Source organism: Rousettus aegyptiacus, unplaced genomic scaffold (assembly GCF_014176215.1).
Source record: "Rousettus aegyptiacus isolate mRouAeg1 unplaced genomic scaffold, mRouAeg1.p scaffold_m13_p_13, whole genome shotgun sequence".
Lineage (NCBI taxonomy): Eukaryota > Metazoa > Chordata > Mammalia > Chiroptera > Pteropodidae > Rousettus > Rousettus aegyptiacus.
Genome location: NW_023416288.1, coordinates 20,313,385 through 20,457,563, shown reverse-complemented (window position 1 = coordinate 20,457,563; position 144,179 = coordinate 20,313,385). Strand labels below are relative to the sequence as shown.

Below are 144,179 nucleotides of genomic sequence, written 5' to 3'. Positions count from 1 at the left end.
AGCCTGGAGAGATGAATAAGCCTGTCTTAAACATGGTAACTGCTTGCAGTCCCCCAAACAACACATGGATGAGCTGTCATTTTCCACCTTACTTGGAGTTCCAAATAGGAACATCACTACGTGGAAGAGAAACTGTAAGGAAGAAGGTCTTTAAACATTTTTACTTCTCATCTGAATAGTTTTCATTGTCGAAATGCAATGGTAAGAAAGCAGATAGTCTTGAAAGCCAAAATTTCAAGCTAAACATAACAGTTCCAGGGATGAGAGAAGTAAACAAATTCATGGAAACTCTATTCTTTGAAAGTCGGTTTGGAAAACATACTACTCTTTATTTAGCATATTTCTGAATTTTTGAAGCATGTTACATAAGAAATATCAAAGAGGAACTAAATGTGTTTATACCTGGAGAGAAAGACCCAACTATAAGGGATGTTTTAAAGTTTACAATTGTTTATTTTTTTTACTTGGCTTAATTTTTTAAATTTACTTTTCAATTACAGCTGGCATATAATATATAAGTTTCAAGTGTACAACATGGTAATTAGACATTTAGATAACTTACGAAGTGATCATCCCAATAAATCTAGTACCCATCTGACACCATACATAGTTATAACAATATTATTCACAACATACCCTATGCTATATTTTACATCCCCATGACTATTTTGTAATGACCAATTTTCACATCTTAATCCCCTCCCCTTTTTAACCTATCCTCCCAAACCTCTCCCATCTGGCAACCATCAAAATGTTCTCTGTATCTGAGTTTACTTGTTTTGTTTATTTGTGTTTTAGATTCCACATATAAGTGAAATCATATGGTACTTGTCCTTCTCTGACTTATTTCACTCAGTGTTATACCATCCAGATACATCCATATTGTCGTAGATGGCAGGTTTTATTCTTTTTTTATGACTGAGTAATATTCCATTGTATACATGTACCACCACTTCTTTATTCATTCATCAATTAATGGACACTTAGGTTGCTTCTATATCTTGGTTATTGTAAATAATGCTGCAGTGAACATATGAGTACATGTGTCTTTTAGAATTAGTGTTTGGGTTTCTTTAGATAAATACCCAGAAGTGGAATTACTGGGTTCTTCATTGTTTCTTATTTCATCCTTTCTTTTCAAAGTCTATTTTGTCTGGTATGAATATTGCTACCCTAGCTTTGTTGAGTAGGGGAGGGCTCAACAAGGCAACAATGGCTTCTCTCAGCACTTCTACCTCAGAGAAAGCTGCCTCGCCAGCCCACACCTTGAAGCCAGACTATTCAGTTCCTCCCCGTATACTCCTCACATCTTTTGAGCTGCTGCCCCAGCATTGGAGCTCAGAGCAAGTCTGTCATTGAGTAAATCCATACACAGGCTCTCTAAGAGAAATGCCTGGAACTCCAGAAGGCCACTGGCTCACTTAGCCACAATCTCTGCTGTCTTTCACAATCAGAAATTATAGGGACTTCTCTTCCCAGCACTAGAATACTGAGATGAGGAACCTGGTGTGGGGTTAGGACCCCTCACATCTCAGGGGGCACCTCTGCAGCCAAGATATCCCTCCCAGCTTTAAACCACCACACATGGATATAGGATAAGGTTGTTCTGCCTCTCTACTACTCCTACCAGTCTTGACATAGCTTCTTCTGATATAAGACTTCTGTTCATCTAGTCTTCAGGCAATTCTCAATGATAGTCGTTCTATAGTTTAGTTAGAATTTGGAATATTTCATTCCTTTCATGTCCATCTCTTGTTTAAATTCAAGTCCAGGCTTTTTGTAAGATGAATTCATTCATTTTTTGTGTGTTTTCTTAAACATATCATTATAAAGGTATTCATAATTACTCTTTAGGCCTCTACTCACAAACCTTCGTTTGGATCTGACTTTGGCTGGGATTTAATCAACACTCACATGATTTGGGAGAAAGAGCAAGTCTGAACAGAAATTAGAGGTCTTCTCCTTGGATAAGGATTATAATCCCAAAGAGGCCACAGAAAGGCAATTGTGGTGCTCAGAGCAAAGTGTTCTGTGCATGTTTAAACTGGCAGGAATCTGGGTACATCTTAGTGAAAGTAAAAAGCACTGGAAGCAATGAAAACACAATCAGAAATAGCCAGCCTGGCTTCAGGTTTTAAACATGCACTAATTCTGCCTCTGGATTATATTATGAAGCTTTTATGTGAAACATGTTTTTTGTAATGAAAACCACATTGAAGATGTCTAATAATCATCATATTCTATTACTGGTATCGGGACTACTAGTAAGAAGTCTTGTGCTTTAGAGGAGTACTCTTGGTATTTTATTACATAGAGAAACCATGAGATGCAGCACCTCTTCTGGATGTGCTGACTTTGGATAACTGCACGTACGATACACCTGTGCTGATTACTGCCTATTTCAATAAACGCTGTAGGAAAATGCATGCCCCCTGTTCCTGGCACCTGCCCTAATTCCCTCCTGATCCCCCTGCAGTCGGCACCCATTTGCTCTCAAAATCCACTTTATCTTGAATTATGTAAGACAAATATATTCTAATGTAAGCTTTTATTTAATTTATGGTGCCCTGAGTAATGGTCAGAGGGTTTGCGTGTTTGCAAAGGAAGAAATAAACTATTTTTAAAGCTAAAAAAAAGAAAAAGAATTTGGACATGGTCCTGGGAGGAGTCAAGCACAGCATTTACCTACTCTGCCATCTTGACCAGAAGCCCCTGTTTATAATTGCTGATAAACAAAGATAAAAAATCAAAGTCCAGAAAAATTGTCCTGTTTAATAATTTAAAGTTCTAATGATATTAATTTTTAAAAGAAAAAACTGACTACTGCCACAGAAGCTGAAAAACATTTCACAAATTCAACACCCATTTTTTTCTTGATTTGAAAATAATAATAATGAAATGAAAATCAATGGATTCCTTAACACAAAAGCCAGCATCTTGGTAAATGGAAAAGATCTGATAAAATAGGCAAGCTTTGTGTAAAAAGAGAATGGAAAAAGAATATTTAATATTTCCTTTGTTGTGCAAAAAAAATAAACCAAAAATTGATTTAAAAAGCAAAAGTTACCTATAGGGGTAAGTGAGGATGGGAGGCAAGGCAGGAATGATAGAAATAGAAGTGAGATGTTTCTGAGTTTACATTTTTACATAGTTTCACTTTTCGAATACTGAGATGTCTTACATAGGAAAAAATTAAATTTTAAAAAAGGCTAACTCTAAAAGAGGAAATAAACCTTAAAACTATTTCTGAATACTGCATTAGCCATATGCTGTAAGTTTTGTACTAAACAGTTTATCACTTACATTTATTTCCTGTTTTTCAAGTTATTTAGTTGACATAAAAATAGGTTTTTCACTCTCCTTTATAACTGCTGTCTAATTTTATTGCATTATAATCCATAAGTCATAATTTATCAACTTTTAGGAGAAGGGGAATTTCTTCAAATTTCTTTTGAGGCCGTCTACACCATATTTTTGAGGTTCTAAGTATGCTTAAAAGCCGATGTTTCTATTTTGTATGTACAAAAAATATATATGAAATATGTTAGGATCAAGCTTATATTATTCAAATTTTCTCTTTTTTTTATTTTTTATTTTGACTACTTGATTCTTCAGTATCAGAAAGTAGAGCATTGGAATTGCCCATTATGATCGTGGGTTTGTTAGTTTCTCTATTTGGCTGTATCTGTTTTTGCTCTGTGTATTTTGAAAGTTGTGTTTTGTTAGACATAAAAGTTAGTTTGAAAGTTATATTATACATATTGAGATTTATGATCATTAAATCTTCTTGTACCTTTTAGCAACATGAACTAGCTCTTCTAGTCCCTTTCAATATTTTTGTCTTAAAGTCTGTTTTGTTCGATATTAACATAGTTACAATTGCTTTTCTTTTGTTAGCCTTGTCTTCAGGTGCCTTTTTAAACCATAACATGTAAACCATAACATGTCATTTTAAACCATAACATTGTAAACCATAACATGTCATTTTGTTTTGTTTCTTCTTTATCATCTAAAGCTGGATTTTACTTTTTTATCCAGTCTCTTGATAGATGAGTTTAGTTCATTCATACTGTGTTTAATAGTCTATTTGGACTAATCCCTGCTTTCACATTTTGTTTTCTATTTACCACAATTTCCAGATTTTTTTTTCTACTGTAGTGCCTTTTATTAAACTACTAATTGGAAAGTTTACATTCTATTTCTGTTCTTTTCATTATAACCCCTGCATTTTTAACATGTATCCATGTTGCATTGTTCAAACAACATTTAAAGTTAATCAGTACCTATGTCATCTTCCAGATAAGACAAGAACATTGGCATGATTCTTCTTCCCTCTCTGCCTATCCTCTACAAGCCCCATGTTGATGCCACTTGGAATTTTGGAATTGTAGGTCCAGATTATTGCTTAAAAGTATTTTCTTAATAATCAATACATATTTAAATATAACATTAATTTTTACTAATTTCTTGCCTCACAGCTATTTTTTTTATCCCATTTCTTCCTCCTCAGTTCATTTTAGAATCTGGGAACAGGCTTTTGGTGGTTAGGGTTTATTTAGTTTGGTTTGGTTCTGATCCATTTCAAACTGAGGACACATGACTTTTTTCAGGTCTGTGATATTCTACTGTATCATTTCTCTAAAATGTGCCTTCCCTTTCTTATCTCCACTGTCACCTTCTAGAATTTATATTGGGCGAATATTGAAACTTTAGATCAGTCACTAATGTCTCTACTTTCCATATTTGTATTGTTTCGTACTCTGTTCCAGAAGAATTCTTTGAGTTTACAGATGTGTCCATATGGCCATTCAAGCCCTTGTTAAGTTTTCCTTTCAGTAACTATTCTCAAGTTAGTGATGCACTCTCCTTTTTTTTCTTTTGGATATCCTTATGCAAAAGTCCTTGCCTATTTATTCTAAAGTCCTATTCTGCTTGTCTGTTAACTGTTTTCTGGGCCATGCATCCTTCAATCTGTTGAGTTCATTATTCTTCCTAGTATTTGTTCTCCTCAAATGTAAATGATCCTGACTGGGTACTTACTTTTGAATTAAATGCCATGTTAGTATGTCTACCCTACCTATTCTGCCTTATTCAAGGGAAAGGTAAGACATGTTACTAAGGATTGTATGCCCATTTATTTTTAATAAGAGTAGGGGAGCAGAGAGGATAGCCACTAGGTTATGATGCCAGTTGGGTATTTTAGTGGGTAGTCTCCCACAAAGATACTTGTGGAAATTCCTTTCCCCTCGGGCCCTTGTCGACCACCTAAGGACACCCCCCTCTCTCTCTAATCCTTGCTCCCATACTCACTGCCCTCACCTGCAAGCAGAGACCTGTCTCCTCCTGCTGTAGCTCTATAACTAATCACTCCATTAGCTGCTGGGACCAGTTTTGTTCCCAGTATTTATCTTTTCCAGGTGTGGTCTGTTCTTAGAACCACTCTCATCTGTTACTAGTAGTGCTCTTCTACTCACCTTCTGGGCTGAATTTTCCTTTTTCAAGGAGATCGATCTACTCTCCCTTTCTAGTGAGTCCTCACAGTTTCTGGACCAAATGTATTACCCCCATTTTACCAATCCAGTTACAGCTTTTTAAAGTATATCTTTTATCACATTTCTAAGGATTGGAAGATGAGTGTATTTTTAGTCTGTTAACATTTGAAGTACAAAGTATTACTTGTTAATAACAGACTCAAATCTCAAAGTTCCTTATAAAAAACAGAATCAAATTTAAATGTTCAACATGAGGGAACTGATTAAGTAAATTATGACATATTCATACAATGTAACATTTAACATGTTTCTAAAAATGATGTCATTGATATATCTAATGTGAGAAAGAACAAAAAGCAGGATACAGGTAAATAGATAGGTTTAGTAATTTTTTTAAAAGTAGAAGAAAACCTGGAAACAAATACATGAAAATTGAACAGTGTTCTTGTTTCTGATAGGATTAAGGATGTACTTTCCAATTTTGAACAAATTATCTCTTTTATATAAAAAGATACTTCACATTACTGTTTTAAAAGCTATTAAAAACAGAAAATTTATATTGTCAAGTTTCCATAAAGTCTTTACAAAAACTGATCAAAAACTAGATCACATCATATAGAAAAACTTCAATGAATTTTTTAAAAAGCAGGAATTTTACAGACCTTATTCTCTGGCCACCACCACACACAAAACTAGAAAATGACAATAAAAGTTTATATTAGAAAAATACAACAATTTAGAAGTTTTAAAATAGTCTCTTACATGAATATTAGAGCATAGGAAAAGAACATAATAGAGTATTTAGGAAATATTAAAAGGAGATATTAAAGGACTGGGAAGAACATGAAACACTAATCATTTCATTTTAAATTGTGTGATACATGTACTTAGTATAGACATTATAGATGAATGGAATGAGCCTTGGATGATGGAGACAATATGGACAGGTTAAGGAGAAACTGAAGGCTTTTCAAAACAGAAAAACAACATGAGGAACATTAAACTTGTGTCATTAAAACAATAACTAAACCAAGCTCATTAGAATTATGAGTAGTCTAGACAGTAATAAAAAAAGTCTTAAAAATTAAAATTAGCTAAAAAGAAGCATATATATGATTTTACACATGGTGAGATGGTGAAACAGGGACCAGAGAAGTTATTCCCTAAGTTAAATGGGTTTAGAATATTGAGAGACTGAAGAGGCATACGCTATATATAGGGTAAGAAATGAGGAGTTCCTGGAAGTTTTAAGCCAGGAGGATATGGCAAGAGCAGTGCTTTAAAAAGAATAATTTGGAAGCTAGGTGCAAAGTCAACTGGTAAAAGAATAAATGAATGCATACTTTTATTTAAATGAAAGAAGGGCCTTGCATTGAACCCATGACTATAACATGCCATGCACAGAAGAACGTGATTAACTCAACTACCTGCACTTGAGTCAAAAAAGAAAGCAAGAGATTGGAGTTGATGACTTGGAGGTAGGCAGAACTCTGGGAATATTATAGGCACAAGACTCTAACGGATACTCTATCTGAGGACTAACCGGAGAGGGAGAAATGGGGAAAATGCCTGAGTCAAAGAGGTCTCCATGCTTTCCTTTACAGAGGTGCATTTGACAAAGACAAAAAAGTCAGGAGGGAAAATTGCTTTTGGAAATGCATTCTACTTTAGCTATATTGAGTCTGAAGGGACAGCCTAAGCTAAATGTTGCATTAAAAAGTTGCCTAATAGTACCAGTTTAATTTGCTATTGGTCTAAGTCAATGGTTTGCAACTTTATATATTATAATTACCTGGGAAACTGGTAAAACAAAGCAAAGCAAAACAAAACAAAACAAAACAAAACAGACGATAATCAGGTTCCACTCCAAACCGCTTGAATCAGCATCTCTGAGAGTGGGGGAGGCATTGCTATTGCTCCTCCAAGTGATTCTAATGTGCAGCCAAGATTGAGAACAAATGGTCTACATTTTCAGCTTGGAGACACTTGGGTTCTGGGAAAAGTACCCAAGATATTAACACACTGTGTTAAAAACTGGTTCCTAAATAAATATCCACTACCTCAATACTAAAGAGTTTCTGCCACAATGGGGGTAAAGATTTTTTACATATTAAACCATAAAACTAAAAAGTATCTGAGAAAGAAAATATAAGCGTGAAAAGAGAATTAATATATTCTCGATTATAACCACACGTATAAAGCGTGAGGTGATTAATAACGTAAAGGCTGTTTGAAAAGCTCACTCCGGAATCATCCTGCTTCCCACATGCCACATCCACTGTACCACAGTGTTTCTCTGAGGAAATGGTTTAAGCTTCCCAAACAACTAACGAACATTTCGAACACAGCTTACTTATGCGAAGCTGGCATGTTTCACAAGGATCCACAAAATCTCTATTATCTGTATCTTCTTCCTTCCACCTCTCCTCCAAACCAAACCTTCCAGCAGGACTCTTGATTATATTACTGGTCTTCTAAGAGGTGGCTTTATAATTATCCTCTCATTTTTTCTCTCACTGGCACCTTCAATTATTCTCTTCATAAAATTATTCCATTTGGTTCATAAACATTCACAAGGATACTTCACATTGAAGAATAAAATCCCTCATATTTTCTGCCTCCCTGTTGAACTACCATTTTATCACTCTGCTTCCTTCATTGGTGAACTTGAAAAAAATCATACATTTCTTCATCTCTATTCCCATTCTCACATTCAATCTCTTCTAATCTATCATCGACCCAAATATTCCTCTAAAATCATTTTCTTCAGTCACTAGTCACTTGCTTCTCTATTCACATATCCACTCTCTCCTGACCTTCTAGAAATCTTTCCATCTTTAGCTTCCATATATTTGTACTGTTCAGGTGGCCCCACTTCTAGGGTTCCATTATTTGTGTGTGCCTAGCTAGTTTTCATTCTTCCACCCCCAAATGTGAACACACCCAAAGCCTCAGTCCAAACATTAGCTCTCTGCTGATGCTCTGGCCGGGCTCGCTGCCCTCAGCAATCGGTGGTGCTCTGCTGCCCCCACCTGGCCAAGCCCATTCTAACCACTTCAGAGGCTCTTAACCTGGAAAAGTGCCAAGCAAGACATCTTATCAAATCTCACACACACACTCCTGACCTCTCTACAGCTTCAATCTGCCTCTCTACCACTGGATAAGTTCAAATTGTATATTCTGTCATCCCTTCAGATTCCGTGTCCCAAATTAAATTCATCGTTTTTCTCCAAAGCTTTTCTCCCTCCACCATTCTTTAACTTACCTAGACTTATAACTCAGCAGGCATCTGTAACATCTTTCTTTCTCATCATGTATCTTCTTATTGAGGGATCCTTGTTGAGACTTTTGTAAATCAGTCACTTTTTCCTCATGTCATTGACCCACCTGCCTAGACTCAGTATCCCTTGTTTAAGTGATTCCAGTCTTCTCATCGGATTCCCTTTCTTCAAAGCTTTCTCATTGTCTTCAGGGTAAAGGTTGTGCTTCCAGGATATAAAAGTGGATTAAAAATTACATTGCAATCAAAGGCAAGACTTGCAGCTGAGCTAGTAGTAACCTACTTTATTTAGTACATTATATATATATTAAAGTATGTTTTCATTATAATAAACAATCCTATATTATACAACTTTTGAATTGAAGGAAAAATTCTAAATGGTAAATTCAGACAAAGATTTAAACTTCATAATGCCATTATATTTTTAACCCACAGAAAGCAAAAGTAGGTAACTATATAAACAAATGCAAAAAATAATTAACAAGGGAAGTCATTCCTCTTTTTCCGCCTCCAAATAGGAATAAGTTCACAATATGTGTTCTTCATGCTCACTAATTTAAGGTGACTACTTTATATCCATATTCAGCTAGATTCCAGCTCTACTATTTTTAAACTGTATGTTCTTAGACTGGTCATTAGGCTCTCTGGTTTGTTTCCTCCTCTTAAAATGAGAATAATATTATGTACTTCAAAAGCTTCTTGCTCATTTTAATAAATTAATATGTTAAAAGGATTCAGATTAGTCAACAGCACATAGAAAGTGCTGCTTAGCGTTAGCAATCATCATGATGATGATGTAAATCGATAGCCAGTAGAAACTACATTTCTTATTTAACTTTTTCCCACTTTAGAATATGCCATTAATCTTAGATGTATGAAACTTAAATTAACTGCAATGACTAACTGCAATTACACTGTGACTAGGTAAATTTAACCAAAGTTTATACCCGGGCCTCTGCTATACACAAGCACAGCGCTTTCCTTTGAGTAGCCAGGACAGTTGTTCTTGAAGTGATAATCTCTTGTAAATCAGGACTGAGTTTACTGACACAAGATAAATCCTGCAGTATCTGGATAAACTCAAGGCCTCAGTGACAGGGCCAGAACTTTTTAGTCTTGGACTTGTGTTGTGCAATCACTTGAATTGCTATTTGTCATGCTGGTTGAGAATGACTTTGACAAATTAAGTGAAAATTAGTGTTTAGTCTCTGTCTACTGTTCTATAGCCATGATAATGAGGAGGGAGGATCATTTATCTACAGAATGAAGAGTGAGACCTGAATAATTCTGGAAACTACATTATTCTGAACCTTTTTAAAAATAATTTCAAGGTTAGTTGCCTTAAGGGTGTTTAAAAAGAAGCATCTGTTCTTTCTTCATAAAAGAAAACTTTGGCAATGAATAGTTACAGTATTTCTTTAAAAATATAACAGCAAATATCACAGAGGTCTTAGAATTAGGCTCTAGTTTTAAAACAAATCATAAATTTACTTTAATTACTTTATTTAGTTGAACCCTAAATGGCCTTTTGGATAGTCCGATAATGTTCTTAAGCAGATGAAATTATTTAAAATAGATATATGATAGAATAAGATGGAATTATAGCCTTTCTCAAGAATGTCAGAACATATGCGCCAGTAATGAAATATACATTTCAAAGTTAGGTCAATTAGGATCTATATGAACAAAAATTTTTACAAAGAATATCATAAATCTTATCTTTCTTTATAGATATATGGCGAAATTATAGGCTTTCTCAAGAACCGTGGCAGAATAAACACTCTATAGAGAATCTACTTTGCCAATAAATAGGTGTATGATATTAAAAGAAGTTCTTTGTTCACAACTACATAATTGAAATATGCTATGTAAAATAAATCCATTTTTTAGATATCTAGTTATTATAGTCCAGAATCATTTTAATTAAACTCAGACCAAATTAAAGGAGAGCCTTAAAAATTTAAGCAGTGATTCTTCATTTTAATTCTACTTAGCAGGCCCCTAATGAGTCCATAAAAGCTGCTCAAGATGCCTAAGAAAGAATCTAACCCGAGCACACAGAATGCTTTACTTAGTCCTCCCATTGTAGAACTTACATAATGTCTCAAAATGATGGGCCTCAGGGAAGAATGATTTGTGCAGAAAGCAAATGTATCCTAAATTAGTGCTTCTCAAACTGTAATGTGCTCATCAATCATACAGGTATCTTATTAAAAGCTAATTCAGGTGGTCTTGGGAGGGCCCTGAGATTCTGCGTCTCTAATGAACTCCCAGGTGATGACCACACTACTGGGACACGGAGCACACTTTAAGAAGTGAAATCTTAAAACATAACTGTATCATAAGCCAACGGAGAATGACATTTTGCTTCCCCCAGCTTCATCTTCTTGTTCAGATATATATATAATGTGGATGTATTGGGTGACTTGTAAATGTTTTAAATTTCTCCAGATTGAAGTCCCATTTAAAATATTTTTATTGCTCACAAAACAAGTGTTAAGAAGGTAAAATACAAATAAATAAATGAATAAATAAATAAATAGATAGATAAGAGTAGTAAAATACAATTACTCTTTAAATAAAAATACCATCAGAAAGCATAGCATAAATCACCGAGAGCAGAGAAGAGCAAAAACAAGGCTGGAGTATAATAATCTTTGAGTTTAAGAGCCAAAGCATGAGAGAAAGGACACCATAAAGGTGTGGTGAATCAGTCCATCCAGCAGGGGAAGTGCTGCCTTCAGGTCTGGGGCTTGCCTGGCTTCAGTAGATAGCTGCTGTATGGGGCATGGGGCGAGAGAGTCTGTGGGCAGGGAGGGATTAAGTCTTAAGTACTTAAGGCTAAAAGTATTCGCGAAGGCCTACAGTTGCTTAATCGAATTGCATCTCTGTCTTTGGATCAGTGTTACATTACCGCGCAAGGAATTTAACACAACATAAACATGTATTTAAATGAACTTAGAAGAAAGCTTGTTGTCCCGTCTCCTGTTTTAATTAGATATGTCTTGCATAAGAAACACATAAATGCAGACTCTGCGGTTTCCCTGGCAAGGCTACAGCACTCAATCAATCCACTATCATATTATTTTGTTTGCTTTTTTTCCCTTAATTAAGTTTTTAAAGTTTCCTTAGCTCTCTGTGTGGCTGCTTCAGCTTAGGCAGCCGGGTTTGCGGTGAGGGGTTGGGAGAATGCATACCAGCCCCTTTACCCCTCTTGAGAGCCTAATCGTACCTCCTGAGCAGCTAGACAGAAAAGCCAAAGAAAAGAGAGGGGAAAACATCCCAACTGCACAATAAGTGCCCTTCATAGAAACCCCCTTCTATCATACTTAAGAAAAGCCTATTATTTTCCTAGCATGTTGACAGAGTAGGGGATGCTCGAAACTCTTCAAGTATGTGGAGAGCCTTTCCAGGCTCATGGAAAACGAGGCTAGTGTCCAATTATATGATGCCAAGGTATTAAAATATTTTGCTGTCCCAAGTGCTATCTTCACCATAGGTCTTTGGACTGGAGGCTCCACTAAAAACCAATTTCAGAGGCTGCAGTCATGTCTTAGCAAAATAACCAATATGGAGGCAATCAATACACAGGCCTCTAACTTCCCTCTTCCTTTTGTTAAAGCCTTAATGAAGAAGGCAAGGTTTGACTAATGGGCACATGCTGCTGAATGACCATTTAAATTAGAAGGCTAAATGCCTCAAAACCTTGTTAATTTTTTGTCTGCCCTTTTTGTTTTTTATTCTGTTTTGGTTTAGTTTAATAATAGACCTTAATTGAATGCTGCTAAAAATTGAGAGCAAAAAGGAGCATAAGCGTAAAATGAAGTATGTGTGTGTTGATGCAGCAGCCTCCAAACGTGTAACTAAGCGAATGGTGACTCACATAAGATACAGGTATATATCTGCATATCTTTGCCATGTCTTAAGACTACAACAGAGAAGCAAACTTAATAAGTCCATGAAGTATTCTTAAATTTCTGTTTCTGTTCTCCAGGTTATATACTTGGTTTAAATTAATTAAAATTTACATATGAACAAAGATACTCATAGAAAAAAGACTGGAAGAAATACAATTAAATGTTAAAAGTGATTATTCCTGAAAAGTGAAATTATAGGTGATTTTTAATTTTTTTCATGATGCTTTGTTTCTCCCCTTACCCCGTAATTTCTCAGCCTTGTAAAACAAAATCAAACAAACAAAAAAAAAAAACTACAAACGGAACCATAATTAATAATTTTTCTTGTTGATATTTGTTTTACATATTTTGTATAAATCACTTAATTTAATCATCAATACAATTTATTAAAAATTTCCTATGTACCAGGCACTGGCATTGGGAATGCACTGATATACACATACATTTTTATCAATCAAATATCTAGCCAAATGCCGTTCACTGACCTATGGAAGGGTGCTAGAAATGCAGGCTCCCTGTTACCCCTGCTTTTCTTCTAAATTTCTTCTCATTCTCCATCTTTCCTTAATGTCCTGAGAGTAGCATTATTCTGACTAAGCAAGCTTTTTTTTTTTATCACTTTGTTTTGATCTTTAGTCAAAGTAATGCCACTCGATGTTACAGCCATGAAAACACAAATGTATAGGTCTCATGTCCATCTTTTTATGACTTTGTGCCAAAAACCAGTAATAGCATAGCAGCCCCCACATTCTGAGGGACAGGCCTGAGGAGGTGTCAGTGAACTCCTGCTCCTCTCCCTTTTGAAGACGCTCATATTTAGGAAGCCCCAAAGAAAACTGTGTGAGACCAGGCTCATCAAACAGAATAAACAAAAACTGATCAAACACTCAAAGACCGAAGTCTGTAAAAGATGCTTAGCCAGTTAAATACAGATTTTCAAAATGGAACTTTCGTGTTTACCCCAGGTTCCAGAAGAAACCACTGTAATTAGCAACTTCCAGCTAACATTAAAATTCTAATGTAGCTAAGTGGTGTTCCTTCACTGTCTAGGTGTAGCGTGTTATTTAAAAACATTTGCTGCCAAGCCCACCCTGTTGCTTTCCACAACAGACAACACATTAAAAAGATTTCTTGACTGCACATTCAAGGTCTTTCAGACCCTGATCCCAGGCCTTGTTCTTCCCACTCTGTTTCTGCACAACTTTTCACTCCAGTCGATTGGTATAACTAGCTAGTCCTACTTCTCACTTTCCCATTTTTGTCTCTCTATCCCCAAAGCCCTCCTTTCTTTTCTCCATTTTATCCACTGATAGGTGACACATGCTTCTTTAGGAAACACCCTGACAGGACTTCAACCCCCAGAATGCCCTTCATCCTTGGACTCCATTGTGCTTCTCTCTATAGGACTCATTAGGCCATGAGTAGGTATAAGGGGGTTTAGATGGTTGGATTGGGCGGGGCTGTCAGTCCCTTCCCACACACTTTTAAAGTATCTTGTCTCTCCAGCTTCTTACCATTCAGTACTGTTTTGGCTTTGCTTGTCTTTTGCCTGCAAAAGGAAGCCCATCTAACAGAGAGCTTAGATTCATCAATGAGCCATAGAGTCCCCTTGCGTTATAAAACACTCAATAAGTATATATGAAATGTTAAATCATTATTTTATGATCTCATTTATCTTTAACTTTTCAAGACTGAATCTACTCCAAGTACCTAGGAGGCAAGGATCATCTCATACTCCTTTTATTTCTCAGAGATCCCAAGGCAATGTTCTGCATGTGTTAAGTGCTCAACAGATATGTGTTTCTTGATTTCTAATTCGACGCTCTCAGTGACAAAGTTGCTCCACAGAAAAACCGCAAACTAAAAAATTTGCCTCGTAAATCTGGAGTTGATCGGCTATCTGGTTCCATTCCTTTTGAACCCTCAGCAGGACCCCTTTGGGTGTCTGGGTGTTCTCCAATGATACTCAGGCTACATACAGTTGCAGTGGCTCAGATGAGAAAAGTGGCAGCTTCCTTAAAACTAAGAATAAGAGAGCATAATATTTTCAGCGTAAGCATTCCTTCCACCAGCATTTCTGTGTAGACTACATAACTCCTGACAATTATGTGGCAGAGACTGTTTATTGTCCCCTGATACCATCTGCACTTCTCCCTTTACTAATAGAAATTTCACATTTTACTGAATACATGGCTGCTAAGCTGACACCCTCTTGTCCAGCATTCCTTGTATCTAGACAGAAGCATGTGACAAAATCCCAGTCAGTGGAGTGTGAACAAAAGTAATATGTGCAAGTTCAGAGTCAAATCCTTTAATAAAGAAATTTACTTGAATTCCTTTCTATCTAGTCCATCTCTTTCCCTTACCCAGATTCAAATGCACAGTATAAAGCTGCCAAGCCTATTTTGAAGATGACAACATCCTAAAGGATGGAGTAACAGCAAGATAGAAGGAATCCTGAGTCCCCGAATTGCTTCATGAAGCATAACAGCCTACACACCCTAAATTTCCAATTGATTCTGGACTGGTATATAAAAGAAATATCGAATTCTGTTTCATTTGAATCACTGTATTTTCAAATCTCTTTATGAGAGTAACTTATCCTGTACCCTAATTAATATGGGTATTTTCCAGATAAACAATACTTGAGTAACCTTGTAAATTTTTACTTCTCTTTCTCCTTGATTAAGTCTGGCCTTGGGCTCACTTGCTTCTTTTCTTTCCTCATCCTTCTGCATACTGCACAACCACTCCCTTAATTATTAAGCCCCTAGGTCAGTGTTAAACAGTTTTAGGAGCAAAGCCTCAGGTCTATTGAGTTTCCTTAAAACTAAAAATAACATCTTGCAGCTCCACACCCATGGAAGCTAAAGACCCTATCAGCAACTCCTTGAAACTAGACAGAATGGTGCCATGACTAACATCAGGACCTGATGCAATGATCAACTGCCTCCTATCCTAGTCTCGACCCATCAGTAGAACCCAAGACCCCAACTCCCTTAGCTATTAATGAGTTTTCCCCTATATAACCCATTCCTCAGGAGCCATTGGGGAGCCAGGTCTTTGAGCAATCACCTGTGTCTCCGGGCTTAGCGTCATTTCCTTAAATAAACCTCTACTTTCTTTGCCACAGACTCTGGTCTGGATATCTTTTGGCTATTGACACATGCAGGCAAAATGAACCCCTTGAGTCTGGTACTACTTGTAAAGAGCAACCTCTGTCCCTTGATTATAACACATATTTTACTTTTCAGAAGCCTTTGCATAGGATCCGGCTTTTATCTGGATTTATTTCAATATACGAAGCTGCTTAAGGATATACTAACAGTGTGGATAACAGGTGCATCACGTTGACCAATTGTTGCATTATTTGAGTTACAGTGTCTGGTTTCTCTAAGATAAATAACACCAAGTTTGGGGCCTTTTTCCTTTTATCTTTTTTTTTTTGCCAACACAGACTTAAATGTCACCTTTCAGTACATGAATGCATATATTTGGTATTTTTCACCAATGTTCCAATAGTTCAAGCCACTAATTTTGTATGAGAGGTCTTTCATGTGACATAGTCTCCAGGAACACATTACATCTAAATACTGGAGTCCAAGAAAGAGCTTCCAATCAAAGAAACTAGAAGCTACATATCTCTTAACTCTCAGTCTCAAACACAGTTTCCCCCTGGTTTGCTGCAACACTTGAGCAGTAGCCCTGAGATGTCACGGTAAGAAGTCCTACTCCTGAGGCTGACTTGCTGTGAGGAAGCCCAAACTAAATAAACACTCACAGAGGCTGCTGAGACTTTGTAAAGAGATGACTGGTCAGATATTCTAACCACCTACTTATCTAGCTCCAACCACTGTCTGACTACAATCAGATGAGAAATTCTGAGCCAGAACTACCCAGCCAAGCCATTCTTGAATTGCTAACCTACAAAACCATGAAATATTATACAATATGTTGTTTTTTTGGAGCTGCTAAGTTTTGGAGTAGTTTGTTACATGGCATAAATAACTACAACAGTCACCAAAAGTACAGAGCCCACTACCAGTTTGGCTGGGGCCTTGAGGGAAAAGGGATATTTCTGAGCAGAGGCTTTGCTGTGTGAGAATTTTAGCACACAAACCACAGGGTTTGGAGGCAAGAGTCTTAGTCTTTACCCCTTGCTCTCACTTGCTTATAAAGGATGATGTTAAATAACTCACTTGAGTTTTCCAGATTCTACATCTACCTAGAACCTATGTGGCTCTTAGGAAGGTTGTGAGGGTCAACAAGACATAATATGAACAATTTTCCCAAGGAAAATGTTCAGTGAATGTCACCTGTGGCTTGACTTTCTTGTTCCCACTCATCTTCATGAAAGTTTTTTAAAAAGTCAAAGCTGCTTGAAGTGGATAATAATAGTTGAATGAGCAGTCTTTCCTCTGGTGAAACTCCAACAGACTCAAAAGAGTCAATTGATTCCAATTAAATGTCAGTTACCCTCTGACAGATGAAAGGCACTAGGCCTTCCATGATTTATAGAGGGGACTGCTATTTCCCATCCTAAACCTAGGCCCCACAGCTTGTTGACAGGAGAAACAGTAGAAAAAAGTCTTCTCTCCAAAGGGTCTCTTTTATGAGCTTCGATCTCTGTAAGATCTCAGGGAGCATATGTGGTCAGGATCGTTTCCTCTGACACCACATCTCTTCTCAAAATTCTTCCTTTTTCAGCCAGCAAGTCTCTTATAATCTCTCTGGAAATAGCTTTTCCCTGAGAATGATCGCCTTGGCAACATGGTAGGGAAGAACACATAACTATGTCCCAGGAAAGCCTTGTCTGAGGCCATTATGCCAATCCTAGCAGGGTATGGTGGCTACTGGAGGGAAATATTGCTTTGATGCAGAAATCAGACTCTGCTCAGCATGGGTGGCTGACAACCAGGTGGGAAGGAACGGCAGGACGGTTCTCAACCTAGGTTACTTCTAATGTTCAGTGGTTAAAGAAAAATATTGAAAATTAATTATTTTACTGTATATTCAGATATCTATCCCGTCTTTAACCAGGCAGAAGCAGAACCTGAAATAGCTTCTACCCTAAAAGCTAAAATCGAGGTTACTTTCTGAAAAAAACATATGGCTATACTTTTCCATATATGCAATACGAATTGTTCAATCATTGTGAATTTTGAGTGAAAATCTTGAGCAAGCTATTTATTAACAGTAAGGCCAGCCAAAGTCAATATTTTTGAAAAAGAAAAGATGGGCACAGATCATTGATATTGCACTATTTAGGAGTCTAGAAATGTAATTAAATCAATATGTTGAATTCAGTGAAATTGATTTGATTGCATTAAGATAACTGATAACATCCATTGGAAGTTATAAGTTTGGAAGAAAATAGGTATATTTCATAGGTATGTTTATATTTCGTAGGTATGTTTTGGGTGATTTTTCTCATCTTCCAATCTGTTTCCACAACTCCATTTTCCCCAGAATAGAAACAAAGAAATTTTGTTTCTGGCTTCTAATGTAAAGCAAACTCAATTCTAAAGGCTACCTCGCCTCTTAATTTTAAAAGTATTTAAAACACTAATTGTTGGACATATAAAAAAAAATACATTTTCGAAAAGATGAACAGAGTCAAACTATTACCAATTTTTAAATCAACTTTTTTCCTATTATAATTTTTAAGTATTTCAGGCCTTTTAATGGAAGCTTTCAGAGCTACATCCTAAGTCTTTTCATTTCTGTTAACAGATCTGTCCTGGCTTCTTATTGGCATTTATTCCTGTGCCACCCACATAGAACTCCAAATGCAGATCCAAGGACTGCTGAGCTGTGAACACTGTATGTGTGTAATTCTGCCAGTGACCACCCTTAAACCTCAAAAGAGTCAAAGGAAAGCAAAGATATGCTGAAATGTTAAAAAGGGGGGAAAAAAACCTTGAAGACACTACCAGGATGTGATTTCTTCTACATAGCACCCTGTCAAATCATGTCCCAAGGGTCAGGACCACCAATGTGCAGGTTTTAGCTGTTAGGGCTTCTGGGCATAATCTGTAGCAAACTTGCATATGTATATATACCAGCCTGCCCAATGCTTCACACAGAAATCAAGACTAACCACAGCTGAAAGAGGAAAACCTCGTTTGGTGCAAAGAATAGGTGAATTGTGAGCCCTGGGTTAAAATACCTTCTTTAACCTGCCTCTGTCCTTAAATATAATCTGTGTGTAGGGGTGCGTATGTGTGTGTGTATGTGTGTGCGCGCACATGTGCTGGATACCTTAAATCAGAAGAAAGAGATGAGACCGTAGGGTTTTCTACTTAGCAACTATGAATTAGGCAAAAGCTAAACAAAAAGAATATATAGTAGCCATGTGAACCTTAACTACTGGCTTTCTTGCCAACACGCCAACACTAAAAGCTTTGTTTCATCTTTATTTTGATTTGCAATTTCAATTTTATTCAGTGCTCTGAATTAAAGTGAGGGTAACATCAGTTAATTATAAGTTAATTTTGGCATAATCTGGAATGAATTAGATGATTGCTTAGTTCACATAAATATATTGTAATCATAAATTGGGATTTCGGACTTTGAAGGGAGCTTTGAAATTATTTCCCATCTAACCCTCTCATTTTAGAGATGAAAAAATGAAGATCCAGTGTGATTAAGTGACCTGCCCAAGGTCATACAGCTAATTAAAAGCTGAGTAAGAACTAGATTTTATGTCTCCAGTTCCTCCATCTGGTGTTCGTTTTTCTATTACACTTCAACTTTTGATTAGTCATAATAAGAGGTTGCAATGACCTGGATTAAACAAGAAAGCAAATAAGCCTAATGTCCCCTTTCCTCGTTCCTGGACTCCTTGAAAATTAGGCTTTATTTTGTTTGTTTGTTTCATTATCTTTATATCCTATGCAGTATTTAACACAGATTTTCAGCAAAAAGGCGTTGAATTAAATGCACTGAATAATTGGGGAAAATCGACTGATATATCTTTCAAGGAACAGCAGATTAATGTAAATATTAGCATATGGATGATGAAGAAAGATTACCAGCTAGGTGAAGAATGACAGGGAAAACTGGTCTGGAATTTATATTTTCCATTTCTATAGCACAAAGAATAAACTACATGGAGGCAATGGAGATTTAAAAGGAAAATACGAACAGCAGTATTATGTGAATAAGCCATTTATTTTTCTAATTGTCCTTCTCGAATTGCTAAAGAATCGTATTCTAACATGTATAACTCTCACAATTTGTTCTTATTTCTCAGATATAACTTAAGTTATCTCCCCATTGTATGTAGTACAACTAGCTCTGTGCTTATGAAAATTCAAGATAGGTAGCTAATTAAAACGTTAGCAGTAGGAGGGAGTATCACGTTTTATAAAGAGCATTGATGCTGAGAATTTGGAGACATGGTGTCTAGTCCTGGACCTGCCGGTAATAAGGTAATTTTAGACCAGTAGTACAAACCCACTGGTGATCTCCCATCTTCCCTCCAGCTATAAGTTCATGACTCAATATCCTTTCTTAATGAACTCGCGAATATTTATTGATCAGTACCTAGGCCTCGGCATGTTTATTGTTCTAAAGGTGACTGCCTCATTTGGAAGGAGCAAACTTATACTGCGTTTTCACCATCACAAATAGAAGACTCAAGACTTGTGTTAGGCCATGAGGAGGTAATGATAGGGTGCAAGGGGATTGAAGAAGTACAAAACAGGGTCTCTGTCCTGGAAGGCTTTAACAAACCAGGTGAGGAGAAAAACCCTCATATAAGAAAATAAGTAATGTTAACATTTGATCTTGTCCACTCTAAGAGTCTAACTGGTGTCCAGCTGGTTTTATTTGGGTAATGTTTTTTAATAAATACTAAACTGGGTCTTGTAATCTTAAACGCCACATGCATGCAGAGAGAAAGAAAAGCGACCTAGACTGGAAACACACATCCCTGAAAGTGGAAGACCGCTGTGATTTAACTAGCCCAGGTGCCTCCTTCAGAAAGAGCCCTGAAACCAGTGCAGTCACACAGGGCCAGGGACTCAGAGGGGGCCGCAACTGAAGTTTAAAGCTCTGTAGTTGCTGTCTTGAAATACTCGTTATCTTTGGATATAAAGCTGAGTTAACTTTAACGGAGCAATGGAGCATGCACCAGGATCTTGGAGCCTCTGCTCCCACGTGATCCCACCTCCCTCCATCTCTTTCCATCTCCCCAAGTTGGGTTCTCAGCAGCCTGCTCCTCCACCCACGGGCACCCTACACACCAACCAGTCTCCCTATCTCCTGTCCCATGATGGCTGCCACCCTCCGCTGCTGGCAGGAGCCTGACCACAGCCCGAGGGGGCAGTGTGGAGAGAGATGAATGATGGCCACTGCCCAGCCCTGGGCTGACAGCAGCACCATGCGTGCATCTGGGCGGGGGCGAGCCTCTCCCTTACCTGCATCCAGATCCTGAGCACATTCCGGCCCTGAGGTTTAAAGATCCTTGGGGGTCACCCATCTGCTGCGGATTGGGGCAGTGCCCTCAGCTGAGGCATCTTGTCTGGGTTCGGGGGATGGAATGAGCAGAGGTAGAAACAGCATGCAGGCCGTTGGGCAGCTGGGAGGATCTGCCCTGCGCCTGCCCCTGGCAGGGGGGTGGGGGGGTGGTTGGCGGCAGGGGAGAGGAGTGGTCCTCTCTCCCCCCTTCCACCCTACTTGAGGATGGTATCTTCTGGTTCCCTGGAGGCAGGACATTTACCCTTCATTTTTAAAATGTGATCTGATATTTACACTTAAAATTGGCATAGCACCATGTAAATATAAATGGGAAAATTCATGCAAAGCATTTAATATCTAAATTTTCCGTTACTTAAAATGACATTAAATAGCAAATAAAAAACACCATGACAAGACAGAGAGAAAGACCATGGCAAAAAGGAAAAAGCTTCCTAAGTATCTTTAATGGAACTCTTCCCCCTGCTTTTGAAACATGAGCTTCACGTTTTTATTTTGCACTAGGCCCTACGTGTATTCAGAAAGAGTTGTTTTCCTGCAAACAGAAAGAGGAATTCCATCCTAAAAAAGTTTACCAATTTCCTCTCATGATTACACGCTTTCGAAAGGCAAAGGTTAATGGACTTTCTCCAATCCCTAATCCCCTGTTCCTATTTTATTTTATTTCATTCTTATTATTATTGCCTCTGCCAGTTCTTCGAAGGCTCATCAAACTGCCAGAAAACTTGAGCGTTAATATCCGATGCTTTGAAACAGCCACGCCACCGCTACGCGCACACGTTTGTCAGCCATTTAGAGGCAAAACTACTCGCTAGGTACAAACTAAATGGCAGGAAGAGAGACATTGGAATGATGAGCACCTGCTGCACAACGCGTTCAATGTGGGAGAGCTGAGCCTAGCATCCTCCACCGGGGCTCACTGAGACAGTACAAAAGCCCTTGGAGCATGAGGGGAAAGACATTAAAAGTGCATAATAATCGTTGTTTAATATGTGTATGTTTTAAAAGAAAATATCATAGAGACAAATCATATTATAATAAATCAATTATAAATATATGAATGGCATGAAGGGACTATGAACTGACAATTTCGTATTCTGCTTTCTTCACTTGTCCTTAAAATGTCAAATGTATCTATTATAATTTAATTCATATTTTCTTATATTTGAATATTAGTTGTTTCTGGTTTTGTGCCTGAAATTATTCTGTATTTAGGGTTATTTTTTTAGAAGAGATTTCCAATTATTGGGATAAAAAACAATATTGATAAAGAATATTAATAAGCATTTTCAAACTGCTTTCAAAAAATATTATACTAATTTCTATGCCTATGAACCTGAGCATTTCACACCATTCTTTCAAATATTTAGATTTATCATCTAATTGATCAATTAGTCATTTTCCAATTCAAAAGTGAATCTTACATCAGTGTTGTTTTAATTGGCATTGCTCTAATTACTAATGAGACTAAATATTCATTAGTCATTTTAATACCCCTTTAACAAACTGTCTTTTTATGTCCTTTTACAAGATTGAAAAGACTATGATGGGCAATATTAGCCCCAGGCTTATATCCCACCAGCACAGCAGTGCCAGTCTGACTCTCACTGGCCTGGGTAGAATAACACACACACTCCTGAACCAGTTGCCCCAGGTTAAAGATAGAGTAGTACTTTCATTTGCAGGGTCTGGGTCCTATGCCAGCCATGACACTAGCAGACAGAGTCAGCCCAGTTGAGCTGGGAGCAAGAAACATCAGTGTTCGTTAGGAGTCTGACTGCACCACGGAGAACTACACAGACCCCAACTTTAGACAGAGAGTAAGTGTATTTCCACACCTTATTCAGTGTAAATGCTTCTGGACTTAAGGGGAATTGAGAAACACATAATCACGAAGTGATCATTTGTAAAAAGCGGGATGTGCTCATAAGTGATCAATTATCAGGTACTTAACTTTCCACAGACAAAAACTAATGCTCCCTTTTAGAACTAAGCATCTGCTAAAAGCAAGTACTAGACTAGATCGATTTGTACACAGTATTTTATGTATCCTAAATGCAAGTCCAAACAAGCCTTCCCTTGACATAGCAGTCATTATGATCTTTTCCTCTGAGTGAAATTTGTCTGGAGTGAAACAGAACAATAAAAACCTTTGTAAAAAACAGTAATAATGAAAAGGTATCTTTTTTAAAAGATATACTTTTGGCTTATAGGATTCAGGTAGATATAAACCATGAGAAGCTGATTGAAATGAATTTTGAAATCTTAAAGTTCAACAATGCAGACAAACATACAATAGGAGACTTCTCTGAAAGTGTAAACAAAAGGACCACATTACGTAAGATTACTTCTTAATTATTTGTTTTTCTTAATCACATTCTTTTCCACTTATATTTTGATCACAAAGAGACCAAATATCATGAAGCATCAATTCAGATTTACTTATGTCAGCCCTAAAGAGTATGTTAGTAGTATATTTTTTACTGCTTCCTTTCATTGCTTCAGGGAAAAAGAAAAAAAAAAGAGTGTAAGGGTGGAGGATGCATAAAGAAACTAAGCAAGTTGTCTAAAGTCACACAATTACTAACAGAGCCAGAAACCCAAATCCTGTTTCCTCTAGTTTAATCCACTAAATCCCTCTAAGAAGCATCATAACCTCAGCAATTGAATTTTCTGGGTATGCATTACAATGGCTAGAAATCGGGCAAACTGTAAATGCTACCAGCAAGTGCTAAATATGACTAGTGGGCACCCAGAGCTGAACCCAAATCCCTACTTTGAACACTCTGCAGTGAATCCATTTTTCACATATTTTCCTGAGTTCTCTTGGATATTATTATAGCTCTGGAAAGAGAGTTGGTTGGAAAACTTGGCATCAACTGTGCAAATAAAATGAAATGAATAAGTTTTCTTTTAAGAGAGTTTATTTCTTCAAAACATCGGTTCAGAAGCTGTGGAAGCAGCCGTATTTAATTAAACAACTGCTAAGAAACCTCATGTTTTCAGTGAAGCAGGCATGGTTTTGCCATCTGTCTTTTTGCAATTGCAGTCTTCATATAGTAGATGTGGTTTAAAAAAAAAAAAAAAGAATCATGATTGGTTTCTTCCCTAACAAACATTTTTTTGCGTGTGAAAATTTTCATCTTAATTACTATGAGAATGAACAAAATAGATAAAAAAGAGTAGAATTCCCAAGTAGGTTTTTGAAAGGGTCCTGATTTCTGTGATATGCTGTTTGTTTTCTCATTTAATACACATATACAGTTGTCACCCATCCAAAATGAACAACATAAAAAAATGGGAGCTTTTAGACAGATGGATGAACACATGTCTCTTGATTTCGAAGATAGCATGGGACCTGGAAGTGCCTCGAAAACCTATAGTTAAGAAAAATGCAGAAAAGTGAGATGCCACACGTGCTATAATACAATATGAAACAAGTTGAGATCCAACAGGGTGATAGGATTCGTTTTGTATCAACCAACCCTATATGTAATTTGAATAAAACTGTGCTTCATCTTTTAAAAAGATCTTAGCATATGACTCTGGGAAACTGCTTTATTTGCTGGTCTTCAAGGTAGGAATGTGACTTGCATTTGTATAAGACTATTGCTCAATACAGAAGTGCCTCTGTGTTTGGGCGTCTGTATTCTGGATCCTATTAATTAGAATCTAGAACTACGTTCTGATGGATAAAAAAGCCATGAAGATCAAAGAATCACATTCTTTAATCTTAATCAAAATTTCGAGCTCAAGGATCACTGTGCATAATACAACAGAAATGCTACTTATGTGGTACTTTATATGTTTGCAAGAAAAAAAATGCTTTTGAGAAGAGTACATCAGCTACTTCGGCTTGCTCAGTGTCCACTAACTGTTTTTCTTTGGGGGACCAAGTTAATCAAAGAAATGAGCATGTCGTCCAGGTAAGGCCAATCAGAAGCTTTCTTTCTAGAATTTGAATCTGGAGCAAGTAACAAAACATAAAATAAACTCAAGCTTATTTACCCTGTCCAATGAGTCTCACTACCTATGTTCCTGGGCCTATTCTTTTTTTTTTTTTTTTGCCTCTTTTAGCCATCATTTCCAAAGGGCTACTCTATTTCTGCCCCCTGCCCCAAAGCTGTTCTAATTCCCACCCTGTGGAGGCCAGGCTCTTTGAGTTCTGGCAACAATATATTTCTACCAATTTCCCTTTTTGTTTAAATCAGAAAGAGCTGATTTTTTGTTTGCTTTTTGCAACCAGAGAACTCTACTTAGCATAGTTGTCATACCTTTTTTAGTTTAAATACTAAGCATGCTATCCAGGCGAGGCCAATCAGAACCTCTTCCTGGTATCTGAATTATCTAAACACCCAAATAATAGCAAGTAGTACTGTAACCTTAATTTCACACAAAAAAAGGAAGTTATAAAATAATATTATTAAAAAGGAGAAGATCTGTAACAAGTGTAGTTCTGGTCACTCCTTTCTTTATGTCTCTTTCTATAGATGATAGTGCTAAGAATATTCTACACTTTTTTCAACCATATGCACACACGTGCACACACACGCGCGCACACACACACACACACACATACACACCATTTGAGTAGCCATTGAACTTGCTCTTAGTCCAAAGTGAGCTAACTCAAACACACATTTCTCATTGATGTTAAGAGTAGCTCCGACTGATGATTCATGGCTACTACCCAGGAGTTTCAGTATGCTAAGATTTCTTCTTATAACGCTTCCCTTAACTAAGGGTCTAAATGCCTCCTGCCAGGTCACCATAGGGCCTTCAGATGGAGACGGGGCAGGGAAGACTTGAGGTTAATAAAACAGTGGCCATGTCCAGCTCAGTTGTTACCCAATCAACTCTCCTTTCATGATCCTCTGAGAGGCAAAATTCCTCTAGCTTCACTAAAGACTTTCAAAATATATTTCTTTTTTCTGGAATTTCAAAGTTTAACCATAAAATAGAGAGACTTTTAAAAGTAAGCAATAGTAAATGCATAGATCCAAAAGAATATTATTTAAAGTAGACGTCTTAAGATGGTATACATTTTGTGAATAATGCAAAAAAATATTTTTGTAGAACCTGTGTTAGAATTAGCTAATCTGATTATTTTTTTTTTGATTATCAAAATATCTAGAGCCAAATGACCATTTTTAATGTCTGAAAATCAAGTTTATACCCAGAGAAGAAAAATAAGGTACTTTCCCAAAGAATAGTAAAAAATATCAGAATAATATGTATAACAAGATCTCATTTTGTAGAAACAAATACAAATATGTTCAAGACACATTCCTTTTTTAAAAAACTTTATTTATTTATTTATTTATTTTATTCAAATTTAAGAATTATTTATTTATAATAGGTTCTCAGCCTGTCACATATATTTATGAACAGACATTTTATTTATTTATTTTTTAAAACATTTTTTGATGTTTATTTATTTACTTTTATCACCTATAGCACCTGATCTTCCTAGGTAGTCTCCCATCCAAGTACTAACCAGGCCTGACCCTGCTTAGCTTCAGAGATCAGAAGAGATCGGGCATGTTCAGGGTGGCATGACCATAGACAAGACACATTTCTGTTCCCATTTTAATGTAGAAGTATGTTTTAGTCACCAAAAGCTATTTATAAAATAACAGTTCATCAGACAATTAATGGCATCGGAGAAGTGAAAAATATAGATAATCCAAATGTCCCCAAGTCTTCCATCCTATAATACCCATTGCTATTAATATCCAAATCAAGTGGCTCAAATTTCTATCCAATTTCTGCAGTATCTAGCAGAAATTGGAACTCAATAAATATCTATGGAGCAACTCTTACAAATGGTAGGAGGTTATGCAGAAGCAGTTAGTACCCAAATCCACTTTTTTTTTTTAAAAAAAAAAAGGCCTGTTAAAATAGTTTTATAAAATACATAAATTCATAAACACGACTACTCTCTCCTTCCCGATATTTTGCACATGCTATTCCCTCTACCTAGAATACTTGTCCTATCTCCTTTCCCCCACATTTACCTGCTAACTTTTATTTGTATTTCAGATCTCACTTCCTCAGAAGGCAGATTTTCCTAGACTAATTTAGGTTCTCCTTCTATGTGCTCTCATAGCTCTCCTCCTTCTCAGCACTCACCACACATTATATGTATGCATTTATGTCTAGATTGTGCACTCCACAAGCACAGGGATGAAATATGTCTTGTCCTCAGCTATTGCTAGAGTATTTAGTATAGCGCAAAAGATATGGAAGGCATTCAGTAAATATTTGTTGAATAAACAATGGAGTGAGTGATTGAATGAAACTGGGTGAAAGCACTGTCCTAGTTCTTGATACAATACATATATATTGAGAGAAGGAAGGAATGGAGAAATAGAGATTTAGAATCAGGTTTGTACAGAAAGGGAGTGTATGTAGACGTTAAGTAGAAGAGAATGTATATAAACACTTGAGCTGGAGAACCCATACCTTCTCAGTGAAATAGGAGATTAGGAATACAGTGATTAAATGGAAAAATAAAAACAAATCACATGCAAACAAATTTTGATTATTTGCAGATCTATTATATTTTTGTTCAATCTATTATCATTGCATTCATCCTTGATTTATCTGTACTATCAGTTCTAACATCATGTAATGCGATTATTATATTTAACCCAGGAACAAAGGGCAGTGACAGTATATTATGTTAAGATAAAATCTATTTTTTATGTGTCAATTCTATGACAGAATGAGCCAAGATGGTATAAGGATGGGTAATAGATTGTTTGTCTTCTTTTGCGATTTACGTCTTTGTACATCTTTAGGTGTGTCTATATGTGTTTGAATGACTTTAGGTGAAAATAATTCCCTCATTAGGCTGGTGGGTTGAACATCATGTAAATTTTTTAAATAACATCAAAATTCCTTCCTTTTTTCCCCCCTTAGAAATATTGAGTTCTCAAGTTTTTCTCTGGTTATTTTCTAATAGTTCTCCTACCATTAGAGCAGGACTGATTTCTTTATCCCCAACTCAGAAAAAGCATTAGGCCTAGCCTTGAAATGAAGGTTTTCATAATATTTAATCTTTTTTCTTCCTTTGCTGTAGCTTAAGTCACATTACTCCTGGTCTTGTCCTTGTTGACTAATGAGGATAATTGGTCTCTTTCCTCCTGAAAACATCCTTTTATGTATTTTGGAGAGTTATTATGGCCCTTTTCAGCCCTCTCTTCTGTAGGCAGAATCGGCCTGATTCTCTTAACCTTTCCTCACAGGGCTGATTTTCCAAACCTTTGATCATTTTTGTTCTTCCCCTCTGAACTCTCTCCAATTTGTCTGTCTCTTTCAAAACCTGGTGCCCAGGAGAGAATTCAATCCTTCAGTTGAATCTTAACTAATATCATATTAACCTAGGCAATGCTTAGTGAATGGTAACAGAATCTTAAATATTATTTATCCAAATTCTGGTATGGCAGTTCCCTTCACTTAAAAAAATAATAGAAATTAAGAATTTTAATTTGACACTCAGTGTTCTTTAAATAGTTCACATGATAGTATACCACAGTATTTGAAAAGCCATAAGATGTCAAACAATAGTAAACAGAACTTAAGATGAAGATACAAGATAATATTTTTAGAGTAGATGAGCTTTCTAAAAAAAAAGCAAATAGAGTTTTTCAAATACTGAGAAAGATTTCCACACTATTCTATGTCATTCTGCTCTTTTGTGTAAGATCAAATGTTTGTAAAAAAAATTATTCTATATTTATATTGTCTTTTTAATCTCCTGGGAGAAAACTTTCACGACAACTCAAGTTGATCTAAGGCTTATTTTATTGATTTGCATCACAGCTCAGCATTATTCTAGTAGTTACCAAAAATTGTAATCCATCAGCTGGTTGGACAAAAGGAAATAGAACTTTTCCACTAAAATGTGAGAAAAGATTAAGAAATGGTTTCAAAGAAGATAGGTTTTACATTTTACACCACTAAAAAACTAAGATTGTATCAAAACATCTACTGAAGTCCTTTCATTTGAACAATTCCTTCAAAATAAGTAATTTAGTACCCACCCCAATAATCAAACCTAAGGACAATACCATAAGACATATAAGACAACAACCCCTGCTTTTGCAGGATTTGAATTCTGGCAGATGAGACAAGACAAAGAAACATAGAATACTAGAAAAGTAGTTAATGCTTCACTGTGTGGTACTAAGTATAAATAAAATAGTAATTCAGAGAATGGAGAGATCACTATAGACAAAAAGTAAAGAAGAGATGACTTCATAGAAAGGATGAGCTTACAGCGAACCTTGAAAAATAGGCAGCAGAGAAGAGAGAGAAGAGGAGAAACAAAGGCAGAAAAGATGAAATGAATATGATGGGTCCAGAGGACAGTGAAGAAACTGACTTAACTGGAATAGAGAACTGAGTTGAGGAACTGTGAGACACAAGTGAAATAGACTATTCTTATGGGCAGTTTGACAGCCAGCCAGGCACTATGAATTTGAAGTGGTGGGCAACTGGGGGCGACTGAAGGATTGATGAGAGTTACAATTTGGGAAGATTAGTCTGGTGGCAGCCTTCTGTGTGGATGGGATGAAGGGGGCAGAGGCAGTGCTAAAGCAAAGGGAGCACCTGTGAGCATTCTATCCATCACCAAGCGTTTTGGGCTGTCAAACTTGTCCTTTTAATATTTGAGACCAATTATTCTCCCTTTGCTATACTGCTAGGTGACTTTCATTCAAGTCAAAGAAATAGTCAGAGTTAAACATTTCAGTCTTAGTCCATCAACACATGTATTTGAAGCACCTTAGAGACCCAGAAAGATGATTTAAATGTGGATAGATTTAAATAGAAAGATTCAACGTTAAATGCTTAACTCTGATAACACTCTATCTTCGGAAGGAGAAAGAAAAGGGGCTGGGGTGGGGAAAGAGAAAGAGGAGAGAGAAAATTGAGGAGAGAGGGGAGAGGGAACAAATGGAGAGGAAAGGGAGAGGGAAGAAAGGGAGAGGGAAGGGAAGAGAAGGGGAGGGGAGGGGAAGGGAGGGAAGAGAGGGAAGAGGAGGGAAAGGAAAGAAAAGAGGAATGATGTGACCACTAGATGTCACTGTTGCTAGCCTACCTCCAAGTTAGAAGCACAGTACTCAGTGGACTGTTTTCAATGCAAGAGAAAATTTTAAAATTCATATTACTTACAGAAAATAACCCCCCCCCAATCCCACTCTCCTCCACATCAAACTTCTGCCCAAGAGGAAAATTCGGGCGATCTGAGGATATAGTCTAATTTCTAAAATAAGCTGGCTGCAATCGTGTTTTTATTTTTAAGGTAGCTTCCTTCCTTAGCACTGGGCATTTAGCAGTGCTGTGTGTACAGCTGGTCTGTCATTTCTTAGGCAGTATACTTAGCCATATTGCCTAAATGTGTTAGTTCTTTTTCAGGTGATTTAAAATTTTTAATCATTTAATATCTGATGTGGAGTGTTTGAGTTAGTTGCCTGTGTCACGGGTCTATTGCTACCGCAGAATCAGAGTTCTCTGTGTCACTGTTGCATAATGTAGCTTTTATTTAATACAGTGGCAATTTGGAAGCTCAAACCATACTTTCTTGTGTGTTTACACAGTCCTTATTGGGCTTTCAAAGATATTTTGGATATTGAAATTATTCTAGATGTTTAGACTATAGCTTATGTTCCTAACATATCATTGTGTAACAGTATGTTTTGTATACCTAATAAATGCTCTTAAGTAGCATGTATATACTTTTTGTAAATAGATCCTATATAAAATACCTTATTAAATATTTAATGACCATTCCCTATGGTAACTGAATTGTATTTAACCCAAATTCTTGGGGTCTTTTTCTACTCCTCAAAGATACTATTTAAATTAAGGCGGTAGGAAGCCAGCCACACGCACTAAAGTAGACATCAGGATTTTATAAGCCTGCCATCTTAAAGATGCCTAAAATCATTCTTCATATTTATGAGCGTGGGTATAGATTTTTTTATTAAAAAGTTGTATTTTTTTTATTTATTTTTGATGCTTCCAAAAACAATTATTTTTCAGCAACTTTGTTAGGTATATGCAGCCAGGTCTCCATGCCTTTTAGAAAAAAATTATCTTTTTCTTTCCAAGCATTTGCATTTCTGGAGAACTGTTAGGTACTTCCTCAGCTGAACTATGGGCACAAAATCAGAGATTCATCTCGTACCATGTTCTAATTCATCTCGTACTGTAATTTCAGCACACCGACATTTCAAGTTCAGGGCAATGTAGAAAATTCAGAAGATTCTAAGGGGAAAGACTTTCAAGGTCCCAGACATGATGAGCTGCTGGCCGAGCAGTGTGCAAGCAGCCAGGTTTCTGAGGGCACTGTTTGCGAGATACAAGAGGAAGATGTTCCTTCTCCTTTCCTCATCCCCAACAAAAAAAAAATTTGCTTTTCTTTCCATCTTATATAACTCACCACAAGAAACAGATTCAGGCTGACAAACTCCTTGAGCAGCATCCATGCAACATAGAACCAAATGACCAGAAAAGTTTACCTCTCTATATGTAACAGAAAATGTGAAAAAGTATATCAATCTCTATTTTAAATACCCTACAGAAATTTGCTTCTCTAAAACACTATATGTATACACTGATGAGTTCTTCTGTTGATTTTTATATTTGAATTTTTTTACATTGGTTTAATTTCAAAGAATGAGCACATTTCTTTTTGTAAGTAAAAATAAAGATTTGAAAAGAAAGGAATATTTATATGGCAAAATAAAATAAGGCCTTGAAACACTATGGGTAGCTTCTATTTTTAAAAAAAGAAAACTTTTGATACTGAAAGAAAAATAAGAGTATTTTACTTGTCATGAAGTATACACATATCAAAGATTTATAAATTTCCAATTAAGTTCATAACCATTCAGTTATCTTCATCAATTCTTCTGCAGCAACAAGCCAGAAATCTTGAACAATCTTAAAAAACCGATATCATAGAATCTATTTTTTAAAGTCTATCATTTATAAGGTAAAATGTTTCACCCATAAAGAGAGTTTACATATTTCCATTAGGAATCACATTAGCAACACATGCAGGAGTTTAATCCTATTGTAGGCTATTTCAGAGCAACCAAAAAATCTACTAGTATTCCTCTATTCTATCAGAAGCCATGCACATTTTTCCTAATTTTATATGATGCAATAATATTTGTAATGTAGATGGTTATTTCCATTTGAGGTCAAAATGTAGTAACAATAGAAAATCAGATATTTGGCGGAAATCCCAGGTTTATGCTTAAAAAACCAAAAGAACTTTTTCATCACTGGTAACTCAAAAAAATAAAAAAAACTTTGTGTTTAGTTATAGTAAAATGTCTTTGCAAATTAACAATTTGATATTGGTAATGAAATTGATGGAATGTCTTAATCTAAACTAAAATTTAATAGCTCAGATGGAAAACCCAGATTAAAAGGGAAAAATGCACTTGAAACTCTGGGCAACGCGTCCCAGGAGATATGTGCTCTACATGATGACTTGTCTGAAGATCTCTTTGGAAATGCTCTCTCTCCGGATGCTCCCACACTCCAGTGTGGGACTTGTGCCAGTTGCACACCACATCCGAGTAAAGAGAAGAGGCAAAATCGAGAGCTTGGCTTGGCTTTCCCAAATCCAAACTCTGCACGGTTAATAAAAGGGAAGAAGGAGCTGTGGCTACACAGAGCATGTCCTTTAACTGTTTCACGGCATTTAAAATAGATTAACTTCTACATTTACATCTGTTTATCCTTTTAGATGTTATTGTTTGAGGGTGCACAGGCAGAGCACTGGCCAGGGCTGTGGGACTTGAAGGAAAAGGCTCCTTCCTCTAAGTCAGACAAGGCACTCAGTGTGCTCGCAGCAGCCTTCCATCTGTACACTGTGCCCTTCCTTTCCTTCTAACTCATCCTGTGCATCTTAAGAGGCAACATTGAACATTTCCTTGTGCCAGCTACAACAGTTTATTTCCCCCAAAATCAGACACTTGGCAGAATGAATACATTAATAATGTATTATGATTTAATAAGAACTTTTAAAATAGATGAAAAACTATGAGCTTCAGAGATACCAGCACATTTTAGAGAGGATATTTTCAGGCTCTGTCCCCACCTGTGAATGCAGGAGATTAGCACCAAGGAAATAGTCACAGGCACCAAAAAGAACTGGGCATTTGGGGCTGGAATAGAATGTCTTTTCCATGATGCTGTGCTTTGAGAACCTGAAATGCTTGAATAACCATGCGCACATCCAAGAGGTTAATCTCCTCTTGAACTACGTCGTATGTGGAAGTGATATCGCCCCCAAGCAAGTGAAAATAGGTTTTGGGGGGCAGAAAAAAAATCTTACTCTTTTTTTGTGTATGGATATATAGATATTTCATAAAGGAATATATTGTTTACTATGGTATTAAAATTTCACAGAGAAGAAGATTAGGGAAAGTTGTCTGTAAAGGCTTCTGGGGGAGGAGGGTGAAGTGATGAAAAACTAGTTGAGAAACACTGGATTCAGGCATTTTCCTCAGAAAAGCTCTGTTAAGATTATGTTAGCAGGAACAACACAGAATCAAATGACTGATAGACAATTATTAAGCCACAATATATGTAGCTTCCACATTAGCTATTATTAGAGAACCAAAGAGACATAAAATTTGTTTTGTTTTTTTTTTTTAAGTGTGTACAGATCACTTGGACGGAGAGAATCTAGCACAGGGTAGTTACTGATAAGGATAGTAATATTTGAATATATAACTAACTATTTTTAATATTTTAAATATCGTGAAACAATTTATGAAAAGTGCTAAGTAAATGTACAAGCAATAAGGTCAAGGTAGCTCAAAGTCAAGAAGGATTAGGTGGTGAAAAGGAGGGTTTCTTACATAACGGGATTTGAACTGGACCCTAAAAGATAGGAGGGATTTAACTCAATAGAGAAAAGATGGAAAAATACCCAAACAAGAAAGTGGCTTTGGGACTAAGGACTTGCATCAGAACACAGAGTAAGACGACTTGTAAGAAGGAAAATAAAGACAGTCTCGAGGGATCGAGAAGAGAGTTTAGAGTCTCATGCCAAGTTTTGGCCGGTTTGATAGTTGCACTGGGAACTTCTTTCCCCACCGCCCCCCTTAAAAAAATTGTTATGATAGCAGTCTAAGTGCATGTGAAGTGGTATCTTGTGTTTCTTTAATTTTACATTTTTTATTTAGTCAAATGAACATAACAAAATTTACTGTTTTGACCATTTTTAAGTGTAAAGTTCAGTGGCATCATGTAAATTCACATGTTGTGCAGCCATCACAACCACCCGTCTCCAGAGCTTCTTCATCATTCCATACTGAAATTATCTGCCTGTTAAATAATAACTGCTCCTCCGCCTCTTCACCCAACCCCTGCCAACCACTGTTCCTCATTCCGTCTCTATGTATCTCACTTTTTTAGGCACCTCATATAAGTGGAATCATACAATATTTGTCCTTTTGAGTCTGGCTTATTTCATTTAGCATAATATCCTCACGGTCCATTCATGTTGTAGCATGTGTCGGAATTTTGTTCTTTTTTAAGGCTGAATATTTCATTATATCAATCTTATTCCCTTTCAACTTGTTACCCACTTTCTTGATAATTGAAGCTGAGAGACTAAAAGTGCAGGCATCCTTTCAAAGGCCTTAGAGAACTACAGCCACAGGGAGGCCAGATTACTCTAAATTGAACTGTAGTCACTGAAAAGACCTTCTAACCAAAGGTAGATATAAGGACTGTCTCAGGAAATTCCCCATCCAGAGACAGGATTGGAGGAAAGGGATGCAGAGCAGAGCACACAAAGCATGTCAGACCTGCATCCTGCATCCCTGGCCTCAGTTGGGAAAGTTGCTCCTGGAAGAGCTGCAGGGTGGCAGCTACCAGAGTGACCGAGGAAGGCCAGAAGGACCGAGGGTTGCAGCACAGAAAAGGAACTGCATACCTGGAAGAAAATCAGGCGGTGACTTGGTGTCAAAGAGCACTGTTATTTTGATCCCCAGGGCTTAAGGGGAAAAAATGAAGCACGCAAAAGACTTATCTGGCTTAGACTTACAAGATAAGTTAGTGAGGGAAAGAGCTGAAAGGTAAGAAGATAAGGTGGTCCTTGTGACATGGTGACAGAACGAAAAGAGGCAGAAGGACATGTTATTACTTCTATAGGTATATCAGATAACTGCTCTTGCATAACAAACCACCCCAAAATTTAGCGGTTTAAAATAATAGTATATTATTTCTTGGGAATCTATGAGTTGGATGAAGGATCCTGCTCAGCTGGGCCAGGCTTGGCTGATCTCAGCTTATGAGTCATCTATTAAGTCATCTAAGGTTGGCTGATCTCGGAAGACATCTTCTGAGGTGACTTGAGTGTACATGTCATCTTCCTCTCCAGCATGCTGGTCAGGGTTATTCTCGTGGTGATCACAGATGGGTGCAGTGAGGGAGCAGAAGCAATAACAGGCTACTTAAGGCCGAGGCTTCAAATTGTCACGTCATGACATCTACCAAGTTCTTTTGGACAAAGATAGTCACAAATTCGGCCCTGATTCAAAAAGCAGACTCCACTTCCTAATGGAAGGAGCTGCAGCTTCACAAAGGGAGAGGATACAGAAAAGAATGGAGAATTTAAGACATTTTTGCAAGCTACTTTCCACAGAAGAAGTAATGTAGCAAAACTTCAAATTTGCAAATGATGTGTGCAAGAAAAAAAAATTCTATTTCTTCATCTTTTATAACCATTTCATTTTCTTCATAAGACTCCTGCCCTAAATATAAACCTGGGATCAAGAAAACTTAAACTTTAAGTGTCTTAGTCTTCCTGTTTTAAAGTCACTTTGCAGTAACTCAGACTCTTTTTGAAAACTATTTAATCCTTCAGATTCTTTCTTTCTCCCTGTTGCTCCCCAAGATGGTATCTCATTGTTAGCAAGGCTTATGTGACATCATGGCAATAGAGTAGAAAAAACTTGGAGTCAAGTTGTGGAAGCAACCTAAATGTCCATTGACAGATGAATAAAGAAGATCTGGTATAAATACACAAAGGAATATTATTCAGCCTTTAAAAAGGGCTTTTCTCTTTCTCTAAGTTCTTACTCCACTATATCATATCTCTCTTCCACTCTGGGAAAGAATTTCACAGTGTACCTATCACAGGCAGAAAGTAAATCTTTCTTACACTATGGGAAAAACTATGTATATAAGTTGGTCAAACATGGACGTGAGAGCTGTGAGACAACTAGAAATTAGGGATTGCCAGGGATAAAACACATCAGTTTAAGATCTTCCAGATAGATAGATAGATAGATAGATAGATAGATAGATAGATAATAAAAGAAGGGGCAATCAAGGTTGATTACGAAGTTTCCTACCTTAGCGATTAGGAGAATTTTGGACTCTTTGAAGAAAGAGGAGAATCGGAAACCTGATGATGAAGTCCATCCTGTCCAGGTTGGAGGTCATTATGAAGTCAGCTGAAATGTGTCCATATGATGTATAACTGGAATTCAGAGGAGAAGTTTGAAAGAGAGAAGTAGAATCCTGGCTCATGTGCATTAATAGGCTCCTCTGCCAAAAATCTCAGCACTGAATGAGATATCCCAGGAATAGGATGCTGACAGGCTCCATGTGTGAGGAGGTCAGAGAGATGGATGATTTTTAAAAAGCAGCAACTAGAAGAGTAAAAGAAGAACCACCGGAGAATAACTTGAGGGCAGGGGGCCCTGCCTTCATCATCTTTATATCATCAATACTTACAAAGACTTACCATTGTAGTAGATGTTCGATAGTGTATTTGGAAGAAAGAATTAAAGGAAAGAAGAAAATCAGGTCGGAAATAAAGAGGGAAGACTGGACCGAATGGGGTAATTCCAGGAAAGCCACGTATGGCAGGCAGAATAATGGCCACCCAAAGTTGTCCATGTCTTATTCCTTGGAACCTATAAAAATGTTACCATACATGGCAAAAGGGACTTTGCAGCCATGACTAAGGTCACAATTTGGAGATGGGAAGGTTATCATGGATTATCTGAGTGAGTCAATCCAATCACATGAGCCCTTTCAAGCAGAAGAGTGGGTGAGAAAGATGTGACATGAGAAGGACTTCATTCGCTGCTGCTGGTTTAACAGATGGAGCTAAGGAATAAGCTAAGGAATACAGCGGCCTCTGGAAGCTGGGACCAGCTTTCAGCTGACAACGAGAAGGAAAGCTTGGCCCTCAGGGCCACAACTACAAGGAATTGTTGGTCGGCCAACAACCAACCCCTCAAGCAGGAAATGGATTGTCCCCTAGAGTCTCCAGAAAAGAATGCAGTCTGCAGAGGCCTTAATTTTAGTCTGGTGAAACCCATGCCAGACTTCTGTCCTACAGAACTGTAAGATAAATTGTGCTACTTCAGTTACTAAGCTTATATTTTATATATGATGATTATTAATAATAAAAAGTATAAAAATTCGGAAAAGTGATTCATTTATAATTCCATCTTGAAGTACAATATTTTATCTGATAAACTACATAATTTATCTGTATAATCTTAGAAATTTATGTTATTCCTCTGGGCCTCAGTTTACTCATTTTTAAAACCAGATATAATACCTTTCTTGCTTATAGACAAAGAGCTGTACCAGGTTATTTCTTGAACCCCTCTCAGATCAAAAATCTATGACTCAGGGACTAGTTTCTTTTCCTAATACATCCACACAGATCTTACTGCAGACCATCATACTTTGAGGTTAGGGAACACTCACGTCAGAATTGCAATCCAACGTAATCAAAGGCAGTCCAGATGCCCGCAGCATAGACATCAGAGTTAGCAATCGAGATTCATCTGAGTCATTGTCTATCCGTTGATGGAGGTGACTAGAGTACTGTGGTAAGAAGGATTCAGAGGCCAGTTCGATGCAGAGTAAATCTTATGCTTTAATCTTGCTAATCAAGTAAGATAGCTGTCAAGGGTATAAGGAGGCAGGGTGTGGCTATGAGATCCAAACATTTACCACCTCTGCAATGTGAGGGTAAGGATGATTAGGACGGATAAAGATCTACCTTTGCCATTGCTTGCTCTTTCCTAGTGGAGAAGACACTTAAACTGAGCTTTGAATGGGTAAGTTTTGGAAGAGAAGGAAGAGGGCAGACCCTGATGGTATGCCATATATATTATATATCATATGTATAGGGGAGGTAAACAAGGACTCTTGTAAAAACCATGGACTGGCTCTGTCAACCTCCATTCACCTTCTTTCTAGTTGCCTTCGTGGACACCAAGACTTCTTCACAACTAGGATTTTGGCTACAATGGCTTGCACTGTATTCCATGTAGAATGCATAAGTGAAGGAGAAGCCATTTTTCATATCCCTTTTGATGCTTTACTGCTAGCCACAGGAAACAGAAATGAGTTTGTGGCTTTCCCCCCCTCAATCACATTCTAGCATTTTTTACTCCAGCTTCTTTAGTCGAGAGGCAATTAATTGCACCAGTAGTGATGACAGCAGCTTCTGATCCCTGGTTCGCTGCTATGTGTTTTTGAATTAAATCTATCTGGTAGCAGCCTCCATGGTGCTCCAGAGGTCATCCCCAGGGGCCCAGCCTAGACTCTTTATCCAGCCCTCCTGCTACTTTTGTAAGTACTCTGCATTAAATTGCCTGCATTAAATCTCTTGCTGCCTAAAACATCTAGAATGACTTCTCCATTCTATATCGAACCCCAGTACAGGGGAAGAATTGTCAAAGATACAGAGGTGAGAAAGTGGTATGATCAGGGAACAAAGAGGAATTCAGCTTGACTGAAGAAATGCGATTATTTTGAGAGCTCAAGGAGATGCAAATATACTGTATTAATGGAGTCAGAGCCCGATTCCGAAAACGTTCCATGCTGCAATGTGTGGAGTTCAGACTTAATCTAAACGGCATAGCGATCACTGGTGAGGCGGGATGGGGTGAGGTCGATGGAGTGGAACATGAGGATACTGAAAGCAGGAATGGCGGGCTTGAGATGAGGAAGGCCTAGAATAAGGCAGAGAGGCTGGGAGTGGAAAGGAAAGAGTAAATTCAAAGGTGTAAGAAAAGACTTAAAACTGTGCATAAGATATAAAAGAGGCAATATTTCTGACCTTGAAAGCTCATTTGATGAAAAAAACTAGTTGGTCACTAAATAAGTATGGCTTAAATAGGTCACTATATAGGAACATCTATATAATTCCAAGACTTATGACTTTATTCAATAAAAGTGAAATTTTGTAGTCTTCTCATTTGGTTTCTTCTTTTTACAGGTGGGTGGGGGAAGATTTGGTAAAATAATATTAGTCAAAGTTAGACAAACTGGTTTTGATCCATCTACAGGCTCCATCCGCTGACACTGCTCCCTTTCACCGCTGAATCATTGCTGAGAGTGGCCAAGTAAAATATTAATCCCGGATATTCTGGAAGGTTGCCCTATCCTGGCAGTGTAAACCTAGCAGAAGAAAAGCCCAGAGTGAAGAAATGTCCCCTGAGAAGTCCCGCTCTCAAGCCACCAAAGTTTCTGCCCTAGTTCCCAGGCCAGTCAAAATCTCTTAAGTTATAGTAATTGTTTCTCTCTATTGCTTGTCTCCCAAACACTGAGCCAAGAGATTTACATCTGTCATCTCACTTTACTATCACAATAACCTTAACCTTTACAATAAATATTTTTATAATAAGTACCATCATGATACTCTTTACAATAAATAATTATGCAAATGAGAAAGCTGAGGCTCAGAAAGTTCACAAAAATGTTGACCAATTTATACAACTAATTTATTTCCTACCTTAAAACTGGAAATCAGGGTGAATTATGGGATTTAGGAAAAGACAATCAGCACATCCTCTCCTACCCAGACAACAGAAATTCCCCAAGTGTGGGATGTCATTGACAAGGCATTATCTTTATGGAGAAAGTATTGAGGTTTTTCAATTACCAAGGTTTCTATAGTCCTAAATTTGTTTCTATATTATCCTTTGATCACATGATTTCCTGATTAGTGATTAAAAATTAAGTAATTCCCTCAGACCAAATCAATTCCATTCTTTTAAATGGAGCCTTTAAATAATTCCAGATTATGTATCAATCAATATTCACAAAACCTACAAGAACTGATTTTCATTAATTGCCATGATAATTATATAAATAGAAAATAGGAAAAGTGAAATTTCTAAGTGCAGTGGAATTTTCTTACATGTCTGGCATTTCGAGACAGTGATTAGTTACCATAAATCTTTACATTCAACTTTTTTAGGCTCAAAAAAGTCAAGGAAGTTAAAAAAAGTTCAGTCACTACCTGGTCCTATAATGTTGTCTAAGTCACTCTCTTTCACTATCCTTCTTGGTTAAAAAAGAATAGCAAGTTTCACTGGATCCCAGGAGTATTGGGCAGACTAATTAATAGCTATAAAATGCTTTCAAGTGCAGAATGCTATATCTGTATGTGCTTTCTTCCCCCCCAGTAATCATGTTAATACCCTATTCATTTCACTGGTAATTGTATACCATCATCATTGTAATGTAATGATGTGCACCATGAAAAAGTCAGGTGAGATGATCTAATGATGTCGAGATGAAATGCTGTCAGTGTAAGTCTATAAAGATAGTGTAACACTGTCAAAAATGAAAGGAAATTATGGTATCGTAAGTTCTACTACCATTAAAAGATGTTAGAAGGAAAGAGTTCCACAAACTGGGGCAATGTCTGTTATGACAGATGTGCTCAAGCAACTTAAAAGACAAACTGGCAATTCCTCATCTAATTTTCTTTATCCAAAGAGTTTTTATTAAAATTCTCTGTTAATTTCCTACATAAATTGTCTTCAAGCCCAGAATAGGACTATGATTCTCAAAAGCAATTTGTGTTTGAAATAGTCATTGTTCTTTGGGTCTATGGTCCAACATTAATTGCACCTGATAGTCATTTCTTTTGCAAGGGCAGGTAGTACATTTAAAAAGTTTTGTGAAAGGTAATAGTACTTGAAGTCTCACTCTTTGAAGAAAACTTGGCAGTAAAAGCAATATCTTTGTTATGCATGGCACACTTCACAGAAGAAAAGAAATACAGCCTTTAATGCAGGGTCAGTTTAGGCACAAACATTTATCCTCTCCATACACCAGATTTTGAAAAGCCTTAGGAAGGTCCAAGCTGAAAAGAAAACAAACCTTCAGTATGCTTTTGTGCATTTGGGAGCCTCAGGTTTCAGTCCTCTGAAGTTTTCTATTATGTGGGGGATTCTAATTAAATGATTTAAAAAATACAGAGTCATAGTTTCTGCCAAGACTATTAAAAAGATAATAATCAAAATGAAATAAAGGATATAGAGTCAAAACTTAAGAAAAGTTAGAGTACGCCTTGAACTTTGTTGTACTCAGGGATTGCTCCGGTCCATGTGGTGCCTAGGTGTGAGTTAGAAACCGATGCACCTTTCCAGGGGCCTATACCCGCCTCGTCCGGATGCATGGCTGGGCAAGTATGCTGCAGGCTGGCCTTCAGATCCCATTCTCCCTTCATCATGGCTCCTTTGTGCATTGCACAATCAGTACAACCACAGGGGTGGTCCTGACTATCTCTAACATCCTGGATACTAGCCAAGTAGCTCAACCCCAAGGCATCTACAAAATCTCTGCTCTGCTTACCACACAAATTTTCGTAATGCTAGGCCACTGGAGAGAACTTCCGGTTTGTGGAGTGTTAGTAATATACTATAAAATCGAGGTCTGGCCCAGACATTCCAACTTACTCCTGTTGTCCTAGGGTCATTATTACCATCCTCTTTTCTCTTTCAAAAGTGTCTTGGTTTGAATGATACAATATATGGTCGCCCTAAACATTCTTTTGATAAGGAACTGAAAATTTAGCCAAGGATGTCTAGAGATAGATGTGTCGGATATGTATTTGGATATGAAGAATGGGGAAAAGAAAGGAAAGAATGGAGGCAAATGATGGAATAGGCCCCCTGGTTCAGTTTCATGTGGCTTTGTCATTAGTTCCAGGGACCAATTGCTCACTGACATTTAAGGCCAGTTAAGAAATTAAGCTTTCAAATAGAGCAACTGAATTTTCCTGGCTCCAATGCTAAGGATCTTCCTAAACCCCAGCTATACATCATATGTCATATCTCAATTCAATTTCCTAAGTTGTAGATGCTAATAGCCAGCAATTGAATCCTAAAGAAAAGGGAGATTCATTAAAGGAAAAAGAAATCGTTGATGCAAACAAACCCTTACAACTGAAAGATATATTGCATGTGTCTTTAGGTCTCAGAATACAAAGAAAAGGAGAGGAACAACAATTCTGTGCTTACTTTCCATAGGGTATAGGATTTCCGGTTTTGGAGATTGCCCATGCGATGAACTTACTAGCCACAGGAGCATAATCAAGATTCTTAACCTTTCTGTCTCATATTCCTCAATGTAAATGAGATAATGATGGCACCTCCTTACAAGCCTTTGTAAAGATGAAATGAAATAATATACACAAAGGAATTAGCACATAGTAAATGTCTAATGAATGTCGTTATATTTTATATTGAAAGAGTAGCAGATTTGCTTCAGTCTGACCAAATTTTTGTGCCTATGCCTATAGATAGCATTTTAAACATGGGAATTTTGACTAATCTTAGGTAACAGTACAGTCTTAGGTAGCATATGTCAAATAAGAAGGTAGAAAGTCAGGTTTCTTGTTGCCCTACTTAATCTCTCAAGGATATTGCCAGGGTAAATATTAAATTATGTGAAAATATTTGGAATTTTCTTAAGTTCAAAACTCAAAGCAAATTCAAGGGTATTATTATTATGAAAGTGGACTCTTTGGGCTTCAGTTTATTAATCTATTACATAGGTATTTGAGGAGTACCTTTTATTTAAAATAAATATATTTGAAAGTGGATATTCATTACTAAAAAGCTAAACAAATACAAAATCCCTAACTATGATTCCTACCATTGCTACTTCCCTCTGGCCCTAGGATCCACAGTACAGAAGAGACGGCAGCTTGTCTTCCATGGGCATGGGAGAGCTGAGCCTGGCATCCCCCTTTTGGGCTGCCTACTATCCTACAGGGACTGGAGCCAAAGCTCAGGCAAGCCCAGTGTCTAGCTTCCGATGCCCATGGAGAGAAGGAGGGTTGCAAAGATGACAGCAAGAGGAAAAGAGGAATTTGACCAGCCAGGGAGAGATGGCAGCCCTGCATGAGCCAGCAATTCTATACCTGGATATTCCTAGGCATAGTAAGGGATGAAAGGGACACTCACTTGGCACTGTTCACACCAGCCCTCAAAGGCTAGGTGCTTTACTCCCAACGGTACTGGCTGGCAGGCAGTGCCACCACATCGTGGCTCAAACCCACCAATAAAGGATAGGGTAAGAGTGCCAATATGGAATATGAGCAAGTTCTATATAAATGAAAGGCAAATATATAAAAGTTGAAGACCACCCATAACAACCTGACATAGCTACTTCTCAAGGCTGCTGTGAAAGTAGAAGTGAATTATAAATGAAATCCCTTTGGGAAAAACCATTTAAAGGTCTATAAAATTTGCAAAAGACATGCCAAATGTTCACCATGAGACTATGAAGTGGAATGGAGCCCAATAACATATTAGAAAAACTTAGAGAACATTTTTCCTAAACTGTGATACTTCAGGCCACGTTGGATTTTAATGACCCTAGTAAAAGAAAGTCACAAAGAAAGGAACTGGCATTAGCACTTTCTACGCCATTCATTCCAACCACTCTGGGAAGCGTTCCCCAAAAGACAATCCTTGGATGAACAAGGACTGTTTCCTGAGTGCTTCCCCAGTGATTAGTCTATTCAGAGAGAACAGGGTGGTTATCAATGCCTGTCTGTTTCTATCTTTTTGCTTTCCATTCTTGTATTTTTCTAATCTTTTCCATTGTTCTTATAAGTTAGGGGGAAATTACCAGGTGATTTTAATAACTAACTACTATTTTCCTTAGTTTTATACCTAATTGACTGGCTTCAGGAATAATTCTATTAAAAATATTATCACTGGAGCAAAGATGATCTATTTGGTTCATCTCTTTTTCTGAAAGCTCACTCTCCTTAATCTCTCCAAGTTTACTATGCAGGTTAACTAGCAGGGACTCAGCACGGTCACTCTGTAATGTGACCTTGAAGTGTCTGAAACTCTTAAACGGTAAGTGTGAAAAAGCTGTAAAACAGTACACCCCTGAAGCAGTGAGACTCAAATAACAAAGGAGGCAATGAAGAAGTGTAGGGAAAGAATGGTACATCTATAGTATATTCTGAATTTTTCCATGTATAAAAACAGCTACACTCACCTTCATCTCATATTTGTTTATTTAATTTGTTGATTTCGACCTTCACTTTCCCCCTCCTCCCCCCCCCCCCGGGAGAGCATCTAATGCAATGTCTGTATATATTCTGTGGCCAGCTAAAGTCCAGAGTTTCATAAAAAGAGGTATCTTTTCCCTTTATAGTTCTGAGGATTCCTGAAACTTGTGAGAAAAATTCCAGATATCCCTAAAGCTCATGTTATTTTTTTTCGATTGAGATATAATAGTATATTAGTTTCAGAGATATTAGTTGATATTATATTAGTTTCAGGTACATAATGATTTGATATTCATATGTATTGTGAAATGGACACCATAGATCTAATTAGTATCCGTCACCATACATAGTTACAAAATTCTTTTTCTTGTGATGAAAACTTTTGAAATCTATCTTAACAACTTTCAAATATGCAATATAGTATTATTAACTATAACCGCCATGCTGTACATCCCCATGACTTATTAAATATTTTATAACTGGAAGTTTGTGCCTTTTGATCCCATTCACTCATTTCCCAACTCCCACCCCACCCCAAACTTCATTTTGGATTAACAGTAGGGCGTTAGACACATAGTAAGTTGCCTGAAGAGTGAAGTCAGTTGAAAATTTGCAGCAACAACCAGCATTCCTCAATTTTTTAAGTAATCAAATCAAAATGCATACATCAGTTGGGGGTAAAATCAAAAATACACTTCAACCATTGCGGACATGTAGTCAATACTCCAAATTGTAAACTGAGATGTAGCAATAAATTATATGAATGTATAAGTCATAACACTTTTCTCAATGCGCCATCTAAGAGCCCGCTATATTGAGATCATGAAATAAAACTGAAGACTTCGTGTTGCAAAAGCAATATTTCCAGGTGCAAGTACAGTAATGTATCTTTTCTTCCCACGATTTTAAAAAGTAGCTCCATTGCCGTGTCAGCTACATCACTTCGAAAGCTATTGACTTTTCCTTTCTGTTGCCTTAATTTTCTGCTGCAGCAGCACAGAGGGATGCAAGTCCAGGTGGGCACTGTGCCTTCAACTGATTATGCTGTGTAACACAGCAGGAAAACCTCTTATCTCAGGCTGGGGTTGCCTGTTTAAGATCTTTTTCTTTATAAAAGGTATAAGGTAGTAAACACAGCTGTAGAAAAGGTTTTATGTTTTCTTGCTGTTTGTTTTAATTTTTAAAATGATATAATTAAGGCAGAGTGCAAAAATGTCTATAAAATTATACTAACTGCCCATGTGCATATATGTTGTGGGCCAAGTTTTACCCAGCTCACGGCGTTTGAATAATCTGAATGATTTGACTTTAGAAGTGTTTTTTTCACTTCTCTGCCTAGTGTTGTCAGATCATAAAAATACAGTGGCTTAGGATCAATGAAGTTTAAAATTCTAAATTGATCTTGTAATTAGGACATTATTAAAGATGTCTTAAGCTTCACTCTTGCTATTTCCTTGCCAGAGTTGGATCATTGCTCTGAATTCCTGTCTGCCAATTACTTTTCTTTTAACTCCACAAGGGGTATTTTTTTAATTGGAATATTTATATATCTTTAAGAAGAATAAAGGATTTGTAAATCGCATCACAGCCAACCCTTCCTTTCAAGAAAATAAAATCTGAGTTTAGGATGAAGAACATGCCTCAATTTCAGTTTGCAAAGACATATAATAATATAATCCCATTTACTTCCTACTTAGATGAACTTGAAGTGTTTTCAGCTGTGGTATATTAAATTCATCTCATAGAGAATAGATTTGAGTGGATACTTAAGGCCTTTTCCTAGCCAGTTATGTTTAAGTTAAATGAATAAACACATTTTAATGTCTTAATTATGAAAACAAAATGTGCAGAAGTCTATGATCTGCACTACCATTTAGAAATAAGCTGGAAAATCCTATTAGGTTGGAATTAAGTGGAAAATAGTTTCCCCCTCTGGGGGCTTTTAATTTATTCAGAATATTTATATAATTGCCTGCTAGTGAATCCTCTGAGATTACTTTGTTGGAGACACTCTTTAACTCCAAACACAGTTTTCTTAAGAGCAAGAGGGTTCTGTCATTAATCTGAGCATGAGAGATATCTTTCTTTCTACTTACCCTTTCTCTTACTTCCCTCCCTATGTGAGTTCATTGTCAATTTGCATGGGCTCCAAAGAATTTGGCTTGGGCCTGAGTTAGGTCAGCCTCAAGTGAAGGGAAAGAACTTTAAACTTAGGTGGGGAATTAAACACTTTTGCTAAGTCAGAAAATGAACCACCTCTGAATGTCAATTCCAAACCAGTGCCTCTGGCTTTCCGTTGGAAGGCCATTCAGCTGAAATGCCAAAACCAATGACCAACAATTTGTGTTGTTTTTGAAAGCCTTCACCACTTTTGTAACCATTACTCCTATCTTTTCATCTCATCCCAATTGATGGAAATGTGTCTCTTCTAGACAAACATCAAATTGAATATTTCAGGGCTGTTACCTTAAATTATTAAATGGTCTTAGTGCCCTAGCTCAAAGAAAAATGAAGCTCCATTGTAAGTGAAATGATTACTCAGATCTATCCCCCACAAAAATGTATGATGTAAACAGCTTTGTTTGTGTTTGAGATTTCTGGGATGAAAAGTGCTCTTAGATGGATAGTGATCAATAAGGACATAACAGTGAACTGCTCTGAGAGCATGTTTTCATTGGACAGGTAAAGAACAGAAATGGATAAAGCATTGCAAATAAAAAGTAAAATAAACCCCAGCCCAAGAACAGGACTTTTAAAAGAAAGGTAGTCCACTAATAAAAATTCTAGAGTCAAGTAGCATTATTTGTATCAAATTTGCATATATAATGCTAGTATCATGTTATGGAGTTCTTTAGCTACCTGAATTATGTGTATCTGATTGATGTTTACAATGTTTTAAATAAATGAAACAGTAGTTTCCATATTTAAAAGACCTTAAGTTTATAAATTAAATATTTTCAGGTGCACTGATTTGTCTGAGCTTCAAGCCCAGAGGAAAGGATATTCTTTTGGCACACTTATGAGTAAATAGATTTCCAGATTGGGCCAGTGGGAGAAATCTGAGTTAATTCAGCTGTGAAAATTATCTCCCTCCATCACTTTTTCCTGAGAAGTCATAATAACACTATCTTTCCAGTTTATAGGAGTAGTGACTCACCCAGTTGAGGGCATTGAACAGAGCGAGTTCCTCCCCCAAATCGCCGGATTTTGTGCTGAGACCCAGAAAAAGGCGATCTCGTGAAGAAGGAGAGGAAGAGTATGAATACGTAAGGGCTAAATGAAAGGTAGGAAAGGGCATGGGAGTGGAGATGTTGCCGGACCAGTGACACCGAGCTTGGGAGACATTTGACATTCGCGCGCTCTTCTTCACGGACACTAGGTGGCGCTCGTGGTAAAGACTTGCACTTCTCTTAGGGTCGGTTTCTCCACCACCCGCCACTACCCCACTCCACCCCCGCCCCTTGCAAATTTCGGCTACTAAGAGATGAAATTGCTCACATTCTTCCTACGTGTCACAGTGAGAAGTTTGATGCCATTGGGCCGTTTCTCCACGACTGGGCCCTTCAGTGGATTTTAAAACAAGCAACAGCATCCGGCCCACGGGCCTTAAGAAGTTGTTCCAGGCCTTGGTGTCAGAACCATCCACAGTACCGGTGAAAGTTGCTACCCTGAAAACTGGGACACCCAGCACGTGTGCACCCCGAGCGGCCAGGCTCGGTACGGCCACAGTGGCTATAATATGAAATGAAGTGGGATTGTATTGTGATCAGAGAGACTCCGGCTCCTTTTACCTTAACGCTCTCTCACCCTCCTGCTGCCTTTAAGGAAAGCGTAGGGGGAAGTGGGGTCGACTTAGTATGGAAGCAGAACGTCGAGGTTCTGGACCTTCGGAGACACACCCAGATTTGCAGGTCTGACGGAGCAGCGGCCTTTGCGCAAGTGGCTGGAGTCTGGCGTGAGCGCCAACACTTTAGGAATTGAAGCAATGAAGCTAACTAAATCCTTCCCTGCCACCCCACTCCTTTTTGTCATGTGTAAAATATGGGAAAGAATTTTTTTTGACAGAGGGAAAAGTGAAATCTAGTTAAGTCGAAACTAACTTTACATTGTAATGTGTTGTCCACCGGATCCCAAACTTCTAAATTTCGCCCAAATTCTGCAGCTTCCAATCTCATCCTGGTTGTAATCTGCCTTCTCAGCAGGGTCTGAAGACAATGATAGAAATGCCCTATTTAGCATGATTGTATTGACCTTTCTCTTCACGTAGTAACTTTAAAATCTGTAATAAATAAAGTACCAGGGGTGTGGGGGGATGAGGGGGAGACCAGTGGAAAGTCGCCTGGCTCCATGTTCCACTTTGCCTTTGCCAGGAGGCGCTTTGAACCTTCCCTGGCAATGCTTTGGGGAAGCGATTCGTGTAATTAAATAGCAGGATGTGGGTAAGGTGATTCGATGGGCGCCGAGAACTTCCTTGTAGCAGAGTCCAGGACTGCAACCCCGACCGGGTCAGCAGCGTTTCCCTGACGCTCTGTAGTTCTTCAAGGCCTAAATCCAGGGGTTGAACAGTAGTGCAAAAATCGACAGCTTGGGAGCGAAGATGCGCGGACAGCTGCGCACCCCTCCTCGCCCCGCCCCCCTCCTCTCCCACCTCCGCTGCGGTCGCCGCCGCCAGGTATCTATCTCACAAGTCCAGCGCGGCGCAGGCCGCATGCAGGTGAGGTGACTCGGCTAGGGTGGGGGAGGGGCGCTGCGGGACCCTGTGACACATGCCTCCCTTGTCCTGTGGGCGCCCGCGCTGAAGTTGTCCCCAAAGGGCAGTGTGACAAGAGCTATGGGTTTTCAGCGCTTAGACAGCAGAGTCAGGAAGCTGGTGCACGTGCGGCTGCTCTGCTTGGGAGTTGCGGAGCTGGCTTGAATGCTGCCCCGAGTTTTAGACCCCAGCTCTCCCTGCCGGCCTAGTTTTGGCTGAAGTAGCCCACAGTCAAAGTAAAGCTAAACTAACACTAGACACAACTAATGTAGACGCTTGCTTCTTCGTTGGTGATCGGGAGAGGGATGATGTGGAGCCCCCGGGTTCCTGGTCTCTGACACTCTGGAGGAAATTTCTGGAAGGGCCCAAATCAAGATCCAGCTCTTGAGTTACCGATTTGAGAGGAGTGGATATGAGGAGCAGTACGTTGACTTAGGTTAAATTTCTAAGCCCCCAGCTGGATTACCGCTAGAGTAAGACTGACACTTCAGGAAAGCAAACTCTGGACCAAAAGTACCAACTCTTCGGTTCCTGAGCCTTTTGTCCCTTTGTATTTGAGCTAAGATGTCCTCAAGGCAGAAAGTAAAAAGAACATGAGGTACAGAATCCAGACCTGGGAAATGGAAAAGAGGGCTCTTGGATGCCATGTCCTTAGAGCCCTGAGGTGCAAATACGTGGGCTTTACCCAATTTCCCAAAAGGACTTTTATCCTTGTCTACTTCCCAGTCTTTTGGGAGTCTCTTTTGGTCCATTGGAATGACAGACCATACATGCACCATTTACTTTCGCAGGAATCTTTGACTACTGAACACAGAGTTACAGACCCTCTATTCCAATGGTATCCAAACAGACGATAAAATTGAACAAAATGTGGGGCTGCCCACTCTTCTTGGGGACAGCAATTTGGACATCATTAAGTTATATGTGCTTAAGACAGTAACATTTTATCATTCATTGCAGGGATTTAGGGCTGCAGGAACTCTCTGCCATTAACAGCCGAATGGACAGAGGGCATTCTGAAGCATCTTTATCCAGCCCTTCTCTGAGCAATAGTCATCTAATGCAGAGGAAATACTTGCTGCAAATTTGTCTGTCTTTCCCCAAATTGCAAATTTTCAACACATGTAAATTACAACTTGACTCCCAGCACACCACTGAAAATATTGTTCCCAGTTCCTTCTTGCCGTCATCCCACATCCCTGATTCCCTATCTCAGTATCAATGTTCAATTTCACGCTCCCCCCTTGCGCAGCCCACGGGGCTTCAAGGAAAAACCGTCGCCAACCTCATCCCCAAAGCATGTGCACTTTCCGAGGCTGCTGATTGGAACACATTGTCTCCAGACTTTGTAGAGCTTTGGGGTTGGGGCTTCTGCGATGTCTTTGGTATTCACTGAAAACAGATTGACTGAGACCCCCTCCCCCAACAAGCAACGACACATATACACGCACAGGCGCGCGCGCACTTCCCCCCTCCCTCCATTTTTCTCCGTCCTTTTTTTTTTTTTTTTTTTTTAAGCAATGCTTTGTTGTGTTAAAACTAGTTGGACGAGTTAGGGTGTTGCTGCTGCTCCCGAGGCCCTGGCCAATGGAACCCGATCCACCCCGCTGTGCGTAAGCGCGCAATTAAGGATTTAACCAAGGCTGTGCTGCGCCTCAGCCAGCAGTCAGCCTGCCGGAGACAGAGCCTCCACGACTCCCAGCCTCCACCTCGCCGCCACCGCCTCCTCCTCCTTCTCTCCTCCTCCTCCTCTTCCTCCTCCTCCCTCTCTCTCTCAGCCATGTCTGCTTAGACCAGAGCAGCCCCACAACCAACTCCGGCAGCCGCCGCCGCCGCCACAACAGCAAAGGACAGCCGCCGCCGCCCGGGAGCGATGACAGGAGTGTTTGACAGAAGGGTCCCCAGTATCCGATCCGGCGACTTTCAAGCTCCGTTCCAGACGTCCGCAGCCATGCACCATCCGTCTCAGGAATCGCCAACTTTGCCCGAGTCGTCGGCCACCGATTCCGACTATTACAGCCCCACGGGAGGAGCCCCGCATGGCTACTGCTCTCCTACCTCGGCTTCCTATGGCAAAGCGCTCAATCCCTACCAGTACCAGTACCACGGCGTGAACGGCTCCGCCGGCAGCTACCCCGCCAAAGCTTATGCCGACTACAGCTACGCCAGCCCCTACCACCAGTACGGCGGCGCCTACAATCGCGTCCCGAGCGCCACCAGCCAGCCAGGTACGGGGGCGTGGGGGCAGATGCGGGACTGGGGGCAGGTACCGGAGGAGCCAGAGGTCCGGAGGAGCGAGGTGGGGTGGGTGATTGCGTCCCCGCCATCCACGGCAGTGGGGGCTCACCCGGCAGAAGGAAGTGGGGGCCTGAACTCTGCAACCGGGAGAGGTTCCAGGGCCAGCATTTTAGGGATTCTTAGAAGAAGCTTTCGGGGGTTCAGACCAGCGTCTCTCCCCTCCAGCACCTTGGTGGAAGGGCCCTCAGTCTCTGATTTCCCAACTTGTCTGGTCAGGGAGCCAGCTTGGCTGGAAAGGGGGTAGGGGTGGAGAGAAGAATCAAGCAGCCCTAGCGGTGTTTGCGTAATAAAGAGGAGGTTAGTTGGAATTTTTAGTAAACGTGCTCGGTTGGTGCAAGTGGGAGTGGAAGGCTGCCTCAGAGTCTCTGTCAGGATTAGTCTGAGAGTAGCCAGAAAGCCGGTCCTGACCGTGCCGGGAGCGCGGGGTGCGGCTGGGGGCTGGGGAGCTGCAGCGTGCGGGAGGAGAGCGCACGGAGAGCCTTGCGGTTCATCTAAGGCAAAAACAAAAACAAAAAGCCATTTAAAGGTGTAGGAGGGTTGCTGAGGGGTGGTAACGTTACCGGAGCGATTTTTTTTTTCTTCATAGGTGCCTAAAATTTGTCTTCCTCCTCCCTACCTCCTTTTTCGACGGCCTAGAAACTTACTTAGCTGGAGAGTTTAAGAGTATTAGTGAGCTTGGGCGGTAAGAGAGAGGCATGAGGTCTCCTTGGAGAGGTTTTGCTGGTCAGGTTTGATCTCTTCCCACCAGCACATTAATAATCCTGCTAATATTAGCATCCCCTACTCTGGCAGAATCCAGACCACAGCCCTCATTCTCCACCCTTCCTCTCTCAGGAGCCTCTCACACACATACACACACACACACACACACACACACACACACACACACACACACACCACGGAGAGCTTCTCCGCCCTTTCCAGAGATGAACACTTTTGATAAGGTGGGAAAGGGGACTTGTGGCCTCAGGGCATGTTCGTAAAACACGCGTTCAGAAAGTCTTTCTCTCCCGTCCAAACTCAGGATTTCGAGAAATTCATCCTGACGTGCTGCCCCTTTCCTACGAAAACATCCAGCCACCGATTCCTTTTCAATGTGTGACTTGCTAAATAAACTTTAAAAGAGGGCCGAGTGTGGGATGTCTTCGTTCCCTTCAGTGTTTCTGTATTTTGTGTATAAGTGAAAGATTTTTTTCTTTTGGCCAAGAACTTATTAAGCCTATTTGTAGAAGAAACCAGACACATCTGTGCCTTCACAGATCTGCAGGGAGATTATGGGGGCTGCATAATCGGGCCTCTGTCTGAGACAGCCCTAACCGCTTTCTGCTGAATTGAAGGAACATAGTTTGCTCGTGGGCCTTTGTACTTTGGAGACCTCGGTTAGCGTCTTCCCTCCCCATGGACTGGCCTCTGCAGGCGTCTAAACAGACGCTTCAGATGGGGGTCACGGCCCTTGAAGCCTGGGGAGGGGGTGGCCATGATCACTCCAGAAATGCGGGTGAGCACAGGGCAGGCGTAAAAACAAGTCTGAGTGAAGCAGAAACCGCTACAAGAGCTAAATGCCAGACACCGAGAAGGGAGCTGTGTTGTCCGATGCGCTTTGCACAAGTCCTGGAGAACCTGAATGAACAGAGAAGGGAATTAATCAGACTGACTACCTGGCCTTTCCATGATTTTGGGGAGGGGCTTATGTCTCTGGGTCTCGTGAAGCAAAGGTGGTGACATGGGGAAACAGAGTGAAGCCTGCATGGTAATAAACTCAAGAACTGTATTTGAGGGTTCTGCAAAAGAGCCATTGTCTGCCGACAAGTTCTAACCGGGTCTGTTTTGATTATTTAGAGAAAGAAGTGGCCGAGCCCGAGGTGAGGATGGTGAATGGCAAACCAAAGAAAGTTCGTAAACCCAGGACTATTTATTCCAGCTTTCAGCTGGCCGCGTTACAGAGAAGGTTTCAGAAGACTCAGTACCTCGCCCTGCCCGAACGCGCCGAGCTGGCTGCCTCGCTGGGACTGACGCAAACACAGGTAAATCCGGCCGCGGCCGGGCAGGAGCCCTGCCTCGGCTGCAAGCCTAGCTGAGCCACGCGGTTCGGTTCCTGCGGGCTGGGGCCCATCCGATAACATGCGCGAGAAACTAACTCATAGGCAGACAGACAGAGGCAGACTGACAGATTGAAAGAGACCCACCTTGCGCCCTTCCCTTTATGAGTCAGGGCGGGCGTCGTCGCCAAGCGACGGTAGCGACGGGATGGAAACCTCGCTCATCCCGAGATGTCCCCCGCTCCAGGCCTGCGAGGCCGAGGGGCAAACTTTTAGACTGAAAAGAAAGGTTGGGTTTTTTTTCTAGAACGCTCTCGCAGCCCTAAGAAATTGTCTGGTGCTCTGCACAATGGCAGAGCCTCTCGGAGCGAGCGAGGCCCGGCGGCTTTGCGGTGGTCCCAGGCCGCGCAAAGGCCGAGGACGTTGCCTCGGGCCAGAAAAGCTGAAAGGTCACTCCCTGAAGCTGCGGAGTTTTGGGCCGCAGCAACCTGAGGGGCGCAATGCGGGGGGCGCTGTTGTACGGAGAACTCTTCCCTGGAGGGTCCCATTCCCTTTACTACTCCAATCCCTATAGAAGAATAAAGAATGTTCCAAGTCGCCTCCCAGAGCCTCAGGCGGATTCTGACCTCTCTCGGAGATGAGCGAGTGGAGGGGGTCGGGGTGGGGGGGCTGCTTCACCTCCATGAACTCGCGCGCGTAGCCGGCTCCAGGTCCCTGGCGTTCCGGGCTCCGGCCATTGTTTTGGAGACCTTGGCGGCGCCGCGTTCCATCGCTCTCTGTCGGCCTACAAGTGTGCGCACGTAGCGGAGCACTTGGGGGACTTGTGCTCCTCCCCGCCCCCAGCCTAAAACAGCAGCCTCCGGGTCGTGCCCTAGCTGCGGCCGGAGCGCACGGATTCCGCCTTGGCGCCTTCTGGGGCGGGCGATCCAGGCTTTGCCTCAGGCCCAGCTACTGGACTATAGGCCGAGAGCTGCGGGAAGACGCCAGGCGGAGACGCCTGGGGGTCGAAGATTCCTCCAGTCGCCGCCCTGGGGAAGGCGCGGGCGGCCTCCGAGTGGACTGGTAACATGTGCCTTTGTTCCCTCACCCAGGTGAAAATCTGGTTTCAGAACAAAAGATCCAAGATCAAGAAGATCATGAAAAACGGGGAGATGCCCCCGGAGCACAGCCCCAGCTCCAGCGACCCAATGGCATGTAACTCGCCGCAGTCTCCGGCGGTGTGGGAGCCCCAGGGCTCTTCCCGCTCACTCAGCCACCACCCTCATGCCCACCCTCCGACCTCCAACCAGTCCCCTGCATCCAGCTACCTGGAGAACTCGGCTTCTTGGTACCCGAGCACAGCCAGCTCAATCAATTCCCACCTGCCGCCGCCGGGCTCCTTACAGCACCCGCTGGCGTTGGCCTCCGGGACACTCTATTAGACCGGCCGCTTTCTCTTGCTCTCTTATTTGGGACTACTGTGTTTTGCTGTTTTAGAAAATCATAAAGAAAGGAATTCATATGGGGAAGTTTGGAAAACGGAAATGAAAAAAGATTCATGTGTAAAGCTTTTTTTTTTTTTTGCATGTAAGTTATTGCATTTCAAAGGACCCCCGTCCCCCCTTTTTACAGACGGACTTTTTTGCGCAACTGTGGACACTATCAATGGTGCCTTGAAATCTATGACCTCAACTTTTCAAAAGACTTTTTTCAATGTTGTTTTAACCATGTAAATAAGTGTAGATAGAGGAATTAAACTGTATATTCTGGATAAATAAAATTATTTCGACCATGAAAGCAAAATGTTTCTAAAAAATACTCCTTTGCCCTTGCTCCTTATAATGGGCTAGTAACGTTTTATGCAGGCAATTAAAGGAAGACAGATCTGCAGAGATTCAATAAGGCAAAAAAGGAAAGCAGAAGTTGGGAGCTGCATGGATACAGAACTCTACATGTGTACATGTTGGATGCTGTGCTTTATGTGTCTGTATACACATGAGGCCTGTTTATAGTACTGCCGTGTAATATTTAGGGTTTTTTTTTTTTTTTGCCTAACCACAAAGACATTTAGATAATTTTAAGTTTAACCCCAAATTGTTTCAGGTAGAAAGTGATGCTGGAATCTAAATACAGCCTTCCCACCTTGTGTGTAAGAAAGGAGCAGAAACCCCTTAGTAACCACTATGAATTTTAAGCTCAAAGCAATTATGGTAGAGAACTGCACCCCCCCCCCATCAGCCTCTGTATTTGCCAGAGCAATTAGACAAATTACAGTCCCTTCAAAGAGAGCTTCCAGGGATGAGAAAATGAAAAAAAGAAAAAGAAAAGAAAAGAAACAATTCTCCTATTACATTTTTTAAAAATCTGAAATGTTGGCAGCATGGCAAATAGGAGTGCGTTGGACTCCTTGGTGTATGATAATAAATTTATCTGAGCTCCTTCAAAGAGAGCGAAGGACCACGGGACTCCGGAACAATAATGGGCCTAACTAAATCAGTAGCCTAAACAGTGCATGTGGGGGGCGTTAATTTTTCTGCCCAAGAGAGGGAATTGTGGGGTGGCAGAAAGAAGTGAGAGCATTGTGGTGGCCCTGTGTTGATTTCATTTTGTGTGAGATAATTTCTAAATATAAACCTTTTCTCTCCATCCTCTTTACCACTCTGGTTTTTTTCAGGAAGGAACTCTCTTTGCTTTGCTTTTACATAAAACAGTGGCAGAGCAGGTTCCAAACGATGAGAAATTGAATCTGTTTGTGGGGATTTCTCCTTTGTGAAGCTTTCTTTGAGGCAAAGAGGAAGAAGGGTTTGCAGCAACCTTGGCCTGTGTCCCTTCCTTCTCCCCTATAGCCCTGCATATAGACATCAACAGTGTGACCAGAGCTACAGCCCTGGTCTAAAGCTGTCCTCCCAGGCCTAAACTGAAGGCGTCTTTTTGACTGTCGTTTAGTCCGCCTGCCTCTGTTTCCTTGGAAGGCCAAGGGAAAATGTATGTTGGAAATTACAAGATGCAGAAGATATATTTACAGCTAGGAAGTAGGCAGCAATAAATGTGACAAAAGAGTCTTCTGGTGCGGGGCGGGGGGGGGGTGGCGTTTGGAGATTAGAACATAAAAAATTACATCCTGTCATCTGAGGATTTCTGAGAAGGTTCTTCCAGGGTTGGGAGAATAGACCTGAAAAGGCACGCTGTCTGCCCGGAGGGGAATTTACCTGTGCATTCGCTCTCTCCTTTCCTCTCCTCCCCATCTCCTCAATTCTGTTTTTCTCTTCCTGTTTCCTTTCTAGCCAGGCAATTTGGAACGGCTTGGCCCTTGTAGGGATTAGTGGTTTGATGGGTCTTTAGGCGAACCCTGCCTGGTCCTGGGGCGACGGCCAGGGCTGTGGACCCCTCCTTCCCCACCACTAAAGCCCGAGCGCCCCTTCTCTTCTCGCAGCTTTCTCCCCTCTTCGTTTCACTCCAGCCTTCCTTTCTCGGAAGTTCTGGGTGATGCGCTGGGAGAAAAGCCACTCGAAGCCCAAGCCCGTTTTTCTTCTGCCCTGACAGAGAATAGGAGGATAGTAGGAAGAAGTGGAGGGATCTATTTCCTGCTTTTCTTTTCTTTACTTGTGAGGATTTCGGGAGTTTCCATTACACCGAAAGCCAGCGCTTTCTATCCGGGGCATTCAGCTGGGAAAAACGCTGCGCGTGCAGTGTACAAGCGCCAGCTTTCTCATGCGCGGGCTTCCCTGGGGTGCGTGTTTGGGAAAGTTGGAGAGGGTGCACCCACTGCATCTCTAACTTTTCCCATCCACCGGCTCCCTGAGAGTGGCAAGAATGGGCTTGGAACACACTCTCTCCCTTTCTGCACATAGAGAAAGCAGATATTTTCCCAGACATCCCCGTCATTTCCCCACCTCCATTCCTGGCTTTGAAAGGGGGACCCCTTCACTATCACACTGAATTACCCGGCGCGCTCAAGCTGAGGGAAGGGCGAGCCCGGACTCTTCCTGGGGAAGCAGAGGGAAGCTTTTCTTTAATGACCAGCCTTCCACTCCCGACCTTGACGCTGCTCATCGTTAAGGACACTCATGCTTCGCTGAGACACGGGCAGGCAGAACGCCGCGCACACAGACTTGGTTTCAGGATTCCTTCCCTGGTGCTAACCTCACTTCTTCCACTCGCAATGGCCTCTTCTCTCGCGCGGTTTTTTTTTTTTTCTTTAACTCGGTCTGAGAGCCGTGGACAAAAATATTCTAGCAAACCAGTCTGTAGCGGGTTTTCCCTGGCACCATGGGGATTCTCCCGGGGGAATTTAACTCCCTGCAGTCCTGTGCCCAAGGATGTAAAAATAACAGATCCTCAGCAAAGTCTAAAAATATCTGTGTGATGTTCCTCTCCCTTGCCCTCCCTCTTACCCTCCCTTTTTCTCTCTGTTGTTTATTCCCATATCTAATACAAACACGTACCACTCCCTAGCACACCCTCGGGTTACCGGACCCTTGTCTCCCCGACCTCCTCCTGCCGCTTCCGGTCCCCACTTGCTTAGCTCTTAGTCTAGTGCTCCTAACATGTTAAGCCCACCCCAAGAGTTCATTTCCTTTGCCGTGGGTCTCTCCACATCCCCCCGACCCCATCTTCAGATCTCTTCACAAAGCCCAGGAGGGCCAGGACATGCTGGCAGAGCCACTGCGACTCCTCGGTGCCCCGCCTGCCTCCTGGGCCCTCCTGTAAAAGATCAGATAAATTGGCCTTTGTTTGAGGCTCGTGTTGGGCTAGGCGGATTTCTGCCCTTCCTCCCCCCCCCCTTTTTCCTGGCGGCCACCTCCTTGTGGAACAGGGGGCGGCCTGGGCAGCCGAGAGAAGCCGCATTCCTGTGGGTGCCAGGCGGCTCCAGTGCTGAGCCACAGGGCCTGAGACACACACAGAGGAACCCGCAGACCTCGCTGCCCTTGATCTTGCTCTCTCTCTCTCTTCCTCTCATTGGGGCACCCACCAGGGAGCCCGTCCACCCACACTCAGATCCACCCAGGTCTCGTCCTCGGACAGGAGCGTGCTGACCCGCACACCAACACACGCACACACCCTCTCCTCGTGACACAGGCCAGGCCAGGATCTCCCCGCCCATGCCAATTCTCTCTCTCCCGCCCCTTATCCCACAATCCCAGACGCGCCGGCTGGCCTCCTTTGGCTCCTTTGATCCCACCGGACGCCCCACGACTCGCGGCGTCCTGGCCGCGCCGTCCTGGGAGTCGCCCACAGCGCGCCAAAGGCAGGCGGTGCTCGCCTCCTCCCGGCGCGCCCTATAGCTTACTCCGGCCTTGACATCACTGGACTGTCTCCTGAGCTCCCCGGCTCCAAGCACAAGGGATGCCTGCCGGAACACTACCCCTGGCCCCCCCACCCCGCTTCAGCGCTTCCTTTTATTCGAGGAGAGGGACCTTTAGGGCTACTCAACCACCACCCCCATTCCCGCCCCATCTCCGCAACCCTTGGATCGCGCGCCTCCCACTGGCCACTGGGATCTTGCCAACCCGGAGCTCTCCAGCCCTCCCTGGAGGCACGCCCTGAGGGCAGACGCCCTCCCGCATCTCTGGGAAGCGCGCCATGCCGACGGATACGACTGCGGTCACCCCTCCCCTCCACCCTTAAGCACCCCTCCTGCAGAGTCCGGGTAAAGGAGCCCCCCTTCCGGGAGCTTGGGGAGGGGGCGCTGCGGCTTGCTCACGCCCTCCGCTCGCGTTCCCAGGTTGCCCGCCGTCCTTGCACACTATACTTGTTTTTTACAGAGCCATAGCGAACTCTGGGCCTCGAAAATAGCCCAGATAGCGGTACCACATGTGGGATTGGCTAAATATTTTTCTACGCGGCCCTGTCCCCTACTCCCCCCATTCACGTTTCTTTTGCAACTGACAAGCTTTAAGTTCCCCTGTGGCACAGGGCAGAAAGTATATATCGTATCTAATGCGGAGGGAAGTGACGGGGCGGGGGGGGGGGGTGGCGCGGCAGAGCCTTCCCTTTCAAGCATCCAGGGTTGCCAGCTGTAATGTAATAACTGTTTTATAGTCGAGCTCTAACCGTGAAGATAGGAACCTAGGGAATTTACACGAATCTCTCTTTAAAAGAGATGAGAGTCCTGTTTTGTAGCAATTAAATGTTTCTGCTCTTTTGTTCCCTGGGTCTTCGTATTACTTCTGATTTATGGGGATCCGAAGGAGACTATTTGCCAAAAGCGCGTGTTATTGAGTCTGTTCCACATCCTAAACCAAGATTTTTATAAAACCGTGAAATACCACACATTACGACCTTTCACCACAGGAAGGGGAAAAAATGGCTTCAAAACATCATTCTACACACACACACACACGCACACACGCACGCACGCGAGAGCACACACACACACACACACGCACACCCTCTAAGTTTCAGTAATGATTCTCTTTCAAATCTCCACTATACAATCTAGTGTATTTTTTTTTAAGTGGGTGGGGTGCAGGGTGATAAACAGTTCACAAGCTATGATTTATTTTAAAGGTGTTTTTTTTTTTTTTTTGTTTCTGGCAAAGGCGAGAAGACAGAAATCTGCCACTGGAAGCTTATTGTCATCTAAGGACTATTTCTGCCATTTGCCATTTGCAAGGTGGAAGAATAGTGGTGGGGGAAGAGGCAGGATATGGACTCAACTTTCATCTATAAACAGGGGTCACTAAACAGGGGACATTTCATTATTGCCCTTATATTCACGGGAGCTAGGAAGCCTGCTTGCCACCCTCGCAGGGCAGTTTCCAGGTCTGTGAGATAGTGGGAGGAGGAAGAATCATCATAGACTGTCTTAGAGGCTGGAAAAGATGCTCAGGAAATTCTCTGCGCTCATGGTGGGAAAACTGAGCTCCTGGGGAGAGCAGGAGTTTAAGTATCCCTGACCAGGACATCCTCCCTCCCTCAGGAACCAGCACTAGACCTCAAGAGTCTCAGCCAGGGCAGGGTTCATCCTCCTGGTGCAAAAGCCTGGGGTTCGCTTTCACTCTGGGACACACAGTGCCCCAGCCTCTCTCCAGACTGTCTTCCTCTAACTCTCCAACTCCCTCTCTCTTTGGTCCTTTCATATTGCAAGGAGATTGACCTTGGTCTTTCACAGCCATTTCTGAGGATAGAGACAGTCCTTTACCAAAAATACTAGACTTTGTAGAATTCAGAAAGAAGCACATCAGTGACTTGTAGCAAAAGAAGCAGCTGGACTGGTTTATATGGAGCCATTAATTAATAAAAGTTAATGACAGGATTAAAGCCAATAGCCAGCCAAGCGGAGTGGAGGAGACAGCTTCTCAGCCGTTTTATTTAATTAGCAGTAATTAATATATTTTCTGCTAATATCCTTTAGGACTCTCAATGACTTGTTCCCTGTGAAAGAGAATGGAGATGGAGCTCAGGAACACTTACATGTACCCAGGGCATTTTGAGCTAATGACAAGAGAGATTGCAAATTCATTTAAGAAAATGTTCATAAACAAGTGACTGGCACACTCTGAGGCAGCCTTGGTGGAAACAATGGTGAAACTGACAAGTGTTCTTGGCTTGGGGGAGGCATACTTTTTTTTTTTAAGCAGGAAAATCCTTTGCAGGGGGGGTGGAGAGAGAGAGAGAGAGAGAGAGAGAGAGAGAGAGAGAGATTGAGAGAGAGAGAAAGAGAAAGAGACAGGTTAAAAAAAAGAAGAAGAAAAACATTATTTCAGACTCCAGGCAACAGCAGATGCAGCAGCCCTTGCAAACATACCAGCCCTATACATATTGAAGATTTGGACACGTAAAGCTTCAGACCACTGATTTGCTATTTTCCTAATTCCCGCGCTCTTCTTTTTCTCTATGAATCAAACAGTCTTTTGTCCTTCAGGGTTTGATTTGATCGCTACTGTTCACATTTCACTTTTGTATTTTCCTCTTCCTATACCATTACTCATTGAGTGCCCTGTGAAATTACAATTGTACATTTTCAACTCAGCAAACCATTTGCAGTGCAAAAATAGGGTCTAAATAATGGCTGAATTAGCCCTACTGGACAGTTTCAGATGTAACACTGTAATAATTATATTGCAGGCTGGATTAGGATGCTATTATCATAATCTGGACGTTTACAATTATCTGTAATTTGCAAAGATGCGCCAGGTCTTGATTACAGCAGTTTTTTTTTTTTTTGTATCACGCTAACCATCACTAAACAGTGACAGTAATAACAGCTAATTTTGCTGGCAATATAAGAGGTGCTGGGGTGTGCAAACAATTTCACACCTGGATGTGCTCACTCAACCAAGAATATAGAGAAAGAGCTTCTGCCCTGAGACTCAGAAAAATATTCTCCTCTGCTTCTGTTCAGTATAGATTTCTAGACCCTGATCATTGCTTAAGAGATATTCACTGGGGGTAAGTTTTTATTTCTTGCATACTTCAAGGCACAGTTCATATTTCTCTTCTCCCACTTTCCAAGCTATATGTATTGTTGTTGTAATTCATTATGGACTGCAACTTTGCTTTATAGATTTTTCAATTCTGACCTTTTATCCCCCTCTAACAGTAAAAGCGTTGTTGTCGTTCTGGTGAGTAAAAGGATTCGGGTGAGAACGGGGATCCTTGAACTCTCGGTTTGTCTTTTTGCTTTCTGTGCTGTTGGTACATCTGGTGCAGCTTGTGACTTGAGACTGCGAAAAGGACCAGGTTTCCGTAAGGTTTGGAGGGAGATAGCTGGAGATTTCAAGCTAAAATCTCTTTGAAAAGTGTTATTCAGAGCTCGTCCTAAGCGAATTCATGGGGATCTTTACATGTGGCGATAATTTTAAATTTGGGGGCGTTGAGAGAGCAAACGGAGCTTGAGATAGTGCTCCTTTACTATCACAAATATGCGGACATTTGCAACGGCAGGTGTAGTCTGAATCTCTGGACTGTGCAGCCCTTTCAACATCTTTCTCCACTTGGAAGAAAGTTTCAGGAATAACTAGCCTCTGAGACCCTTCAGGGCTGCTTTGCAGGGCCTTTGCCTCAAGCTGGGATGGGGGGGGAGGGGCGGGATGCTGCTGGTAGAGCTACTGCCGGCGGGGCCCAAATGCTGCGACCTCGGGGTTGGAGGGGCATGATTGGCTGAGAGGCAGAACCGAACTACGGAGCCCAGAAACCAGTCTGATTTAGGAACGCATCGAGGAAGACTCCGGTAGGAAGCGGTGCTATTCTATCTATAGATGACGCTGTTTCCTGACCCTGTAGACGCTGGAAACAGCTAGAGATGTTAAGTGCAGGAGCCTGAGAAATCTTTGGCTCCCTCACCCCAGGGCAGAAAGGCCTTCTCCAGCAGCAGGGACCTTAGGACTAAATTGTGTCAAAAGATAATGGGATGCTTATTGGCGACGAGGAGAAATTTTCTCCTTCACACTCATTACCCGCAGCTATGTTCTTTTTTCCTCTTTTTACATGGGGAATATGGTCAGGACGAGGCTCTAGAACTCGGACTCTAGAGAAGTGCGAACTTAAGGAGGCGTAGTAGGCACCGCAACTGGGCGAGGCCTTTCGCCCACGCCCCTCCTACCAATCCCTCTCTCGGGAATCAGTTTACTATGGGGTCAATACATTCAAAAGAGCGAAAATATTAACCCTTGAAGTTCAGAGAACCCAGAGGTAGCCCAGTTCCAAAGAGAGTTCTGGGGAGGACCCCATGTCAGAATTTCTTGTTTAATTAAACTCATATTAAGAGTTAGAGAGACTTAATACAGGCGCATCCTCGCAACACCAATGTGTTAAAATGCATTTGCTGGGTTTCAGAATTCCATGCACTCACAGTGGTTTGGCATGTGTCTGGTGGATTTTTTTTTTTTTTTTTTAAGAAAAATTAGTGTTGGTTTCGATATAGGGTAGCTTTTTCTCCAACGTAATTTGAATAATTCAGCAAAGCCCCACTACCAGCTGTACTTCTGCAGCCTCTTCCATTCTTTTCAGCATTATAATTTTGGTTAATTTTCAATTTTAGGTCCTACGTCTCTGCAATTTGTGTATGAATAACAGAATAATTTCCCTCTTTTGTTTCGCCTTTCCTGTTCCTGAATCTAAATAAAGATGGCTTTTTAGTATTAAAAGTGGAAGAAAATTACAGGTAATTATCTTTGACGGTAAAAACGCTGTAATCAGCGGGCTACATGAAAAATTACTCTAATTATGGCTGCATTTAAGAGAATGGAAAAAAACCTTCTTGTGGATAAAAACCTTAAATTGTCCCCAATGTCTGCTTCAAATTGGATGGCACTGCAGCTGGAGGCTTTGTTCAGAATTGATCCTGGGGAGCTCCGAACCCAAAGTTTCACAGTAGGAAGGGGGAAAAAAGAAAAGAAAACATTTTTCCTAATGTAACAATGCGAATGCTAGAAAATGACAAGACTGATCGGTTTTAAACCATTCTGAAGACTGACTGAGCGTGGAAGTTGCTCAACAAAAAAAGGAACGGGTATATTGGTAAGTAGTCTTTGCTTTGTGTCTAATTATAGTGACTGTCCTTTTGCACGACTGTATGTCGCTGTCATTATATGGAGCACTCTGAGTATCTCTATTGACTTCTGATAAATGGCTCAGTGGTTTCAAGGTTCATAATTTGAAGGATGCCCAGGTCTGTAGCCATTAATTCTCGCAGTATGGGGCTTCCTGCTTGTATGACGAAAGGACTTTTCATTTCCATTATTTCTATGCTTTCCACAAGATCGGAGGATGTATTTCATCTAGGAGCGTGCATTTTCCTACCTAGCTAGCTTGCAAAGGGTTGCAAACATTAAATAATCATAATTGTGCATTTACTTTGTTTTTTTTCCCTTACTTTCCTCTCTCTCTCTCTCTCTCTCTCTCTTTTGTTAAAAACTGCTTCTAAACAAAGATATCAAATACAGCTGTATTCCTTTGGCTGAGGAAAGGGAAAAGAGAACACTAAATTTTAGCATTGGAACTAATGAATGTCTAGAGGTTATCAGGGGATAGATCAATCTAATTTTTTAAAAAACAAAATAGATAAATATGTAGAAATTACAATAAAATATAATAGATAAAGGAACTTGAGAAAACATCCCTAGTTAATGTTAAAGTACTTAAGACAAAGGCTAGTGCTGCAAACTGACATCTCTGCAGGCACTTGACGTTTATATATAGGGCTTCCCATATTAGGAAATGGGAATTCTTTTAAGAATGATAGAAAATATACTTGGAGGGAGGGAGAGAGGGGTGATGAGGTAGAGACACATAGAAATATACAGGACACTCCTAGCGTTTTGTGGCTTTTACTCCATATATGAAAGAAGACAAAAACATACAAAGTATATGTACAACTAAAATTCAACAATATATACAGAAATGTTTCTTGATATAAACGTCTCTATTAGCTTAGTGAATGCCATCAATTCACCTAGTAAAGGTATCAAAGCAATAGAACCATGATTTTGGTTGTTTCCTCTGTCTTTCCTGATTCCAGTTCAAGGTTTGGGAGTGGGGTGGGGAAAGAGTGGTTTTGTTTTGTTTTGCTTTGAAATCATCATTCTTGCTCATTGCATTTTGATAAAACATGCAGCGTTCCCTTTGTGGCAACGTTCTAATTTTACAGCCAATTTTTTCTTTTTCTTCAGAGAATGGCTGTTCTGTAAGGGTTTTTCTTTTTCTCTTTCTTTTCTCTCCTTCCTTCCTTCCTTCCTTCCTTCCTTCCTTCCTTCCTTCCTTCTTCTTCTTCTTCTTTTTCTTTTTCTTTTTTTAATCAGTCTGGGATTTGTAAATAAAAATGCAGGAGTCTGAAATGCTTCTCTTTCATCATGTAATGTCTTAAGCTCATTAAACAAGTAAAAACGCTGCCATGTTTGCACAGATTCTTCTGGTGGGGGGAAAATGTCTGTGAAAAAAGTTGTTCTGATGGATACTCCCAAAGAGAAGAAGAGGCTCAGAGCCTGGATCCCAAGGGAAAAGGGAAAATATCCTTACAGTGAGGGGTTTCAGGGGCGCTGGCATAGTAACCAGCCTCTCCTCCCTTTTTCTCTCCCCTGCCCCTCCCTAAGATGAAGATCAATTAGGAGGCTGCTCAAGGGAAAAGGCAGATGAGGAAAGAAAGGAAAAAAGAAAAGAAAGAAAAGAAAGGTGGTAAAGAAGGGAGGAGGGGGGGGGGAAAGGGGAGAGACAGAGAAAGAGCCAGAGGGAGAGGGTTAGGGGGAGGGAAAGAGAGTGTCCAGACGGTCTGGCCACACATAAGAGTTCTCCCGAGCCTGCTCCTTGGGCTCGGCTTGGCAGCTGCAAGCAGGTCCCGGATCCTCCTTGCCTTGTTCAGACGTTTCCCTAGGGTATCGATTTCCCTCGGACAACTCACATCATCTGTGGTCTCTGCATCGTGTCCTGATGTGGCGAGGAATACCAATGCGAATAGCCGGGCATGTAGCTGTTGGGGGGCATACTGACGCCCTTAGCGGAGGCAGAAACGTCCCACACTGGAGGCAGCGCCGGCGAGCGCGGCGACAGGGCCGCTGAGCCCGGGAGAGGGTCACTTTCATGCGGGTTACTGCCCTGCTTCAGCAGTTTCTTAAACTTAGAGCGTTTGTTCTGAAACCATATCTTCACCTGGAACAAAACGCAACAGCGATCAGTAGGCCCAAAAACACGTCCATCTGGTACCTTAAGTTTACATTTTGGAAACAGTAATTTAGATGATGATGATGATGATGATGACGACGACGATAATAATAATAATAATAATAATAATAATAATAATAATATCAGCCCCACAAATGGCAAGCCCTCGTCCCCACTTTCCTCCACCTCTTTCTATCCTACTCCTTCTCCCCCGGCACCCCATTTACTAGGTGTCTTGTCTGGATGCCTAAGACATTGTAACTCTTTAGCTGGATGCAAACTTAGATTTGAAACAGCAGCATAAATAAAAATAAGAATAAAGGTGAATGAGATAGTCAGGTTCAAAGTCTAAAGAAGGATTTTTAAACTGAGAACTTTGGATCAAAGTCAACTGCATGTACTTCCTCTGATAGTCTTTTTAAAAAATATTTATTAACCCTGTACAGTGAGCAAATGACTTTGAACAGATTAAAACCTGTTCAATTTATAACCAAATGCCTTGAATATCTCCCTGCAAAAATGCACATGCCATAGACTGTACATGGGGTATCTTTCTTCCTACATAAATATATCCTTATAATCCTGCAGAGATTAGGTATTGTACCCCTCATTCCCTACTTTGTATGTTGCTTAGTCAAATTGTGGTCAACAGTCATCACATGATTGTTAGCATGGTCACTTAAAATCAAAGGACTCCTGAAAATTAAATGGGAATCAAGAATGTGGGATGGGACTAAGTTAACATACCAGCTCTATTATATTTCAAGAAGGAAATTCTATGGTACACTTCCTTTACCTTTAAAATTCCTTAGCCATAGGAATCTGATTTTTCGAGAAGAATACAAGTTACTGAGTAGCAGGAATCCCTTTACATCAAGCCCCAAATATTTCCAGTGGCAATATGGCAAGAGAAAGTAGGCTAAACTGAAAAGAAGAGCTTAGGAGCATCTGTTCTAAGGCATCACACAATCATTCCCCAGTAAGAGTCCCATAAAACCTGAAGTCCCCTTGCTGAAGATCACCCACCTCACATGAGGCCTACCACTCCATGCAGCTAAGTTAATCAAGGAGGACAAAAACCACAGGTGATTGCAGCCTGGCTTTATGACCAGGGTCTTAATATACCTGCCTAAGCCCCTTCCTGTGAAGGCTGAAAGGCCCCATATGTCTTTCAAATTAGTAGGCCAGCAGAACTTCAGCAACTGTACTTAGCTGAGGCTTCACCTGCTGTAATTTGGGGAGCATTTCTCTTTGATCTCCAAGTCTGCCATTGCTCCCAAGTCCTGTGCACCAGGGAGGTACCTCAGCCTGCACCAGCCAGTCACCCAGGATGATTTAACCACTGAGCTTAGGGCAATCTTCAGAAAAACTTACCTCACCTATCCTAGGATGAATAGTTGGCACCTTTGTCCCTTTACTAAAATTTTTTGGGGCTATGCCTATCTGCCCCCACCCCATGTGCTTAATAATTCTTTCAATGTCAATAAGTTGAGACCCTTATTAAAGTCCCAGGCCCCGTAAAATATCCCTTAAAAAATGTGGGTCTTATTCTGCCTCCTGGCCTGAATATCTTTTTCTCTTTCTCTTTCATGTTGTTCTGTTCTGAAATAGGACTTGATTAAATGATGACTTTGGTTACCAAAGGACACTAGCCTGAGATGGGGTCGCCGAGGGTTGGGAGGATGTGCAAATCCAATCCAGTATTCAATACCAGGTCATTTATTCCAAACTGTGTTGTCCTGGGAAAGTGCGTAACTGGTGCAAAGGCATTTGTCATTAATCTCCTTCCATCCTTGGTTGACTAGGCCAAAAATTCCTCCTGATGTGCTCCCTGCCCGATCTGTAATCAGGGTCAGCATTTCAGGGATATTCGGGCTTCTCGGGATTTACCTGTGTTTGTGTCAGTCCTAAGGAAGCTGCCAGTTCAGCTCTCTCAGGAAGAGCCAGGTACTGAGTCTGCTGAAAGCGATGGTTTAAAGCCTGGAGCTGCAGGCTGGAATAAATGGTCCGAGGCTTCCGGATCTTTTTCCCTTTTCCATTGAATCTGATTTCCCCGTTTTCAATCACTGTGGTTTTTTGTTGATCTGCAAGCAAAAGATACAAAGGAGCGGTCACCCGAGGCTACTATGGCAGTCTCCCTGAGCTTGGCCTGGCCTGCGCTGGGTTTCCCCAATGATTAATAAGGTTTTCTTCGAAGCGTCCCCATGCCACCCTGATCTCTCTAGGTTCATGGTGCCCGGGTGCTCCCAGCGGCTGTGAAAGCTTTTCCCAGACCCTGGCTCCGGCGCTAACAATGCCGGGTGGCTGGACCGAGGGAGCGCCCTCAGTACTCAGGCAAACAGCCTCTCTGCCGCGGCGGAGGCGCCGCCGCAGGGAGGCTGAGGCTGCTCTCTCCCTGAGTGCGGCCCCCTGTTCTGGCCTTACAGTGCCTTAAGCTGTGTTTGAGCCACCTTGGTGTTTATGTGGCCCGTTGATTTGATGTCACTGGCTCCAAGCCCGTTGCATCAAGATCCCTTAGCGTGTTCGAAATGATTCTGCCGAAAGGGACCACCCCCCCCCCAAAAAAAAAAAAAAACCACCACCGGCCGCACAGACCAGGTCCGGAGCAGGCTGAGCCACACGCGGCAACTTTGTCCCCCTCGTGTGCTGAGAACCATCAGCCCGAGGCCCTTTGCTTCGCTTCCTCGAACAAAGGAGCAGCCAACATTGTATCGAAAACCCAGAGGGAGGGGACCCGGTCAGGGGTGGGGGGTGGGGGACACCTCAAAGCCTGCGGGAAAGATTCCAACTGTCACTAGCTTAAGCAGAGCCAGAGGCCACGCCACCTTCCCTCCAGGTCACCGAAGCGCACTGGGCGCCCCCATGCAAAGTAGGCCACTGGCTGCCGGGATATGACTGGGGAGCAAAACACTCTCTCCAGTTCCGGCCCAGAAATGTCCCCAGTGCTGCCAAACGCGGGTCACAGCCGGCAGGAGAGGAGGGAGGCAAAGGGCGCACAGACCCAGCGGGCTGGAGAGCGCAGCGCCGGCCAACTCATTGAGCAACGCCTGCGCGGAGCAAGAGGCGCGGCCCGTGCAGCGCGCGGGAGACTGGCGAGCAAGGCGGGCCGCGCCGCGGGGAAGCCGAGGGTCCGCGGCTGCGCGAAGGAGCCCGGCTGGGCGAGGCCGGCAGGCAGGCGCCAGGCGAGCGGGCGCGCAAGAGGCCTGGCCGGGGGCGCGCCGGGCCGCCTGGGGGAGGGGGCCGGCGGAGGCCCGGGCGTTGAGGAAGTGCACAGGGCGGGCGGGGTGGGGGGCGGCCGGGAGGCGGGAGGAGGGAGAAGCGAGCTGCCCCGGCGGCCTCTCACCTGTGTCGTCTCCTCGAGTCTGGGTGGCCGCGCTGCTGTTGTGGTAGGACTGGAGGTAAGGGCTGTGCTGCGAGTGGCTCATGTAGGGGTAGGCGGCGAGCGAGCGGTGGTTGTAGGAGTTGCCGCCGCCCGACGCGTAGGGCGAGCCGTGGTGGTGGTGCTGGTGGTGGTGGTGGTGCGAGCCGGCTGCCGCCGCCGCCGCCGCCGCCGAGTGCAGGCAGTGCAGAGGGTAGTGCGCGCCTGCCATGGCCGGGGAGCTCTGCTGCGAGTGCGGCTGCGGCGGCGGCGGCGGCGGCGGCGGCTGCTGCTGTTGCTGCTGCTGCTGCTGCTGCTGCTGCTGCTGCTGCTGTTGCTGCTGCTGTTGTTGCCCGAACTCCATGAAGGCGGATTTGGACGAGTCCTGGCCTTCCAAGCCGTCAGCCATCGTAGTCATGGTCATCATCAAAACTTTGGGGGCTGGAGAAAGCCTTCTCCTGGGTTTCCTCCACCCTCCCCCCACTTGGCTCGCGCCGCTCTCCCCTCTGCAGCCACCTTAGCTCTTGGGATCCTTGCAAAAATAAAAAATAAAAAATTTAAAAATAAGAGGGGGCGGAGGTGGTTCTCCCTCTCCCTCGCTCTTCTCTAATATATATATTTTTAATATAAAGAGATACAGTGAGCGGGGCCTTGTTAACTCAAAGGGAGGAGGAAGGGGGAGGGATGGGAGAGGAGGGGGGAGGGGGAATCTGCTCTCCCCCCCTTCGTTTCCCCCCTTGGATTTTTTGGGGGCTGGTGCAGTTTAAGGCAGAGATTTTAAGGTGGATTCTGCGAAAGTTGCGCGTCTGCTTTCAGACTTGATGCAGACGCCACGAGTCGAATGGTTTGTCTCCAAAGGGCAGCGCCTCTCCATTGGTCAGTCGCCCCCTGACGTCACAGGCGCACGGCTTCTACTGGTGTGTGCGGCGCTCGCAGAGTTCTTCGCCTACCTCCGGCAACTCCAATCCCAGCTCTGAGCTGCAGCCGGGGGCTGCTCGTCTCCGCGCACAGGGCCTCCGGGGAGGGAGGTGCCTCCGCCCGGCAGGCCGCCGAGGCCTCCCGCCGCAGCTCGCGCCCCCAAACCCGGAGTCTCAGTTCCCAATACCGCAGCCCTGGAACAGCCTGGCCGGGGGCTGCTCTCTCAGTCCCATAGCACCCTAGTAGGCTGCCTGTGCTCAGAAGCAGTGCCCTCTGCATTTAAAGCGAGCCCCCCCTCCTTGACCTCCTCCCCCCGCGCCCAGCCCCACTACAGTCCCACGGGAGTGCCCTGTCACCATGGATTTTTCTAGGCGTACTTTATTGAAACCACAGAGGGAAGAAGAACCCCCACACCTGGGCCCCACCCAGTGGGGTGGTGGTGGTAAAGAAATAAAAATCAAACCCTGTTCTGGCGAGGTTCCTGCCTTTTCGGGCTGTATTTTCTATATATTGAACAAAAAGAGGGAGAAATAAACCCCCCCACACGCAGAACGCAGCAGCCTGTTCTGAAAGTGAATCGTTGGAGGACTGACAGTAATGCATTTTTTCCTACTGAAAACAGAAGCTACTGTAATGCTTTCAAATATATGCAAATGATACATGCGGTTAGTGGTTTGGCAAATCTTGATTACAATATAAACTACCCAAGTAAAAGTGCCTTCGTCCTAAATTTGTCTCTCGATTACAATTCCAATTGATTTTATTTTATTGTCAACATTGTTAATGATAAAAATAGAGTCGTTTTACAGTTATTTTTACTTTCTGGAAGGAGGCAATTAGAGTTCTAATCAGGAATACACAAAAATCTCCCATGATTAACTGCAGTACTTTGTTCAAATTGCTGCTATAAAATTCAGAACAATTTGCCTGTAATGATTATGGACTGGGTTTATTTTGGGAGGTGGAATAAAAGTGGATATAGCATAAATTATCCTCTAATTATACACCAGTGTCGCCTCAATTATCCTCTTATCAAAATGGTTGTCTAACTGCCGCATTTAGTTTCAATTCTCTCCTTTTTTTCTATAAAAAGAACTTCATACCTTGTTATTATTAATCCATTTATTATTTGCAAGGGGATTTATATCCGCACATCCAGGTGGTAGAACCACTTCTCTTTCAAAGATGGACTGGGGAAAGACATTAAGTTCGGAGCAGCCCGGTGCTGCGGAGCTAGGCTTTCTCTCTCTAGTCTCCAGACCTGCTCAGGTCCAGGCAGCCGAACAGAGACAGCGGAGCCCTGGCGCGCAGCTCAGGCTCGGCCACCAGGTAGGACACCCGACTGGGAACCAGGCACCAAGGGCAGGCCGGGCCGCGCCTGCGGCCGGGTCCCGGAACTGCGGGGAGGCGCGGGGAGTCCGCACGGCCAGAGGATCAGGACTGGGTGGGCAAGGCATGCGGACCCCCACGGGCTCGGCGCCAGATTTCCGTCTGCGAGTAGACCCCAAGCTGCGAGCCTCTGGCCACACGCAGAAATGTAGGACCTAACAACTCCGCGTCAACGTGTCTACAGGTTGCGGGTACGAATCTGGGTCTTTCTTTGGGAAAGCTACTGCGGGCTTCTTTGCACCCTGTTTGCGTGGACTCAGTAAGTTATGCCACCCAAGGAACACGAGAAATGGACAATTCAGTGGTGCCCCCGTAACTCCAGAAAAAGTGGCTGCAGACGTAGCTGCTCGGACCCTATTTACCTATTGCTTGTCACTTCGCCAGCAGCAGCTTATGCTAATTGATTTACCCAGCTCGCGGCCCGGGGTCTACCGGCATCGCCAGGCTAGTTTGCCTTTTTCTTTCTTTTTTTGCTTCCTTTCACCATTTTATCAGATGACCTGAAGCTCGCTGTCGGTGGGTTTTCTCCAGGGTTCCCAGGGCAGCAGCGGTCACGCTCCTCTCCCCCTCCCTTTTTCCCAGCCCGCAGCGCTTAACTTCTTGAGCCTCGGGAGCCGGTTCAGTAACTCTGAATTCATTTTTAAGTGGAGTGCCTTGTTCCCCTCCTTTTTACAAGAGGTACGCTTTAACACGCGAACCAGTAACCCGATCCACGCGTTTACAAATCGGCAGTGAATTAAAACAACAACAAAAAAGCTTCAAGGAAAATGAAAGGAGGGCTGGGTAAGGGGGAGATGTGTGCAGTGTGTGTATATGTGTTGGGGGGACAGACCTAAAGGTCAGAGAAAGAGAAGGTCCCCTCTCCTCCGGCGCGCTCTCGGTGCACCCGGGCTGCGTGCCGAGCTTGTTTGTAATGTCCTCAAAGCCAGCAGGTAGACGTGGCAGTTTTATTGCTTTATACCCTGCAGCTCGCTGTTAACACGGTGAAGGCGGTCTCCCCCCCAACCCACCCCCTGTGCATGTCTATGTTTCTGTCTTTATGCTCGCAGGTGCACTGCTTCGCTCGCTGGCCGCACCCCGAGCCGGGCCCGAAGTGGCGCGGGGCCCGGAAAGGTTCCCACATGGAGCACCAGATCCAACACAGCAGCCTTTTTTTGCAAATGGGGTTTTTTATTTTTTTTCCTTGTTGTTTGCTAAATGTCCGAGGAAGCTCCGAGAGCTGGAATTGCCCGCGCTGTGGATGCAGGGCTCTCATTTTCCCCCCTTTAGATAGAGGATAAAAATCCCAGCAGTGTGTTCCAGAGGAGCAATCGAGCAGCTGCACGGAGGTAGTAGTTGTATGTAACGTACGGTTAAGGTCCTGCTGAGACCTGCTGAGCCCTGCTGAGCGATCCAGGTTGGGTTCAGTCAAGCGCTGGGAGTGGAGCGAGCGAGGGGTCCCTCCGGGCTTGGTAGAGGTCTCCGTGAATGCTTACAGAATAGAATCCAAACTGCAGGCTTGAGCGTCCGGCTTTTCCGCAAGTCCTGGAATAGGTAGCCGGAGAGTTAATCTGGCCCTACAGAGGGTGCCAAGGTCCTCAGCGAGTGGCTGCCACTGTGGCCTCTGCCAATGGTCTGGGCGCAAGGAGATCCGCGCACAGTAGCTGTCTGGGGCAGGGACCGCTCCCCGCGGTTATTTCTCTCAAATTGACCTCGGCATCTCTCGGCTTCCCAGTCCTTCGTCCAGTGTCATTGGCGGCGGTAATGAGCCAAGGCAAGGCGGTTGGAATCACCGCTGCTCGTTCGTTCTATTCCAGCTCGCACCTCCAGCCCTTCTGCAAGAGGCAAAAACTCTCGGATTCTTCAGGGCCTCGCAGCGAAGGCGTGCTCCCCGGGTCTCCAGGCCCCTGCGCCCGGCTTGCCGCCACCCGGGGCTTGGCTCCTACCTCTTTGTCTTGCCCTCCGGGGAATTAGGGCCAACCCTGGGGCGGGTGGAGTAGGTGAAGAAAAGGGCAGTGAGGCCTCTAAGTCTTTATCATTTAAAATAGAAGTAAAGCAGGCAATCTGGAGGAGTCAGAGGCCTAAGACTCTTTTAGGGCCTGTAGCATGTGAGGATCCTACTTAGGAAGAAGTTTTAAGAGGCAGAAATTGATGCCTAAAATGTTTTTTTTAAAAACGTTTTTTCCTTTTTAAGGTGTTGAGATGTTGGGGTGCTTATATTCCGTCTGCCAATGTTATTCAGAGATAAATACTCACAGATCGCCAACATAAGATTGCATGGGTCCGTTTGCCCAAGGCCACCGTGAGAGAAATGGCATCTTTGAATGGGAGTATCTCCTGCTATGCTAGCTGTTTGTGCGCACGCCTAGGCTGTGGAATGTGTTGGGTGCCCAGCTGAAGGTTTGCAGCTTCCTCCACCAGTAGAAGTACATTCAAGCCAGGCAGGACCTGGCTGAGTTTGGTTGCTAAGTTGGGCTCAGTTATCACGTTAATTCTAAAGAAATTAGACCTGGATAAATAGCCTTTGAATTCAAAGAAATAACTCGGTATTGATTTACATAGCCATGCTAAGAACCCCCTTCTCAATCGGAGACGTTGGTAGAAAAAAAAAAATCCTGCTAGTCTTTTCTCCATTCAATGTAAAATTCTATTTATGTGCATCTGTAGGAAAAGGGTGCTTGATGTTCTGGAAACCCAGTCCCCCCTCCCCCCCCTCAGCACATGGCACCTGGGAAAACTGGGAAGGTAGAGACAGACAGGAGAGCTGCCTATTCCCCCTTCTTAGCCCAGACAGGTGATGGTATCTTCAGGAGTAGCCAAAAGTATCAGACTATACAAGAAAGCACGGAGGTTATGACATTTCCTATGATAAAACTATAATGCCCATATTAACACACTCCTCTCCCAGGCTTCCCAGAATCCAGCTAAAAAGTGGGTCCTGTTTACTTCACATCCAGACAGAGACTGACTGAAATCTGGGGACAGCATCTCTGGTCCTGAGTCTCAAGAACAGGAAACCCCAATATGGATGGCCTGGCCCACTAGGACCAGTGATACCAACTGGGGGCTTCACAGACTTTTTCTGAGCTGTCCAATTTGGAGAATTTTAGCTAAGTATATCCAGCCTAGAGGCTCTTGCTTCAGGTCTTTTCAAATCTGGAGTCCAGCGGAGCTATGAAAAAGAAGTCCTCAAATTCAACAACTTTTGCTTCTCCCTGACCCTATTCTCATGGCAGTATGAACATCCAAGCCTTTCTTAACAGGGAGCCAATATGCTGGGCTTAGAATGGAATGGGGGGGGGGCGGGAAAGAACATGTTTCTGCTTTCCCCAGTTTGGTGATTATATACAAGAGTCTTTCCTTCTCTCTCTCTCTCTCTCTCTCTCTCTCTCTCTCTCTCTCTCTCTCTCCAAGAAAAAAGAATTTAACAATGTTTATACACTTAGATTAAAACAAGATAAATGGAGGTTTGCCTTTTTAATCTGTTGGATAAACCAAGGCTGAGCCACCTCATATTGTCCTGCTGGGAAATGTAGTAGGACAAAGGAGGAAGGGAAGGAGTGTTAGAAGTCAGCTTTAATCAAGCCAGTCTTTGAAACCAGGACCCCCTGACCACTGCAGGATAAATGCAGCCCCAGAGTGGAAGAGAACAAGCATCAACAGGAAGCAGCAGACTATTTTTAGGCGTAATAAGGAGTTAATATAGCTAGCCAAGCACCTTCCTAAATGCCTCAAAGTATCCTCTGTTTTAATTCTGTCATCCCTTCATCAGCCATAACAATAACAAACTCACAGCAAATGCCTTAACATTAGGAAGAGGGCCAGGCTTGGGACAGCTCTTGAGGAAAACCTGGGATGGAGAACATCTTCTTGCTATCACGTGAGCTCTTAGACGGTTCTCCTGTTACAACAGAAAAAGAAATGAAAACCATTTTGCATTAGAGGGTTCTGTATCTGACTACCTTTGTGCAATAATGCTCTGGTGATTTTTGTATTCAAACAGTTTGCAGGCACTTACTGCCCTCTTTATTTTGAAACACCCCAATGTACTTGAAAAGGTAATTCATTAGGTTTTTAGCAAAACTGTCCTTACAGGGCAACCAATTTGAGAGCCATTAGAAGAAGTGAGGGTTTGTTTGTTTGATTGTTTGTTTGTTTGTTTTTAGAAAGCTTATTCTCCCACTGTGCCCTTTCTCTTTAGCTGAGAAAAAAAATTTTTTTTAATTAAAAAAAAAAAAAAACACAAATCGAGGCAAAGAAAACCCCCTCTCATCCTACCCAGGGGAAGGAAATAGTATTTTTCTGTAGGTTTCACTAATATTGTGCAGAGCAAAAATACTCCCCTTCTCTCTGTCAGGTGAGGCCCCTTCCCCTACAGAGCTCAAAACCTTTGCTGCTTTAAATGCACACTGAGGGGTGTGTTCATTTGGACACATATTTGGGTTCATATTTGGGTTCATAATCTTTCTTGCTACATGCTTTATGGAGAAAGAAGCAGAAGGAGTGAAAAAGCAGGGGACATAGGGAAAAAGGGAGTGAGAGGAATATACTAGAATGAACAAGAAAGAATAAGTGTGAATCTGCTTCATTTTGAGAATACCTCTTTTCAAGTTTTCATCCCCTTCTGGTTTGCTATGGACCACTGCCCCACAGTGTTAGCTGCACAACAAATAAACAAAACTAAGGCTGCTAAAAGGGGCCCTGTTTGCCAGCCAGTCTGTCCCACGTGCGTTTACTCCCGGACCTGGAGGGATAGCTAGAGCCAACTACCAGTGGCTCAACAGCTGGTCTTCTCCCCCCCCTCTCCTCCCCATCCCCTCTTCACCTGCTTTCCCCTTAAACACCTAGGACATCACGTTGCTCACCTCACAGTTATGAAGTTCAACCAGGAGGATCAGTTAAAAAATTACAGAAGTCTCCCTCCCTGGACAATAGAGCCATTTAAAGAACGTAGCACCAGAGGCTCAAAGGTCTTTGGCCCAAGAGTTAAAAAGCAGTACAGCATTTTGGGATTTCAGTGCGGCAGTCCGAAACAGGCCGACGTCCAGGGCGCTCCTGGGGACTGAGGTGAAAGAAAGAAGAGGTATAGGACAGGAGCCAGGAGGGCAGGCAGAAGCAGAAAGCGACAGGAGCGCCCGTGCCCGCAGCTGGCTCCCACGCGCAGCTGTCTGCGGGAACGTGGGGCCGCGTAATGGAATTCAGGAGGCAGAGATCCTCTAAGAGCCAGCCACTGTCTTGTACAGATTTGTAGAGAAACCCTCACTGTAATTAAAACCGTACAGTCAGATTAATTCAATGTGTTGCTCGGCAGCGTTTTTAATAGTAAAAATCCGCTTTAAAATTGAATTAGGGTCGAAGAAAATTTCTGCGAGACTCGCCTGATTTGCCAGTTTTCATTGAAGCCAGCCGGAGCTGGACTTTGGCGGTGACTACACGGTGTCGCCCCCTTCCCCTTCCTTGGCCCTAGCGGGGAAGGGGTAGGTGGAGGTGAGGGGTGGGAGGCTGATTTGGGGTGCAAAATTGGGCGCGATGCCCGGCGGGTGGCCAGAGCAAGGCCCACGTGGAGCTGTTGGGCCCGGGGCTACCCTTCCGATCTTTGGGTTCAAGGCTATGCAGATTTTTGACACCCAGGACTCACTCCCCCTTCCTACCTCTTCGTGAAGTTCAAGGCTCAGGTAGGGTTTGGGGAGAGAAGAGAGCCCTGCTGTATCTTGAAGCAATTTTCCACTGTGTGTTCCAGCGTGTGAAGGAGGTTTGAGCCCTCTGTTTGGACGCTCTAGTGACAGAAAGGAGAAAGTTATGGTTCCCTCCACCCACCCCCACCTCACCCCCCTTCTCTTCTTGAAAGTCTTCCAAAAATTAGAAGTAGTATTTCAAGCACACTGTCAAAATGTCTCCTAAGCTTTGATTTGGCTTGCCGCCCCCTTTTTCCCTCCCTCCCCACCCCTGATCCTTCATGTCTCCCGTGGTTGTGAAGTAAACGCTGGCATTATTGTTTTTCCCCTTTAAAGTTAGACACCTTAGAGCTAAAAACTTGTTCCAAATTTCCTGGAAGAGGTGGCGGCTGAGTGCTAACTAAGAGGCTCTCCCATGAGACTATTTGGGGCAGGGGTGAGGGGAGGGCTGAGGGAGCTGGACCTCCCTCTTTAACAAAGCCAGCCGGGTTTTCAGGGGCTCAGAACTGGTCCCAGGTTCTCCTGTCCCCCAAGGACCGGGTCATTGCAGCGGGCTCCTTGGCTGCTGAATACGCGCGCGCGCGCGCGCACACGCGCACACACACACACACACACACGCACGCACAACGGGACAAAAATTCCCTAACGAGTTAGTCACATCATCAGGCCTGGGAAAACAAAAACCGCCGTGGGTCCCTGCTTCTCCGGCAACAGGCGCAGACGCTTTAATTGCCGCAAATTGTCACTCTGTCCCCTTTTCATTTTCTCGCTCCTTCGTTTATTTTTAGTACACTTCAAATGCCTACACACTTCCTTAGCAAAGAGAGCGCGGAGCAATTATTGCCTTTGCCTTCAGGGCCTGCTTTGCCAATCACTGAATGGGATGGAGTAAACAGGGCGAAAAGCGAGGCGCGTCATTGGTCTTGCTTATTTCAGGTAGAGGGAGGTGAAGAACTCTCGCTGTTGCGCCGCCCCTCCTCGGTTCTTGGGTCCCAGTTATCTGGAAGAAAAGAGATGCGCCCCACGCCACCCCTCCCCATTACACCCCACCTCATCATGTGCGCCAAGTTTTCCTCGAATCTAGCAAATCCCGCCAGATTTGGCGGGCTTCTCAGAGAGTTGTTAGGGAAGAATTCCGCAGGGACTCAGCTCTCAATTCTGCATTGAATAGAAAGACGCGAAGTGCACCTTCCCCGCCCCCAGGCTGGGAAATAAGGTCCGTTTCCTCTGAGGGCTATGGTGTGTGATCGACGTCCCCGAGGCAGGTGATAGAGAGTCCCTCTACCCCCACTCTCCACCCCCAGCGGGCCTCCGCAGAGGAAGCTTTGGGATTGGTTTGGAGAAGTTTGGGACAGTCTGTTAGAACGGCTATCGATCAACAACGATGCTGATGTTTTAAATATTAGCCGGGAATTCTTGAAGGAGAACTTTAAATTTGAAATGAAGTGTCTTGAGTGCTGCTGAGGGCCATTCCTCACTCCTATCATCTCTTCTGTCTTTCCTGGGACAAAAACAGCGGTCGGGGAGGGGAGGGAGGCAGGTGTCTGCAGCAGCAGCCCAATGGGGACTCGGGCGTCCTGCAGATGGATCCCAAACAAATCAGTGCAGGATTAACTTGTCTGCTAAATTGTCTCCAACTGCAAATGCTGCTTGGGCTGCGCCTGCCAGGCGGGTTCATGTTACTCGCACGTCCTGGGCGCGCTGTCTCTTCCCTGCCTGGCCCAGGCTGGAGGGCCGGCCTGGGACCTGCCGGGTGTCAGGGCGGCTGGCAGGGCGTTTTAAAGGAACGCAGCGAGTATGAACTGCTCCATTCTCACACGCACCCCCTTCCTATTTCTTTTTTATGAAAACATTTACAAGGCACCTAATTTCAGATCGTGGAAGTAAATTTCATGCTAGGATGTATTTTACAAAACATGTAATCTTTTGGGGCCGGAAGACGTTTAATTAAAACCATACTTTGACAAGCTGAGTTTCAAAGCGAAGTCACACCAGCGCAGAAGGCTAATTCATATTCAAGATGCAGCCTGTAATCCTTCTTGTTTGAAAACGCCAGACCGGGCACCGGGTGCTTGCTCTGCTTGCCACAAGCCCAGGCGCCTGAGTCTTAAGAGTCCCAGGCACCTGGCCCAGAACCCCTCATGCTCAGCTGCTCTCCCGCAGACTGACTTGGGTTAGCTGCTGCATCTTTAGAAGATAGAGGAAATCTTCCTGGAGAAACTTTAGTGCTCTTGAGTAACTCCGGCAGATGGTCAGGGGGTCCCAGGCACAGGGAGAGCAGGCAGGAGCTGACCGCCAGACAAGATGCATCAAGAAGGCTCAGCGAGACTCAGAGTCCTAAGCCCCCTAGCCTCCTTCTTGCTCCCTGGCTGACCTGAGCTAGAGTAAAGCGAATCTCTTCCCTCACACTTTAACTACCTGCATTCTTGATGACCCAGAACATGAGGAGGGTCATAACTTGAAGGGTCCCAACTTAAATCAGAGGATGGCCCCACATGGGAAGGACATATTTCCCAGCTTAACTGGTTTACCAACAAGCCTTGTCGGCAAGAGGTACTAATGGCCAGCCTGGCCAACTGGTACGGGCAGGAGCTAGTAGGTACCCTAAGGTCTGCACAGATGGGAGACAAAGAGACTGCAGGACAGTCTGGGTTAGAGCTGGCAATTGCTGTAAGCAGCAGTCCCAGAGGCTGAAAGTGACTGAAGCTGGGTTTCAGGTGACTGTCCTGAGTTCACACCTCAGTGTTCCCCTCCTGACTCCCAGCCTGCTAATCTTTTCTCCTCTCAAAGAGGGTAGTGACTTTTCATCAGAGTTAGCCTCATGGATAATCTGAAACCTATCTCAAGAAAGAAGGTGGGACATGAAATTGGCTAATGGACTTTCCCCACACCCAGGTCTATATTTTCTTTCAAAGGTACCATTATTTTTCTTAATGCACAAAGATGAATCAATTCTAAGAAAAAAACCCCTACTATAATCTAGTGTTCAAGAAGTATTTTAAACAACATGCCATCTTATCTTGAAGCCTCATTTGAGTTTATTGGGCTATTTTAGGAGAACGCTTAATTTTTCCAAAGACAATTTCAAAACACAATTGTGGTAATCTCTATACAGAGACTACCACCTGGCATTTCTGTAGGTTCGGTGAATATCTATCTCCTTTACAAATAGACATGGGTGTCGGCAGCTAAATGCTTAACGGTTTGTGAACTTAATATTTATTGGTTAAATAACATTGATCTCAGATTAACAGATAAGACCTTGAAGTCGCTTTTGTGCCTCGCATTTTGAAGGGCTGGGGTGGGACTCTGGTTCACACCCTCAAAAAGAGTTATAGTTGTAGGCCTGGAGGGTGAGAAAGAAAGACCAAAGAGACACACAGAGGCAGTGCTGAGATGGTTGTAAACCTGACAGTGTTTGAGCTGAGCCCTAAAAAGTATGTACCTGACCAAATGCATTTGAAGCCTAATCCTATATTGGAGACTTGTGAATTACACAAAAGGGGAGAGGAACTGCAAATAATAATCCCCACCTGTTTTATTTCAGTGCTGGGAACAAGCATTTTTCCTATCACAGACAGGAGAGCTCTCAGGGGTGTTTGGAGGCCCATTTATGGGTAGTAATTCTGGCAGGGATATATGATGAGAAGAGTACAGGGTAGTTGAGAACTGTCAGGACAGTGGTGCAGCGAGGGCAAGCAACAGGGTTGGTGTGCAGAAGGGCAAGATAGGTAATATTTCCCAGCTGGCCCACCCCTTCTGCAGCCTAAGAGAATCAACCTTGTCATTTCCAGCCTCAGAGCTTGGGTGGTGGTGGGAGAGGCTCAGACAACATGGAGACTCATGCCACTTTTCTACCTTTCTAGTTCCCTCTGCATTTCTATAATTAGCCCCATTTCACAGATGTGGGAGCTAACACATGGACCTCACCACGTAGACCACTGCTTTGGTGTCTGGGAAAGGGAGAGGGGAGTGCAGGTGTGCTAGCTTCCTATCTCTTGGCAACAGTGGGTGCTGGGTATGGTAGAGAAGGAGACCAGTTTGGAGCCTATCTGTACGCCTGTTTCTGCTTCTGAGAGTCATTTGGTCAAGGAGGCAGGCATCATGCAGCAGGTAAGGCTGGAGATGTTCAACATTGGAACAAGTCTCAGGGCTCTGAAGGCTGCAGTCCCAGGATTCCCTGACTTCCTGCCAGTGTTCTCTGAACAGTCTCCTCTCTCATGCCTCCTTTTTCTTAAATTCTGAATACTTTAACCCTTGCTTGTATAAATGTATTTGTAGTTCTAAAATGTGTCTATTTTCCCCAGAAATCTAGCGTGCCAAGGCGAGAATCAATACTAAAACAGTCTTTTTATTTTTAAAGTGGGTTTTAAAGGCCTATTGTGGGGGAACCGAGATGTCAATGTGACCCCGAGGCGCAGTAAAGAGCGGGATTCTATTGGCCGCTACAGCCAGGCCCGGCTCTGCCAGAGTCGGCTCACGTGTGTGCCTTATCATGCAAATCCGACGGCTGGGGCATGCGCACCGCGTACGTGTGGGGGGTATACACCTTCGCTGGTAGTTGGGACCAAGACTCCCAGAAGCGCAATAATTAGGTTTCCTTATTAAACAAAAGGTTTCCCCCTATTCCCCTCCTCGCACTGTTCTCAGCCTGAGAGCCTCACGAACCAACCTGATTACAAGTCTCTCCCTCACCCCCACCCCGCCCCCAATCTCTGCCATCCAGACTTCGGTCTACAGCTCCTACTTTTTAGGGCCTCCGCATTTTAGGGTGCTTTACATACCTCTCTAGTCTTTTCTTTTGACCTGCTTTCAGGAATATTAAGATCTGATTTACTCTCCATTTTAGGTCTCCACTCTCCCCTCTCCCTGTCAACCAGATAAATTCCCTAGCGAGAGATATTAGAGGAAAGAGTGTCAACACCGCTGCGCCCCATTCCGCTCGGCTTTGATTCTCATCCCACCCCTTGGGCCATGTAGGTTTCAGTCCAAAGTGCAGGAGCATGGGTGGCTTAAGAACTCGACGCGCACTAGAGCCAGTCACCAGTCAAGCCCGCCCGCTCACTTCCAGTCATCAGCATCTGCAAGCCCGCCTTGGGGTGTGGGGTGCTGCTCTTCGGCTCTGAGCCCCCACTTCGAGGGAGAAGCACACGACTGACTCAGAGAACGCCTCCAGGGATGTCCTTTAAACTGCTCCAGGACCTCCTATGCAGGCACAGGGACCCCAGGAATCCATCTCCTTGGAGCAGAATGGTATTTTCTGTAAAAGGATCTCAGTGGGCAAGAAATAGCCACCATTACGTTTAAAACCCCCTGTGGGAAAGCTCTCCGTGGCTTTGCTCGAAGCTCGTCTTGATCCGCGTGTAGCGTCGCGGCGAGGACCGCGCCCACACGCGCTCGCGGAACCGAAGTCAGCTCACTCTAGCTGGTAGAAACAGGCATCGCTCCTCCAGCTTTCAATTACTCTCAGCTTACCTTCAGGGCGAATGGATTTATAATTTTCCACCAAAAACCCTCCTGCCCTGGATTTCCCCAAATTCCCCCTTCCCCCTCATCTGACCTTAACCAGAAGGGCGAGTTAGGGGTTTGATGCTCTGATACGACACGAATAATTGTTGCATCATGTAACTTCCTACATCTTGGTTTTAATTTGCAGTGAACCAAACAAAGATATTTGAAATTTTAAAATAAGCACTCGATTTAATAAATGGGAACATTGTGCAGGGAAGACTATGCCCCCCCCCCCAACCCCTTCAGAAGACGTTATTAGCTCTGACAGCATGCCGCTCAGGTTTGCGGAGAGGATTTTGTAAAGGGATGACAGACAGGAAGGCCAGCAATCATGGGCTCCTTGGGCTGAAGCCTTTTTTTCCCTTTCTTTTCCTTTTTTTTTTTTTTTTTTATCAGAATGTTCTGTTCGATGCCATTTATCCTTGATGATAGAAAATTGCGCTGTTGCCAGGACGCTGCCGCCGCCGCTGAAATAGAGGGCAGGAGCCACATTTCCATTTTCCGGCTTGAAAGCTATTCAAATGAATTTGCGGGGGGGGGGGCGGGCGTACGTCTAGTGATAAACAAATGAGAATAAATCGAGTTCCCCTTTTCATTCTTTCCTTTAAATGGGTAGCTCTTCATTTCTGTATAAAGATTTTTGTTCATCAGTGTTTGGGAATACCTGGGAGATAGTGTATGTAAGCCAACGTACGAATTATTTTGATGCTCTTAAAGTGACTACCCACATAAACATTTTAAAAGAATGTATGTCTAAATATATATAAAGTATAAGAATTATATATACATAGATTCCATATATACATACCTTCACACAGTTCTAAACTACAATGGAGGATAAACTCTTTCAACAGAGTTTCGACTGAATACAATTTGCAAGCAAGGATGGCTGTTGGTGGTTATAGACTTCTTACTAGTTGTTTATATGTATTATTAGATGAGATCATTTAAAAAGCCCTTCCTTCATGATATATATTTCAGGACGCTATATAATTTAATTATCCTGTAGGTTTTAACTGATTTAAACATCCTCCTCTCAAAAAAAAAAAAAAAGTCCCCTTCTGTCATATATTTTTTCAAGTTGTTTCCAAATTTACCTTTAAAGCTTTCTAAGTTAGCCAATACAAGTCCAAAGAGTTTGTGTTATGTTCCTCTAAAGGATATGAAAACAAGAGAGGCTGAAGCCTGCTGCTCTTCCCTTTCTTAGAATGTAGAATCTTTGGTAGCTTAAAAAGATCATATATTAATAGGAACTTAAGGGATCATGTCCAAAATATCACATCTAAAAAATGAGAACTTAAAAAAAAATACAATTTATTGGAATATGTATGAACATTAGCAGTCTTGACAGAAACTATTAAACTTGTAGGGCTCCCACTGCGTTTTTAACAATTAAATAACATTTATTGAATTCTAACTCTAATGTTTTGTTTCAGAGTCAGATCCTGGGGGTTAGAAAATTTTCAGTAATATAAAGGCCTTTAAAATACAGCGACTAATTGTATCTGAGATTTCAACTGGTACTTTAAAAGAAAAAAGAAAAGCAACATCCAACAATATTTTAAAACTTAACATTAAAAAAATGAGTCGTGGGTCTCCAACTACTGCGTTGTTAGCTACATGGCTGTTCCCGAGTGACAGGCCATCGATGTGCAAAACAGGGCTGCAGAGAGATTAATAGTATAAAATCTGAACGAGAAAAAGACGGAAGGTGAGTCGATGTTGATGTTCTGAACTTTTCCAGTAGAATTTTCGGGCGACTCCCTCCAGCCAGCCACGGTTCCTAGTTACCGATTCCTGAACAATCGTTGTTCAGCTGAAAATTTCTCTGTTAACCAGTTAGCGTGGTAATGAGAAAACAATTATCGACACCGTTAGATGAAGCTAAATAAAGCAAGGAAACGGCCTAAGAAAGTCCAATTTGCTTGTGTTTGTTGTGGTTAAAACAATTGGAGGTGAGTGGAGAGTGTTTCGGCAGTGATAGACGTTTCTCCTCCCTTATTCCTGGCCCTGGGAATTGTGTTCCTGCCAGAAGGCTTCACTAGCCGGCTGCACTCCCAGCTGAGGCAATTCGCAGGGTTCCTCGGTGAATTTCCCCTCCAGGTACGAGCTTGGGGCGCGCAGCGGGGGTGCGGCGCCGCCAAGACGCAGAAACGGAGGCGTGGGCGCTCGGGCGGGGCTGCCGGGCTCCAGCAGAGGGGATCTCCACCCCCTATCCCGAACCTCACGCGGGGGAGAGAGCGACTCCAAGCTGCCCGCGGCTCCGCGCGTGACGGGGCGTAAAGGACGTAAAGCAATAGGCGATAGGACCTCCTTGGGTGCCAGGGCCGGGGTACACTCAGAAGGACCCTGGCTCTCCTGGTGTCATCTCCCGTGGAAACCTCTCTCCCGGGTCCATGCTGCGGAGTTTCCGTCTCCAGCCACTTTTCTGGGCTTTGGCCAGGAAGGGTGTACAGGTTTGGAGACTGGCCTCCAGCCAGGGGCGGGAGAGGAAAGCGGAAGAGGTGATGAAAGGAAAGAAATGGTTTTAGAGGGCTAACCTAAAGGAACTTGGAAGAGCCAACACGACGAAGTTGCCTGTAGGAAAAAGCAGGGCTCTCAGCTGGGTAAATGAGCTGTTGGTGTCGGGACTTTTAGTTGTGTGGGTGTCTTTGTGCGGCTGGGAGTGCAGAGTTGCGGAAAAGTTGAGTTTGGGGTTGAATTGTAGAAACCAAGAGTGGAGACCTTGGAGTCACAACCCGGGCGGAGAGAACCTGTGCCCCCCTCCCCCCCCACGCCGCAAGCCAGTGCGGGAGCCCCGGAGCACTGAGTCTTTATAAAACTGCAGGTTGAGCTACACCCTGGCGCGCCCTCTTCTAGGTTATGCAGCTAAACATCAGTCAGGTTCGGAGGAGGGGAGGTTTTTCTCCCCCTCAAGCAAGAGGTGCAAGCATTAAAAATGAAAACGATTTTCTCCCTCGTCTTCTGAGATCCCAGGAATATAGGACTTGCCTTTTTCCTCAACAAAAGAACGGGCACTTCTGAAAGGCTGCAGAAACACTCACTCTTTAGGGGATCCAGCATCCAGGAATGTCACACGCGGTGGAAACACAAAAGCTCAACATTTTGATGTTTTAAAAGATTTTCCCTCCTTTTAAATCCTCCGTGTAAATGCTGGTTATGAGGTGAAAGTGCTTTCGTGTGAAAACATACAGCAGGATTCCCTTCCCTTTTCATGTGTACTGGCAGCTGCAAAACATTCCAAATGAGCTAGAAGGTCATTGTAGAGACTTATTACTATGACAGTCAGTGCTGGCCCCATCAACTAGCCAAAAGCCTTGTCCCAGAAAATGAGAAAAGAGAAAGCAAATGTGCTTAAAAATACAAAGTACTCTAAGTTCTGTATTGCCTCCCAAATCTCAAATAACTTCTCATAGTTAGCCCTTGTGCTATTAACCCACACCATTCAAACCCTGGTTCCACTGTGTTCCAAGGCTACATTTATACTTATTTCTTAAGTCTCCAGAGCTTTGAATGTGCAATACAAACAATAAAGAATCGCATTAATCCTGCTTTGATCTCTGAAGGGAGATCATAGCAGAAATCAGGTCACCACACTGATTGGCAATGCTGTTCAAAGGAGGCCCCTCACCTTTTCTTTTTTCTTTTTGTTTTTTCAAGATATCTCCCTTGGCTTCAGAACATCTATTGCCAGTTGGCAAACTTTTCTAGTTATTCAATATGAACTATGAATAACATTTTATTTAAAAGCTGGGCGATTAAGCTTCTTAGACGGAGCCATTTCTTGTCTTATAGATCTAGATACTGGGGTTAATGTGCTCCTCTTGTCTACTTGGTTATTCGCATAAATACATTGGACCACGTTCCAAATATATGCCTCAAATGTAACCTCCATGGGAACTTAATTGACTAAAAAAAAAAAAAGTTGTATTTCCTCTGCTTTCTTTACCCCTGAGTCCTAAAGGCATAGAATAATGGTAGTTAATCTGTTTAGATAATTTAAGACTTAAAGATTAGAAGGCCTATATTGACAATTTCAAAATTCAAGTCTGAGTGCTTTGGCTAAGCAAAGCTTAGGAGATGACAGATATGATAAAAGAACTGCCAAAAACTAGACTTTATTAAAACTAAAAAGTGTGATGTTTTGTGGCTTTGAAAGAAATGATTGTTATAATGCTCACTCAATCCAAATGCGTCCCTAAACAAACAACTAGAGGGGTATTTTATTTTATACTACCTGATATTTAGACACACAATACAGCATTTCACTGTGCTTGCATATATACACACTGATAAATTTTACAGTGGTTTTCAAACCACCTTGCATATATGTAAATATAGTTAATCGGTTAGTATAGTTAGTATAGCTGAACTTCATACTCAATACAAGTGATGTGTACATAATTGTAAACATTTGTGCTATGTACACATCCTCAGTTCTCAATTTTCTGTCATAGCATCAACATTAGATTGCAAGAGGCTGCTTATGAAGCTATAGCCACCACCCATTTTCCTCAGAACTTGTTAAATGTGAGGAACACATACAGATATCCAAATTTACTTAAAAAAAAAAAAAAACCTATTCTGCTTCAAATAATCCCTATTAAAGTTGATTATCATTTAACCTCAATGGGCCATCCTCCATGACAACCCAAATCACTCTGACACTGAGGCTATCCAAATGCTTATTATACATGTAGGAAGGATAAAGTACATTAAACTCCTTTGCATCAAATATGTCCTTTTGAAGTGATTTTTAGACAATTGGTCTGGGAGCACAGTTTGGAAGGAAGATTAAAATGGAACAAGAGGGTTCTAGAAAGAAAAGGGCAAAGAGAGAAAGCAGGTAAAGGAAACACACACACACACACACACACACACACACACACACACACGATTATTTAGTCAGAAAAATCGTTTGTGGCCATAGATTGTGACCTGTGACTTGAGGTTATTTTCAAACTCAACATCCGTTCTCACTTTATTGGCCTTCGTTTTCCTTAATCTATTTCTCCAAATGGATTCTAGAAAATTTGTAGTAAAGGCTACCAAAGTATTTCTTTATAGAATATTGGGGATATTTTATTGAGTACAGATATATGAAGCATTGCATTAAAGATCCCAGGAATGCTCATTTTGGTGCTATTTATCTGAAAAACTATTGTGTTCTTATGAGCTGATTTGTGCATTGTCTTACTTGTCATTTAACCTGGCTCTGTAGTTCATTTTATAAGCTAACTCTACACACATTTCAGAGTCAAAAATAGGTTTTCTCTGGAAAAGCAACACATTTTGGTTATTTGTTGGTCTTTAAAGATGGAAATATGCATTGCATCTTAATTATGAGTATTGGTAAAAATTCTAATCTCTTCAATCTGCTTTTTTTTTTTTTTTTTTTTACCAGACTCCCAAGAGCCTGGCATGTTGTATGTAAGGAGAGAGAATAGCCCTCCTTGTCTTTTTAATTAAAGTTTACGCAGCTTGTAGAAAGTAGTAATTTTCTAGAAAATTAGATCATTTTAGATGACTATAATTCCACTCTTCTATCTTTAACATGGTTCTAAGCAAATCTTGCCCTTTAAGAACCATCAATTATAAAGCGAAGAATATTGAAGAAGTATTCTGAATTTATAGTATTAGGATTTTGCAGTCTGACCCCACCTCCATGAAAGTATGTATAAACGATGGATTGTGCCATTGGTTGGTTTCTGTTGGGCTTATCAGAATAAGACTTGACAATTCTCATTCCTGCTGTGGGAAACAGCATCATTGATTGTTACCTCTCTCCAGATTCTGGGGCTTATGATTCACATGCACAAAAGGGTTTTCTCAAGTCACTGGTCCTCTTTTTCTAAACAAATATTTAACCAGGAAGTAATCAAGGTATTGAACCAAAGGATTAAAAAAATATAACAGCAAAGAAAGGGGGTCCTTTTCTCATTAAAAAAATGTTGGGCTTACTTTTAGGAGAGTCATCTAGAATTTTTAGTGGCTCCCTAATGTCTATAGAGGAAAGACAAGTTCTGTCCGTAGTTTGACATACCTGTGGAAGCTTAGAAGACCTTGGATTCTGGAATCAGACTGCTCAGTGATCTTGAGCAAGTTATTATTATTATTGTTTTCTGAATCTTAGTTTCCTTTTTGTACAATTGGAATAACAATAGAACAAACATCTGGTAATGGTAAAATTAAATGAGATAAGTGCCTGTAAAATGCTTAGCAAGGTACTTTGTGACAAGTAAATGTTCAAAGAATACTAGCTAATGTTTAACATTAGCATTAATATAATGCTTAACAAAGCCTTTTGGTTTCTTCTTCTGCATCTAGAAAACTCTCCCTGGCTCTTGGCTCACCTGGCTAACTTCTCACCTCTCCAACTCTGCTCAAGTAATGCCACTTCTGGGAAATCTTTTCTGATGCTTGAAATTAGATGTCTGTTATTATGTGTTCAAAGCACCCACTGCTTATTTCTTTTATAGCATTTTGTAGATTTTATTGTTATTGATGCTTTAATTATCTGTCTCCCTAATTAGACTATAATCTGTGGCAAGCATAATATAATATTTGTCTTTCTCAGAGCTCATAACTGATGGCTAGTAAATATCCATATGTGTATGTTGAATGAATAAATATTATATCTATTCTTTCTATTTTGCTTGCATTTATCAATATGTTATAATTGGATGGCTTCTTCTACATTTAGTTTTCTCTACTTAGTATCCCTCAAGGAGAGTGCTAAAAGGAACCTAAGTATTATTCCCATAAGCAACTTTGTGAAGAGTTTTGATTGCAGGATCTGTAAAGAATTGTTTGCACTTTTAGGACAAAATATCTTCAATGAGTTTCCCATTTTATTGAAGAACTCATGGACAAGTTGGGTTACCTATCTGAACCTTAGACATTTGACCATGTTATTCAACATATGGCTTATGCATAGTCCTCAGATAGCAATTTGTATTATTTATAGGAGAACTAAGAGTTAGATTTCAACTATCACAATGTCCTGGACAAGTGGGCTTCCAATGGATCCAATTATGCCATTGTTTTAAAAGACATATGCATATGCAAAAGTCATTAACAGAGATGGGAGGGATTATAAACATCTTCAAAAGAACATTAGGCTTGTTTCACTGGCATCTTGGGTTCATACAACTCTTGAACAGAAATACAGGGAAATCCTCATTGTGGCAGGCTAATTTGAGAGAAGACCAGGAGAAACTATAATAAGTCAGAATTATAGAATATTGTAATCTACCGTATAGACAATATTAACACAAGCAGAGACCAATACTCTGTGGCCAAGACCTCATAACTGAGTCTGCTTTAGTGAGTAAGCCAGGATTCTTTGTAATCATTTCATTAATCTTCAGAAACAGTTGTTACCAGAGTGTTTGAAAGCGGTTTGTTTTCTTAAGATTAATCACCCCCTGCAAAGCTTATTTAATTAGATTTGTAAACTCTTTCACCAAAGGAAAAGTTAAGCCAATTTCTCATCTTGGAATTATCAAATATTTCAAAGATACAAGGTCTAAACGTAACTAAAATTTCCTGGAATAACTTAATAAATATATGAGTTAAATGGTAATAATGATGATTCCTTCTGCTCCCATAAACCATAACTGATATTTATCATCTTTCCTCTATCCCCCTCACAAATAAAATGAAGCAGCACAACATTTAAAAAGAAAGAAAGAATTCTACTCCATTGTGGGAACAACAATAGAATTTCCACTGATGATGAAGGAATATTAGGCTCTTCAAAATAAAGAATGATGTAATTATCTTGATTCGGTTGCAGGTCCGGAGAATGGGCCTCATGGAAGCTGCAAGAAAGCCTGAGAATTCATCAGTCTGTTTACTTGCACCCAGGCTGGGCACTCCTATGCCATCATAGGGTCAGTCCTACTCAAAACCCAATAGGGCCCTATCGCCACACTAACCCATTTCCATGAGGCACTTTAGTTAACTGCTCAGACAAAGGAGATTAAAGAGTGGGAAGGAATGGAGAGACAGGAATTTATATTTCACAGTGTGCACAAGACAACGTAGGTATGGGATCTTAAGAATAGAAAATGGTAAATAACTAGTAAGAGAAAAGGTACGATTTGTCATGCAAGTGGATCTTTCCATTTCTGTCACTTTACCAGTACTTCCTGTTTATTTATGCCCCACATCTTTTCACGAAGGATTTGAAGTGGCTTTAATAACTGATATAAAAAAAGAAAACAAATATTTTACTCCTCCCACTCTCACTCCAGATTCAAGCTATGGAGCTGCTTACAGCACGGTGACCCAGTAATTTCTGCCAGTGGAACTATCTTTCACTTGTTTTATGATTAACACAACGACATACATTAAAAAACCCTTGCTTTGTTTCCCCTATGTAGATAATGTTGGTCCAGAAAAAACCTTCTTGCCTCACTCCAAATATCAAAATCAGTTTTTGCCATGTAAATATGGCCTAACCGGTTCACCCATCAGCCATATTTAAAAGAGATTCAAGCAAGAGTCTACAACTTCTCTTGGAAGCCTATTCCTTGTGGTTGCTGAAAGGATAGTGTGAAAACTTTTTATTGTTTCGGATTGGACCTCCCAAGCTTGACTGGGAATTTTTATGCCTGACTACCTAAAATACTCCAAGAAAAACACACAGTTCAAACCACCACATTTTGCTTGCTTTCAGGTTCAAACCCTATAAAACCACCACATTTTGTATGGTTTCCACCCCAAACCATAAGTTGGCATGAGATCCCACGAGATGCTCTGCTCAGGTCTTACTGAAATGTTTACCAACCTTGACAGTATTTCTGGCTAATTTGTCACTAACTTGGAATGCAGGTGAAATAAGCTGAGTTCTTAGCAATAATTTCTTCATTTGGATCCCTTTACTTGACTCCTTGCGCCCCAGCTTGAGTCAGGTTGCAGACATGGAGCCATTTCATTGTCCTGGGTCAATCATTGTTACTTCCTCTGTGACATTCTCCTAATGTTTGCCCTGCCTTGAACTTTTCTAACTTTTTTTCTCTTCAAAACTTACCTCTTCCATTTTTTCCCCCTCATGTTGTACATTTTGAGGTTAAAAGATAAATCTGTTTTTGCAAAGGTGTTAATGAATTTAAAAGTTCTTAGGGAATGCATAGACTGCTCAATCTCGTAAGTTCTTTATGTGGAGCCACAGTCTCTTGATGACCATTTAGAGTTGCCGGATCAAACACAGGATTTTTATTTGCTAAATCTGGCAACCCTATGACCCTTTTATCTCCATCTTCTAGAAACTCCCACCCAGCACGTGCTGAATTGGTTGGCTTAATAACTAAAGGAAAATAGTGGGGAATATGTATCTTAGAATCTTGATTCTCTCTAAATTATATCACATAAGGAAGTGGCTTACCCTATTTCATATATCTCAAGCCTCTGAGTTTTTGATAGAGATTGGGGTAGGCATGGTCCTTGTTTTTCTTCATTCTGCTTTTTTTTGGTGTGATCATTGTTCTAGAAGAGTATCCTTTTTCCTTTAAGGAGCCTATGAGATATAAGGTAGGGAGCACAGTTCACTAAAGGAAGAGCAATCCTGACAGTTGGGTTGGGAGGCCTTGAGAGAGTGGGGAAGCTAACTGATGGCTTCCTGCTGTAATCCTTTCCCTACTAGAAGTGGGAGCTCCCTTGATAACCACAAATATACAAATAGTAGCCTGCTGGGAATTCCTGGGTGCTGAGAGGGGTAGTAATAATAGCAGCTTGGGTTGACTAGAATCTTTTAAAAATAGTCCTAATGCCCCTAAAGTCATCATCGTGAGAATTCTTAAGGCCTCTGCGGAAGGGGAAAAACTGTTTCAACATGTTTATTTTATCATTATGTTAAATTATCAATTCTATTATTATTAAAACTGCTGTAAAATCATAAGGGTGTTTTTCCTTTAAGAGCTTAGAGCCATTGGACATAAAGGCAGTTTTGACTTTGTTTTCATTTATTGCACCTGCTATTTTCTTCAGAAAGTCTCCGGAACTTTCCTAGTACTTTGTTATGCTTCTCCTTGGTGTTAGTGAGTCTCTACATCATATATTAGCATATTACCTGTTCATTTAGAGCTGTGACTGAAGTTTATGATAGATCTATTTTCCTGAATGGCTGTTCCTAAAAGACAAGGGGAATATTTTAATCTTGAGACAAATCAACTTTGAGCCAGACTGAGTCCAGAATTTATTCCTACTCATACATTTCCTTGCGTTCTGTTCCATGAGAGGATTATCTCTGATGCTTGTTCATCTGCTTTCTAGAATCTACCTCTGGCTTCAGGCACATTGACAGATAGAGGAAAACTATGCACTATCTCTCTGGCTACTGAATTCTGTTCTAACAAAACAATGTCAAAATACCTTGAAGTCTCATTCAAGAAAAGCACTCTCAAAGGTGTAGAATTTTGGTTTTCTACACTAAATGGTTAAAAAATTCAAATCTATCTGGAATGGAATCCTGGATTTGTCTCTTTAGTAGCTTCAATCAAGTTGCTTTACTCTTCTAAACTTTAGTTTCCTAGTATGTAAAGGGGAAAGAATTCTATTACTACTACATAGAGTTGTTAGAATTAAATGACCTACTGTGTAGAGCCTAGCCCATATGTAATAAGTGCTCAATGAATGACAGCCCTTATTGTTCAAAATCTGAAACAGAAGATTTTTTTTTCAAACAAAATCTCAGAATGTTTTTGTTCAACAAACATGCTTGCGTGGTCCAGATTGTGCTTGTGGCCATGACGGAAACCATGGTAGTAATGTCCCTACACCTGGCTGGCCACATTCCTGGCCCCGCCCCTGAATGTCCAGCTTCCGGTTTAGCTGGAATTTGGGAGACAAGTCCAGGACACTATTGCACCCTCTGACATAGCCAGGACTATACTAGAGCCTGGTGGGAAGGTGGGTGAGGCCTTCCTGATGCCAAACCAAATTACCTCTGACATTCCCGGCCACTCCTCCTACCTAACTTTCTGGAGGCTGTTTTGGGGACAGTGCATTCCAAGTACGGCCTGGGGCTCTGCTGGATTTCTGGTGCTGCCTCCAAACTCCCAGTGCTCTTCTGGCTCAACCAGAAGTTCAGGTGTGGGGTGGCCCGGTGGTGTGTGCTGGTCTGGGAGAGTGGGTGGGGTGCAGTGGAAAACACTTGAGCAATGAATCTGAGGTCCCAGGGAAGTTCGTTTTGTTTGTTTTTGGTAAGTGGAAGTTTACTTCATGCTACTGATTCTTTGTACATACTCTGTGCTTTCAAAGGAGTCAGTCCCACCAGGAGTATAAAGGCCACTGGAGAAGAGTTGTGAAAGAGTTGATTAGAGAAAGAACGAGGTTGAGGATGGGTTTCTCCCTTCACCAGTCTCTTCTCCTAGCACCTCTCCAACATTGCCTTTCCTCTGGGCATAGAAACTGAAGTTAAAAGGTGGACGGAACCTCAAAATTCTTGTTTTTTCATCTTCGTTTATCCTTTCAATCTTATCTTCCTTTTTTTTTTTTTTTTGGTTATTCTTCTTTCCTAGAGCATAGGAAAAGGACACTTTGAAATTAATACCCAAAACATGTGGGGGAAAAATAACTTCAAAAGAACAAAACAAAGGGGAAACAAGGCTAGTTAAATAAGGAAACTGGAGAGGAGGAGGGGGAAGAGTGAGTCCCACAACCCCAAATCAACAGGAAATGATCCCGAGTTAATATGGAGCAGACAAGGCCTCTTGTCTTAAACTTCAGAAAGGAATTTGATGAAATTTGATAAAATCAAAAAGAAAAATCAGAGAGGGGGAAACCCTCCTTCGATAGTCATGATATCGAACAACTCAAAGTGTTAAGGAAATCTTGGCCATGTGCCTGCAGATGACCCATCCAGATAGACCAAAAGGATGTAGAATTACCTCCTGATATTGGTGATTTTTTTCTTTTTAGTGATAGCCGTGATGTATTTTATATATAAGGTAAGAATTACAACTATAGGCTTGCTATAATAGGCTTTATTTTTTATTGAGCATAAATTTAGTTCATATTTATTTATTCATTTAATTTTTAGCATATTGGAAACATCTTTCAATTCTGGTAGAGTCAGAACAAAATAAAAAGATGATTCCTCTACTTATGGAAGGTATAAATTAAGGGGAGACCCCCCAAATATGAAAAAGCCAACTAACCTAAATCATGATGGTTGCGGGCGGGGAATAGGGAGGAGTTGGTAAACAGGATACAAACTTTCAGCCATACGATGAATAAGGTCTGTGGATGTAATGTATAACACCGTGACTATAGTTGGTAACAATATTATATAATTGAAATTTGCTAAGAGAGTAGAACTTAAATGTTCTAATTAAAAAAAGATAAATACATGAGGTGATGGATGTGTTAATTAACTTGATGGGGGAAATCCTTTTACAGTGTGTACGTATATCAAATTACCACATTGTTCACTTTAAACATCTTGCAATTTTATTTGTTAATTATACCTCAATAAATCCTGAAAAAACTATTAAGAAGAGCAAATATTTTCCCTTTACAGGATTATATTATTTGTATGGATTTGTATAATACACCTTCTAGATGCTGTTGCAATGGTAAAAGACCCTGCTTTTAAAGAACCCCAGGCGTCACATTTCTCCAGCAGAGGGGCACTCCTTGGGGGGTGGGGAGGTGGGGTGGCATTTATTTTCATGCCTCCCATGCTCCGGCAGTCCTGGGCCCACACAGGTGTTTCTCAGTCTAAACCAAACCACGGCGGAGAACACTGAAGGGGATATTCTGAGGAAAAATTACTCATTTGCTTACTTTTGCATAATTTACATCTTGGTAGTAATCTGGTTTAGAATCCTACTGCCAGAAAATTCTAATTAAAAAAAAATTTTTGTTGTTGTTGGACGCTGGTTACATGTCAGTGCTTTAAGTATCCTGGGTGCTCAGTACTCCTCACAGGTGACATCACTTAATGCTTGCACAGCCCAGTGATGTGGGGGTCCTGACTGTTGTACACAGCATCTCATTCATTTCCAGGGCTCAGTACATCTTAAACAATAGCAATAACAGCTGTGAGAGGAATCCAAGGACCAATTTGTTGGAATAAAGCAAAACAGGGCTTTGCCATATGGGAGACATATCTCAGATGGGTTTATTAGATCTAGGGCGATTTTTCTTGTAGCCTAGGGGCTTTCTAGAGGGAATCTGAAATCTTTTTACTATGCACACATCATTGCCAGATGTGGGTATAGTGAAATAAACCTCATCCTGTGTGTGCGTGTCCACACGTGCACATGTGCATTTGTAAAAGTGGCAAGTTCTGGCTCATATACCTAGTGTCAGTTTATCTCAGTCCCACTTTCTTAAGCAAAAATTTCTTCATGAGCCTTCTAATATGCAGCAAGACTTGCTCCCCCATTCCCATCCGAATAAATTATGGGTCATATCATGTTAACTAATATGTAAAATCAGAGGCAGTAAAATAATGCTAAAACATGGTTATTTCATGGGGACCCTGTTAGTCTTGTACTCTCTAATAGTAGGATGTAATGGAGTGCTCCACCAAAACTTAAAAATTCATAACGATTATTGATACTGTTAATCAGAGTTTGCCATGTGAACAGCTCAGGGATCTGTTGTATTAAGCTGTCATGTGGTTGAAATGATACCTTTTTAACTGCCATCGGAGGTAACTGTCAGCAACACCACTTTTGCTCTCCAGCCTGTTATAGCTTCAGGTCCCCAGGGTTTCATCCTGAGTCCAGGGTGATTTGTGCAATATGCTAATGACCTGCCGATTGTCTACACAAAAGCGAAATCGTACACTGCTCAGGCAACACAGTGATTCCACACAAAAGCCAAGGACTGTCTGGTGTCAAAATAATACCATGCTCTAACTTTATAAAGGTTTTTTAACTGACTACAGGTACTATTTAGTGCTAAAGTGTGTGACAGAAATAATGTTTATTCAAATAACTAACAAGTTGGCAGCAGGGAAATTTCAGAAATGTGTGTGTGTGTGTGTGTGTCTGTGTGTGTGTAAAAGATACTGTTTAGATAGCGGGGTTTTTTTTTTTTTCAGATTTTTGGTTCTAATTTTTAAAGAGATAGAAATTACAAATACCTTTGTTTCAGTTATATATTTACTCATGTTTGTGATTATTAAGATATACTTTTAATATATCACCAAAGGGTTTTCTTATCCAATAGTGGGAAATGTGTGGTGAACACTATATTGATGTATCTACCTATTGACCTGCCTCTCTGGTCAACCTCATTGAGCAGGTTTGGTGGCAGGAGGGGGCCAGGTGAAGCTGCCTCAACATTCTATATGGGTGTGGCTGCCCCACAGTGTCTCCCTTCTAAGCCTGAGGATACAGGAAAGAACCTGGGCCAAGAACCCTGAAAAACCATCTAAACCCCTACCCTGCCTCTCTTTTTCCGGTCTCTGTGCTCCACCAGCTCTGCAGTCTGGCCTGTGTGCGTATCTAAAGGGCTGGTGATTCCCTAGGGGACTTGTCACCAGGTCGTTATCTGTGTAATGATGGAGGAAAATTCCTGCTGAGACTCTGACTAGAATTCCAAAGCTTTATTACAAGACTTGGCTTGTTTGCTTGTTCATTCATTCATCTTTTTTTATTCTTTCATTCATTTTATGACTATTTTAAACCTGTTGTTATATACCAAGCACTATGCTAACCACTGGGATTATAATGAAGAATAAGATTTAGTCTCAGCTCTCAAGGCTCCATGTAGTCCTGTAGTAGCAAGTGATATACTGGCAATTATCAAATACTTGACTGTCAAGGATTGCTATGAACTCAGTCCTGAAAGGATTTAAAGAGAATATCCGTTGCAACATGTTGCCAAAATGAAGTTTCCTCTACTAGACTGTAAGCTTGCTTAGGGCAAGAATTGAACCTTGTTTTTAGAATTTTTTTTATTGCCCTGAGCACAGGAAGCACATAGAGCGTATGTTCAATAAAATGTTAGTGAGTTTTTTGGTATGTTTAAGAAAAGAATTTATAGCAATGGACCATAAATTGGAGATGCCAAGAGTAGGGGCTTTGGGGTCAGTTATGGGTTTGACTTCTACTGATATAGCTCTCCCTTAGTAACCAGTGACAGCATTTGCCCCATGAAATTTATTCATCCATTTCAAAACACGTATATTTAGCACCTATGATATGCCTGCATATGCACTTGGTATTGTGGATTCAAGACTGAACAAGATAGAAACAGGATCTTTCCTGAAGTAGCCACAGTAGAGGGAGTGTAGCACTGAACAAACATATAGAGAGGATTCTACCAATGTGTGTTAAGCTTTGTGAGGAAGAACTACTATTGTTGCCTAAACTGCTTCAGGGGAGGGTTTAGAGGTCAGAAGGAAGAGTGCTCCAGGTCATAGGGATGACATGCAAAGGCCTGGAGAGGAGATTGATCCTGGTGCCTTCCAGAGACTTAAATATATTCAGTCATTGAATGGTCACCTGCAGTGAGAGAAGCTTGAGATGAGGCTGGGAGGTGAGCCAGGCCAGATCCTGAAGGATCTCCTAAGGAATGCTAAGTAGTTTGTACTCCATTGAATATCAAAGGGAATTTATTGAAGGGATTAGAGCAGGAGAGTGTCACAATGAAATCTGCATTTTAGTACTATTGCTTGGGCTATATATTGACTGAGAGATGGAGAGAGTGAGAGATATACCATTAGGCAGGGTTTTGCAGTAATCCAGGTGGAAGATGGCTCGTTGTCAGTGGGGTATAGTGGAAAACGCATAAGCTTGAGAATCCAGCAAGGCTTAGCTCTAAAATTTTCTATGTGACTTTTAGCAATAAATTATTTTACATCCCCTCTCCCCACTTTCTTCTGCAAAATGGAGTAACTTTGCCTATCTGATATTAAACTTACAATACTGTAGATAAGCTACCAGGTGGTATATGACATACACGTAAGCGACAGTCCCTTCCTGTTGCTATTAATAATACTCCTTTCTCCCAGCTTGTATTTCTCCTCCTTTAAAGTACAACTTTATGCTTTTCAATACGACGTTTTGTTACTGTTCTTGGTCCTTTTCATCTCCCGACTGTGTGTATGGCAAAGATGCCTCCTTTTCCCCTCTTCTGCTTTGTGACTATTACAGTTCTTCCAGAATGTTCTGGGCCATTATGAGTTACCTCTGAAGAAGTTGGTTCTGTGGAATGCTATGTTCCAGTGTGGGCAATGTTATAACCAATGAAAACCAAGCTTGGTAAAGGTGAAAATCTTTGCTCTCTTCCCTTTCAGAACTTTCTGGTAACTGCATTCTTCTTTTCACACCCTCAGAATGTAGCTCTGGTGCTATCTTTGGCTGTCCTCAGGGCTGCTTCATAAGCACTTGTGGAGAGAGACTGTTGTATTTTTTATTTCATTTTGTTTTTTACAGAACCAACCCCATTTTCACTCTGAGAACATTTCAAAATCCTGTCATATTTTCTTTTCTGACATCTCTAAAACTCATCTTTTCCCATTGGTCTCCAATAGCTAAAATCCTTTCCCATATTTCGGCCCTCTTTTTTTTTTTTTTACTCCTTATAAACACCTCTATTGTGGTCTCTATTCTTGAGTTTTGTCTCTGTTAAAGAATCTTCTTTGTGCTGTCATTATGCCATCCTTTTAAAATGCCTTCACTGATTTCTCTCACTGCATTAAATCTGGACTTTGGGGACCTTCACTGCTCTCCATTGCCTGATTTTTTTTCCCCTGCTGCTTTCTTATTTCTTCTTAATTTCTTAATACCTGACCTCTTTATATGTGTTCTTATTATTTCCCTCATTTACATTTTTGTTTTCTTAGGCAGTTTTCAAGCTGCTTCCTCCCCAGCCAAGAACATTTCCTTTTCTTTTTATATGCAAACCCAGCCTCACACAAGTTGTATCCTGAGACACCTCTTTTATTTCTCTCACAGCTCTCTTCCTCACATTTGCTGATGTCTCCCTCTTCATCATGGTCTTTTCTTTATCAAGTGATGCTTTGGCTTTGTAGTAGAATGTATGTATATGCTCTTTTGATATGAGCAGATCTACCATTTATTAAGGACAGTCTTTGCTGTTGATTTAAGTCCGTTCTCTTGTCTCCATTGCCACTGCCTTGGTTTGGGGCTGACAACTGCAGTCACTTCGCATTTGGTTTCAATGTCTCAGCTCTCTTTCCCAGCTGTTCTACACTTCACATTGTTCTCAGAAATGTTTTTCCGATCTTGTGCCTTGCTCTTCTTAAACAAAACAAAATAACAAAGCTTCCGCTTTCCCTGGCCTGTAGAATAAGATTTACCCTCCTTAGTGCAACAAGAGTCTTCCTACCACGGTCCTTCCTCATTGTTCCGGACTCACCCTGTCACTTTTTTACCCCAGTCCCAAATTCCTGTCATACAGAGCTGGTCAAGGAAGCCTTTTACTCTCTACAGAGATTAGAGTGGGCTGCTATAGGCCAAATGTAACCTGAAGAATCCTTTGCCATTTTTTAAAAACTAACCATGTAAAAATCTGTTTTTCTGGTTTCTCTCAGAAAATATGGCAATTCTGCACCATGTACCCACTTGACAGCAGAGGGTTGGAGTTGAATGGTGACCGGCTCTGTAGATGAAGTGGGCTCTTCTCCAAGTTGCCAGTTTCTGCCGCTCCCTTTTGTATGCCCAACATTGAGGTAAAGTGTCATTTGCCATCTATTATTGCTCTTGTGCTTTGTTTGGCCTTGTAATATTAAGAGAAAATGGTACCACATCTCCATAGATAAATAAAAGATGAGCAGATACTGTTTTGCATTTTAAGAAACATATGAGGCCCACTTCACGCGTTTATCCCCTATAGGTTTCTGGGTTTGGATCTCTGACAAAGTAGCTTAATACTAAAGATCTGAGTTCAAATTATGATCCCATCACTTGCTAGCATGTGCTTTGGACGTGTTATTTAAGCATATCTACGTCTCACTTTTCACTTCTGTAAATGGGGATAACAATAGTGTGTACCTCATACAGTTTTTGTGAAGATTATGAGATAATCTATGTAGAGAATTTAGTAGAAAGTTCAAAACATAGAAAGCATTCAATAAATCTTAGCTACATTGTTATCACTATTCTTATTCTATTTTTCCCTTATCTAATGGTGGGAATATCAGATCCATGAGAGTCGTGGTTTTATGCAGTCTTTCGGTGCCCGTTTAACCACACCTCCCTAACTATCAGTTTTGCCACTTCCTAGCTGTGGGCCCGGTCAAGTTATTTAATCTCACTCTGCATTCATTTCCCCATCTGTAAAGTGTTAACAATACAATATAATAATAATAATAGTAGTAGTATCTACATCTTTGGTTATGATGTATCATCTGCGATAACTATGTAATGTGTATTACAGGTGTCTGCACATAATAAGTAGGTAGTAAATGGTAGCTATAATTGTCATCAGCTGTCCTGGCAAAATTTTGCCTCTGTTGTCTCAGGGATGTCACCTGATAACTGTGGGGACCCAGGGAGCCAGGTGATCCACCCGTATGTGATATGTAGTATTCACATATGGACTTTTCAAAAATTGAGATATAATTCACATATCATAAATTCACCCTTAAAATGTATAACCCAGTGGTTTTTAATATATTCCCAAAGTTGTGCAATCATCACAGCTATCTAATTCCAGAATGTTTTCATCATTCTCCCTCTTAGCTGTCATTTTTCAAACCTACCCCCCCAGCCCTTGGCAACTGCCAGTCTCCTTTCTGTCTTTATGAATTTTTGCATTCTAAATATTTCATATAAATAGAGGCATACAATAGCTGGCTGCACATGGGTTTTTGCCTGTGTGTTTCCCTGAGGAATAAAGTTGCACCCTTTTCAAGAAAACAAATTTCAACTGGGAAGATGAAGGAGCCCTAAGTAGGAAGCAGGAAGTAGGAAGATAATGTGGGTCAAGACCGACCTCGGAGGAACAAAACCAAGGAGATTTCAGTTCTAGGAGCCAAGCTGAGTAGTTGGGAATGTTGAGGGCCTGCCAACCATGAGTATAAAATGCAACCACGCTAGATTCCTGTGCATTCTTCTCAGCTTGGCCCTCAAAAAACACTGTAAGGATCTCAAATACTCATCTGTGAATTTACCTGGCAGTTGGTTAAAAGTACAGATTCTGGGGTCTTCCTCAAGCTCACTGAATCGGTGTCACCAGGGTAGGAGATTAGGATTGCCACGAGACTCTGCCAGTGAGTATGGAAATCATTGAATTACGTGGGACATGCTTGTATGACACTGAGCTGTGTTGCCACGTTGCATCTTCAATAACACTACTGTGTCATGTTGATACTCTTCTCAAGTATACGTGTCTGATCTTCCTAATAGATTGTTTATAACTAGGCCTTACTTTGTCCATGTCAGCCCTGGGCTCAGCATATGTTGGAAGGTTCTATACAGGAACGTGGAGGGGATTGCTGGGATACTGCTAGTCACAAAGTCATTAAGGTCAACAGGGCCTAAGAGGAGATCTTCCTTGTACATTTTAAGCATTCTTTGCTTGAGGCCCTGGTGTTTGCCTTCAGGACTTTGACTTGTGCCCCAGTGGTCGAGAGCCTTTGGATCTTTGGGCTTCAGTGGATGTCCCCAGAGCAGTCCCTCAGGGGACTTTTCAACTGGTTGCAACGGGTGCTGATAAATAGAAGAGTGACAAGGGAAGCGCTTGGGAGTGGTTCCTACATCTCATAGATTGGAATACCCTTGGGAGTCTGTTAACATTTCTGTGCCTCCCCAGACCCACTAAACCAGGATGTCTAGGAAGGGCCAGTACTATTCAGATACTTCCCAAATGCTGCTCTAGAGTTTGAAGAACATGATTCACCTTCCTGTGCCTGGAGTGAAAACAAAGTGTTGCGCTTGTGAGGACTTAGCTAGGTTGTGGACTGGGATCTGGGAGACCTAAGCTCCATCTTGGCTCTACTTTTTAGTAGGTCCCATTGTGACACTGGGTAAGCCACTCACTTTTCAGTTTGCTTCTTTGTAAAGTAAGAAATTTGGACCAGGGTTAGATACCTGGAATACAGACACAATCACTGGCATTTGTAGGCGCCTCCTCTGTAGGCTCAGGTGTCAGTTCTAGACAATCTTCCTCTTCAGATGGGCTCTGAGGACAGAATCGCTATCTCGGGCTGGGTTTAGCAGCTGCGCAGTGTCATTGGAGGCAAAGGCGCTGAATCTCACTGTTTGGAGGTTTGGTCGCTGGCGTGGAATGGTGGTGAGATTAAACAAGAAGCGTGGGAAGCCCCACCCCTTTCCTTGCTCATCTGTCCCCTTTTCTCACTTCTTCCAGTATTTCTGTAATTAAGAGTTTCATGTGTATGGGCTCCATTTTTAAATTGGAAGTATCCCATGGGAATGTTAAAGCCACTAATTGATAATACTCTAACATTTGAGTAAATTTAGTAACTAAAAGACTTTCTGTTTAAATAGTATTCTGAATGAAAGAAATTTGAGTGGGTGGATAATAGTACGTGTATACGGGGTTCCTGGAGCCTGAGAAGGGGGACAGAGTGGGACAGCAGGAAAGGGGTTGACAGCCAGACAGACACTGATTTTGCAGTTTTGCCCAGTTCCTTGGTGATGCTGCTATAATATATTTCCTGTTATGCTTTTGGCAGAAATGCCCTAAACTCGTGATGCTTCATCCAGACCATCTTATCATTCTGTCTTATGTTGTTAATTACTCTAGAAATCGATCATTTTGTTTACCCAGGAGCTGGATGAAGCTTGAGTTACTGTCCTTTTAACTTTCGTGGGATCTTAAATCCAAGTTTAGCCCCTCCCCAAATGTAGTTATTTATTCAGCACTCAGGTCACAAAATCACAACTCCACAGGTCATCTCTATGAAATACTGTGAAGCAGCAGCAGCAGCTGTTTTGGGAGTCTGTGGCTCCCTTTCCTTTTCCTGAGTGTGCCTCTTCCCAGCCCACTCATTCTGCACCCTTTCTGCATGCAGATTCGCTTGTATTTATTTCAATTATATTTTTCCTCATTCTTTAGTACAGCAAAGTTAAAGAAGGAATGGAGAATCCTTAGGCATACTTTGTGTGTTCCTGTAGTCTCTGCTGCATTGTCTGGAAAACCACAGACTTCATTTAGATGCCAATGAATCCGTCGTCGGGTTTTGTTTAAGCCATGTATTTACCAAGATCCTCACTTGAGCCAAAGCTTAACATTTTGATCTTTGATTTATAATTTTACAGTTGCTGGGACAGAAGGAAAACTCACTCCTTTGGAGGAGCATGGCCTTTTCCTATATTGCTTCCCACCGCTGCCACTGAGCTTCTTGAACCCTGGCCCCTGGACACCATTATCGAGAAGACCTTATGAATGGGTTACCTGCTCCTAAGGAAAGAGGAACACCAACTACAGTTTCTAACTAGACTGCCTTCTTCATTTCAAGTAATGGCTGGCATTAGGGTCAGATTGAAGACAGACCAGCTGGACAACTGCTTGGAGGGCTAAACTATAAAGGCACTAAAATGTCAATAGTGTGCTAACACATCCATGGAAATATAAGAAGAGGAAAATAATGCCAGAACTTCTCTCAGGGACAATTCTGTATGGGGCTGGGAGGAAAGGCTTGATAAATTTTTTAGGGGTGGAAAGTAGGGAGTATTCAGAATATAGAGGAGCATGGGGATGTTTTACTGCAGGGCTCCCAATTTTTCTACCAGGATGTAAAAATTGAGTGCCCCAGCTGGATTGTTTGTAACCATGGAGGGAAGGCAGACTACCCTCGTGGTCTTCCTGCTTGGTCCTTTCCCATGCAATGCTCAGCCTGTCCTTTAGTGAGGATCAGCGAGTAGTGGTTTGAAGGAGACACCAGTTTATCAGCTTACATGTCTCTGCTCTGCCCTTTAGGACTTGAAGCTAAGAGGTAGTCATAAACTGTCTATCTTCCACTTCTAGGGTGTGAGCTCCTAGTGCGTCTTCATTCAATTGGATGTGAGTGTTAACAGAGAAGACTAAAGCCCAAGTCAAATGGAGCGTGAATGCTTTGCCTATGGGTTTGGGGATCAGACTCTGCGTTGAGTTATTAGATCAATAGAGATATCAGTTGGAGTTGGGAATGTTTTAAAGTATTTGGCAGAAGGGTGATATTGCTGGCTCTTTGTAGATGAAGACATCAAGGAACATTCTTGGAATCATGAAATATGAAACTGGTGGTCATGTCCAATCATTCGACAAATAGTTAAGTACCTACTGGACCCTGGAAACCTAGGAGCAAGATAGACATGATCCTTACCCTGTGGAGCTTACATTTTTGTTTCCTCTTAGATGTAAAGAACAGGGACCACAGCAAACAAGTGACCACGAAGATATTCTCAAGCCCAGGATTTCAATTAATGGGGTAATTCCTATTGCCTTAGTCATGCCTAGTGACCATGCTTTCATAAAATTGCATTCTACAAATGCTCTGTGAATCAGTGTGGACTGTGTAAGGTACCATGGTGCCAAAGGAAAGAGTTAGGGTTCATAGGGCTCCTGGGGAGGGAGATATTAAATGACTTGGGTCAGGACATAAAAAGGGATAGAATTCAGGAACCAGCTTTTCTATTCTATGCAGGAAAACTGCAATTTTGAGAAGTGCTGGGCTGGGAACTCTGAGACTTGGGCTTTAGTCTTTATTCTAAAACTAACAAGCTATGTGACTGTGAGCAAGTCACATAACATTCCACTTGGAGGCCTCTTAGGTGATTCCAAGATCCCTTTCAGCTCTAAAAATGTTAACATCAGGTCCAAGACTAGTGAACAACTGACTATTTTCCAACTCTTCTATTCCTAAGTTGTCAGGTCAAGTGGATATACAGTAGTCACTTGACCATTATTTTTTTTGGAGGGATATTTATCAACCTTGTAGGATACAATGAGTCTGCCTTTCCCCTTTGGAGCTGAGGAGATTCTAGAAACACCTGTAGAGCCCATAGAGGCTTTATTCCCTCTTTCATCCTTTTTTCTACCCCTACCTTCTGCCTCTCTTTCCTTCATCACATTTCTACCGAGCATGTACCATGTGTGAACTATGTACCAGGTGTGTGATAGGTTTGGAGGTCCAAAGTAGACTTGACATTTCTCACACTCCAGAAGCTTTCATAGAAGAGGGACAAAACACTCCTTTTTTATTTGCTGGCTTTTCTTTTGGTAAGAGTCAAACATGTCACGGGGAGTGTGCTGGTGGTATTCTCGGGGTAACCAGCTATAGGGAGGTGCTCCATTCTGCTCAAGCAATTTTGAAGTGCCTTGAGATATACCTCCAGGTAATCATTTACGCCTAGGGTCACCACAAAAAGATCTATGCCCAGATATAAGAAAGAGACAATCTTTTACTTCTCGGGATACGTCTGTAGAGGGACAGTTCTCTATACAGTGATGGTTACTATCTACCCCATCTCCTGCAACCCATCTCTGCCTAGGTGGAAGGATCTATGTGACTACTTCCTAAACTTTAAAAAGAAAACCTCTCAATAAATAAACATCTTTCATGTATACTGTGCTACATATATTTGCTATGGCTGGTGGCCTTTTTAGAAAGAAAAAGAAAAAAAACACCAATCAAACAAAAAGACATTGCTATGAATTCTTACCTCATCGTGAGTCCTATGTAAGTAACTTCTCATCCTTGTTTCTTCCATCATTAGCGATTCTATTCGATATATATCTCTAGGTGCAGAAAATGTTTTATGGAAAAAAAAATCTATGAAATTTTATAATGAGACTTGCAGACACAAACTGTTGAATTTGAGAATGTTATCTTGGGAAATAGTTTTAGTAACTTCAATGTCTGGCTTAAATTTGGGAATTAATTACTCTTGACTCAATTTTGCTTCCTGTTTGAGGGCAAGGAATATACTGACACCTCCAGTTAATGCCAATGTATCTCCATAGCCAAGAGCTTTAATTTTCTCTATTGCTTTCATTTATTGCAGATGACAGAATTACTAAATGAATTGATTAATGCTTCATCTCTTGCCTTCATCCTTCACTTTCCCTTGTGAATACACTAAAAACTGAGTAAAGTTCAGAAGATCGAATGGCTGATAGGACTTAAAGAGAAACAAAGGGCTTCGCAACTCAAATAAATGGAAAATCGACCCTGGAATAATTGATGGCATATTTAAATACCTTAGTGCAGTGTTATTCTCATTATGTAGAAGTGGTACCAGTAAATCTATATGACTCTCAACATTGTAATGAAAAGAGATTTTTTTTTTTTATCTTATGTGCCAGAAGAGCCATAGAAGAAAAGAGAACATTATGTGAACTATGTAATTTTTCAAATATCTGGATATTTGCCATTGTGAAGACAAAAAATACAGATGATAAACTTATCTTTCCATCTCCAATTTGCATAGTCAAGTCTTGTTCCTTTAGCCATTGACTCTAAGGCAATTTACAATTGTTTTCTCTGCCTCTCTTGAGAAAAAACCGAAAATCTTATTTTTCTAAGCAATTAAAACTCTTCTACTTCAGCTAGGATGAAAGAATTAGGAGTTCTGTGTCCTTGTATATAATTGTATGTTCCATCTTTCTTGTTTTAATGATTGACAGAAAACCGATAAAGTGAGACATATCTGAATCAGGGTTGGATATACTCTGTTGGTGGCCCCATTGCTAATTTATTTGACTGTTTTGCAAGATTTCTTATTTTGTAATGGAGAGGTTTATTAAATATGAGGGGTGCAAAGCTTTCTGAATACTAATAACTTATTTGCCAAAATTTAAATGTTCTTTCTTGTCAGTGAATGCCTGTCTCACTTAACAGGAGCCAAATTGAATAATGAAGAAAATTAGACTATATCTTACCCTCAAGAGAAATAGTGTGTGAATTATAATAGAATAGTGAGGGGAGAAATGGGTCGTATTTTAGAAAAAAGAGTAGAAAAATGGGGTCATACATGAAAGGATTAACTCAGAGAAACTCAATTCTTTTCAAAGAAATATAGTCATAGTAATTCAATGATCAGGCTTTCCCACTGCATAAGTGATCTATACCTTTGGCTAGCTTAGAATGAGAGTAAGGTCATAATCATATGGAAATGAATGTTAGATTTCAGTGGTTACAATTTACTAACCTTATTCTGGTGTAAGACATCACATACTTGTGATGGAATAGGAAAATCAATAAGCTTGAAAAATGAACATAGGTCTCCAGAGAACTAAAACAGGGATACGGTTAGATTTGGAGAAATTACCCTAATTTTTCCTGTAGCATGGTATAATGAGGTTGTCCCTTAGTCAGCATGTTTGCTTCCATTGCCTGGGTGTTATCTCTAATAAAGTTGATCATGATGCCTTTCTTTTGCCAGCATCACGATGCCAGCATTTCCTTTGCCTATAATGAAGGGAATTGTAGGAACAAGATAGCTCCCCTCTTGACCAAGGAGACAGGCTGTAAAAGTTTCAGCAGCCATATACATTGTTGAACATGGTCTGGGAAAGACATAGAATGTGTGTATGGAGCAAAATAAAACGATAGTGGGAAGTGAGGGAGAATATAGAGGTGAGATCGTGCAAAGATGCCATACGTTTGAAATAGGAAGGCATTTGTTGGAAAAAGATGAGGTGAAGGAGGATCCTGAAGTAGAGAAAATGGAGGGAAGAATGTATGTCTCTAGAGTTTGCTAAATTATCCTGAGATTTTAGAAGGAAAGGAAGACCAAAAGAAAAGGAAGAAGGCCCCAAAGCCCATGCAGTTTCGAAAAAAAAACACAAACAAAAAATTTTTTTAAAACTACAAGCATGCTCTTCTAGGAAAAGAGGCTGGGCACTGCTAGAAAGTTTGATGACAGCAGGATTTGTATTTAGGGATTTTCTTTCAGCCTCTGAGAGAAAGGTTTATATGACATACATTCATAGACATTAATGTGGTTTTTTGGCCATGATGCCAGGCTTTAGTTGCTAAGGGGAGAAAGAAATATCTCAGATATACAACAACCAATTGTGCAATATTTATTTTGAGATTTGTATTATCCCCAATGAATTAGAAAAAAGAGGTCTAGTATATTCGATTGCCTCTGTGGGAAGGCTTCAGAATGATGAACCTAGATTTTCTCTTTGGAATAATGATTTGATATTAAAAATTAAGTCAATAGAAAGAGAATCTAGTCTCATCTCTACCATTTCAAATCATGATCTGCACATTCAGAATAAAAAGAACAGAACTGGAAAGTGGAAGGAAAGGGGAAAGAGATGACTCATAGGTTGGGGAGCAGGACACGGGAAATAAATGCAGCAAACCAAATAAGGATACACAATTTGTAAGAAAATTAAATGAACAATAGAGTTGGAAGGATAATGGGGGTAATGAGGAATATGAGATAATAAGACATTTAAAAATGGGAAATTACTAGGGAAAGTGAGGATGAATGATGACTTATGTGGGAGATGATTAAGGCAAGGAGAGAGGAGGTAATGGGGATGGAAGGCAAAACGTGACTAATGGCTGTAAAAGGCAAGTTGGAACTCTCGATAGCATGTCTCCCAACTTTTGGAGAATGTGCACAACCTAGAAATAAAGGAAGCAAGGATGAAAAGAGTTCATGGTTAACATGAAATTCTGAGGACAATAGAGAAAGCAATAAGCATCATTTGTCCTCAGGAATGAAAGCATTTCTACAGAAATGTATTAGTCTCTGTTCTCCATTCATCTATGAATAAAATAGTCTTCATCTTACCTTTTATAAAAGGTTGATTTGTAAAATGAATGCCATGAAAGGAAAGAAAACTAAGCATTATCAGGAGAAGCTAAAGAAAAGATTGCATTTAGAACAAACGAAGTGGAGACTAAGCAAGCAAAACTGTTCGCAGCCCTTTTTATAAAAGTTTTGAAATTCAGCTTCTTAATAAAAGAACTAGAAAAAAATTATTCAAATAGAAATGTGGGCAGTGATGAGGGGGGGTTTTACTGCAGTAAATATTTAAGAATATATTTCCACAACATATTTTTTCCTCATAAAAATGAGTGAGATTAAATTTAAAAGCTTCTGGGTATTGCTTTAAACACTTTGGATGAGTGGATTTATAGGAATGTAACATATTTCTAGTAGTAGAAATAACGTAAATTTTTCAAGAAGATTAATGTCTGGAACAGATACAAATGCCTGTGATTATCCTTTTGCTTTCTTGTGTTCGTGCAGAAGAATCAACCAGACTGTACCAGACCCCCTTCGGAGGGAAGCTGATAAAGTAATTTAGGTGGAAAGGCCTAATGAGATAATGATGCTAAGGCCAGTTAACACCTAATAAGAACATAACCACCAGGGATGATATTGTTGCTTATTAATTATAATGACGATGTGGAGGAAAGAGACAAGGTGGCACTCATTTAGCAGAGAGCACTCAGGAGTAAAGCTGTTTTCCCAAAGGGCAAGCTGCAGTCAGTTAGAAGTAGGGCAACATTCAGTGGAGTTGGAGATTTATGGCCGTTGGGTTATCCTGAGACCGCAGAACTGGAGGCCAAGCAGGAGGTAACAGACGCCTTCCCGATGGTGGCCAGGGCCGGAGTGGAGTCTGCTGCGGTTGCAGAGCCGGGCCATGCATGGGAGCCAGAGACTCCAGGCTGAGTTTTAGGGGCAGTCCGCTGGCCTTAGATTCCACAGTGGTCATTCGTGGGCAGACGGGCAGGTATCCAGAACCAGACTGGGTGAGTGTTTCCAGTTCTGTGACCTCCCCCTCCACTCCACTCTGTCCTGTGGACCAGACCCATAGCCCAGCTCTTCAATCAGTGCTGGTGCCTTGCCCTTCAATCGGTTGTGGGAGCCCAGAAGATCCTTTGGTCCTGTTTTTAGAGGCACAGATCTAGCTTTCATTTGCTGACTTGAATTTAAGGTTTCACGGTGTTAGTCACTGCCCTTACTCCACTTCCTGAATTCCATGTGGGTCTGGGCACCTCCATGTTCACCCAGGCAGGGGAATTGTAGCATCATTTTATTTCATATACACTCATGTCTGCATTAGTCACACGGGCAGGAGCTGAGAATTCCAGGAAGCAGCCGTGAGAAAAAACATGGAACTTTTGGAAATCTTGTGCGTCCTCAAGGGAGGCATAGAAGCTGGAAACCCAGGACCGTCTGGGGAAGCGGATGTGGAGCCTACGAAATTTCAGGACAATGGAATTTACCATCTTTTCCCTCACAGTGCGGGTCCTAGGGTCCAGGCTGTCACTCACTCTTCCCTCGGTCTTTGGTGGCCGTCTCTGCAAAGATAGGGAATAGTTTCCTACACTTTTCTGTGATGATTGTTTTATTAGCTGGATGAGGATTTTTCTTGTCTTATGGGATGATGTCACTGACCTGTCATAGAAAGGAAATAACATTCTCATCATTAACTTTTTAAGGCAAGTATATTTTACTTTTATTAAGTGCATGATTTGAAAGAGGCAAGAAGTGAAAAATGCTGTACTGGAAGACAGAAGATACAGCTCTAGTGCTGATCCTTATACATATCACCCTTGTAACTTTGGGTAAATCTTTTGCTTTTCTGAGCCTCAGTTTCCCCTCCATAAAATGAGGGTTCTAAAAAAGTAGTCTTTATGGTTTTAAAGCTATTTCTAGCCTTACAAATCTGTATTTAAGAAAATATGTTCATAAGAATACTACATTTATTAATCTTTTATGAGGGCGTAATTGGTAAACTCATAGTATGATGAATATTGCCTTAATCCATGGCTCAGAGTAGATAATTAAGGTCGGGTTTACCAATGAACCAATTGGAGAGCTATTTATTGAGTGTTAACTATGTGACAGACACACCAACTTTAAAGGCAGATAGATTCTTTATAGGTGAGGAAACGAAGGCTTCAAAAAGTGAAATAGGTTAAAGGTGAAATGGGTCACTCAAGATCATATAGTTATAAGGGGGCGGAACCAACATTTATACTCAGGTCTCCCTAAGCCTAAGCCCTTGTTAATTACCATTGTGTAAATCTCTCACTATTTAGGACCCAACACTTATATCTCTTACCTGTTGGCACTGGTCACAGAAATTTTCTTCAGCCATAGTGGCTCTCAACTGGTGATGGAAGGAAGGAGCAAGGCAGGAAGTAGTTTGGAAAATCTTCCATGTTGATTGTGATACACACATCTCTGCCTCTAAACCCACCTTGAGGCATCACCTGACCAGAGTCACACTGATATGATTACATAAACAGTACCTTACTGGGAAACTTCTCATTTCTGCTTTTTTCAATGTGGCTTTGAAGGAGGCAGGGGCATCAGACATAATTATTTCTCTTGTCTTCCTAATGGGAAATTGAAACAAAGGGAATTGATTCATGCAACTCTACGTACCCAGTGGTCACAGAATCGACATGGAGACCCACACTTTGAGACTCCATCCAACATGGAACATTGTTTTTCTAGCTAATTTGATTAATATTGTACATAGAAGGGAAAATATCACTTTTCCTCCCCTGGAGTTTCCTAGTAGATGTATCATTTCAGTGACATTAATTTATTCAGTATCTGTACAACCAGCCATTGACAAATACCAAATAGAGGAGAACCGTTTCTTAAGCAGGCATTTCTATGAACAACTCAATGACTTTTGAGACCTTCATTGACTGGCCCCAGGAAAGTGCTTCATCAAGGTCATTAAGAGTTTAGATATAGAAAACAAAGAGGGGCTCTTCATTGTTCATATCTTCTTTGAAAGTAATAAATTCCTTTTTGAAAATAAGAATATTAATCCTTAGAATTTCAAATTGCTTTTCAATAATTTACTTTGATGTCACACAGACAAGGCCCCAGACATAATCTTAATCCATAATTCTTTACAATCTAAAATGCCTTCATTTAGTCTTCTTTCTATATTTTGGTCTCTTCCTTTTCCTTTTGCTGAATAAATTCTAAATTGTTGCATTCAGTTAATTGTGTAAAATTGGAAATATCCAGCTATAGGATTTGATTAAATAAAGGTACAGTAGAATACAATGTTGCCATTTAGAAGAATGAGGAAGCTCTACATAGAATGATCTCTAAGCTATATAGTTAAAATTTAAAAAGCAAGATATAGAACAACATGTATGGTAGGCTACCATTTATATAAATACAAACATATCTACGTTTTTACATTGTCTAGCTGTGAAAGGACATTTAAGGATCTGGTAATAGTGGCCTCTGGGGAGAAATTTACTGCTGAGAGAGATTGGAGAGAAATTCCATATATACCCTGTTGTCCCTTTTATATAGGATATCATGTTCTTGTATTACCTATTCCTATTTTTTTTTTATAAAAAAGGAGGTAGAGTTATTTTTATTGAGATGGAAAAATACAAAAGACATATTGTTAAGTACAAAAAGCAAGCTGCAGAATAGTATGAATAGTATATGATTCTATTTTTGAAAAGTAATTATACATACATATATGTATGTGTATATGTACACACATACACATCTGTAAGAATATGCACCAAATTTTTAACAAAGGTTCCCCTAGAGAGCAGCATATGAGAAAGATTGTGTGTACTTTCATTTTTTATTCCTTGTACTTCTACATTGTCTGATTTTTTATTTTTTATTTTATTTTTTTACCCAAAGCACATTCTGATTCACTATAAATAACTCATAAAACCCAAATCCAACTGAAGGATTTACTTGACTTCTACACATCTATAAATACAATTTCCAAGATCAGCCTTTCTGGTCAGCCGTGTGTGTGTGTGTGTGTGTGTGTGTGTGTGTGTGTGTGTGTAATCTCCCTGGATTCACTTTAGATATCTTTCTTGCTCTCTTCTCTGAAGTTTCCTGAGCTTTCTGTTTCTTAATCTTTGGTCTTCTACATTCTCCTTTATTAATAGGATCCAGTTAAGGTCATGACCAAGAAATCATAGTAATACGGCTATGATTTAGTAATACTACTAAAGAAGTTGAAATTCCTCTTTCAACTTCTTTCCCTTTAAATCAATTTGGAATAATGTAGCTAAAATTCCCTGCATTCCTACTTTAGGGACTTCATCCTGGATTAGCTATATAAACTACCCACTTATTTTAAGAAAATGTTTTTACTTTCTGGATAGTTCCTATTAGCACATATGCTGTAGCTACAATCGCAAACAAAAACAAAACTTTTTGTTTTGTTTTGTTTTGTTTGTTTGTTTGATTTTAGTGAGGAAACCTCCACTCAACCTCTTTTAACTTCACACCCTCTTCAAATACCACCCCATTTTTTCTGTATTCCTTCACAGCAATTTTCCTTGAAAAAGTTGGCTTTATTTTTGTAAAGACATTTTCTCCCCTCCCATACATTCTGAAAACCATTTCTCTCAGGCTTTCAGCCCTGCCACTCTCCCTAAACTGTCTTGTCAAGGTTACTTAGGGTATTTACTTACCAGCCCTCATCTTCTCTAACTCAACTCATTGGTTACAATCGATTACTTTCTCCTTCTTGAAACAGTTTTTTCTCTTAGCCTTCTGGACACCTCTTTCTTTTGGATCTCCTCCCAACTTACAGTCTGTTCCTTCTTAATTTTTTCTTATTTCTTTTTTCCTTGAAACATAGGGACTGCTCCAGGCTCAGTTCTTGAACCACCTGCCTTTTCTCTGTCTAAACTCCTTCCCTGGGCAATATCATCCAGCCCCTTGACTTGGAATGCCATTTCTATGCTGATGACTTCCAAGTTTCATGTCCAGACCCCAACCTGGCCCTAAATTACAGACCCCTTGTCTTCCTGACACCTCTATGTAGACTTTTATCAGGCCTCTTAAACTTAACTTGTCAAAGGATAGACCCACCTCTCACCACCATCTTTTCCATGTTGGTAAACAGCAACTCAGCTGAAACTCTACATTCAAAATATGTCCTGAATCTAATTACTTTCACCATCTCCACTACTAAAGCCCTAGTCCAAGCCTCAGTATCACGCACCTGAACTAGTTCAATAGTGACTCGGGTGATTACGATGTATCAACATAGGTTCATCGATAGTAAAAAATGTACCACTCTGGTGGGGGACATTGATAACGGATGAGGCTGTATATGTGTGGGGACGGTGGGTATATGGGAAATCTCTCTGTACTTTCCCCTTGATTTTTCTGGGAACCTAAAACTGTTCTAAAAAGTAAAGTTTTAATTTGAAATACCTAAAAATATATAACTCAGATTATGTTACTGCTCTGTTGAAAACCCTCCAAAGGCTACCATTTCACTCACTGAAGCCCATATCGTGGCCTTCAAGGCCTTCAATGCTTCCCGTACTCACCCCACATCTCTGAACTCATCCTCTACCACTCCCTCTTCACCGATGGCATGCCACATTGACCTCCTTACTGCATTTTGGACATGCTCCCACCTCCGGGCCTTTGCACTTGTAATGTCTGTCTCGAATGCTCTTTTCTTAGATATCCATGTGGCTCAGTCTCCTTCCTCCATTCTATCTAAATGTTACCTTACCAGAGCTTCTTTAAACACATTTAGAATAGGATTTGCCTATCTCACTCTACTCCTTTACCCTGCTTTGTTTTTCTTCTGAGCAATTACTACCATCTGCAACATTATATATCTACTCGATTTTTATTTGTTCATTATCTACCTGCACTGAAATATAAGCTCCATGAGAACAGAAACTTTTGTTCATCATAGTATCCTCAACATTTAGAAAAATGATTGTTACAGAGAAAAGTGCTCAAAAGAGTGGTGAATGTTGAATAAAGAACATGGAGAGGTTCGCTATAGTTTCTTTAGCATATTCAAATTACGTGAAATCTGTATGAAGACAGTTTATTTCTCTATCTCAACTTTCTCATTTCTTTTTCTTTTAAAAATTTGGGTTCTATTTTCTTTTTATATTGAAATTATATAGACTCACAAGTACTTGCAAACATAGAACAGGGAGGTTTCACATACCCTTTACTCAGCTTCTGCCAAAGGTTATATCTTACATAACTGTTCTTTTTAAAAAGTCTTATTATTTCCTTTGTTTCCTTTACACAAGTTTCTCCTGATTTCTTCTATAAGTCTTTCTACACAGGCTATAAGAACTTTTCATCTCTTATTTCATAGTCAAGCCATTGATGAACTTTCTTGAATACTAATAGCAAATCCCTTCTCTAAGATGGCAGTCTTACTCAAGAAAGGAATAAAGTACTTCAATTAAGTGGGAGAAAATATTTCTATCTTATTTTTTAACACTAACAATCCAAAAGAAGAGAAAACAAAGCAAAGCCGTTTCATGTGTTAAACTTGAAATTTCTATGGAGAGATATTCTCTCCTCTATAAGTTCTAAATAGCGACTTGTTTGCTGTCATTTCTAAAGACAGGCAAAATAATGACTTGTTGACTATTGTGTATCCTTTTATCTCCTGTATGAAGCTGTTTAGAAAGAGTTAAATAAAAATAAGTGTGTAATTTTCTGTATGTGTTCATATTTCTTTTTAAGAAATTCTGTTGAGTCCCTGTCCTTCATTTATTCAGGAAATAATTATTGTGCTCCTATTATGTGCCAAACCTTTGTGCTAACAATGGTCTTTTATCCCCCAAGATGCTCTAGGATGAACATTACCTTTTAGACTAAAAGATAGATTGAAAACTCCTGTTTTCTGGGTAAGTAGGTTACTCTCCATGGAATGGGTATTCATGTTTAGAAGACAAGGGCATTATTATGCTCTAGTAACTCGTTTCCAGGGTTAAAAAGGTCAATGTCAATACACCTGAAATATATAAAATAATCTACCGTTTGACAAGATAAGATTCCTTGATTTAATGATCAGTAAAAAGGGGACACGACTGTAACATCGCTTACTTCTATTGTTAAAGTGGAGATGTATTAAACTCTTTATAAAAGCCCCTTTCATATTAAATATTAATTAGAAACCCACCCCATGTCAGTGTTCTTCTCCCATAATCAGCCTCCTTTCCTATATTAGTAGAGTGACCATTTGCCCATTTGCCTGAAATGTCCTAGTACACACCTGTTGTTCCAGCATAATTGTTAATTGCACCCCTCCTTCACTTGCTAAAGAATCTGGGTTTGGACAATAAATTATATGGTCAACATAAGTATTAGGGTCTCTGGGATAAATGGGCAAGGCGCCATTCCTATTTATTGGTATTACCTAGTCACAAGCTGTAAAAACAGTTTTCCTTTTGATTGTTTCTTCCTGAGTTGTCACAAAGACCTTCACATAAAATCACTCTGTCCCATTAAAGCAATTATTGAAACCTCCTTCAGTAATGACCACTTGTTTTAGTTTTCCTCCTCAGATTCCAAAGACCAAATGTAGACATTGCTTCTGCTGGGTCAGCATCATAATTGTTCAGAGGCAAAGCCTGCACAGGGAAAATTTTGTCTGACTATGTAACCCACAAGAATCTTTAAGAGACATTTTTCCTTGGTAACATTATCTGAAAGAAAGAGTCTGTGACTGACTACTAATTTTGGCGCAGATAATGGAAAACCCAACATACTTACTTTCAATGGAACATATATATTTCTGGACTAAGATTCCTAATATCTCTAGAGTGCTACAGAAGAATAAATAATCGAAAGGTGAATTTGGGTGGCCTCCTTAGATATAATCTCTGTTAAAACTATTCAGTCTCTGTGGTTCACAAGGAAAGCGAAATTGATGAATGAAATGATATTTCTGGGATTACATGTTGCGACAACTATATTCTTGGCTGATTCTTGTAACAGCACCACCTTGATTTATTATTTAATTTTGGAAAATGGACCACTTTTTTAACTTTTTAAATCTAAGGCTGTGTCCTCATAGCACCAAAGCACCCCATCAATTCAATGTTTAAAAAAATCACTTTTTAAAAATGTGAGATCGCGAAGACAAAAGAACTAGCGAGGGAACTAAATTGTTTTCACCTAATTGGCTGTCTCTTAACCTATCTGTAAATTGTGGTTAAGTCTGCTGGGTTTTGCCTTCCTGATGCAGTTGCTATGAGAGTAATTACATACCTAGTATAACAATATGAATATTTGGGATAACAGAGGCTGAATGACTTTATCATTCTTGTGTGTAGTTTGCTGGAACAATGAAATGAGATGAAGTGGTTCAAGTATGTTTTTCTCCTTTTTTTCCTTCTCTACTTAAGATGAAAGTACATCGTTAAAAACATTATTACTAACATACTCAGCTTGATAAGACACCGATGGACCCTGAAATGTCAATGACACTCCTCTGTTGTTGTTTTTTAAAAATTTTTCATGCTTTTATCAAAATTAAGAAGGTATCAGGAAAACGGGGCTCCTGAGTTCCTTCTTAATGCAAGAGACTAGGTTGAATAGCTAGAGAAAATCCTTCCTTATTATTACCCCTTTTCCTAGACCAGGCACCAACTCTATCTCCTTCACTTTACCTTATTTGTTCTCTTAGAAAATCCATAACAAAACCTGGAGAGTCCCCTTTTTTATGAGTCAAAACAGCTTCTTTCCCAGGAGTTCCAGGGCCTGTTTGTGAAACACAGCCTGGACAATTGTCCCAAGAGTCCTGCAGTCCCAAGTGGATAGGGAAGTTCCACGATTTGGAAGTAGTGGCATCAGGTGGTTGAAGGGGGTGGGGTGACAGACCACGCTGCTGGTCTTCCAGGAAACCAATTCCATTGGGGTAAACTTAATAGGTCATATTATACATTATGCAGAAAAACACCTGCAGTTCTCTTAAAGAATAAAGACCTGCAAAAAGAAAGTAAAGAGTTGATAAGATAGAAAAAATATATATAGATATAATTTTTTTCTGATTTAAAATAATGACCTATTCCTAACTACGAAAGCTGTTATCTTCTTTTGGCAAGGGTACACTGAGTAGCCTGTGCACACCTCTGCAATTCTCAAGAGATTCGCTCACTGTCTTTCAGCCAACAATATGACAAGCATTTATTGATGTGCCAAGGTGAAGGCTTGGGTGTCAGAATTGGGAAATCTGAGACATAATCTTTTGGTTGAGGAACTCAAGGTTTCTTGAACATTCTTGTCCCATGAGTGGGTTCACAAAAATCCTTACAGGCTGCCATAGTAACTGTAAGTTTCCCACATGGGAAATTGAGGTGGAGGGACAGAGTAGGGAAGGGTGACAATTTTTTACAATATATTTCACTGGAAGGTTCTCACTAGCAGGACCTGCCTTAGGAAAGGCTGGTAAGTGGTTCTTCGGCAATATTTACTCATTTTGAAACCACTCTTCCTCTCTTCCTATTCCCCTGCCCAGAGGTGTAATTCTGTGATCCTGTTACCTAAGGTCTAATCACTGTGGTCCTCACCTGAGCTGATATGTTCTGGACCTTGTCCACTTCTCGTTCTGACCACATTTCCTATCAACTTCTACCTGCATCATATCCCCTTCCCTTTGGATATTTATCTCTGCTTTCCCAGGGAGTGGGACCGTTATCTGGTAACCTAATTAAGAATGAGAGTAGAAAGGGTAAAAGCAGTTTAATACACTGTCCCTCTTACTACAGAGGTAGAAGGTAGGGGTTTACACTTCCATGGTGAACAGCAGTATTTTAACTCAGAGGTGAATTTTCAGTGGTGAAGCTTTAGGAACTATGTTGAAAATTGGTGAGAGTGATATTTTGGGGACACAGACACATTTTTTTTAGCACCCTTAATATCATGCACATAGACAAATACCTAATCTGAGTGAGGAAGGCCCAGCCCCGTGAGCCTGGGAGAGTCAGAGAGTCTGTCTTGCAGAGCCAGCTCTCATCATTGCTGAGGGAGGAGGTGCTGGCAGGGAGTGAGACAGATGGAGAACGTGCCTAACTGCTCTGTCAACAGGAAGACCAAGGACTGTACACATACCTTTCTCTTGGGGGTGGAGCGTTTGGCACCGAGAACTCGAAAACTTGCGCTCGGCACCCCTCCCGCGTGCACACGCACCCTCACCCAGGCACTCCCGGCCTCACCCCGTGGTTTGCCTACAGGCTGATTCCTGAAAGATCAGAAAGACAAGTGATTCAGAAGTGCCTGCAGCTGATTCCTACTTAGAATATGTAATCTCACAATCCGTGCCTGTTTTCTTTTAAGTGCTTATATGCCTCTGATCAAATCTTCACTCTGTTCTCTAACTGTCCTTTGAAAACAGCAGCAATCCTTTATTTTTGATTACTTAACGACTTAAGCAAAAAACTTAAAAAAAATGCCTACAGCAGTTTTGATTTGACGCTGTTTATGTTTCATTTTTGCTATCCTAATCCAAGATTTTCTGAATATCTTCGTAGCCTAGCCAGGACATATTCGCTGAGTTATTGACTGGGCAGGGCTCGGCTTTAAGCTCTTAGGAAAATTTCCCATGTGACCTACAGTGATTTTCAGTGAGAATCAAGAGTACCGTTGTTGGTTCCTAATAATTTTGTGGTTTCTGTGTGTAAACGCATGTCTTTCACATGCTGGAACGCACATAGGGCATAGGATTTCCTGCGCTGGCTCAAGCATACATACATGCATGTGCGTGTGCGCGCGCACCCCCGCCCCCGGAATGTCCGGGTCTTCAGTTACTAATTGTTCTCTTGAGGTAACTTCTCCACTGCTCTATAACTACTAAATAATAACAAATGCAGAAAGATGCTTAAAGTCATAAGTTTAGTTTTAAGAAAGTCGTCACTTTTGTTTTAAGAAAGAATGGCATTGCAACTAGACACGACTAAGCAGAGATTTTTCTGGGAAAGTGACGAAGTAACTACATTACAGAACCATAATAAACAGCATCTGCTTTATTAGCAGAAGAATGAATAGATAGTGTTAGCATTCCTTTAAATGCTGATAAAACATAAAGAAATGCCATTCAGAAGTTTTTATTTTTTCGAATGCAGTGCAGATCTATGTGTGTGAGTCCACATAATACTTGCTGTCTCCTATCATTAAACCACAATATTAACAACTATCAAGAAATTGTTACAATGGTGCACAATGCTGCTGTGATGCTAAATTCATGCACATGGGAAAATGTATTTGAGAAATAAACAAAAAGATTGAAATAATTTGAAGTTAGGTTCAAGACTATTCCTTCCAAAGAGGGGAAGCTATTGGTTTATCACTATTGCACCACTGTAAAATAAATTTCCATATCATGTCGGTGTCTAAATAATAACAGCAGGCAATAATTTTTGAGTACTCGCTCTGTTCCAAGCACCATGCTTAGCACATCACTTGCTTTGTTCTCATTTGAGCCTCGTAATATTTCTATAGATGAAACTATTATCATACCCATCTTGTAGATGTAGATGTATTTTATAGAAACATGCATGTGTAAAAGCCAATCCCTAGAACATGTGAACTTGAAATTCCCCTAAATAGATTTAAGTGACTTCTATGGGAGCTGTGTTAGCCTATGCAGAGAGGGTAATTTTTTTCTCCTTCAACTCACTATTGATGTGCTTCATAACATCATAATGTTTCCATGTATATGTGCACATGTGCAGCACACATTTTAGTTTTTGTCACCAGTTTTTTCCCCATTTCTATTACCTTCCTACTTATGGTGGACAAATCTCACTTTGAAGTCTCTTGTTGTGGAATCTCTTTTCCAGCAAATTTTCATGGTAGTTCACGTTTCCCAGGAAGTCACCTTTAGTACTTTCGAAGGGATATTAACTTAAAGAAAAAAAAACAAAAAACAAAAAACACTGAAAGTCTTATACTCATCATGAGAAAAATGTTATGTCTCCTCGTGCCATCTTCTCAGTTATTGCACTCGCCATAAAAACTAATGTCATTTTACCCAGGACCCCACCCTGCTCCTTTTTTGTCTTTCTTGTGGCTTGGGGCCTTTACAGCGTTCGCATCTCTTTGCCTGGCTCTGAGATCAGGCTCTCTGACACTGTACCTCTGTGTTGCTTGGAGAGGCAACTTAAATATACAATTTCCAGACGGGAATGATTTAGCAAAATTAAAAACAGACAGGGGACGGAGAAGGCGGGAGGTGTCAAATGTTCCCTCTATCCCACTATCAGTTTGATGTGGTGGCCTTGTTCCTACCTAGTCCCCTTCGTGCTGTCCAATATCCAAAGTTAAAATGCCTGAAACGTTAACAGAATGCACATGGATAGAGACATGGATACCCTTCCTCCTGCCTCCTAACCTAACACATGAAGTTCTAATTGTGGCTTACTTCAACTTAATTTTGCTTCACCCTTAGGATAAAAGAGACTTGTTTCAATAGTCTCAAGAGGCATCGTAAAACATACAAGTACTTGCAGGAATCTGCTTAGCCACCTTGAAAAAAAAATCATTATTTTCGGTGGATATTGAGCATTTGCTTTTAGAGTGAGCTTCCTTCCTCTTTCTAAAATATACACGGTGTTACTAATGACTCGATATCAAAGTTGCTGAATGCATACTGCACTTCTATTCATTATTAATGAATATGTGTAAATAAAATCTCTGCTCCAGTTAGAAACTCATCTAGTAGAACACAGGCAAAAGAGGCATGGGTAGAGAAGAAATATCATGTAAAATATCCTTTCTTTGGTCCCTGCCTAAGGCAAGATAGGCAATCCAGCAGCTCAATAATGCTGGAAGGTTTTATTACAAATGAAGAATTTCCCAGTTATCCCAGATCTTGAAATCAGTGTGGTTCACCATGATCCATTAACCATCATTGAGCTCAAGGTGATGACTCACATGGAGATGGGATGACTATCACTGAATCTTAAGAAGCTCATGAGGATTACCATGTTCTTCGGAACATTGCTTCGCTGTTTTCAGATCTTCTGTTTATTTAAAAATCCATACCAGACAAAAGACTGCTACAGGCTAGGCTGCATCTAATCTCTAGCATGCCTCCTGAACATGGCCATAATATGCACTTATATCTGTGTTAGGCGGTGACCAACTTTCAAAGTGGTTTCAAGCACAATTTCTGAGTTCTAGTGGGGATGAAAGCCTTTATATCCTGGTTGTATTTCTTGTTAGTGCTTTGCATGACTTTCTGCTTGATATGAGCCATGGAATTCTGCAGCGCACACACACATACACACACACACACACAAAGATAAGATGTTAGGTATCTTTCATTTTCTGCAAATAGTCTGTATTTACAATACTACTTCAGTGGTTTCTGACTACCGCTTAGGGCGATTTTGCTTAGCCTAGCGGAATGTCCTGGAAACTACTGGCAATGATTTAGCCTCCAAAATTGGAACGCATTTAGTAGAGACAGAAAGCCTATGAACAAATAGTGGGCATGTGCCAGAGTAAATAAGTGTGGTTCATGAGCTGCGGTCAGAAATGTCTCTCTTTCAGTATGCAGGGCAAAGCTTTTGCCAGCGTTTGCCATAAAGTCATCACACAAAGCAGTTTTTCCTCTCAGGAAGATGGACTCAATGAAAGAAGGCTTCTAGTCTCACAATTACAACCTACTGTTAGGGTGTAGTCACAAGTATGCCAAAGGAGACCTGAGCAAGGGGTCCTTTTTTCCGGCTAGCCTTTCTTAATAGCTCCACGGCCAAGCTTCTACAAAAAACAAAAGAATGAAACCCATGAGGGAGAGAGGATGAGGTTGGAAGACTTGGAAGAGGAAAAACTCTTTGTAATGCCCAAAGCTCCTCCCAGGATCTCATAACAAACCACAGAGTCAGTTTGCTTCCTCTTTTTTCCAAACCCAAACTTGGCGCTTACTTTATAACTCCTTCGAAGCACTTGGTGAGGCTATCATTACTGGGTGAAGCATTAAGACACCTTCCTCTACCGACTTCTGTCAGAGACTCGGAGGCTAAAGAAGACAGACATATATGGTTTCCACTTTCGACTGTTTGTATTTTCCTTTAGAACTTAACTCCTTGACCACACATTACAGAAGGATTTAGTACTTTTGGACTGGAATAGCATGGTTTCTGGTGCAGTGTGCATGCTTGCCCTCTGAGCTTGGAGTCTGGTTTCATGCAGTTTTTTTTATTTCTGTGTAGACTGTGCAGTCTTAGCAACCACTGAAATCCAAGAAGAAACCATTTTTCTTTAACTAAAGAAGCCATTAATCAATACTCCCCAAGACTCATTCATTGTGGGGATGTCGTTGCAGGGGCATATATAGTTCACCTTTTAAAAAGGAACATAATGAGAGATGTCGTTTTACAAACCTCTTTATGACCACTGTCGTCATCATATCATAAAAGAGTAAAATATGGATAAATGCCTTAGAAACACCTCAGACATGAAAACTTTAGTAATAAAGAAATAAATCTGAAATATTATTTTTGTACTAGTTAACGAGTTTCCTAATTCGCTCCCATAATTATGAATCCCACAGTTAAATTCAGCCAGTATTCACTGGATATCCACTATGTGCCAGGCATATAGAGATGAAGAACAGAGAAAACGTATCAGAATGTTGACAACGGTGATGGAACTTAAGACTTTGCACTCTGTTCAATTTGGAAAATTAAAGTCTTTTTTTTTTTTTTTCAAAAAAGCAGTAATCCTTCATTTCAAAGAGCTATAGTTGATGGATATGAAAATGAGTGACCCAATTGAAATACAGTGTGATAAACAGAATAATAAGGGATGCTCAGAGATGGCACAATTTCCTCAGGGCATCAGTGCTAAGTAGGGTATGGATCTGGTGCTCCACCATGGAAAGATGAGAACTGTTTTAAGAGTTAGAAATGCCTAGCTCTGTTTTAGACTCCTGTTTCTTGCTTATCCATGTGATCACAGACAAACTGCTTAACCTAACTCACAACTCCTCCTATCTGATTGGGATAACTCTCTGTCTTGCTTAGTTGGAAGTTGTTGGAAAGATTAAATGTGAAAATATAGATGAAAGGACAAAAATAATTGTGCATATAATATACTTATGAGATGCTATTTTTATTATTAATGGTCTTGGAGCCTTACGTGCTGGACAAACCTACATAACCAACAACACTTTGCCACATGTATCAAATGCATATTTGGCTGCAGAAAGTTATGCTTCACTTTTCCTTCATCTGAAGATCTCCAAATCCTTTTCCTAAAGTCTTATAACCAAGGACTCTCAGGTTCTAAAAGGAGAAATGACTAGTCTCATATAATTGAATAAGTCGAATCCCCAGCCAGAAGAATCAATAAGCTTTTGCTTCAAGTGAAGTTGGGGGGCAGAATGACCTAGTGGGATGAACACAGGCTTTGGAGAAGTTGGACCTGTAGTATCTTAACATCCCTACATCTCAATTTCTCCTGCAAAATGAGATAATAGTATCTATCTCAAGGTTTTGTGAAGATTAAATAAGTATATGAAATAGTTTGAACACGGTAGCTACTCAATACATACAGCCCTTTCCCTAAACACTAGTTACATTGATCCATAATGATTCCAAATTTTATTTACAATGCTCAAGTCTCCTTATGTGAATTGATGCTAAGTAAAATAATCTATGTATATATCTCGATACGAGAACTGAAGCAACACTGCATAGAAAAGAAGAATCAAAAAGGAAAATGGAAGGAAGTTTGCACTCACCACATGAAATAGCTGGTCTGGGGCTCTGGGTTGCCCTGAGTACTAAATGGATGATTCGGGAAGTGGGAACTGCCAGGACTTAACCAGGATTTGTTTAAACTTAAAACTGGGCATCCTAATCTTACTTTGCTTGTTTTTCAAACTCCCAACTCATTCTCCCAGATTTCACTCTAACAAAAGGCAAACACCTTTCACTTCCAATGTCCTGATCCCTTTAATGCTTAGACTAGTGTCCCTTTGCGCTGGCTCCAACAGATGCAATAATAATTTTTTTGGCCAAACTTCTGCAAGCAGTACTGCAATAATTTAGCTTTTTCACCTGCTTTTCCCCTGCTAGTTACAAAGGAACAGGATGACATGTATTCAAAATGCACAGACAAAGACAAATAACAACCAATTGCAGGAAGGACAAAAAGGTTTCATAGTGTATGTCCAAGTGTCTAGCCGAGGTTCTCATAAGTGCTGCTACATTGTCCTATCCTTAGTCCCCCAATGGCACCATCCTCCCCGGCTAGGCATGAATGGAGAGGTACATTTCCCATGACAAACATTCAGTTCTCTTCAAAGTAGTTTAAATTTTTGATCTTTCTCGATTTAGTGATTTCACTAGTAGAAGTTCTTTTTCCTTATCTCACCAACCGTTTTCTAATAATTCATTTTGAATTACATATTAACAAAGAATTGTAAAATCTGATAAATAGAATCAAAACTTAGCCATCATCATTTTGATAATCTCAGCCATATCCTATGAACACATTAAAATTTGATTTGATAAGTCTTTATTTCCTTAAAAAAAAAACAACCCAAAGGTATAGGAAAAGGAAAACAGAAGGTGGTTTAGAACCTGGTGAAAGCAAAGCATCAGATTAAATTGGAACAGGCTGAATAACAGGCTATTGGTTTGGTTGAATTGGACTAAGCAAAGATTGTTTGGTGAAGGAAAATACACACACACACACACACACACACACGCATGTCAAAGGACTAAGTTTCTCTTTCTCTATTTATTTCCTCTATCTTTCCTGTTCTTGCTCGAATTGGCATAGTTCCTGTATTTAGAATATCTTACTCTTTATTTATTTTGGTAAAAAGAAAAAAAAACTATTAGGTTATTTCAGAGGCATAAGAGAAAACAATTGAGAAATGTTGTAAATCAAACTGATCCACCTTTCTGGCTTGCAATGTGGTCAGGGTATCTGGACATTGTCAGGGCATTGTAACCCATATCCTAAAGTGACTTTGTTATATGAAAGGAGTTTAATTTTTTTCCCTCTTTGTAACCTTGTGAAATTTCCACATTAAAAAGCAATCACATCTTTCAAACTAGAAATGATTGTGTTTGGCACCACAGTCTCTGGTGTAATGGGTTGAGCTTGTTTTCACTAAAACGAAATCAGCTTTCAAAATAAATCATCTGTAACAACATTCTATTCCCCAAATCGTATAATCCTATTAACAGAGTTTCTTTTTTTCTTTTCTTTTCTTTTTTTTTTTCATTGTCACTTGGCTGACAAGATTGGCCAAGTTTCAACATGGAGAAACGGCAAGCTTTGGAGGACCCGGCCAATGCAAGGAGACCTACCCAGCTCCTTCCTTGCCAGAACTTAACGAGTCCTTACATATAATCATCCGTGTTTCACCTCCACCTAACGTGCTCTGTGGGTAAAACGGTTATCCCGTCACTCAGCAATTCAAGCTACTCAACAAAGAGTCCAGTTGGGATAACCAAAGGACAGTAGGTTACCATGGTTATTCCAGTGAATAAGACCTTTATCGAAATTACATAAGAGCACCAATGTGCTGAATGAAAATGTATCCCAAATGACTGCTGGGAGAATCTTTGCCAGAAGTGTAAATTACATGGTAGTATCTAAAAGAGCATGTTATAATTTCAGATTTCTCAGAAAAGCATATTTTTCTTTAGGAGGGGGTTAGAAAGAAGAAAAAGAAACACCTTGTAATAACCAAGTAGACATTTTCTTCTACCAGCAGGAAGGTAGAGGTCCTAGAAAGTGTTCAGGGAGTTCCCAGGCAAAACATACTGTTCAGCTCAGTCTTTGCCTCTCCCAAACAAAATGAAACACTATTTGCATTTAGGTTTATCAGATATAGAACTGACAACCTGCCAGCATTATGTTCTTATTAAAATAACTCAACTGAAACAGTTGAAAGCTGCGGTCAATTTATAATTTTCCATAATAAGTGACAGGTCACAAACATTGTTAGCCCTAACCAGGTTCTGTCCTGGACAGGCTGCTCCCTGGATAGGCTGAAATTAACAGACAGTAAGCTTTGTACCCCTGGAGACTCCTTCTTCAAGTCAGTCTTCTGGAGAAAGCTTTCTTTACAAGCCAGTATCTTCTGGCACAACATGTACATGAAGGCTTAAGAGTAACTCAGTTCTCCAGAGTCAGTGCAAACCCAGGACAGAGGCTCCTGGGGGACTCCATGGTTTTCAGCTTTTCTTGCTCTGTTGAAGAATGGGTTAACTCTGACCCTGGAATCAGTCCTGGGTTTGGATTCTGTCTCTGCTGCTTATTAACTTAATAAACTTGGCCAAGGTGTTTAACCTTGTTAAGCCTTAGTTTTTTTTATCTATTGAAAATGCCTAAAGGATTATTGTGAAGATCAAATAATAACTGGGAATTAGCAGTTATCCCACATTCCTTAGAATAATAATGAGATCATTTTACATAAAATTAATTGCTGGGTATAAGTGAACAATAACAAATAGTAGGAATAAACAATTTTGTAATCTCAAGTCTCTGACAGCATTTCTCTCAAACTTTTATTATAATAAAAAGGGTAATTAGATGCAAATGGAGGGTTCTAGATATTCACCATTTGCCTCCCACGAATTCCCTAGAGATAGGGTGGTTTCCTTACATTACAGATTAAACAGTATTTACGAATTGATTGATTTCCTAGACCACGAGAAAAGCACAGTTTTCTATGGGAAGTTACTTTTGGGTCTGAACTAGTTTTAGATAAACTGGCAATGATAATTGGCTTTGTAAAGACTCCCACTGTTTAAAATTTTACGGTCATTATTTCAAACCAGTCTAAATAGAAGTTACATAAAAGAGAGAAGGATATTTCTCTTTTGGGAAAAAGTTTAGTAGTTACAACTAAAAGGCATGAACACTTTTTCCCCCTTCTATAGAAATAGGTCATACAGCTTATGGAGACCTTAATTCTTTTTTTAAAAAATTAAGTATTATCTTCCTATAAGAGAAATTTATGTATATACTTTTATTAGCATGTCAGACAAATGGATGGTACAGTCATTTTTCTGTGATCATTTGTGAAGTTATTCTTATTCTTTCCCAATATGTCTAGATCCAAAACGTATTTTAATTTTTACAAGCATTCTGTGTTTAGCTGGAAATACAAATAAATGTTCGTCTTGACTTAAAACTAGTTAATTGTTCAAAAGCTAGGTCCAATTTTGAAAAAGTATTTCTTAAAACAAATTGTGACATTTAGGGCCCACATTAATGTCATATTTCTTCATGATTGATTGGGCTGGGCGTGATGTTAATTCAAAATAGTTGTCAAAATATCTGAAAATTCCAGATAGACTATTTATTTATTTATTATTATTTTTTTAACAATATTTATTGCTTATTACAAACACAATTAATAATGTTTATTGTGGAACATTTTACATACCATAAAATTATTTCATTGTAAATGTGTGACCGTACATTTTAAAAGTAAGGTTATAGAGTTGTGAAACCATTGTCATAAGCCAATTAATAACAGACATGCCAATTATTGATCCTGAGTTTTAGATTATTTATACAGAGCCTCAAAGATGTGCAGCCAAAATGGAAAGGTCGCCAAACAAATTTGCCATTCCCAGGTTGCATTTCTAATCTTTATCATATAGTGATAAAATCAGTTGTATACACATCCGCATCCCTGACTAGCCTCTGAGCCTTCTGGCAGTGAGAATCTGGCACAAGTAGGTACTTTAATACATTTCTTTAGAATATTAAAATCTGGAAATTTCATGTCTGTGGATGGTGGACCTGGTACCAATGGCAGCCTCGTTTTTGGGGCACAAAGGCCTAACACCAGGCCTGCTCTCCTGGTTCGTTAGGTTCTCTAAGTTTTGGGTTGCCTTTCTCCAGTTCCAGCATACCCCATACCAGAGTTGTTTCTGGTGAGCGTAAAATAGGTAAAGACTTCACAACTTTGGGATGCTGACTTAACATTTTTGAACTACAGTAAACAAGAATTTTTTACCAGCAAACAAAAAGGCAGCTACTTGAGAAGATGAACATGGGCCATTTCCGAATCCCAAGGCCGTGGGCTATCTGTCGGTGCATCTGCTTCTCTGGAAGTGCTCTGTCGAGGATTTATCCTGGAGCTCCACTGCTGCCTCCGTCAGTATCTTCACAGAGCAAGGGACACTATACAGAGCCACAGCTGAACATTGTAACTCCAGGACAATAATCACTTTGCTTTCAAGCAATCAGATGTTGCATATGGCACTGCAGCTGTCAGAAACTGGCCTTCTTCACTCTGATGACAATAGCATTCAATTGGTGACAGATCATCTGACCCTCTCTCTTTCAGGCTGCCAAAACAATTAGTTAAAAAGTTAAAATACAGTCAATCAATTTATTGCCTTGATATGTTTGGAATTCCTCCTCAACCTCATGCCACAGGCCAAACTCATTTGAATGGATTTCTTACAAAATTGGCAGCCATTTTGGTGGCTTGTAGAGAGGGTCTCAGTGAAAAATACTGTGGGGTGCCTACTGGCCTCGTGGAACCAGATGATTTAAGCCTTATGCTGCAGGAGTCCCAGTGAAGTGGAGCTGCAGGCAGGCCAGGTATTCTCATAAAACAATGCCTGACAGATTTCTGTAAACAAAGTGAAAAATGCTGTCAGCAAAAACTCTCATCTCTCTGGGTCTCTTTTCAGAGGGTATCTTGGAAAGCAGGATGTGTTTGTTGTTTGCTGAAAAGGACGAACATTACATTAAAGATTAAATCCTCCAATCCCCTGCAGAACATTAAATTCTGACTCCTATAGACAAAAGACAGAACCTATACTAAGAGTTTATGAAGTTAGTTTAGCTCTGAGCCTGAGTCAGCGAGGACATTAACACTAGACAGACAACTGGGCTTATATCGTGGTCTGGAATCTTGCCCTTAAAATCCACAAATGCTGTGTACTAGTAATTGCCTGCTAACAATTACTCCCCTGTGGTAGAATGACATTTTTTCTTGCTCATAATAATATGCCAATTTCCCTGGGGCACAGGTGTCATCCAAAGAAAAACTTACCTTCTATAGGAATTTTTTTTTTCTAGAAGTTTGTCCGGCCAGATGGCTATCACTGACTTCAATGCCTCTATGTTCCCACTAATGTTTTCTTGCCCACTTATGAATATGTTAAAAAAAAAAAAGGAGGGAACGTTAGACATTTAACACTGTTGCAAATTTATTTACATTATTTCTGACTTTAACTCAGACTGGGTGGGTCAAAGGTCAGAAATAATGTAAATAAGATTTTTCATTTATAGCAATGACATGAGTTTTGGTCAGTTCAAGATGGTAGCCTCTTAATTTGAGCATCTAAAGTTCCAAATCATAAGAAAGGTCCATAGTGTTATGATGGTGGCCAAGTTAAAATAAAATAATGGGAAATTGAGGTGAATTTACCAGTCTTAGAGAGCCTCAGATTAAATTTGTAGCATAGATGGTAAAACATAGAACATTTCTCCTTAGCTCTTATTCCATGATACTCAATGACACGATGATCAGCTTGGGATGCATTTAGATGTTGTGTGTAGTTATATTAGATATATTGCTATGCCTTAAGGTCACAGATTTATATGACCGTCTTCTTGATTAGGCTGTGGCTTTGTGAAAACAAGGACTATATCTTAGGCATTTTTGAACCCCCAGCTTCTAGCTCAGGTACATAGTAAGTGTTTTGTGATACTTGAACAAATAATAGTGGTGTAAAGAAAGTGTAGGCATGAAGGGCTATATCTTGAATGACTTGGTGCTAAACTTAACCAGAGCTCTGGGATTAGGGATTTCCCTAAGTTCAAATCATCAGGTGAAAAATAATTCATCTTCTAAGTTTGGCTAACTTCAGCCCTAACTTTAAGCTATCATCTGTTTGTGTACCTTTATGAAACCTGGATCAAATATAATTTAAGGTCACCTTTAACAGACATTAATATAAGTTCAAATTAGTTAAAAATATGTTTGAAAATATACTTCTAGTTTTTTACATAAGCACAAAAGGCTAGAGACGACATAGCGGTACCTCCATTTTCCATTTAGATGAGTCTTGCAAATATTTCATGGGATTGAATTTCCTGTCCATCTCAGACTAACACCCACAGAAACACTGTTAGGTGCCACCACCTAACACACGTTTTACCAAACACCAAACCTAGAGGTTCGCATTTCTGAAAAAGAGGTAATTATTGCATTGTTAGTTAGTTACTGACTCTTAGTTATTAAGGCATCTCTTAAAGAGGAGTAAAGTTAATTTTACCTGTTTAATATACAGGATAGTGCTAATTATACTCACTTTTGTACATTATTGAAGTACATTGGAATTTTAGGGTTCTAGATAACTTCAGCTTTTATATAACCTGATTTCAACTGGCTTTGTACTTAATGTACTATACTTTTTACTCCAAGGAGCTCAGAGTGGTATGTTAGGTATCATTTTATTCATCCTCTTTACATTTCAATAAAGTGGCCTATCTCTAGCAATATTCATGTGCCGAATATTTATAATGTGTACTAGTTAGGATAATGCTAGATGTTATAAAAAGCAGGTGCTAAAATATGTAAGGGCTCACAAACAGTAGGAGTTTATTTTTTGCCCATTAAATGTCCTGAGTTGTTCGAGGCCAATGGGAAGAGGGAGGAAGGAGTGTTCTCAGTCATTCTGGGACCCAGGTTAATGGAGGCTCTTCAGTATTCACATTTAGCTTCTAAGGCTATTGTGGTAATTTTCCTTGCATGGGGGCTAGAGGAGTATAGCATTGGGACAAGGATGGGAGATTTTAGGAGTGAGCCCTGGAAGTGACACATGTAACTTCTCCTCACACCCCATTAGCTAGAACTCAGGCATATGGCATTGCCAAGATGCAAAGGGAGCTTAGAAATTATATTTCTGGCCATGCAAACTATTTTGCCACAACTTTGTTCCATGAAGGGGAAACCTGCCTTTTGGGGAACAGTTAACAATCATTGTCACGTAAATTAAGGCATAGGTAGGCTTTTCTGACTTTATCTTTTAAAGGTTTTCACTAGTCTGTCCTCTCCCGCTCGGGTCCCCAAGGTGATGATGTCAGGGTGACTTCGCCTCTGATGAATACCGGCAGCCACACTAAGGGTTATGATTTGCATGTGTTTGCCACTTGACCAATTACTGTTATTTTAAGCCTGGAGTTTCTTAGGTAGCTGGTGCTAATTTAATACCTGGGTCTATGTAACTGGGGTTCAAACTCACTCTAGTGACTTTCTGTGGTATTCCTCAGGCATCCCGATCAACTCTAGACTGGCTTGCATCTCTCTCTGTGCTTCGCTGGTGGACCCAATAGTGTTTGTTTTGCATCATTTAAACTCTTTTATAAATAGCTGTCTCTTATGTAAAGTGTAATCATCTCCTACTTGTGGCTGTTTATTGTTGGCAAGTCTCTTGGGAGCTGGAAAATAACAGTTCTTCATTTTGAAAAATGATTTTTTTTTTTCTGCTTCCAACTCTATTTGTTCCTCCCTCATGTTATATCTTCTGAGGGCTCGAAGTTACTTTAGTGTGTGTACAGGGTCTGTTTAGATTATACTCATAAGCCAAAAGGGAGGAGTTTTGCCAGAATGCTGGATGGCTAGATAAATAAATTGTGGAAGAAAAACTCACCTGACTCAGATGTTAATAACTGTGTCTAACATTTATCGAATATGTAGTACTTGGCGGGCAAAATGCTGAGTTCTCTATAAATATTATCCCATTTAATTCTCATAATCACTTTTGGAGGCTGATACATTATACATGATGAAACTGAGGTAGAGAGGGATTAAGTAACTTGTCTAGGCTACACTAGTAGTGAGTGGTAATGGTATAAATAGAGTGATATTTTCATAACTCCAAGTTCAGGTTTATTGCCATTTTGGTGTCCTGCGAATGGATTACATTCTCAAAGTTCTTTTTTCCATGGGTTTTCCATATGTAAAATCTACATATATTGTTAATATTCTTGGCAAATAAATGTTACGCTACATAAAAACAGATATTTCAAGACATTTTTCTTGATCACCTTGTTCCTCCCATTAACTTAAATGCAGTAAGGAAGGAACAGGCTTCTTAGAATCCAGAGCACGTTTCCCACCAGATGAGTCAAGATTTGCAGCTATAACTGCAGTGACTGACAGCATTGCTTAATAAAAAGACTTAAATCCACCTACTGCTTTATACTCAATAACAGAGTACACCATCCTTTAAAGGCAAAACAGTATGAGAAAAATGGTAATGTAAATTTTTCTGGTGGGAATTGATTAAATGTGAGCTTTATGAGTTCACTACATCAGTTAATTTAGATTGGGATTTTTAAGTCAAGTTAAATTCAATTTGATACTATGGACAAAAATCCAAGAATATGAATGGGAGAAATAATAACACATACAAACATGATAAAAATTTAAGCCTTGACATATCTTTAAGATATTTATTTTCATTTACTTATTCTAACACCCATCCGGAGTCAGAGAGATGTGACACTATGTGTGACTTTGAGTAAGTTTCATAATCTTTCTATGCCTCAGTTTCCTCATGTTTAAAATAAAGATAATAATAGTGCCTAATTTATAGGTGACCACCGAGTAATAGTAAATACTCGTTTTAGTCTGCAGAATACCACTGACTCAGTGACTTAAACAACAGAAATTCATTTTCTTACGGTTCTGGGTGCTAGGAGCCCCAAATCCAGATGCGGTCAGAATTGTTTCTGGAGACACTTCTTTTCCTGGCTCCTTCTTGCTGTGTGCTCACATGGCCTTTTCCATGTACACGTGTAGAGAGAAGAGAGTTCTCTGGTGTCTCTTCTTGTAAGGACACCATTCTTATTGGATTAAAGCTCCACCCTTACGGCCTTACCTAACCTTAATAACCTCCTAACAGGCTGTATCCCTAAATATGACCACATTGGCCATTAGGACTTCAACAGATGAGTTTTGAGGAGATACAATTTAGCCCATAAATGTGCTTAAAAATAGTACAGTCGTTACTTTTTAAATTACTTCATTTTTATTATATGTTCACTCAGTACACAGCTGTCTCTTATGCAGAAGTGAGACCTTGTAATGTTTTCGAAGTTAAACTCAACTTAGATTCCTTGAGGGACTCTCCAGAGCCAAAGTAGTTTAGAAATTGACTGGAATTAATTTGATCTCTGGAGACATGTGGTGGCAGTGTGCATGTATGTGTGTGATGCTATCTAGAGAGCATATCACAAATAACGCCTTGAAAAATATTGACTCACTAGAATTGAAATTTTTAGAACAATCTTACTTGATTAAGACTCTGATGAAAAACTAATGCTTTTTCCCTTTCTTTCATCATTTTTCCTCTAGTGAAAATTGAGCCAGGTCTGTGAGTTCCCATTTTGGCTGAATTAAAAATCTGGAGTCAATGTTCAACTAAACGCTCTTTTTTTTTTTTTTTTTTTTTTTTTTTTTTTTTTTTTTTTTTTTGCATTTTGTACGTTGCTGTCTTCTTCTTGCCTCATCCCATCCCCAGCATCTGACAGGTGGTAGGACTCCCAAGCTTGAAGAATCAAGCATATATTCTAAAGTTCAATGCCTGAATTATTCATTTGGATTCTGGCATTTAGGGGTCATTTTGCTGACCACCAGAGATTGACAACACAGAGCAAATGTTAGCAAGACGACAGGCTTGGGCTTCTTAGTCAAAGCATTTTGAAAGCAAGTCCCAATCTTAAAAGTGCTCTTTCCAAAGCTTAGAAGTGACAGGCTGCCTGGGGGGAAATCTGCAATTGCTGGGCAGAACCACCTGCATTTCCATGTAGAATAATTTTGAAGGTTTTTTCCCCCTTCTTCTATTGGCAGGACATTAGTCATCATAATAAAGATCTGGTATTTACCAGATCCTTTAAACAAATAATCTGGAAGAAACAAGAGGAAATCTGCAATAACTTATAATCAGCTCTTAATTTAGAGCTGTTTAGATTTTTCACAGTATTCCTGAAATGAGCAATGTTTATAACGAAGCTCAAGACTTTCACAAACTTGCTTCCCTAAAGGTGATGGCTTGCTCCTGATACTCAGAAACTAAGGTCTTGGGTGTCATGTCATAGTCTTAGAGCAGTATCTGGGTGTTAGGTCTAAAGTTCTACAGAGAACTTATGGAAAAAGGACCACTCTGGGGGAAAAAGCCTGTTTTCAGTGAACCAACATTTTTGTTACATTAGCTTCAAGATAAGTGAATCCCTACCTATGCTGGGAGTTTGAGAAACAAGAAGAGTAGAAAATCAGATCCCTAATATTGGATTCCTAGTAGCATATAAATGATAGAAGATGACATGGACCATCAAGACCATATAATGAAGTGCTACACAATGTGAGCATAAAACTCATTTCAAGAGCTTTATTGGGCCAGAAAAGGGAAATATCACTGTGAACTGACATAGAAAATGTGAGACTTAAATCTTTTCATTCATTTAACAACTTGCAATCGAATACCTTCCACGTGCCAGTCATTGAGCTAAGTGGAAGATCGTGATAAAGAATATATGGTCCCTAGTCTAAAAGAACTTATGATCAAAAAGGAGGAGAGAAGCATTAAACACCTGAAAAAGCATTATAGGCTAGAAAAAAAGGGAAATAAACAGGTATTTACAGAATAAAAAGCGTGGTAGTACTTTAGACAGTATGATCAGGCAGGGTCTCAGGAGGTGACATTTTAGCTCCTATTGGATGGTAGGAAAGATTGAGCCATAAGAACATCCAAGGGATGAGCACTGCTAGATAGGGAACCGCCATGGTAAGGCTGAGGGTGATGAAACTTGAGATTACTGAGCCTGATCGAGAGTTGTGGGAGACAACCCAGAATTACCAATGCTGAATGTGGGGTGAGAGGCTGATTTTAAGGAGGAAATCAATTAGCTTAGAATTGTAGTTCATCTTCCTACCTTGGCCCCTTACTGTTGTACCTCCCCTGCAGAAGTACACTAAATAACATGCTCAGAACTCCTTGCAGCACAACAAATACAGTGAATCCAAAAGCCAATTGTGTCTATCAACTGATCATTCACAAGGCACATTCAGATCTGACAGTCCAGGTCCTACTCTGTTCCTTTTAAAGAGCTTTTTTCTTTCCCACCTCTATGAGAACAGGAGACAATTTACTATTATAGTATTTGCTTATCATAAAAATGTGATATGCGCCTTCCTAAATATAGCGTGTATGCGTGTGTGTTGCGTGTGCATGTGTTTAAGGCCATACATCTCTGAAGTCTGACTTGGAGTGGCCCCCAGCTTCCTTCCCTTGCCTTCTGACATTCACTTATGTGTCAGTTGATATCTGCCAGAGCCCCTCTCTAATGGTTCCCAGGGCTGTGTTTAGGGCCATGGAGCAAGGAGAGCCTTTTACCATAGAGATTCGATGTGCTGGAAGTTCTTTCTCTTGAAGCTCTGTGAAAGTGTGACTTTGTTTAAGCATTTCTAGCCCCCATTCTTTGGAAATCATCTTGATGGGCTTTCATCCTAGTACTCAGTGCTGGCCCATCCAACGTGGCATTGCATCAGCAGAAATTCTGTCCCTGAATCACGAGTGGTGTATTATTTCAATAGATCATTAACCAAAAGACTTTGTAGTTCCCTCATAGTGTTATTGTGGGCAGAATATCATCTTGATCTGTGTTTATTTGTATACAGCCTCAGGCCCTGGACTAAAAGGAAGCCTTGTACCTATCAGATGTGCAGAATTAGACCTATGTATCCTCTTGATACATTTTTCTGGACGGGCCACAATCTTTGCTCTTGAAGAACTCATTTCATAGACTAACTTCCTACAAATCAGTGTTTTTCTTGGAAAAGAATCCACTGCTATTTTCTTAATGAAAGAAAAGGAGAAAAAAAGCATGCCAGGTTTTTATAAAAATCTTTTATAAAAATCATCATAAAAATCTTTGAAAATAAGCCCTAAAGATGGGAAGAGGTGAATCATCTGCTCTCTCAAATTTGTACAAGGAGAGAAACACTAAAGTTGTTGGGATACGAGATACAAATATAAACTTTTTTGTTAATATTTGAAGGAACACACACACACACACACAAACATTAAATTCTAATTGCAGACAATCTAAAAATATAACTGAATTAGAAAAGGTCAGTATTTTCAGGAAGGGGATCTTTTTTTCTCTATACTTAGAAACATAAGAATATATTTTCCGATGAAAATTAAATTGATCATATGATGACGACATTGTTAGGGGTGCAGTAGATCTGCAAGTATTTACTTCTAGTGCCTTTTTAAATTCTGAATTTGAAGCTGACAATATTACTTTGATTATACATACATTTTTTTCTATGAGAGACTTCAACATATTTTGAGAGTATTAGACTATCATGGGAGTGAAGAATAGAGAGAGCATTCTGTCCAGTTTTTCAGGTGCGATTTGGTGAGGTGTTTATGATTCATCTCAGCAACCATCTGGGTTAGAAACAGAGTCAAACCTAAGAATATCCAGTCCAGGGCATTAGTCATTGGTCAGATAGAAGGGGAGCAGTGAATCAGTGCAGCACTCTCCGTGAGAAAAGATGGACAGGAAAGGTGACCTGCCTGTGACCATGCTGCCCCTCTCAGATCTGTATTGTCAATTATGGCTTCCTGTTGGGTACCTGAGGCTGGAGACAGCGTCATGTAACTGCACCCACTATTAATGGAGTGTACAAGTTTTGCTCATTACTGGGAGATTACCGGATTACCTGGGATTAAAAAAAAGGAAGGTCATCGGATCAGCTGACACCAGGTCCAATTTAGGCTTTAAAACTATAACAACTTCTCTGCTTTTTAAACAAGCCTATCAGAAACTTTTCTTTTTCAAGGCTAAAGCCAGCTTTTCAAGGGCTTCACAGAATTGGAAGGCAATGAATTTACAAGTGTTCCTAAGAGTCCATAATGGGTAGGTATCCAAGTTCTAGTTTCTTCATCTGTAAAATCAGGACAATAATATCCACCTCTTAGGGCTGGCAAAGGATTAAATCAGACAAACTAAGTAAAACTCATACTGCTGCTAGACTATAATGACCCTTCAATAAAAATATACCAGGAATCTTTGGTGTTTTTTATATATTATCTCTTTATTTCTGGAAATATAAGTGTTTTCTAAGAAACAGAACTTGATCCCATTTGGTTTGTTTCAGACCATACTATAGACACATAAACTCATTCATCCATCCATGAAAGTGATAAATACTTAACGAGTCTTTGTTATGTTGATGCTGTGCCATGCACAGTTCCAAGTGCTGAAGCTATGGCAGCCAAAAGGACAGACAAGGTCCCTGCTCCTATAGAATATAAGCTCTTGTAGAAAAGATAGACTAAGCAAGAACAAAATATATATATTATGTGAAACAGCAGGTAATAATAAATAATAGGAGGGAAGAAGTGAGAGGGAAGGGGACCGGCGGAGATGGGGTTGTCTTTGATACAGTGGTCAGAGAAAGCCTCTGTGGAAGTGACATTCAAGTGATGACAGGAATAAAAGGAAAGAATAAGGCTCTGATGATCTGGGAAAACAGTTTTCAAGATCAAGGGTACAGGAAGAGCCAAGGACCAGAGGTAGGAAGGAGCTTGAAGGTTTCAAGGAAAAGCAAGGAGAGACTCAAGGTCTGTGTTCTCTTCTGCTGTTGCAGCCTGCTGGCTGGTCTCCCTACTTCAGCTCTTGCTATAGTCAGCTCTCTAAGCAGCAACCAGAGCAACTAAAAAAAATTAAATTGGATCATGTTATTTTCCATATCACAACTCTACCGTTGTTTCCTATCTCGTGCAGAAAAATATCTAAACTCCTTCTGTGGCTTCCAAGGGCCACCCAAGATCATCTGTTCCTGTCTGTCTTCTCCAGCGCCATACTCAGCCAGCTTCCTCCTCCCCAGGAGGGGGTGAGGTCAGGATGGTAAGATACCAGTTCAGAGCTGTGGTAGTCGAGGTGAGAATTGAAGACTTGACTGGGGCGACGTGGTTAGAATGGGGATATGTTTGAGAGAAATACTGACAGGACTTGCTGAAGGATTGGCTGTGGGCTCTGAATTTATATGTCCTTGGTTTCTCCAAGTTGTCAAGTGTCATTAATCGCTGTTCCTATCTTCGACCTCCTTTTTCCCTGGAGGCATTATTTTTCTATAGCAAACTGGAAAGCTGCATGTATGAAACTTGATTTTTTAAATGGTCAAACATTCCCCCATGAAATTTCCTCTTTGTGTGATCTCAGAATTGACGCCAATTCTCCAGAATTGTAGTGAAATGTCCGTAGTACGTATAGACATCTTATGGGTGGGTTATTCAGGGCCCTGAAAGAGGGGTAGAAAGGGGGAAGGGATAAACATGAAATCATATTGTTGTTCTGCTACAATTTTCATTGAAACAGATATTGATACTATTGGCTAAAAAAGAGTTTTGAATTATCTGTGAGTCTCTATTATTTCTACTATGAAACATTTTATAATGTCAAGAATATTAAATGTATGAGAATATATTTTGCAGACACCAAATGTCCTAAGCCTGGCAATGGCCTCCAAGGTTTCCCACAATCTGGCTCCCATTTCCTTTCTCATTCTACTCCATCAACATTCCTCTCATTGACATTCCTGGAACATGCTTCCCTAAGTATTTTGTACTGACTATTTGTTTCACCTGGAATTCTTTTCTCCCAGATAGCAAAATGCTAAGTCACTCACCTAGTTCCAGTCTTGCTCAAATCTCACCCTCTCAGTGAACCGTACCCTGGGCATTTTATTTAAATTGCACCCAGCTCCCCAACCCCACCCTCCTCCTTCGCTCCTGATCACGCTTACCCAGTTCAATGCCTCTTCTAGCACATATACTAACCTATGATACACTTTAGTTTTGCAGTTTGTTTGTTTATTGTTTGTCTCACTAGGATGAAGCTCCATGACAGCAACAATTTTAACCTTTTTTTGCTCACTGATATAGCTTAAGCACCTAGAACAGTGCCTGGCACATACCAGGTACTCCATGAATATTTGTTGAATGGATGAATGAACGAACGAACTACTATTTTTGTGGTAACATGGTGACGTAGGGAACAGAATGAAATAAATTTCAAGATGAGGACCTAAGCTATATGTCTGCTACAAATGCAAACATAACTTCTTATGAGTAGTACTCCGAAGGACCTCTCCCACAACTACTCCCCAAAAAGGGCCTCATGCGAAGGAGAAATGGCTGGACAGAGATACCCAGCTGATGTTCAGTTTCTTAGCCTTCAGCCCCTGGGGGCTAAGGATTCACCTTCTAGGCCAGCTCTAGATTATTAAATGAGGAAGTAACTCATCCTGGGAGAAATTGGTATAACAAAGGCATCTGTAGAAGTTGACCCCTCACTGCCTCCGATCCCTCCTTCTTTGGATCAGGACCAAAGTTCTCAGGAGATAGGGCTTTTAAAAACAGTAGGGCTAATAAAAAGCTAAGTCACAAGGCAGCACTGTTTTGTGGCCTAATAGTAGGGCGTGATGGCTGTGGGGGGAGGATATTTCCCTCCACACCCACTTTTCGGAAACATAGTTTGGAAACTATGGGCATGCCAAGGAAAAACGGCCTCACAGGACGGTAGTAGAGAAGTTGCGCCACAAATTTCATGCCTGTCTTCTGGTAGCAGAGTCTTAAGGAAGGCTGCCAGGGATTTGAGCAATTACCCAACGATTTTTCCCTGGGACTACAGTTTGGGGGCAAGAGGATTGCTAGAAATGGAGGGATTTAGAAGGAACAGCTCTCCAGCTACCTAAGGTGAGGGAAGGCCCAAGAACTGACATGTTATTTCTGTTGCTGGAGCTTCGCTACACCGAGACTGGTGTGCTTTGAAGAAATTCCCTTTTGATCACTCTTGTTGCTGGTGGTCACTGTCAGAATGGGGACAAAATAAAAGGGTTCTGGACTCATTCAAAATAGAGGATTTTCAGTCAAAGAAGGTCTTTCTAGGTTCTATGTCATGTAGTCTTGGTTCTTGATTAATGAACAGAAGTGGAGAAAATGAGCTCCTGCCCTGATGAGTATGGCTTGTATTCTTGGTCACTCTGCCAGCAAAATAATCCAGAATCGCCATGGACTTGAGAATCTGGGGAAGGAATCAAGGACAGGATTCAGGATCATGCTATACCTAGTAGACTTCTTGATCAGTGTCATTAGCTCTGGGTTCAGGATGGTATGATGGAGACCTTCCTGCCAAACTCTAGAAATCACATGTGCAGAATGAAGTGGGCAGCATCAAAAGGAAGAAGAAATAAAAGCTAAGAAGCCCATTTCCCTGGGACTTCTCAACTTCTCATTTTCCAGATTGCCTGAAAATAACACAGAAAGCAACCCTCTTTCTGGACTTTGGAACTTTTATTCCATCTGGAGAAAATAAAAAAGGAAGTGCTGAGGGAATAGGAGAAATTTTGGGGGATTTTCCTAATACAATTGAAGTAAAACTGCACTTTTCCTTCACTCTCATAGAGAAAGATCCTGAAAGTGGAATAAAATATAAATAAAATGAGTAATAAAACAATGTTAGAAGTTTATCTCTTCCTTCTTGAACATTTATGCAGCAATTAGAAATGATTTCTAGACCACAGTTGGGAGAAACCCCGAACTGTCGTCGTCGTCGTCGTCTTCTTCTTCTTCTTCTTCTTCTTCTTCTTCTTCTTCTTCTTCTTCTTCTTCTTCTTATTATTATTATTATTATTATTTTTAAATAGATACCAGTTTACTTAGTGCTGCTATAATTTAAAAAGGAGAACCATGAACCAAACATGATAGACGTTTAAAAAACCCTTCTAGTCCCTGTTAGTTCCAATAGTTTTCCCCTTTTCTTGTCGCAGTACTTTTGCCTGACTCGTCTTATAGCATAAGTGATGTCATAGAAACACAAGTGATAGCACAAGAAGTGTCGGGCTCTCTGAGGAGCATCATGGTCCCAAAGTTGTACAACTTGGTGAAGAGTGTCAGGAAAGGGAGATGTGAAACCACAGAAGGATCCTATTCAAAGTTAGAGGAAACAAGTTCTTTAAGTTAGGAAGGACAGGCCATCAGATGGGCATGGACTTTATGAGGCTCCATATTTTCTCATTTGCTGATAGCATACTATCGTCCCAGGGCACCCTAAATTGATTTGGAACAATGCAAGGTATAAATAAGCACTCAAATAACATACATACCTCCTTTTTATTTCCTCTCATGGCAGCAGAAACATGTCTGGCTTACTGTTGAGGTGTCAGGGAAGGAGACACAGACTGAGCGGTGTTTCCTTTTAGACTTTGAAACTAAAAGTTTGACCCGTGGACAGTAACTCTCAACTCTGGCAGATCTGGATTGCTGTGGGGAGAGCTTTTGAAAATTAATCATTGGTTTCCACTCCAGACTTGCTAGGAGAGTGGGGTACAGGCTTCTTTATCTTAACAAGCTTCCCAAGTGACTCTTGGGGTATCTAAGAGTCCAATGTCCAGAGTCCATGTAAGATTAGGTTCTTTCAGGGGATCTCTCTGACATGTTAGACATGCCTCCGTGGGATGTGGTGTCTGTGCGTTTAGAGAGATGAGAAGAAGGAGAGAGATGGAAAGTAGGCAGTTATGTCCTTGAATCCATAGAAGGAAGACAAAACTTTACAGTAGTTCCTGTAGAATAGTCACCATTTCAGAAATCCCTTGATTCTGGGAAAGAAGGAAAGGAAACCAGACTAACCTTCATCAAATGCCTACTATGCATTCAACACTGTGCTAGATTTATGAGTTCATTCATTTATTCATTCGAATTCATAAAGCAATCCCACATGCCAAGCCCTGTTCAGGGATTATAGAAAAAAAAAATTCTTATCCTTAAGGAGCTCAAAGATAATCAGTACTTAGAGAAACATGAACTATGATGGCGGGGAGCGTGAAGTGCTTTGGGAGATGTTGGGAGGGGCTTTCAACTTGGACTGAGTGGGGTGAGAAGAGGTGGCACTTACTCTGAATCTTAGATAATTCCAATATTAGATAATTCTAATATTAACTGCTGCAAAAGTCCAGTATGGCTGGAGCCGAGAGTTGGGGGCGGGACAGGAAGGGGAAGCATTAGGGGATGTCAGAGCTGGAGTTGAGCTTGGAGAGGCAGGTGCACTGGGGCCAGGTAATGAGTTCCTTGATTTTATCCCGAATACAGTGGAGGATACTGAAGGAGTCAAAGCAGGCGATGGCAGGATCACATTTGTAGCTGAGAAAGCACAATCTGGTGGCAGCAGCAGAGAACGCATTAGGGAGGTGGCGAGATGAGAGGGGAACCTGATGGCCTAAGATGAAGCAGTGAGAGTGAGAGGAGAAAAGCAGGGATTGACAGGATGGAGAGAGAGAAAAGTCGAGGATGGTGCCCAAGGTTTTGGCAGCTGGATGAATCATAGCGTCACTCATCATTCACTATTTACTTTGATATAGCTCTTCGTTTTACCTTCATAATAATAACCTTATGTCATTTTTAATAGACAAATATAGCAAAGTTCTGACAGATCCAACAGAAAAATGAA

At 41.0% G+C, this 144,179-nt stretch overlaps 2 protein-coding genes, 1 long non-coding RNA gene and 1 pseudogene across 4 annotated transcripts; 2 read left to right on the top strand and 2 right to left on the bottom strand.

Annotated features, from left to right (window-relative positions):
- Positions 1-26,618: 26,618 nt before the first annotated feature.
- LOC118610954 lies at positions 26,619-26,737 on the bottom strand (annotated as a pseudogene).
- Positions 26,738-50,803: 24,066 nt separating this feature from the next.
- On the top strand, positions 50,804-55,374 carry DLX5 (distal-less homeobox 5). Its single transcript, XM_016133701.2, has 3 exons — positions 50,804-51,489; positions 53,399-53,583; positions 54,690-55,374. The coding sequence occupies exons 1-3, from the start codon at positions 51,135-51,137 to the stop codon at positions 55,017-55,019; spliced, it is 870 nt and encodes a 289-aa protein (XP_015989187.1). The 5' UTR covers positions 50,804-51,134; the 3' UTR covers positions 55,020-55,374.
- Positions 55,375-63,853: 8,479 nt separating this feature from the next.
- Positions 63,854-116,447, top strand: LOC107504476. Of its 2 annotated transcripts, none has more exons than XR_001595492.2 (3): positions 63,854-64,041; positions 100,529-100,666; positions 104,220-116,447. It is a non-coding gene; the product is annotated as an uncharacterized LOC107504476 (long non-coding RNA). The 2 variants fall into 2 exon arrangements; XR_001595491.2 differs by lacking the exon at positions 63,854-64,041 and adding an exon at positions 71,486-71,782.
- Positions 65,279-70,334, bottom strand: DLX6 (distal-less homeobox 6). Its single transcript, XM_016133695.2, has 3 exons — positions 69,521-70,334; positions 68,068-68,261; positions 65,279-66,165 (listed from the first exon to the last, which is right to left on the bottom strand). Exons 1-3 carry the CDS (start codon positions 69,960-69,962, stop codon positions 65,914-65,916), a joined length of 888 nt encoding a protein of 295 aa, XP_015989181.2. The 5' UTR covers positions 69,963-70,334; the 3' UTR covers positions 65,279-65,913.
- Positions 116,448-144,179: the final 27,732 nt, after the last annotated feature.

Coding starts and splice junctions, on each gene's coding strand:
- DLX5 (XM_016133701.2), top strand. CDS start 51,135: ATGACAGGAGTGTTTGACAGAAGGGTCCCCAGTATCCGATCCGGCGAC. Junction 51,490..53,398: donor GAGCGCCACCAGCCAGCCAG/GTACGGGGGCGT, acceptor TTGATTATTTAG/AGAAAGAAGTGGCCGAGCCC. Junction 53,584..54,689: donor TGGGACTGACGCAAACACAG/GTAAATCCGGCC, acceptor TCCCTCACCCAG/GTGAAAATCTGGTTTCAGAA.
- DLX6 (XM_016133695.2), bottom strand. CDS start 69,962: ATGATGACCATGACTACGATGGCTGACGGCTTGGAAGGCCAGGACTCG. Junction 68,262..69,520: donor GACTCGAGGAGACGACACAG/GTGAGAGGCCGC, acceptor TTTTGCTTGCAG/ATCAACAAAAAACCACAGTG. Junction 66,166..68,067: donor TAGGACTGACACAAACACAG/GTAAATCCCGAG, acceptor GTTTTGTTCCAG/GTGAAGATATGGTTTCAGAA.